The 144179-nt window shown below is 43.5% G+C and overlaps 2 protein-coding genes across 9 annotated transcripts in view; one reads left to right on the top strand and one right to left on the bottom strand.

Moving 5' to 3' along the window:
- Positions 1 to 23729, top strand: part of PRMT2 (protein arginine methyltransferase 2) — a 72678-nt gene extending 48949 nt beyond the window's left edge. For 4 of the 6 annotated variants that reach the window (XM_040483667.1, XM_040483666.1, XM_040483668.1 and 1 more), the window contains 7 exons: positions 157 to 318; positions 1320 to 1484; positions 16539 to 16714; positions 19662 to 19791; positions 20635 to 20771; positions 22137 to 22308; positions 23118 to 23729. In XM_040483667.1, coding sequence (XP_040339601.1) covers positions 157 to 318; positions 1320 to 1484; positions 16539 to 16714; positions 19662 to 19791; positions 20635 to 20771; positions 22137 to 22308; positions 23118 to 23150 — 975 coding nt within the window. In that variant the 3' untranslated portion in view covers positions 23151 to 23729. Of the gene's footprint in view, positions 1 to 156; positions 319 to 1319; positions 1485 to 14660; positions 14778 to 16538; positions 16715 to 19661; positions 19792 to 20634; positions 20772 to 22136; positions 22309 to 23117 lie in introns of those variants that run through there. The other 2 variants (XM_040483669.1, XM_040483670.1) reach the window with 2 other exon arrangements.
- A 32981-nt stretch (positions 23730 to 56710) lies between these two features.
- On the bottom strand, positions 56711 to 122687 carry LOC121035824 (aryl hydrocarbon receptor-like). Of its 3 annotated transcripts, none has more exons than XM_040483653.1 (10): positions 122594 to 122687; positions 111876 to 112063; positions 108401 to 108522; positions 79770 to 79859; positions 74801 to 74927; positions 71788 to 71930; positions 70961 to 71160; positions 69658 to 70065; positions 58749 to 60492; positions 56711 to 57711 (listed from the first exon to the last, which is right to left on the bottom strand). In XM_040483653.1, the coding sequence occupies exons 1-10, from the start codon at positions 122650 to 122652 to the stop codon at positions 57631 to 57633; spliced, it is 3162 nt and encodes a 1053-aa protein (XP_040339587.1). In that variant the 5' UTR covers positions 122653 to 122687; the 3' UTR covers positions 56711 to 57630. The 3 variants fall into 3 exon arrangements, with proteins under 3 accessions (XP_040339587.1, XP_040339588.1, XP_040339586.1); XM_040483654.1 differs by lacking the exon at positions 56711 to 57711 and having other exon boundaries at positions 57815 to 60492; positions 69658 to 69799; positions 69956 to 70065; XM_040483652.1 differs by lacking the exon at positions 56711 to 57711 and having other exon boundaries at positions 57815 to 60492.
- Positions 122688 to 144179: the final 21492 nt, after the last annotated feature.

The raw sequence follows: 144179 nt of genomic DNA, 5'->3' as shown, positions 1-144179 counted from the left end.
TTTTTTTTGTCTTTTGTTTTCTCTATGTTGCTCATATTTTTAGGCATGGGGTGGTGGGGTCAAGAGGGTTAGCTCAGTCTCTGATCTTCCTTCTTAAACCAGAGCTCAGGATAGCTCAGATTGTAAGCAGTGATTCCGAATGTGTATTTCCTCTAGAAACTTCACTTGGAAATGTTGGCAGACCAGCCACGAACAACTAAATACCACAATGTTATCCTGCAGAATAAAGAATCCCTGAAAGATAAAGTGATTCTGGATGTCGGCTGTGGGACTGGGATCATCAGCCTCTTCTGTGCACATCATGCGCAGCCCAAAGCAGTGAGTAGGAGGCAGCTGTCCCTTCAGCGGCTTGTGAGCTGAGTCTTGGTGTGGTCCCGTGTGCAAAGGCCCTGTGTCGGTGAAACAGGCAGTGTGCTCTGGCAGGCTGAGCCTATTGGACGTTGTGATGTTGGCGTAATGAGTCACAAACAGCACAGAGTAGAAGAGGAGAGAATAGAAAATATCTGAGTGAGTTGCATGTTGTGGGATATTTTTTGGTAAAATGTTTATTTCAGTTGAATAGAGACATATGTGTCCCTGTGTTGGGGCTGAGCCACTGGTGTAGGTCACTGTCCAAGTGACATCCCTGCACTGAGCAGGGACCACCTGGCAGGGACAAAACAGACCACTCTCCGTGACACAAGGTGGCTTCCCTTCGTCCTCTTCCCTTTAAAGTATGCGGGGTGGGCCGTGCAGAGCTGAAGCCCTGCGGTGGCCCCCGACACAGGTGGATGAAACTCCTAGTTTATAAGTGGAGCTGTGGTGCAGTGACCACTGGAGTTCAGGTGCTGTCAGAACCGAGACGTATGCACACATGACCTTCCTCTGACAACCTGGATTTGAAATGGTCTCAGCCACTGATATCCATAAAGTCTGACTCTTCTCAGGCCATTACTGAGAAGCTCCTGCATCAGTTTTCAGTTATGGGTTGTGTTGCTGCGTGTGTGGGAGCTGGGCCACTGGGTCGCACCCGGGGAGGGCCCCTGCGGTGGGTGCCCAGTATGGGTGTAGGGCCTTCCCCTCACCTGCAGCCCCCTGTCTGTTTTAGGCAGGAGGTGGAGTGAAGGTTAGAGGTGGCTCCCTTGCCAGGGCTCCATCTGTTGGAGATAGCACGGTGTGGCCCAGCTGCCATTCCTGCTGTCCGGCACTGTCGCTTCTGTCTGTCCTTGTTTTCCCTGATGCCGACTCTGACTCAGCTGAAGCAATGGGCTCAGGGAGAGCAGATGACAGGCCGCTTTGCAGGGTGGGACATGCACTGATGGCACTTCTCCCATATGCAGGTGTATGCAGTGGAGGCCAGTGAGATGGCCCAGCACACAGGGCAACTGGTCATGCAGAATGGCTTCGCCGACATCATCACTGTGTTCCAGCAGAAGGTGGAGGATGTGGTGTTGCCGGAGAAGGTGGATGTGCTGGTATCCGAGTGGATGGGGACCTGCCTTCTGGTAAGGGGCACTGGGACATTCGGGTGGCTGTGGATTGCACCAGGGAAGTGCAGATTCCAAGCAGGGGACATGGACTGGGTCCAGAGCGGCTGTTGTGAGCAGAGCTTCTAGGGGAGAGCTGCAGCTGTTTCATGTTAAAGTGAATCCACCTGGTGCCTTTCCTCTGCTTAGTGCAGGACAGCCTCGAGGCCACAAAATCCATCACTTGTGACAACGGGGCAGGGAGACCTTGAAGGCGATATGCTAAGTGAAATAAGTCAGAGGCATACTGTATGATCTCACTTACATGTGGAATCTGAAAACAACAACAACACAAAACTCACCCACCAAACTCCTAGAAAAAGAGCAAATTTGTGGTTAATGGGGAAAAAGGGGGTTGGGGAGAAAGAATTGGAAGACCATGGTCAAAAGGTACAGACTTCGGGTACACGAAAATGAGCAGTGGGGTCACGATGTCTAGGGTGGTGACTACAGTGACATACAGGACAGACGTTAAGAGTGAACAGTTGACCCTTGAACAATGTGGGTTTGAACCATGTAGGCCCACTTACACATGGAATTTTTTTTAATTAAAGAACATTTTTTAATGTTTATTTATTTTTGAGAGAGAGATAGAGCATGAGTGGGAGAGGGGCAGAGAGAGAGGAAGACACAAAATCTGAAGCAGCCTCCAGGCTTTGAGCTGTCAGCACAGAGCCCGACGTGGGGCTCGAACTCATGGACTGTGAGATCATGACCTGAGCCGAAGTCGGACGCTCAGCCAACTGAGCCCCCCAGGTGCCCAAAGTGATAAATACTAACTAAACTTTTATGGTAATCATTTCACAATACATGTAAATCAAGTCATTGTGCTGTACATCCTGAATTTGTAGTTATCTTAGAGAAACTTGGTGACAGGTTGGTGGTTTTTTAAAAACACAAAAAAGCATGTACAATATGATTCCAATTTTTTTCTAAGTTTATTTATTTATTTTTGAGAGAGAGAGCATGAGCACGGGGGGGGGGGGAGGGGCAAAAAGAGAGGGAGAGAGAGAATCCCAAGCAGGCTCTGCACTGTCAGCACAGAGCCTGATGTGGGGCTCGAACTCACGAACCATGAGATCATAACCGGAGCCGAAATAAAGAATCAGATGCTTAGTCAAATGAGCCACCCAGGTGCCCCTAGTTTTGTTTTTAAAAACTGTACATGGCAAGAGTCCTGGGTAGCTCAGTTGTTTAGGCATCTGACTTTGGCTCAGGTCATGATCTTGCAGTTCCTGAGTTCGAGCCCTGCATTGGGCTTTCTGCTGTCAGTGGGGAGCCCACTTTGGATCCTCTGTCCCACTTTCTCTCTGCCCCTCCCCTGCTCGTGCTCTCTTTCTCTCAAAAATAAATAAAAAACATTAAAAAAAATTCATAGGTAGCAATGACCTAGCCGGCTGCAGGTAGGATGTTCCAGGTATGGTGGGGAAAGCACACCCCACCCTGTGTGTCCCAGTGAGTGCAGCTGTGGATCTAGGACAGCATGCAGGGAGAAGCTATTTGAGGACTTTGAAAAGCATATAGTAGCTGGAAGGTTGAGAAAGAAGGCCAGAACTTGAAGTACACCGACCTGGTCTTAAGTTTATTGTTATTCCTCCTGTGGCTCTGTCTCCATACGTAACTTTAGTAATTTAGATGAAAAAGACCAATTCTTTTGAAAAGTGCAAACTTCTACAACTAACCCACAGTGAGGTAGATAACTTGAATAATCAAGTAAATACTAACAATATTAATTTATAGTTGAAAACCTTCTGTGAAGAGAAATCTGTAGGCCTAAATTATTTCACTGGTGAAATCTACAAACACATTTAAGGAAGAAATAACACCAGATCTGAGCAATGTCTTTCAGAAAATGGAAGAGGTGAGACACTTCCTAGCTCATTTGGTGAGACTGACATTACCCTAATACCAAACCCAAACCAAAAAGAACTCATGTTCATAAATGCAAAAATCCTCAAAAATATTAGCAAGTATAATCCTGCAATACATAAAAGGAATAACACTACAACAAAGAAGAGATTATCTTTGGAATTCAAGGCTGAGTAATTTACCATATTAACAGTCTACAAAAGAAAAATCACATGATGCTATCAACACACAAAAAATTTGACAACATTCAAAATAGTTTTAAAGTTTCTATTGAGATTTCTTATTTGATCTGTGTGGTTTTTTTTCAGAAGTGTTTAATTTCCCAAGTATTTTTTGATTTTCCAGCTATCTTTCTGTTATTGATTTCTAGTTTAATTCCATTGTGGTCTTGAGAGTAGACTTTGTATGACTTCTGTTCTTTTAAATTTGTTGAGATGTGTTTTATGGCCCAGAATGTGGTCTGTCTTGGTGAGTGCTCCACGTGAACTTGAGAGAAAAGTGTATTCTGCTGTTGGATGGAGTGGTCTATAGATGTGCATTGGATCTAGCAGATAAATGATGTTGAGTTCAACTATGTCCTTACTGATTTTCTGCCTGCTGGATCTGTCCTTTTCTGATAGAGGGATGTTGAAGTCTCCAACTATGATGGTGGATTCATCTGTTTTCTCTTGCAGTCCTATTTGTTTTTACCTCACACAGTTTAATGCTCTATTGTTAGGTATATACATGGTAAGGACTGTTATATCTTCTTGGAGAATTGACCCCTTTATCATGATGTTATGCCCCTGTTTATCTTTGATAACTTCCTTCCTCTGAAAGCTGCTCTGAAATTAACATAGCTACTCCTGCTTTCTTCTGATTAGTGTTAGCATCGTCTATCTTCCTCCATCCACTTAACTTTTAGTTTATAAGTGTCAGTATATTTAAAGTAGGTTTCTTGTAGACAACACTTAGTTGGGTATTAGTTTTTGATCCACTCTGACAATCTTTGTTTTTTAATTGGTATATGTAGACCACTGACATTCAAGTGGTTATTAATATAGTTGGATTAATACATCTACCATATTTGTTACTGTGGTCTATTTGTTATTCTTGTTCCTTGTTCCTGTTTTTTTCTTCTACTCTTTTTCTTCTATGATTTTTCTTTAAGCAAATAAAGTTAGGTAATTTAATGAGCATAAATTAAGGGTGAATTAATTTATTTTTTTAAATTTTTTTTTCAACGTTTATTTATTTATTTGGGACAGAGAGAGAGCATGAACGGGGGAGGGGCAGAGAGAGAGGGAGACACAGAATCGGAAGCAGGCTCCAGGCTCCGAGCCATCAGCCCAGAGCCCGACGCCGGGCTCGAACTCACGGACCGCGAGATCGTGACCTGGCTGAAGTCGGACGCTTAACCGACTGCGCCACCCAGGCGCCCCAAGGGTGAATTAATTTAATGCTCAGAGGTATATTGGTTTAGAACCTGACATGAACATGCTGATATTGTAAACTTAAGAATCATATTTTTGTATGGAGAACTATCTATCATGCTAATGGTCAACAAAAGAAAGCTGGAGTAGCCATACTTATATCAGACAATCTAGACTTTAAAAATAAAGACTGTATCAAGAGATGCAGAAGGGCGTTATATCATAATCAACGAGTCTATCCACCAAGAAGACCTAATAATTGTAAACATTTATGTGCCAAACGTGGAAGCACCCAAATATGTAAATCAATCACAAACATAAAGAAACTCATTGATAGTAATACCATAATAGTAGGAGACTTCACCATCCCACTCACAGCAATGGACAGATCATCTAATCAAAAAATCAACAAGGAGGGGCGCCTGGGTGGCGCAGTCGGTTAAGCGTCCGACTTCAGCCAGGTCACGATCTCGCGGTCCGTGAGTTCGAGCCCGGCTTCGGGCTCTGGGCTGATGGCTCAGAGCCTGGAGCCTGTTTCCGATTCTGTGTCTCCCTCTCTCTCTGCCCCTCCCCCGTTCATGCTGTGTCTCTCTCTGTCCCAAAAATAAATAAACATTGAAAAAAAAAATCAACAAGGAAACAATGGCTTTGAATGACACACTGGACCAGATGGACTTAACAGATATATTCAGAACATTTCATCCTAAAGCAGCAGAATGTACATTCTTCTCCAGTGCACATGGAACGTTCTCCAGAATAGACCATATACTGGGACACAAATCAGCCCTAAGTAAGTTCAAAAAGACCGAGATCATACCGTGCAAATTTTCAGACCACAATGCTATGAAACTTGAAATCAACCACATGAAAAAATTTGGAAAGGTAACAATACTTGGAGGCTGAAGAACATGCTACTAAAGAATGAAGGGGCTAACCAAGCACTTAAGGAGGAAATTAAAATATATGGAAGTCAATGAAAATGATAACACCACAACCCAAAACCTCTGGGACGCAGCAAAGGTGGTCATAAGATGAAAGTATATAGCATTCTAGGCCTTCCTAAAGAAGGAAGAAAGATCTCAGATACACAACCTAACCTTATGCCTTAAGGAGCTGGAAAAAGAACGGCAAATAAAACCCAAAACCAGCAGAAGACAGGAAATAATAAAGATTAGAGCGGAAATTAATGCTATCAAAACCAAAAAACAGTAGATCAATGAAACCAGAAGCTGGTTCTTTGAAATAATTAACAGAATTGATAAACCACTAGCTGGTTTGATCAAAAAGATTCATATTTTTGTAAATTGATGGCGTATTCACTTTGTAGACCATTTCCAATTTATAAAAATATTTTTCAGTTGTAATCTCTCTTGAAGCTCACTTTATCTGTAATCTGTTATCTATCTTCACTTGTATTAAGGTATAAAATTATAAGATATTTAAAGTATGCAATATGACTATTTGATAGCTGTATACATTATCAATAGCTTCCCCCCGTTGAGTTAACCCATTCATCACTCACAATAATGGTGTCATCAGTTATAGTCACCATGGTATATAATAGATATTCAGACCTTATTCATTTTATAATTGACAGTTTGTAGCTTTTTACCAGTGTCTCTCTATTTTCCTCACCCCTGAGCTCCTGGTAACCACTTTTATACTCTCTGTTTCTATGAGTTCAACTTTGAAAAACTTTTTTTTTTTTTAAAAAGATCTCACATATAAATGATATGATGCAGTATTTGTCTATCTGTGGCTTATTTCATTTAGCATAAGGCCCTCTAGGTTCATCCATGTTGTTGCAGAGGTTTGGATTTCCTTCTTTCTCATGGGTGAATAATATTCCATTGTATATAACTGTATCTATATATATATATATCACATATGTATCATATATACATATCTATTTCACTTTTCCTTTATCCATTCATCTGTCAGTGGACACTTTGGTTGTGTCCATAACTTGGTTATTATGAATAATGTTTCAGTGAACATGGGAGTGCAGATACCTCTTTGAGATAATGATTTTGTTTTCTTCGTCTATAAGCCCAGAAGCAGGATTGCTGGATCACATGGTATTTCTGGTTTTAATTTCTTGAGGAACTTCCATACTGTTTTCCATAGTGGCTGTACCAGTTTACATTCCCAGTAACAATGTTCCAGGGTTCCCTTTTCTACATGTTCTTACTAGCATTTGTTACCTTTGTCTTTTTGATAATAAACATAGCAAGGCTGATCTGATACCTCATTGTGGTTTTGATTTGCATTGCCTGATCATTAGTGATATTGAGCATCTTTCATGTACCTGTTGCCCATTTGTATATCTTCTTTGGAAAAAATGTCCTTTTGCCCAATTAAAAAGCTTTTTCTATTGGTTTGTTATGAGTTCCTTGTATATTTTGTGTTTTTACCCCTTATTAGATATGTGGTTTGCAGATATTTTCTCCTATTCTACGGTTTACCTTTTTGTTGTTGATGATGGTTACCTTTGCTGTGCATAAACTTTTTCGTTTGATGTGGTCCTACTTGTTTATTTTTGCTTTTGTTGCCTTTGCTTTTGGTGTCTAATCCAAACAATTATTGGCAAGATCAGTGTCAAGAAGCTTATTCATTGTGTTTTCTTCAAGGAATTTTATGCTTTTAGGTCTTATGTTCAAATATTTAATCCATTTGCAGTTAATTTGTGTGTGTGTTATAAGATAGGGGTCCAGTTTCCCAACACCATTTCATAGCAGTTATCTTCTACCCATTGCATATTCTTGGCTTCTGTGTTGAAAATTCATTGATAATTAATGCATGGGTTAATTTGTGGACTCTCTGTTCTGTTCCATTGGTCTATGTGTCTGTTTTTATGACAGTACAATGTTGTTTTGATTATAATAGCTTTGTAATATAGTTTAAAGTGTGAGGTCTTCAACTTTGTTCTTCTTTCTCAAAATTGCTGTTTATATGGAGTTTTAGGATTGCTTTTTCTATTTCTGTGAAAAATGCCATTGGAATTTTGATAGGGATTGAATTGAATCTGTAGATTGCTTTGAGTAGAGTAGACATGTAAACAATTTTAATTCTTCCTATCTGTGAACTCAGGATATCTTTCTACTTGTTTGTGTCTTTAATTTCTTTCTTCATTGCCTTTCACCTTCTTGGTTAAATTTATTTTGAGGTATTTTATTATTTTTGATGCAACTGTAAATCGGATTGTTTTCTTAATTTCTCTTTTTGATAGTTCATTGTTGGTGTATAGAAACACAACTAGTTTTTGTATATTTATGTTGTATTCTACAACTCTACTGAATTTGTTTATTCTGACAGATTGTGTGTGTGTGTGTGTGTGTGTGTGTGTGTGTGTGTGTGGAGTCTTTAGGATTTTCTATGTATGTCATCTGCAAATAGAGACAGTTTTACTTCTTTCTTTCTTATTTAGATGCTTTTTATTTCTTTTTCTTGCCAGATTGCTCTGGGTAGGGTTTCCAGTACTGTGTCGAATAAAGTGATGAGAGTGAGTGTCCTTGTTTTTCACTTGATCTTAGAGGAAAGCTTTCTGTTTTTCAGTGTTGAGTATGGTGTTAGCTCTAGGCTTGGCATATGGGTTTTATTATGTCGTGATATATCCTCCCAATACTCAATTTTTTGAATCTTTATCATGGAATGTACTTGAATTTTATAAAATGCTTTTTTGCATGTATTGAGATGCTCGTATAATTTTCATCCTTCATTTTGTTAATGTGGTGTATCACATTTATTGATTTGCTGTGTTGAACCATGTTTGCATCCCAGGAATAAATCCCACTTGATTATGGCATATGATCCTTTTAATGTACTGTTGAATTCAGTTTGCCAATTTTTATTTGAGGATTTTTCCATCTGTGTTCATCAGGGATGTTTGCCTGTAATTTCCTTGTAAATTTTCCTTGTCTGTCTTTGGGTAATGCTGGCCTTGTAAAATGAGTTTGAAAGTGTTCCCTCCTCTTTGATATTTTGGAAGAGTTTGAGATTTGGTGTTTATTCTTTAAATGTTTGGTAGAATTCACCTGTGAAGCCATCTGGTTGTGGACTTTTGTTTGTTGGGAATTTTTCAGTGACTAATTCAGTCTCCTTACTGGTAATTGATTGGTCTGTTCAGATTTTCTTATTTCTTCACGATTCTGTCTTGGTAGGTTGTGTGTTTTTTAGGATTTTAGGTATTCTTCTAGATTGTCCAATTTGTTGGCATATAATTGTTCATAGCAGTCTGTTGTGATCGTTGGTGTTTGTGTGATGTCAGTTGTAATGTCTCTTTCATTTCTGATTTTATGTATTTCACCTCTTTTCTTCGTGAATTGGTGAATCTAGCTAAAGATGTGTTTATCTTCAAAAAAATTAGCTCTCTGTTTCATTGGTCTTTCCTGTGCCTGTGTAGTCTCTATTTCATGTATTTCCACTCTGGTCTTTGTTATTTCCTTCCTTCTACTAACTTTGGGTCAGTTCTTTCTTTACTTCCTTAGGTGCAAAGTTACAATGTTTATCTGAGATCTGTCTTTTCCCTTAAGGTAGGCATTTATTTCTATAAACTTTCCTGTTCAACCTGCTTCTGCTACACACCATAAGTTTTGTTCTGTTGTGTTTCTGTTTTTGTTTGTCTCAGGATATTATTTGATTTCTCTTTTGTTTTTTTGTTTTTTTTGTTTTTTTTTCAACGTTTATTTATTTTTGGGACAGAGAGAGACAGAGCATGAACGGGGGAGGGGCAGAGAGAGAGGGAGACACAGAATCGGAAACAGGCTCCAGGCTCTGAGCCATCAGCCCAGAGCCTGACACGGGGCTCGAACTCACGGACCGCAAGATCGTGACCTGGCTGAAGTCGGACGCTTAACCGACTGCGCCACCCAGGCGCCCCTGATTTCTCTTTTGAATTCTTTCACCCATTGGTTGTTCAGGGATATGTTATTTAATCTCCACATTTTTGTGAATTTTCCCAGTTTCTTCTTGTTTTTGATATCTAGTTTTATACCATTATGGTCATAAAAGATGTTTGATATGATTTCAGTCTTCTTAAATTTATTGAAACTTGTTTTCAGTGTCCTAACTGAAATGTTCCATGTGTACTTGAGAAGAACGTGTATTCTGCTGCTGTTGGATGGAATGTTGTTTGTATGTTTTATTCGGCCATCTGACCTCATATGTAGTTTAAATCTGGTGTTTCCTGGGGCGCCTGGGTGGCGCAGTCGGTTAAGCGTCCGACTTCAGCCAGGTCACGATCTTGCGGTCCGTGAGTTCGAGCCCCGCGTCGGGCTCTGGGCTGATGGCTCAGAGCCTGGAGCCTGTTTCTGATTCTGTGTCTCCCTCTCTCTCTGCCCCTCCCCTTTTCATGCTCTGTCTCTCTCTGTCCCAAAAATAAATAAACGTTGAAAAAAAAAATTAAAAAAAAAAAAAATAAATCTGGTGTTTCCTTATGATTGTTTGTCTGGATGACCTATCCATTGTATATTTGCTTTATGTATTTAGGTGCTCTGCCTTTTGAGGTTTTGATTGGACTTTTTATATGACTCCATTTTCTCTCCTTTCTGAGCATATCGATTACACTTTTTTTTTAAACTTTTTAAGTGGTTGCCCTCTAGTTTGCGACACACAGTTACAACTGATTCAAGTCTACCTTCATGTAACACTATACTACTCTATGGGTAGTGTTCCTTGCAACAAATAATCCTGATTTATTCTTCCTGTCCCTTGTAACATCATTGTCATTCATTTCACGTATATATAAGTAAACATTATACATGAGCATATGTATACTTACATACATAAGCATACATGTGTTGCTATTATTTTGAACAAATCGTTAGATCAATTAAGAAGAAAAAAGTTTTTTTTTTAATTTTGTTTAATGTTTATTATTTTGAGAGAGAGACAGAGACAGAGACAGAGAGAGACAGAGACAGAGACAGAGTGTGAGCAGGGGAGGGGCAGAGAGAGAGGGAGACACAGAATCCAAAACAGGCTCCAGGTGCTGACCCGTCATCACAGAGCCTGCCTGACATGGGGCTCAAACTCACAGACCTGAGCGAAGTCAGATACTTAACCGACTGAGCCACCCAGGCTTCCCAAGAAGAAAAATGTTTTAATGTTATCATCACTTGTTCCTTCTTCAGTGCTTTTCTTGTTGTAGTTCTAAGTTTCTGATCTATATCATGTCCTTCCTTCTAAATAACTTCTTTTTAACATTTCTTGCAAGGCAGGCCTACTGGCAACAAATTCCCTCAGTTTCTATTTATCTGAGAAAGTCTATTTCTCTTTGATTTTTAAAGTAATTCTAGATTGGTGTTTTTTTTTCTTCAACACTTAAAAAATTTTTTTTAATGTTTATTTATTTTTGATTGCGAGAGAGAGAGAGAGAGAGAGAGAGACAGGGTGTGAGTGGGGGGGAGGAGCAGAGAGAGAGAGAGAGACAGAATCTGAAGCAGGCTCTAGGCTCTGAGCTGTCAGCACAGAGCCTGACATGGGGCTCAAATTCATGAACTTGCGAAATCATGACCTGAGCTGAAGTCAGATGCTTAACCAACTGAGCCACCCAGGGGCCCCCTCCCTCAACACTTTTAATATTTCACTTCATTCTTCTCTTGCCTGCATGGTTTCTGAGGAGAAGTCAGATGTCATTTGATCTTTATAACTTTGTGGGTAGAGTGTTGTTTTTTTTTTCCCCTCTGTCATCTTTAAGGATTTTTCTTTATCTTTGAGTTTCTGTAGTTTGACAATGATATGTCCAGGATACTGTTGTTGTTTTTTTTTTAATTTTTAAAAGTTTTCATTAATTTATTTTGAGAGAGAACGAGCAAGCATGAGCAAGGGATGGGCAGAGAGAGGGAGAGGGAGAATCCCAGGCAGGCCTTGATCTCGTGAAGTTATGACCTGAGCCAAAATCAAGAGTTGAATGCTCAATGGACTGAGCCACCCAGGTACCCCTTAGGTATATTGTTTTTAAGCATTTATCCTGCTTAGTGTAATCTGAGTTTCCTGGATCAGTGGGTTGCTATCTGACATTAATTTGAGGACGTTCTCGGTCATTATTGCTTCAAATATTTCTTCTGTTCCTTTCTCTTTCTTCTCCTTCTAGTATTCTCATTTTGTGTATGTTACACCCCTTGTAGTTGTCTTACAGACCTTGGATATTGTGTTCTGTGTTTTTGTTTGTTTGTTTGTTTGTTTGTTGTCTTCGTTCTCTTTGCTTTTCAGTTTGGGAGGTTACTGTTCTCATATCTTCAAGCTCAGAGATTCTTTCCTCAGACATGCCTTGTTTCCCACTAAGCCTAACAAAGGCATTCTTCATTTCTGTTACAGTATTTTTTTTTTTTTTACTTTGAACATTTCTTGGGTCTCTCTTAAGATTTTGATTTCTCTGTTTACATTGCCCATCTGTTCTGGCATTCTTTCTACTTTATCCATTAGAACTCTTAGCATGTTAATCATAGTTGTGTTAAATTCTCAGCCTGATGATGCCAACATCCCTACTATATCTGAGTCTGCTTCTGATGCTTGTTATGTCTCTTCAAATTGTTGTTTGCCTTGTAATTTTATTTGAATTTTTTTTTATGTGTATTTATTTTGAGGGAGAGAGACAGGGCACGAGCAGGGGAAGGGCAGAGAGAGAGGGAGACACAGAATCTAAAGCAGGCTCCAGGCTCTGAGCTGTCAGCACCGAGCCCAATGCAGGAAAACCAAGAGATCATGACCTGAGCTGAAAGCGAATGCTTAACCAGCTGAGCCACCCAGGCACCCCAACCTTGTAATTTTTTTATTGATAGCCTTGTGTGATGTGTTGGGTAAGGGAATAGCTATAAATAGGCCTTTAGTAATGTGGTGAGGTGTGGGGGAAGCAGAAGCATTCTGTGGTCCTGTTAGGTCTCAGTCTTTTAGTGAACTTGTGTTTCTAGACTGTGAGCTTCACAAAATTTCTCAATTTCTTTTCTGACTTTTGGGTGGGACACGATGGCTAGAGGGGTCTGGAGTTGAATATTGCCCTTTTCCCAGCTCAGTTAGGCTAGGCTCTGATTGGCTGGTTTCTCCAGAGAGCAGATCCTGTTAAGAAGAACAGAATACTCTGGCATGTTTCAAAATGGTTTTTTTCCCTCTGCTCTGTCAGAAGCATGAGGGGATTTTTCTCTGGTTGCTGTGGAACCTGGTGGAGGTCCAGGAGGGAAAACTCACTAACATGTGGGGGTCCCCTTATGACTTAGCCCACCTGGAGTTTGTAACACTCAGAGTTGTCTACACTGAGCCTCCAGCAGTTCATCATTGTTGTTCGTGTTGTTCCAGGAGTTAGGGTTCTGCTCTAGTAATTTGTGATTTTCTGTGTAAGCTTGTTGATTACTCTGATTTTGGAGGGAGCAGATTGCTCTGTGACCTAATATCTCATACATATCTAAGAAGAATTGTGGATTTTTCATTTGCTTTTTACTTGTTAGGGCAGAATGGCAGCTTCTAAGCTTCTTATATGCTGTGCTGGAAAATTCAGCTTGAGTTCATAATTAAATTCTCAACAAACTTGGAATAGAAAGGAATTTACTCAACCTGATAAAGGGCATCTATAAAAAAAAAACGAAACAAAAAAACACCTATAGCCGCCTAATGGTGAGAGAATCAGTGCCTTCCTCCTAAGAGGAGGAAGAGGTAGGATGGCTACTCTGCAATTCCTGTTCAACACTGTGCTGGCAATCCTAACCAGTGCAAAAATGAAAGAAGAAATAAAAGGCACACAGATTTAAAACAAAGAAATAAACCATCCCTGTTTCCAGACCACATGATTGTTTTTGTAGAAAGTCCCAAAGAATCTCCCCCTAAATTTCTTTGAACTGAAAGGCAAGTTAAGATCACAGAGTGATCAAAATGAACATACAAAAGCCAGTTTTAGTTTTTTAATTTATTTTTTGAAGGCAGTCATATTTTCGTATGCTAACAATGTACAATAGCATTTACAAAGCCCCCAAAACATGAAATACTTAGGTAACAAAACATGTCCAAGTTTTGTATGTGAAGAACTAGAAGATGCTGATGAATGAAGTCACAGAAAACCCAAATAAATGGAAAGGCAAGGTGCTCATGGACTGGAAGACAACATAGTAAAGATACCTCTTCTCAAACTGATCTGTAGATTTAATATAATTCCAATCAAAGTCTAAGCAGGATTTCTTTTGTGGATATGACCAGCTCATTGTAAAATTTTTGTGAAAAGTAAAGAAAATAGAATAGTGGATACAGTTTTTAAAAGAAGAATAAAATTGGAAGAATTACATACCTGATTTGAAGACTTGGCATAAAGCTATAGTAGTCAAGACAGTTTGGTATTGCTAGAAGGATAGATACATAAGTCAATGGAACAAAATAGAGAAATAGATTCCTAAAAATACAGTCAGTTGATTTCTAACAGGGGAGCGAAATCAATATAGTGAAGAAAAGATACAGTCTTTCCAACAGAAGATATTGGCATAGTTGGCCATCCATATGCCAAAAAAAAAAAAAAAAGAAGGGAAAAAAAGAAATTCAAGGCTTATACCTTCTACCAAAAATGAAGTCAAAATTGATTCTAGATCTAATTGCATAGACTAAAACTGTAAACTTTCAGAAGAAATCTTGGGAGAAAATCTTCATGGGTTAGGGAAAGAGTTTTTAGTTGATTCTTAAAGCACGATCCATTAAGGAAAAAATTGATATGCCAGACTTCATCAAAATTAAAGGTGTCTATGTTAAGAAAATGTTAAAAGACAGTGTTAAAGATATAGTAAGATTAGGAGAAAATATTTGCAAATCACATATCTAATGTGTATCCTGAATATACAAATTATATATACAAAATATACACATTCTAATGTGTATCCTGAATATCCTCAAAATTCAACAGGAAGAAGGTCAACAACCTAATTGAAAAATGGGCAAACGACTCAAGCAGATACTTTACCAACGTGGATATATGGATGAGAAGCATGTGAAAAGACATTAAACCTTGTTAGCCATCAGGGAAATATAAACTGAAACCATAATGAGGTAACCCTACACACCTGTTGAAATGGCTAAACTTTTAAACAATAATACCAGGTGCTATGGAGTGACTAAAACTCATAGGAATCACACAGCCGCCCTAGAAGACGGTTTGGCAGTTTCTTATAAAGTTATAGGTACACTTACCGTATGACCCAGCACTTATACGTCTGGGTATTTACACTGGAGAAGCACAAGCTGTGTTTACACGGAAACCTGTATGTGAATGGTTGTACTGGCTCTAATTACAATTGCCAAAAAGCTGGAAACAACCTAAGTGTTCTTCAACAGGTGGTTAGATAAACAGCTGTCTACATTCGCACAATGGGGTCCTACTGGTCAGTAAAGAATGAACTATTGGGCGCTTGGGTGGTTCAGTTGGTAAAGCATCTGACCCTTGACTTTGGCTCAGGTCATGATCTGGCAGTTTGTGAGATCAAGTTCCGTGTTGGGCTCTGAACTGGGCATGGAGCCTGCTTAGGATTCTCTCTCTCTCTCTCTCTCTCTCTCTCTCTCTGTCCCTCCCCCACTTATACGTGCATGTTCTCCCTCTCTCTCTCCAAATAAATAAACCTAAGAGAATGAACTATTGATGCACAAATGGATAAACCCCAGAGACATTATACTGGGGTAATTAAAGTTATATATAGTAATTAGAACAGTGTGGTATTATAATAAGAAAAGACAGATGAACAGAACAGGATAGAAGGCACAGAAGAGAACCTTTTAGCATATGAAAAAGTTGATATTATGAGTGAAAGAAGCCAGTCTCAAAAGATTATGTACTGTATGATACCATTTGTATGTCTTTCTCAAAAAGACAAAACCACAGGGATAGAGGCCAGTTAGTGGTTTCCAAAGGTTGGAGGTGGTGGGAGGAAGTGACCACAGAGGATATCATGAGGAGTGTTTTGGGGTAATGGGATTGTTCTGTATCCCGATTGTGGCTATGGTTACACAGATCCATACAAGTGTTAAAATTTATGGAGTAACTGATTTACTATTGGTAATTTTTAAAAATACAATTAAAATGATCTGTATATAATTTTCACACGTGTGCATGTATGTGTATGTGAGGAGAAGGCCTTGAGCATAAACCACCAGGCAAACATTGGTTCCTTTTGGGCGCTGGGTTTACTCATGACTTTTATTTTTGTTTGTGCTTTTCTGAACTTTCTAAATTTTTCCATACTGAACATACTATTGCTTCTATAGTAATAATGCCTGAAGTTATTTAAATAAAACAAAACCCTTCTGGGGCTTCCCTTCAGCTGCAGGATGATGTGCCCCTGGCCTGTGCTTCACTCTTTGGTTCAGACACAAAGGCTGGCCTCTTGGGGCTTTAGCGGCCCCTGTTCTCTGTCACAGGCGTCACATGCCACCTGTCCGGGTGCATCCTCAGGGATCCGTGGCACTCCTCCTTTAATGTTCCATGTTTTTAAGAAGTGGTTTTGGTCAACTTCCAAGGTTATGAAAATTCTGAGAATCCTCCAGACCAAATTTATAGGGGTTGACAGTTAAAACTCTGTAATACTGAGGGAGATGGCAAGAGTGAAGATCTTTCCTGTCGGCGGGGCCCAGTTCTGAATTCATTCTAAAGTGAACCGGTGTCACTCCACCCCAGGCTGTGGTGGGAATCTGTGATGTCACTGGTGTGGGTACAAGATAAATCCTCCCAGACTACGCATCACAGACACAGGCCTCGGTCACCATGTCCCCCGTGTGTCTCCCTGCTGTGCAGTTTGAGTTCATGATTGAGTCGATCCTGTACGCCCGGGACGTGTGGCTGAAGGAGGACGGGGTCATCTGGCCGACCACGGCCGCGCTGCACCTGGTGCCCTGCAGCGCCGACAGAGACTACCGCAGCAAGGTCCTCTTCTGGGACAACGCCTACGAGTTCAACCTCAGTGCTCTCAAGTGAGTGTGTGCTGCTGGGAGCGCAGACGTATTCCGGGGCCTTCTGGCTGTGCGAGCTGCGGGCTTCCTAAGACCGCATAACTCGGTGGTGGTAGAGCATGCCATGAGACTGATCTGAATTCACTCACATGCCTTGGAATTTTGCACGTGTCTTTCAGGCCTTTAAACTGGTAGCAGATGTGATGGGAATTGAAATGTCTTTTGCCATCTAAGTTCTCAAATGTAATGGGAAAAACATGGTCATGTTTAAAACCAAGGCCCTTTATAAATATGTGGGCCGTTAGCATACAAATAGATCTTCCTACTACGAGCTGTAAACTTTTAAGGGATCAGAAAATTTATTATGAAGTCATTCCTGACAGTTTGCAAAGGAAACGATGCTGCAGAATAGTTGATTTCCTAATTTTATATTATGGATGCACTTGTATAGTTGAGCATCAGGTTTAACTATAAAATGATTTCCTGATAGGTCCTTCACGTTTTAAATGTTGCCTCTTCTAAGAAGGATGGTGACAGAAGCTGGCTGCTTCCCCTTCTGAGTGTGCCGTGGGAGTTAGGAGAAACCAGCAGCAGCCCTGGAAGTTAGGTTGGGGGGCCCACTTGTCAGAAACTGCAGGAAATTTAGCTTATGCGGTGAGTGCCAGGTGAGCCCGGACACCTGCTTGATGCCCACTTGGGCAGTTGACAGCAAGATGGTGGCCTTGGGCGTTTTTGGTTTTTGTTAATTCAAAAAAAGAAAGAATAATGCAAGGGTAAGAAGTCTGCCCCAGTTAACATGTTGAACCATTGTACTCTCAACCCAAATCCCAAAAGGGATGGAGAGGAAATGTCCCCGGCAGAGCCGTTCTGTAGTTCATCTAGGGAGAAGTGGGTAGGAAGGGCCGGGGAGAATTAAAATAGAGCCGTGAAGAGCTGCCAGATATTAACATCTAAGCTACAGAGACAGGCGTGAGGGCAGGGTACTCCTGAGACCAGAAAAGACAGAGCAATGGACCAGGATGGACACACACACAACATGTGGGGAAAGTTGGGGTGTGAGGGGCAGAGGTGGCAAAGTGTCGTGGGACCATAGAAGAGCCCCTTGAAACTTCTTTTCTCCTCATACCACACACTGAAATTTAATTCCACATGGATTTAAGAGTTTTGTGGTAAAACATCGCATCAGCTGTAGGAATCCGTGGGTCCCTATGTGTCAGGTCTTAGAAAGTCAACAGGAACAAGGAGGCACTGGACATCAGTCTGTAAAAATTGACAGCATCTGTATATCATCAGCATAAATACAATTTAAAAAGGCAGTGACTACTTAGAGAAAGTTACTAGCTGACAGATCCTAGAGTCATTTAGAAAAGATGAGTATCCAGTGAAATTATAGTCAAGTCATGGAAATACGCAAGTCACAAAAACCAAATAAAAATTACTGATAAATATTTGGAAAAAATTGCAGGATCGTTAGTGGTTAAAATGCAAATTAAAATGAAATGCCATTTTTGCCTACCAGATGCGCAAAGATTAAATTAAAACAGCGGTTCTTGCTGCCTGAGCTGCAGGTGTGATGGCGGGGAGACGAGGCCGTGTGGCCAGAGCTGTGGGTGTGGCTGGCATCCACCCCCATCGCCCTCTGCCCCAGGGCCATGGCACGCTGCTGTGCACACAGTGTGGGAAACAGGCAGTCATCCGTAAGAATGTGGTTAAATTGCTACGTATCCATCAGATGGATGAATAGATGGTAAAACTGGTGGGACACAAACCATGTGTATAAAATGGTTTCCGCTTTGCATAAGAACATGTATAAATGTATCTCTGGGGGAGAAAATGACTAAATAGATCAAGGTACCAAGGTACAGTTTTCAAGTTCCACAGATTCAAGTTTCTTCTTTAAAAAAATTTTTTTTGTGTTTATTTACTTTTGAGAGACACAGAGCACAAGTCGGGGAGGGACAGAGAGAGAGAGAGGGAGACACAGAATCTGAAGCAGGCTCCAGGCTCTGAGCTGTCAGCACAGAGCCTGATGCGGGGCTCGAACCCATGAACCTTAAGACCATGACCTGAGTTGAAATTGGATGCTTAACCAACTGAGCCACCCAGGTGCCCCTCACATTTTTTCTTTATACTTTTCTATGTGTTCCCAATTCGTTATAAATGCATAACTATTTTATCAGCAGAAAGATATTAAAAATATGTACATATTGTGGAGTCTTTATTAAAATGTTTACCTTTATTTGCTATTTCAGAAGTCACTGCTGCACTTAAGTTTTGAAACGTTTCCGTGGTATATAGTAGGTTACTTTGGGCAAGTCTGGCAGTCAGCCAGTGGAGTGGGTGGGCTGTTGGGCGACAAGAAGATGACCCTGCAGGAGGCCCAGCGCTTGTGTCTTGTTTAACTGACGCAGCACAAGCCCTTCTCCAGGGGGCACCTGCAGGCCTTTATTGCAGAGTGACTTAGAACAGGAATGTCTGTTTTATCTGCTGTGGGATATCTTACTATCCTGTACTCACCCTTCTTATGCCATGAGATGAAGTGCCTGCGTGAGGAGGTGAAGTCAGGTGAGTGACGGAGGCCTTGTGAGGTAGCGTCAGGCTCCTGCTGACCTTCTGTCGACCTGTCAGGAGTGGGGGGGGAGGGGTCACCTCTTGGACTGCGGTCACTGAAACCACAACTGCGCAGAGCAGACTGGGTCAGGGCCCTGCTGTGTGTGGTAGAGGTTGGTTTCCACGTGTGCAGGCCCCAGGAATAGGATGTAGGCGGGAAGTGCTCACGTTGCTTGCACACTTGCCGGTCCACCTGCAGGGACTCCCAGCCCTGCCTCAGTGCCCTCGCCGCAGGTGGTGGCTGGGAATTCCTGCTGATGCTGAAGAGAAAAAGCGAGAACCGTTGTCATGAATGTGTGTGTCAAAGCCCGAGATGCTGGTACCCGACTCTGAGCGGTTCCTTTGACTTTTTCCCTAGATCTTTAGCAATTAAGGAGTTTTTTTCGAAGCCCAAGTATAACCACATTTTGAAACCAGAAGACTGTCTCTCTGAACCATGCACAATATTACAGTTGGACATGAGAACTGTGCAGATTGCGGACCTAGAGGTGAGAGATGAGTCTTCCCTCTCACATTATGTAGGCGATGCACACACCCCAGAACTTGCTGTGCAGATAAATGAATTCATGAACTTTGCCTTTGATTTTTCCAGTCTCTTTTCTTTACGTTCTGATTTTGTATTTTATATTTTTATATTATTTTCTTTATAGTTAACCTCTTTAACATCATGAGCTATCTTTATATTCACATACAATATTTTCAGTATCTTCAGATTCTAATTTTATCCAATTTTATCATGGACTTTGAATTTAAATTTTTTTCTAAGTTTTTTTAGCTACTGTTGATGACAAAATTCTTTACACTTTCACTTACCCTGTGTTGCCACAGGGTGGCATTTGTGGATTCAGGATGTCTCGTTTTAAGGGTGCGCTGTGACGTGCGGGAGCTCAGATGGGCCAAACAATGTGGGGACTGAACTGTTGAGTCTGCAGTTAGTTTTGCAGTATAGAGACTCAGCCTGGAACTTTCTACCTATGCAAAGAATTGAGAAGAAAAAGTATTGCACTCAAATTTGGGGGCAGAAAATTAGGCACGTGAGGCCCAAATTGCTTGAAACCTTTTGTGATTACCTGCAGCACTTGAATTTATGATGCAAGTTTTAATCCTTTCCTGAGGAGGAAATTTTATGTGGTTTTTGATATGTTGAGCCAAACTAGCAAGTTACAGATTCAGAATGACTGAAACGGGTGGTAGGGCTGCCTACCGCAGTGCAGTGTTGTGGGATTCGTGAAGTGAGTTGCTAATTCTTGCTCACACAGAGAGAGCCCTTGTGGCGTGGTGTCACATGCTTACCGAACCGTGTCCCTCTTTTATCGTCTGCTTGAACACAGACAATGAAAGGCGAGCTGCACTTTGAGATCAGGAAAGCTGGCACGCTGCATGGATTTACAGCCTGGTTCAGTGTTCGGTTTCAGAGCCTGGAGGAGGACGAGCCACAGCTGGTGCTGAGCACAGGCCCGTTCCACCCGTGAGTGTGCACCTCCCGTGGGGAGCTCCACAGCCCTTGGAAGAGCTGGGGCGGTTCACCTGCCTTCAGGTTGTCGGTATGACAACCACATGGCAGAGTCACGGATTTAGAGATCTGTCAATACTGGGTTGTTGACCTAGACTCTCTCCAGACCAGGCTACCCCAGGCGTGGAGCGCGGTGTGCACGCGGTGGGCAAGTCAAGGCTGTGCCCCACCTGCCCCTGCACTGGGCTCCCTAGGCTGCCCTCTGACCCCTGCATGAAGAGGAGGAGCAGACTTCATCTTCCTCAGTTGCTCTGGACGCTGCTTCTGCTTTCTGTGGTCTAACACAAACACGGTCAACAGAATTCTAGGGGCTTTTGACTCAGACTCTTGGGGAAGGTCAGTGTTTCTTGAGGAAAATTTTGTGTGCAGTAATGATGCACACTTGCTTGTGCGTCCTGGGAAGCTGATGTCATCTGCTTCAGTGCTGGACACAGCAGCCCCCGTGGAAATGCTGCCTTCAACTGGGGCCTTTGTAGCCCCTGTTCAGTAACTGCCCTGGACCAGGGGTTAGATGCTGGCTGTGGCAGTGCTCCCAGAGGGACCCTAGCTGTCCTCCTGTAACATGGGAGCAGGGCTGAGGAGCTGTTTGGCCACAGTGTCCTGTGGAGGTCCAGGGCTCCATCAGCTTTCCTTCTAGATCCTACTGGGACAGATGAGAGTAGGAACACTAAAAACCCAGTGGACAGTCGTGTGCCTGGGCAGTCTTCCGCTGGCGTGTCCGTACACAGCTGGTGTGGGGCAGGCAGGGCGCAGAGCCTGGGACATCCGCTCTCTGAAGCCCGGGGAGAGACCCTCATGGTGGTTGAGGCAGGAGGGAGCAGGACCTCCCTGAGTGTGACCGTGGGGCGCAGGCCCAGCGTCTGGCAGAGGCCACAGTGCGCAGTTGAGCCATGCTGTCAGAGCCGGTAGAAAGTGACGAGCTCGGGAGTGTGACCATTTCCCCCAAATGTTACAGTTGCCATGCTCCCCTTCAGCCTGACTCACAGGAATGACAACTTATTTGGACTGCAGACTAGAACTCGGGCCCTGGCAGCTTAGAGACCGAGCAAAGGGCTCTGGGTGGATGCCTACTGTGCCAGGGTGCAAGGGGCCAGGTACCCTCTGCCTGGCCACCGGTGTGTCCTTGGGGCCACCAGGGCAAGCCTCCTTCACCCTTCTGGAATCTGGGCAGCATCCAGGAGCTGGATCCTGGCTGGGTTGTAACTCAATCCTGGCAACCCATAAAGGCCGTCTGGATCGTGGAGTCGGGGGATGTCTGTCCTGCGGTCAGCCTGAAAAACCAGGCTCCAGAGAGGTGACCCTACACCCTGTGTCTTGCAGCACCACCCACTGGAAGCAGGTGCTGTTTATGATGGATGAGCCTGTTTCTGTCCTCATGGGAGATGTGGTCACTGGCTCAGTTGTGTTGCAGAGAAACCCCGTGTGGAGGAGGCACATGTCCGTGGCGCTGAGCTGGTCCGTCACTTCCACACAGGACCCCACATCACAGAAAGTAAGATATTTGGCTGTAAAATCAGGTGCTAGGGTGCTGGTCCTGGGAGACGGGTCTGTGGTGATCACAATGGCCAGACCACACGGCTTGTCTGTCTGTGTCACTTTTCTAACCTTCCTGAGGGGAAGTGGATGCTGTTATTTGCAGAACAGGAAACAGAGGTGCCAGAAGGTGAGTCTGTGGGGGCCGAGGCCCAGCCCATGCTAGGGCCACCCCTTCCTGTGTCCAGGAGGCCCCGGTGGAGAAACAGGGCTGGGGACCGACCCTCTGCGGGGGCCTTCAGGTGGTGGGTGATGTAGGTGTGTGGCGTGAGTCACCTTCCGACCGTGGCAGCAGTTTGAGGCCTGAGGAGCCGTCCTTCCCACAGTGAAACGGTGAGGCCTGGCAGGGCCTTTGGCATCGTGTCTCACAGAGGCTGCTGAGCAAAGCATTCTCTTCTCAGACTCAGGGTTAATGTAGGACAGAAAAGAAAATCAAATGGCTTCTCTTTATGTGTTAATACCTGTTTTATGCTTTGTTTTATGATAACTTTTCAAATTTAACTTATTTTTTAAATTTACATCCAAGTTAGTTAGCATATAGTACAACAACGATTCGGGAGTAGATTCCTTAATGCCCCTTCCCCATTTAGCCCATACCCCCCTCCGTTTTATGATAATTTTATGTTAAAATTTTAACGTTTGTCATTAAAAAAAAATTCTGTCTCTGAATGTCATTCTTTTGTACAATATTAAATTACTTTTAGGAAATCCTGCATGTTAATCAGACTAAAGTGATTTATTATTTGATTGATTTGTTTTCTTTTTCAGGTTGGAGAAAAAGTCTTTCCCATCTGGAGATGACAGTTGAAGTTCTGTGGGAAGCAGCGTGCAGATAGTGCAGGAATGAGCCTGAGTGAATGAGGATGTCCTTGGATGTGAGCACATGTTCTTGCGAAAGCCGTGAGCTCTCTCGGCCTGACAGGGGTACCCCCCGGAGCTGTGGGCTTCAGTCTGTCCGTGGGGTCCTTCACAGACGGCTGTGCTTGGGCTCGGCGGGAACTCCCTCACCACTGTCACTGCCCGTGTCTGTCCTCTAGAAGTAGGCTGTGTTTCCAGGTGTCCACAGTGCTGGCTTGTGGGTAAGTTGGTGGCGCCGTGTCCCTAAGCTAGGTCTAGTTCACAACTCGTAGGACACACACACACACATCAACCTTGTACGCCTGTGAAAGTGTTCACGCATCATGTGTTCATGGTGTCTTTGCTGCCCTGGTTCCTCCCTCACCATGCGGAATGTGGGACTGCACAAGGCCGTGCAGGACCTGCCGGTGGCCATGCATGTGACGGGACTCTGCATGGATAGTACAGTTGTAGAGATGTCTTCCAAAGAAATTATGTGTTGGCACATAGCACGTGCTCAATAAATATTTTTAAATAAATGAATGTTGGCGTGTGTCCTGTTTCTGTGTACACACGTTCTTTTTACAAGCATGGGATCATGCTATATGCATTGCTTTGTAACTTTTCTCATCTAATATGAAGAAACTTCCATGCCTGTAGGTATGTGTCTACATTTTTGTGTGTGTATTGTTTTGAATTTTAATTAGCTTTTTATTGAACTATAAAGTATATACCCCACACTGCATAGGTCACATGTGTACAGATGGGTGAAATTTCTTTCTTTTCTTAAGTTTATGTATTTACTTTTGAGAGAGAGAGAGCGAGAGAGCGAGTGCATGAGCAGGGGAGGGGCGGGGTGGGGGAGAGAATCCCAGTGAGGCTCTGTACCCTCAGCCTGGAGCCAGACATGGAGCTTGAACCCACAAACTCTGAAATCCTGACCTGAGCCAAAATCAGGAGTCAGAGTCTCAACTGACTGAACCACCCACGTTGCCCTGAGATGGGTGAAATTGCACAGAGTGGACATCCATGTAACTCGCACTCACTCCAAGACACTTCAACCCACTAGGGACCTAAGTGCCCCTTCCACTCAGTACCCTCCAAGGGTTATGCCTAACCTCTAACAGTGTAGATTGGTATGCCTGGTTTTGAACGCTATATGAGTGGAATTATAAATTGTCTATTTTCTAAAGAGTATTCAGTCAGTTTATGTCTTCTTAAAATTCATAGGTTGGACACTAACCCCCAGAGTGACAATATTAGGGGTCAGGGCCTTTGGGAGGTGGTCAGGCCATAAGGAGAGGCCCCCACGATGGGATCAGTGGGGGATCAGCCCATCTAGGAGAGTGTCCAGAGGGCACCTCTCCCTGCCCCCACGTGAGGGCCCAGTAGGGGGAGGCCGTCTGAGAGCCAGGAAGCGGGTCACCAAATGGGCTTGTGCCCTGATGTATGTCCAGTCCCAGACCATGAGAAATAAGTTAATGTTGAAGCTGCTCAGTCAGGGTGGCCTGGTGTGGCAGCCTGTGCAGTGTAAGACGGTACCCTTTTGTGTCTGCCTTCCTCAGTTCTCGTGATGTTTGTGAGACTCGTCCGTGGGTTGTGTGCACACATGGCCTTCATGTTGCTGTGTGGTGTCCTGCTGTCTTATGTACCACTCTCTGCGGGTCTTCCTCCACTGCTGGACAGCTGCATTGTTCCCCGTGTTCAGCTAATGGGGTCTGTGCGGGTGTGTGTTTGGAGCATGAATGTATGTGCACGTTTCTATTGGAGGCACACCTGGACTTGAGCTTACCCGGGTACGAATGGCCGGATTGTCCTTCACAGTCAGAGAGCCTTATGTCCATACGGCAGGCCTGCAGGGCACTGCGATGCACATGTCAGTCCCTGCTGTCATCTGGGGTTCTCATCTTCACCGGCCTGGTGGGTGTATGGATGTAGTGGTTGATTGTCTGTTTCTCATTAATTTTGTGGGGGTTCTTGATGTAATCCGGCTGGGAGTCCTTCAAAGATTTGTTCTGTGAACTTCTACTCTGGCTTCTTCTTCCCTCTCTTTGGAGTATTTTGATAAACAGAAGTCTTTCTTAAGTTTTATTTTGTTCAGTTTGACATTATTTTTCCTTATGAGTAACACCTCCTGTGTCCTGTTTAAGGAATCTTCTCCTATTCCAAGATCTATAAGCTGTTCTCCTGAAGTCTCTTCCGTAGCTTCCATTGTTTTTACCTTTGGCACATAAATCAGCACTCCACCTGGCCTTGGTTTCTGTCACTGATGTGAGGGAGGGGGTTGAGATCAATTTTCCCCCATGAGGTAGATGCTTAGATCATTGGTTTTTAACTTTTTCCTTTCCGACTCTTGAATTTTCCTCCAGAGCTGCTTCAGCTGCAACAACTCATCTCGATACACTTTTAGTGTCTCCTGGTTTCAGGTATTTCCTAATTCCAATTCCAATTTCTTCTGTTGTCCCATGGGCTTTTTTTTTTTTTTTTTTTTAGAAATTTTGGCTTAATTTCAAAAGATGGGATTTTCTAGTTATTTTTCCTTATTAATCTCTAGCTCAATTTCACCACGGTCAGAGAACAACCTGAGTGGTTTCAACAACCTGAGTGGTGTTCGCAAGTTTTTGAGAAGAAGGTGTGTCCTGTAAGAGGACATGGAGCTCTCAATACACCATTAAGGTCACGTCTATCAGTTGTGTTCTTCAGACACTTAGGTCCTGACTGATAGTTTTGTCTGCTTGTTCTGCCAGCAGGGTTTAAAGTCTCTTAGTTTGCTCAGGTGTCTAGAACAGAACACCGCAGGCTGGGTGGCTGAAACAACAGGAATTTAACTCTGGAGGCTGGGAAGACCGAGATCAAGGGCCAGGACAGTTTGGTTCTAAATGGCCACCTTTTCCAGGTGTCCTCCCATGGCGGGGAGAGGGAGCATGGGCTCTCTGGTGTCTCTTCCTGTAAGGACACATCCAACTGGGTGAAGGCTTTACCTCAGTGACCTCAGTTAACCTAACTGCTTCCTTAAAGCCCCCGTCTCCAAATACAGATACATTGGGGGTTAGGGCTTTGATATGTACTGAGTGTTGGTGTCCCTCCAAAGTTCCCGTGTTGAAATCTAATCCCCTAATGCAACGGTGTTAGAAGCTGGGGCCTTTTGGGGGTGATTAGGTCATGAGGATGAAGACTGCATGAGTGGGATTAGTGCCCTCATAAAAGAGACCCCAGAAAGCACCTGGTCCCTTGCTCCAAGTGAGGGCACAGTGGGAAGGCCATTTGGAAACCGGAACAGGCTCTCACCAGACACCATGCCGTCACCTTGGTGTTGGACTCCCAGCCTCCAGAACCATGAGAAATGACCTTAGCCACCCAGTCTGTGATCTTCTGTTATGGCAGCTGGAGCAGACAGGCTTCAACATACGGAATTTGGAGGACACAGTTCAGATCATAGCATCCTGCCTCCTGGCCCCCAAAATTCAGGTCCTTTTGGTATGCAAAATACATTTATTCCACCCCAACAGCCCCAGAGTCTCAACCTATTCCAGCACCTGCTCCAAAGCCACCTCTACGCCAGACCTTGGGGCAGGATTCTGGAACGGCGACGGGACAGGCACATTGTAGACACTGCGTTCCAGAGGAGAACTTGGAGGAACAAAAGGGTTAAAACCCAGCGAGGTAAATTCCACCAGCTCCTCAGGACCCTTGACCCTTCTTGGTTGGATACCCACTGGGACAGCAGCCCACCCTGCTGCTCTCTGGGGAGGGAAAGACGGTGGTGGGTGTGAGGGCCCTGGTGCCCTTCCCTTTCCTGGCTGGTGGCTCTGCCACCAAACCCACCTTCCTCCTGCTTTTAACACTTGCTCCGCGGCTTCGGTCTTCAGCATTTTTATCACATTGTTTCTGTGTAAACTTTTTATTTTATTGTATTTTTTTTTTAACGTTTTTTTAAATTTGTTTTTGAGACAGAGAGAGACAGAGCATGAATGGGGCAGGGTCAGAGAGAGGGAGACACAGAATCCGAAACAGGCTCCAGGCTCCAGGCTCCGAGCCATCAGCCCAGAGCCCGACGCGGGGCTCGAACTCACGGACCGCGAGATTGTGACCTGAGCCGAAGTCGGCCGCTTAACCAACTGAGCCACCCAGGCACCCCAATTTTATTGTATTTTTAATTTTTTTTAATGTTTATGTATTTGTGAGAGACAGTGTGTGAGCGGGGGAGGGGCAGAGAGAGAGGGAGACACAGAATTCAAAGCAGGATCCAGGCTCTGAACTGTTGGCACAGAGTCCGAGGTGGGGCTCAAACCCACGGACTGTGAGATCATGACCTGAGCCGAAGGTGAATGCTTAACTGACTGAGCCACCTAGGTGCCCTGCAAACTTTTAATTTTTATTTTTTATCTTTATTTTATTTTATTTTGAGAGAGAGAGAGAGAGAAAGTGAGTGACTACAGAGGAGGGGCAGAGAGGGAGAGAGAGAATCCCAAGCAGGCTTTGTGCTGGCAGCACAGAGCCTGATGTGGGGCTCGAACTCACGAACTGTGAAATCATGACCTGAGCTGAAATCAAGAGTCAGACGCTTAACCAACTGTTGCCCCTCTGTGTAAACCTTTAAAACAGCCTGGAGTTCACAGAGCTTCTTGAATCTGTGGGTTGATATTATTCATCAGTCTTAGAACATTCTGGAGATTTTTGCTTTACTTGTTTCTGCCCTGTTTTCTCTCTTCGTATTGGCTTCCAGTCACACATTTGCTAGCAGACTACTTGCTGTGCCCCCGCTGACTCTACAAACTTTATTTTTCATTCTTCTTGACACCTGTGCCACCACTTCGCTGTGTCCCATGACCTCTTCTCCACCTCCTGCTGCCCTCTCTTCCATGTCTGATCCTGGGCTCCTGGGGTGCTTCCCTGGCCATGGCCATGGTGAGTATGGGGTACTCAGGGTACAGAGCCCCTGGTTTTTTTCAATACCTGGGAGACACCAAGCAGATGGTACAGATGAGCTTCCACCCTGGAGGACAGGAGGAAGGGGAGGCAGACCCAAGCCAGCAGGACGGAACATCCCTTGGAGCACCAAGTGGGAGGTGCAGCCCAGAAGAACTGCCTGAACTTGCCGAGTCACCTGTTGTCATAGGGTGTCTGTGGCCATGGGTTCCAAGGAAACTGAGTGTCAGTGTGGCTCCTGGAGCAAACACATGGTTGGGACGGCCAGGGACCACTGAAAACCAAGTGGGGGATGGGTGAGCCCACAGGCTGGTGCAGTGGAGCAGGATGGAGACTGTGCTTGGGTGATCTGGTGTGGGAGGAGGAGGTCACTTTGCAGATATGGTTGGAGCTTGTCTGTAAAATGTGGAGATCTCCCAGGAGGAGAGGCTGAGACTCCAGCCCTGTGAGGATGTGCAGGAGGCTTGGGTCCATGAAGCCCCACCGGGCCACCGTCCTCTGGGCATTGGAGGTGAGTGGGCAGACGGCGAGAAGGGCCAGGCTGGGGAGGAATCCAGGGAAAGGGTGAAGGTCCTAAGTAACAGGTGAGGCACCATCAGGGAAACAGCTCTGTCTCCAGCTGGCTCACCAACTGGGGCAGGGCCACAGTGGCATGGAATTGAGGGTCCCCCTCTCACCACCTACCCCTCACCACAGCCATATCCTAAATGGAGAGAAGTGGGTGTCAGAGGGCTGGCGGAAGTTACAAAGGGTATCTCCCTGGCTGATCCTGTGACTCAAGGTTCCTATCGCAACCAAAGAACAAAGGCAGTGCTCCCCAGAAGCCCTGACCTGCCCAGGGGCGCCAAACACACAGCCCTTGTGCCAGGCGGGAGCCCAGTCTGGGTGCACGGGGGCTTGGTCCTCACGGTGCTCCCTTCTCGTCAATGGGGCTTGCTCTCTGCAGCACATCTGGAGTCTAGCCAGGGCTCTCTCTGCAGCACGTCTGTAGTGACAAGGAAAACCTGTGCGGCTCTGACTGCAGTCCTTGGAAATGTAACTGAATGAAACACCCCCTCCTCCTTTGGTTAAAGAATGGTACACTACTTATCTAGACTTAAAATGCACTTTTTGGGGTGCCTGGATGGCTCAGTTGGTTCAGCACCCTACTCTTCTTGATTTAGGCTCAGGTCATCTCACGGTTCATGAGATTGAGCCCTGTGTTGGGCTCTGCACTGATAGCCTGCTTGGGATTCTCTGTCTCCCCTCTCCCTTGCAAATAAGTAAATAACCTTTAAAAATGTACTTTTTATCTTTAGTGAGAACATGTGTACATACTTACAAACCTAAAACTGAGGGTGGAAGAAATGTGTGGCTACATTACAATAAGTTTTAATTAGATAATAGATGCAATCTAAAATTTTTCCATTTCTAAAAATGATATTAAAAAAAGACTTAGAAGAGACGCTTACTCATGTTACACCAAATCAAATATTCAAATGTTTCTAAAACATGGTTTCTCATTCATGGTAACATTACACCAAACATGTTTCTGGGTCTGTTGGGGTCTGGTCGGGCCAGGACCCATCAGTGGTGTCACACCTGCCCTCCTTGAAGCCCCAAGTCTGAGATGATGGCCATGCTTTCTATATCCATCGAGAAAACAAAGCAACCATAAGAGAGCTTCTACACTCTGGAGAACAAAGCCAACAAACTCAGCAGGTCAGGTGATGGTAGAGCTGTGAAGAGAATGTTCTGGATGCTTACATCAGGAGTGAGAGACGCTGTCAGTCTGGGTGTAGTTCAGAGGGCGGGTAGAAGACACGTATCTGAGAAGGTGGCCTGAGGAAAGTAGGCTCTGCAGGCAAAGGGTAACAGTGCAAAGGCCCTGTGGGGTCGGAGTCTCCACAGCCTCTGGGCACTGGTCCTCCCAGGGCCCTCCCTGCCTCAGCCCCTCAGAGTCTCTAGCTACAGCCGAAAAAGCTGCAGAGCCCCATCCTATGTCATCCAGAGTGCGAGTAGCTTTCCAACGCCCTGACTCCCAGCCCTTCTCCAGAGTCCTAGCTGCCATTCCTTTCTGGCTCTGGAGCTGGGCAGACAAGCAATTGGCCCTTGCTTGGGGCAAGTTGTGTTTAGGAATACCTGTCTGCTCACTGGTCCTGGTCCCCGCTGTGTGGTTTCTGTGCACCGAGTCCTTTGCATCCTTGAACTGACAGCTGTGAGCATCTGACCCCAGAGGCCACGAAGCAATCTCAATATTGTGACAGGAAGACCTCGTGTGAGATGCATTTGGCTGGTTCTTTACAAAACATGCTTGGCACACATGCAGATGGCGCCCCAGGGGTCCAGACCGGGTGCGCAGGGCTTCTTTCTCTGGAATTCAGCTGCCGACTCCATCAGCAGCCTTTTTGCCCAGCAGGGAGCTAACTAATGTGTGTGCAGCCATGTGAGCTCAGATGAGACCCCAGGCCGCAGGACTACCAGCCACCGTGATCTCTCTGCCAGGCGACGGCAGGTTTGCAGCAGCAGGTTCTCGGCTCCCCCTTGCCTCAGGCAGACATAGGCTGGGGCGTCTGAAGGGCTGTTGCTGGCCTGGGTCCGGCCTCTCAAGTTTTTCCTTCATCTTGGCCAATCCATTCACCAGGGGTTCTCTGAGTGTGAACGTTCCTGCTCGGCAAAGGGGATGAGAGGCCCACACCTCAGCACCGGTGTTTTCAGCCCTGCGGGGCCCATTCTTCCACACAAGTCACCCCACAGCCAGCACCAAGGGCAGGAACTCCCTCCCCACCCTACAGCTGAGGTGGGTCCAGGCACAGCATAGGTATAAACCTGACTGTGGAAGGCGGTTGGTGCAGAGGCAGAGGGGCCTGAGGACGCTGGCCATGGGTGGACTGAGAGCCTGTGTCCACCAGCAGAGGACTGTAGGTCTGTCTGTGGACACCCTCACTGAGGCACACTGCTTGGCTCTCTTGCAGCCCATTGAAGCCAGTAGGTTCTCTGTCTGTGGAAGTACCTGGTGCGCTTTTTCTTTAAGTAGGAGGCTCTTGGAGGTTTCTTTAGTGAATTGGAGCCTGGAAATAGAACTTGGGCATTTACCTGGGTCAAGTTCCAGCTTTGTGTCAGTCTCCCACTCCCAACTGTGCCTCAATTGCTCTTGGCCTTGCTGCCCTGAAGACAGCCCTCCCGACATTTCACCGGTGTCCCCGGGACAACTGCTGTGCTCTGTGGCTAGCAGAGGGGTCTCTGTGCCCATCAGCTCTGCCCACTGTCTTTGGAGCAATGCAAGAAGGAGCAGCAGATAAACTGGTGACTGGCCCCCACATGGAAACTTAGGTCCTTGTTTTCCTCCTACTGACCCTGCATGGGCCTCCTTCCTCACTGCCTCCTCTCTCCATGGGTTTTGTGGGGGAAGTGAAATTCATGGCCTCCAACCCAGCATCCCCACCTCATGTTGTGCCTGGCAGGGGCTGGGACAGGGACAGGGAGCCATGGCTGAAGGGCTTTGGCCCCCGCACACCTCTAGAACGAATTTGCACCCCTGTCTGGTGGGTCCAGAGGGGCTTCCTTAGCTCCCCTGCTTCTGGGTGCCCCTTAGTCAGGTGGTGGAGCCTGGGTTCATCTGGCTGGTCCTGTTGAAGATTTATATTCCTTCCCTGAGATGAGCAGAGCTAGTGAACTCTGGCCTCCTTCTACCCCAAGGCTGACACTCAGGCATTGGCCAGTGGCTGCTGAGAGGAGAAGAGGGGGTCCAGGCTCTGGGATCCCTGGGCCGGGACCCCAGCAGATCTGGGACCTGGGATCCCGGGCCGGGACCCCATCTCTGCACACGGGCTCCTGTGTAGAGTTTATGAGAAAACCTGCAGGTGGCTGGGGGGCCTCCCAAGAGAGAGGGACAAGGCTCGTCTCCAAACAATGGAAACTGAGGGCCAGGGAGCCTGCTGGTGCTGTCCCTACAGGTCAGCCTCCAGGTAGGAGAGGACAGGTGGAAAGCACATTGCTGGTCATCCGAGGCCATACCAGAGGACCTCGGCAGCCCTGCCAGCCCTGGAGCAAGGGTCAGCCCTCAGGGAGGGGCCAGGTCCTGGGTCAGAGCCGCCAGTGGGCACAGCATGGCTGACGCCCTGAGCAGGGCCTGCATGCACCACTTGCCTTGGGTGAACAGCAAGCTATCTGCGTGGGAAGAGAGGAGGCTTTGGGGATATCCCCTCCCCAGGAGCAAGAAAGGGCAGATGTGAGGACAGTTGTAGGGTAGGAAGGTCAGAGGGTGACTTCGTGGCTCTGCCCTGGCAAGGGCCAGGACAGGCCAGGGCGGGCATTGGGTTAGATGCTGCCCTTTGCCTGTCTGCACATTTCTCCTGGGATCTTAAAGATCATGACGTCATCTTTGTGATGACCCAACATGTTGAAAGAAGCCCATCTGGGATCGATGCTGTGTCCCAGCATCCATCTTGTGACCAGGGCCACTCTACTTTCACAAGAAATTAGGAAAGTACAAAGTAGAGTCCATACAAAGGCCTGATGGTCCTGGACCAGACCTGAGGAAGTAGGTGGGAGGGCCTCCTGCTGTGCAGCTCATCTTGGGAACTCCCCCCCCCCCCCCCCACTCCCTCACTGCGGCTTGTGGCAGCCTGGAGGCCTCGGGCACAAGGGTTTATTGGTATTCAATTTATGCATTTGTTTTGGGTTTATATGAGCATATATTTAAGTTATATGATAAAGATAATTTAGGTTGACATTAGTGAAAAAAAATTTTTTTTTTTTGGAAATTGTCCATACATTTCTCATGCAAGAAATACTGACCTAACGCAAGACACATGTCCTCAACTTCGCAGCGTGGTGAGAAGTAAGCAGGATATGCTGCAAGTCACTGTGGAAACCAGCCAGGTTTCCAGGGTCTTGGGATGGTGGCCTTATTTTCAAGCAGACTTCACCTTCCTTGCCCTTATCACAAGGATGTAGTGAGGATCAGGTATATGGAAATGTGTTGGAATCTGCAAGGCAAGAGATACACTCCATCCAGCCGTCTGTCTGTCCCTCTGTCCATCCATCCGTCTGTTTGTCTATTTATCTGTTTGTCCATTTGCCTTTATTGGGCTTTCTTTGGTGTAGTCAGCTCCGTTCACACTCATGAATGCAGATGCTCACAGAGCCCTGAAAGTCACATTATCCCTCTTTTACAGATTAATAAATGGAACTTGGAGAGGTTAAGAGGTTTCCCCAAGGTCGCCAAGCTGCCAGGCAGGCACCCGACTGACCACATGTTGTGACAGGCACTGGCGTGACAGATGGTAATTTCGGGTGTGTTAAGAGAAGGCCCCTTGTGGGTCAGGAAGGAGCGGGGACGGGCAGGCATGGGCAGGTTTCTTCATTGCCCTGCAGCCCTTGCTTTCTCCCTAATGCACGAACCTCATTTGAGCTGTTCTGCTCCACTGCACACAGCCCAGAGGGCCGTGAGTAATGCGGGAGGAGCTGGGACCTCTGGGGAGAGCAAAAGGTTGGCTTTGGGGGAAGATTGGCTACATCAGCTGGGAGTCCTGTTAAGTGTGGCCTGGGAAAGAGTCCCATTTTTAAAAAACTAAAATGCCATTTCATACACTCACACCAGAGTGAATGCATTCTCTGCTATGTGAGGAGCTCAGCATGGATTCAGAGCAGAATTGCAGTGACGCTGATGAGAATGATGATCATTGGCAATGATCATTGATGATCTGTTTGGGGCCAGACTCTGTATGTAGCATCCTAAGGCCGATATTATTATCGCCAACTTTACAAAAAGGAAATTGGCTACACATTAAAAAATACATAAAAGTAGAGGTTGCTTGAAGCCCTAGCAGGAATAAATGTGTTTGTTTTTAGTGTGCTAGAACATAATTAATATTAAATGAGTTCTACTAAAATAAATAAGTAAATAGGAAAACACGGCTGTAGCCCTCAACAGTTCACTCTTTTCCAACCAAGTGTAGCAGCGGACCTCCAAAATTCATCAAAGTTCAATCTGAACAGAAGAGACAAAAAGGGGGCAAGCATAACTTCAATATTTTCAGCATTATTTTGTATTAATTTGATGTCTCATTTTGCCCTTTTCATATTTTGGGGAGCTATTTTTGTTGAAATATTCTCCCTTAAAATTCCCTTACAAAGTACTGTATTTGTCACGGTTCTCCTGAGAAACAGAACCAATAGGGTTTATGTGTGTGTATCTGTATCATCTCTCTCTATTTACATATCCATCTACATCATTTACACCTTTATCCTCGTCATCAGTATCTGTGCATATTGGCGTCCTCTCCTCTCTCCCCATGGGCTGGAGACCAGAACAGGTCAGTTCAGGTCTGCAGGTGGTCTGCTGTCAGAAGCCTCTCTTTCTCCGGGGAGATCAGTCTTCTCTTTATTAAGACCTTCAACTGATTGGATGAGGCTCCTCAGACTAGAGAGGGTTAACTGCTTTACTCAAAGTCTAATGATTTAAGGGTTAATCACATCTAAAATATAACTTCATAGAAAAATCTAGAACAATGTTTGACTAAATAGGCTTAACCAAGTTGGCACAAAATTAACCATCACAAGTACCATTCGTTTTTTAAAGAACATATTTAGTTACTTAAATATTCTTTTAAAAAAAAGGGTCTTGCATCTAGTCAAACATTTAGAGCTAACTTCTACTCTACAGGAAACACAGATGGCAGAAGGACTAGTGAAATAGCATCTGCAGAAGCCAGGTCTGGATTTAGGAATTCTGGGGGATGCATGACTCAGCCACCTGACATGGCAATGACAGGACAGATCCTGTCCGCACTCACACTAGGGGGTGGGGGTGGGGTGGGCTGGGAGGGAGCTGTGGCAGGAAGAGGGTTAGGAGACACAGGAACAAAATACAGTGTGCGTGCCACTGTCCTGATCATAATAAAGCCAATGAATAAAACCGAAAGAACGTTTTCTTTCTTGGACAATATGGGAAGTTTAAATTTGAAATAGGCACAAACTGACATTAAGAAATTAGGGTGAGTTTTCATAGGTGTGAAAATGCCACTGTGGTCAGGTAAGAAAATGTCTTTTTTATTTGAGATGCAACTGATGGTTTTGCAGGTGAAACGACATGATGTTTGGGGTTTACTTTGAAATTACTCCAGCAAAAAGAAAGGTGAGGATTGGTGAAACAAGTATGGCAAAATGCTGGGGATTGTCTAAGCTGCTGATGTGTATGAGGCCCATTGCACTATTTTTGTGTATGTTTAGATATTTTCATCAACAAAAGTATAAAATAAGTAAACTTATTAAATATTAAAAACTTGCATGTTTACATATATGTATAAGTAGATATAAATAATTCTATTAACATATTGTACTGACTTTCCATATCAAAAATCTTACAGGGCGCCTGGGTGGCTCAGTCAATTAAGCATCTGAGTTTGGCTCAGGTCATGATCTCGTGGTTCCCCAGTTTGAGCCCCACATTGGGCTCTGTGCTGACAGCTCAGAGCCGGGAGCCTGCTTCAGATACTGTGTTTCCCTCTCTCTGTGCCCTTCCCTGCTTGTGCTCTGTCTCTCTCTCAAAAAGAAATACAAGTTTAAAAAAGTTTTAAAAAATCTTTTAACAGTTTGAATTTGTGTTGGTAAAATTGTATTTGTTGAAATTCTTTTAGGCATCTTTCAAGTGCACCTCATACTCCCTTTGTATACAAGACAAAAGTCACACGCTTCCAAGTTTGTTCCTTAATAAACCCAACTATTCTTTCTACATTCCCATCTCTGCACTAGGACATAAATTTCATTAGGGCAACATGTTTGTTCACTGATGTATCCTAGCTCTTGTAATACTTATATGTGTTGAATGAATAACTGGTTTTTTTTCCAGAAAATACTTGGAATTGTGAATAAACATTTCACAAATTTGAACAGTGTTTCCATTCAATGCAAACTGATGAGCTAATCCAACTTTTCAGGAATTAGTGAATGCATATAGCATCAGTTCTGCATTTTCCTTTCAGAGTTTCTTTTTAAAAATAATTTATACTCTTTATTTTTTTTAAATTCCTTATTTAACTATTTTTGAAAAAATTTTTAATGTTAATTTTTGAGAGAGAGAGACAAAGTGCAATCAGGGCAGGGGAAGAGAGAGAGGGAGACACAGAATCAAAACCATGTTCCAGGCTCTGACCCGTCAGCACAGAGCCTGACACTTGACTTGAACCCACGAACTGCCAGAACCTGGCCTGAGCTGAAGTCGGACACTCAACTGACTGAGCCACCCAGGCACCCCGAGTGTTTATTTATTTTTGAGAGAGAGAGAGAAAATGCGCAAGGAAGAGGGCAGAAAGAGAGGGAGTCAGAGGATCCAAATCCAGCTCCTCGCTGACAGCAGATGGCCTGATATGGGGCTTGAACCCATGAAGCGCGAGACCATGACCTGAGCCGAAGCTGGATGTCCAACCAATTGGGCCACCAATAAAATAAAAATTTTATTTTTTAAAAAATAGCCCAATATGAAGCTCTAACTCACAACCCCAAATCAAGAGTCACACGCTCCACCAACAGAGCCAGCCAGGTGACCTTGTAATGTAAACATTTTACAAACCTCATAATATAGTGTGATCACATACTGAGATCAATGGTAGATTACATAAGATTCACATTAAATTGTTCCAAAAGCATATTTATGAAACTCAGCAGAAAACATTTAAAAACATCTTATACTTTTCTCAGATGCAACCTGAAAGACAACACATCTCAATAAAGGGAAGCCAATTTGGTGACCAGGTGGGTTTCCTCCCAGGTTGTTCTTATAACATATTTCACGCTTGTTATATGTTTCATGTCTTGTCTGGAAACCCAGGAAGTTTCATGTCTTGTCTGGAAACCCAGGAAGTGGGTTATATAGCACTGCAAAGCCCAAAGCAACATCAAACAAAAATAGGCTTAGGAGCAAATAAGAAATGTTTTTTGAAGGGCAAAATTCCTTATTGGTTGCTTCTTAAGGCCATGTAGCCAGCAAAAACAAACAAAACAACGGATCTTAGTGACTTATGACACTGTTAACACTGTTAACTGATTCAGCGTACGCCACCAAATAAATAGATGAGAGACAAAACTGAAGACCTCAAGCTGGCTTCTCTACTTTTCATGCAGGGCTGGATGATTCACAGCCTGGAAAGTGTTGGCCTTAAAAGATAATATAGTCGGTTGTTTCACCAGCAAAATGAGTTTACCCGGGAGCAACAGGGGAACCGCAAAACAGTGAAAGGAAGCAGCGGAGAAGCACATGCAAATCTGGGCAATGACCCGGGGAGGCTCTTTTATAGAGAAGGGGGTGGGCGGGGCTGCTTTGGAACGAAAGCCCATTGGAGGGTGGTGGCTGCTTCTCATTGGCTGCAGGCGAGGGCCGCTTGCTTTGGCCCCTGAGAGGAGATCCCGCTTCTGCTGAGCTGCGCAGTGGTGAGGCTCTTTCCCCTTCAGGGGTTCCTGACTTTGTTTGAAGTGAGGTTTGTTTATTTTCGGGAAAGTAGTAGGGGGAGGGGAGGAGGAGGCCTGTCTACAGTCCCGGCCTCAAGGACCGCCACCCCATCCCGTCCTCCAGCAGCTCATGGGATTCACCGGCAGGGGCAGGCAGGCAGGAGCTGGGATGGATGGGTGCAGGCTCCGGGTCCGCCTGGTCCTCTGAGCTTTGTGGAGGAAGGTGGGCGGCTGCTGGGGAAACAGCCTCGGGGGCTTCTCTGCACAGTGGCCAGGCCTGCTGTGGTCCCAGGGCACGTGGCCTGGTCAGTCAGGTGGCACCAGCTCCCTCCTACCTGTCCTCCTCACCGTGACCTTGTCGGGCTTGAACGTGGGCGGGGCCTGCGACTGCTGCAGAAGTGAGGGGTCGCCTGACCCAGCCGCCAGCGGGCTGACTGGCTCTCCCTCTCCCAGCAACCTCTGCTCCCGCCTCCTGAAACCCACCTGGGTGGGAGAGAGAGGCTGTGTGTCACCACTCACCCCCGGTGAGCCCCCAGGTGATGTAGCCCTAGTGACACTGACTCAGCTGCAGAGTGAACCCACCAAACAGCCAAGACCCAGCTGAGAACCACACAGGGCTGTTTTTAAAGGGACAGACCCATCCAGGCCACCCCAGCCTCTGCTCCCAAGTACACAGCGTGACAGAGCCCTTGGGGAGGCCTGCGAAGAAGGTGCGGCTGGCTCACAGTTCCAGGACGCGGGGCGGGGGTGGGGGGTGGGGTGGTTGTCCAGGCACAATACTGCTTCTCACATACTCTTACTGGATTTGGTAGTGTAGAGAAGGTCCAGGAAGAATTTATAGCCCCCCGCCCCAAGTAAGAAAAAACCACTCAAAATGCTCAATGGCACACAGCCCTGTCACTCCTAGGTGACCAAGGACTTTCCCTGGGTTGATCCCTTAACTGCTGCAGTTTATTTATTTGATGAATGTTGAGCTGCTTTGCCCTCAGTGCTGGGGACATAGCTGTGAAGAAGATGGGAAGCATGCCTCCTCCTGGAGCCTGCAGTCTGGCAAGGGAGGCACTCAGATGCAGCGCAGCAAAGCTCGGATGAGGCCAGCCCAGCCAGTGGGGGGTTGTGGGTGCACAGGCACAGCCCCTGGATGGCCAGGGCTGCTTTTCCACAGGCACCATCTGAACACATGCAAGAATGACAGAGGCCGAGCACTGGGAAGATCCAGGGGATGCTGAGATCAGAGGCATGGTATGAGCAAAGGTCCTGAGGTGGGAATGACTGTGGAATGTAGGGGCAGGGATAAGACCGCCATGGAGAGCAGGGGCATAGTTCCCAGAAGTGGGAGGAATAAGTTTTTGTTGTTTATAAACCATCCAGTCCATGCTATTTTGTTCCAGCAGCAAATGGATGAAGATAGAAATAGGTACAGAGGAGTGAGGGGCTGCTGTAACCAACACCTGAAAGATGAGGAAGTGGCTTTGGAATGGGGTGATGGGCAGAGGCTGCAAGTGTTCTGAGGAGCTAGAAAAAGCCACTGCTGTGCATGGACTTTTAGTGGTGATTCTGTTGAGGGCTCAGAAGGGAAAGAGGAGGGCTGTAGAGAGCTTTAATCCAGAGGAATTGCTGAGTAATCCTGACCAGAATGTTGGTGGCAATGTGGGGGGTGAGGGTTATTCTGATGAGGCCTGCAACAGAAACCAGGAGGAGCATGTAATGGGAAGCTTGGGGGAAAGGCCATCCTTGTTACAAAGTGGCAAGAACTAGGTTCAGTTGGGTTCATATCCTAGGGTTTTGTTGAAGGTGGGACTTGCGAGTGATGAAATTGGGTACTTGGCTCTTTCTAAGCAAAGTGTTGAAGGTGTGGGTTGGCTGCTCCTGACTGCTTATAACAAAATGTGAGAAGACAGAAATGACTTAAAGATGAAATTATTAAGCAAAAAGAAAGCAGAACTTAAAGATTTGGAAAAGTCTTAGCTTATCCACATTACAAAAAGTGAGAACACTAGAGTGTGGCCAAGTGACTGATGAGGTCAGTAAAGTCATCTGTCTCCGCAGAAGCCAGGAGCTACTCTCTGTGACAGTAGCAGAAACAGTTCAGAAATGGTCAGAGCTGCCATTCCCATCAAAGGAGGGGCCACTGTGCCTGTGGGACCTCGGTGTGTGCTGTCCGGCACCACCTCGCATCACTGGCCCCGCTCCTCTGCCACCCCAGGTGTGGCTCTGTTGGGAGTGGTGGCCACCACTCCAAAGATGCGGGCAGCAAACTTGGGTGATGTCTGCATGGTGCCATCTCCACTGGGTGCAGAGCGAATGGGCTCAGGGAGCTGCCCGGAGCCCTGGGCACAGGACCCCAGCCCCAGAGAGCTGCCGTGGGCCATCCCGTGGAGCCGTAAGGGTGATGTTACCACCCCAGTGTGCTCATGAGCCAGAGCACTGCGCTCTGGAAAAGTGTTCCAAGAAGGAGAAAGAGTCCCTGAGGGCACTGGAGGCACTGGAAGGTGGGACTGTAGTGTTGGAAGTCTGTTTGACTTGCTTTTGGAGACGAAGGAGCTGATATGTGGCAGATTTCAGAGCAGTTACCAATTCCCCCCCCCCCCCCCCCCCCCGCCCCCGTAAGTGTGCCCCTTTGCCATGTGACTTTGCCTCTGTAAAATCTGTTCCTCTCCAGCCATGGATTCTGGGCTGGTCCACATGACTTCTCTGGCCAAGAAGACAGTGGCTTGAAAAGTGCTTTTACACTGGGCCTGCCATCCTCTGCTGCCCACCTCTGTGTGAATAAGCCCAGGCCATTTGCTGGAGACACCAGGCCCAGTGATAGCTAGCATGAACTGCGAGTCAGAAGTGAGGTCCCTATGGCTGCTGTAACTAATTGCCACAAACTTTGTTGAAAACCAGAAATGTATCCTCTTACACTTCTAGAGGTCAGAAGTCCAAAATCAGTCACATTGGACTAACCCATCATGTCGACAGGGCTATGCATCCTCTGTGGAGGCTCAGCTGGGGTACAGGTGGGGAGGGTGTGGAGTGGGGCTCAGCCTCCTGGCCTTTCCCGGCTTCTAGAGCAACATAGCATGGCTCTATTCCTCCTCCATCTTCAACTCCTCCTCTCCTCTGTCTGGAGCCTCTCTCCAGGACCCTCCCTATGAGGACCCTCATTTAGGGCCCACCTGGAAAATGCTTTCCAGGACAGTCCCCATCTGAAGACTCTCAATTTAATCATCCACAAAGATCACTTTTCCATATAGGACAACATTTGTAGGGATTAGGACTTGATATTTTGGGGGGTCATTCTTCAGCCTGCCAACCCTGTTGTGGAGTGCCAGCTGACTGTTGATGTGGGAGTGAGCCTGATACTACTAGCCAGAGAATTTCAGCTGACTCAGAGGAATCGCTGACCACAGTCCTGAACTCATAAGTGATCCTTGTTTCAAACCGTTAATTTTTGGTGGCACGTGGGTGGCTCAGTTGGCTGAGTGTCTGACTCTTGATTTCAACTCAGGTCATGATCCCAGGGTTGTGAGATTGTGCCCCACGTTGGGCTCCATGCTCTCAGCTCAGCTTAAGATTCTCTGTCTCCCTCTGCTGCTCTCCCTGGCTCTCCCTCTCAAATAAAAAACCCCACAAACCATTAATTTTTGGAGAAGTTTGTTGTGCAACAAGAACTGATGGAGACATGATGATTTTGGTTGACTGAGTACCCCACCCTACCCGTCTGGATTTGGCTTATTTTCTCAACATGCCTTGTGAAAATACTAGTATAGTAATTTCCTTAGTGGTTAGAAGGATCCCTTTCCACATTTGCCTTTGTTGCTCATCACTAAAACCATGAACCAAACTTTGTAAAATAAAAATCAGTCTCATACAGGTAAGATAAGAAAGCAGCAAACACCTTCAGACGTTATTTCTATAATTTATGTATTTACATGTGTAGGTATGTACGTACCTTTTTCTAGTCATTATTGTATAAATATGACTGTTTTGAGACATAGGTATACTATGACAGTAGGTAGCAACTTGGTTTTACAAATGGTTACTTTCTAGATCTGTTCATACTAATACCATTGAGTGCACTGTCCAATCTGCACACATGTGTGTGAGTGTGTGCAGTCTGTGGTGTGAGTGTGTCTGCTCCTGAGATCCACACTGATCATTCTGTCAGGTGCCCCAGCTCCCACCTTGTACCAGACACCTGCTGACTCGAACCTGGGCCACTTCACCTTTTGTTCCATTCTGTGTGCTCTCGGGCTATGGTTTTCCCTCCTTCAATGCAAGTTCCACTTACTTTTCGTGTTTTGGGTCTTTGGTTTGTGGAGGTGCTATGGACAACCTATTTAGTGAAAGCATGTCTTTTCTGCCACCTGCAGGGTTTGGGCAGGTGGGCAGCTCCATGCTGGCTCAGGAGGGCTGATGTTGAGCAGAGCATCATTTTAGTTACTAGGTTGCAAAATGCAGCACAGACAAGCCACTTTTTTGTAGTTTGGGAGCCTGGGTCCACCCTTGGGGTGCAGTTGGGGGCACAACAGTGGCAGCTTCTGGATCCCACTGCTCCTGCGGCTGAGCGCCCCCCCTGCCTCCCCTCCCCCCTTAGCGCTTCATCATTCTGAGGGTCCCACATGTTTCATGGACACTGAACAGTCTGCTCGTCTGTCTTCCTGCTGAGACCCCTGCTGAAGCCTCTGCCTGGGAGTCCTGTGCTCTGGTGAGCAGCAGTGTCTAATGTCCGTTCTGACCCCTCACCCTGTAAGATGCTGTGAGTCCCCCAAACATCTTCTGAAGCATAGACATGATATTGCATTGTTGGATGGGATAATTTTTAGGATATGAACAAAATGTAGCTTATGCAAAGTGGGCATAAGTAATTTTTCTGTTGGAATACAGATGGGAGCTGAGGCCACCCTATTCTTTGATATTTACATGGCTTTTACTCAGTGTGTGCGGTGGGCATCTCTGAGGTCGGCAGGGGGTGCTGTGAGAGCACCTGAGAGCAGTGTTTACACTACTTACAGTTGTGCCTCTGGCTACCATGTTTCTAGAAGCCCAAACCTCCACTGAACTCTTAGTGCTTTTCTCTTGGTCCTACCTGGTTCTGCCATGTGTCCTCTCCCACCTCAGGATTGTGTGTCTTTCTTAGACAAAGCCACTTGCATCTTTGTTTCTTTGATTCCCTCCAAGCCTTGGGCGCCATGCTTTTCACACCCAGAGCAGACTATCAAGGTTTGTTCATTTTTTCGTTTTCAACAGATAAGACCGTTTATTGCAGAGACATCAAGCCACCCTTCCAAGGGAGTCACACATCACATTTTCTTCCTTCCTCGTACACACACACAAGGTTTCAGACAACATCCACACCCCAGTAGTTAAAGTTAACATTTGAGGCTGCACCTGCACAAACGTGCAGTAGTAATATGTATAAAAGCTTTTCACTGAGGTAGTACTTGGTAATAGCAAAGGGCTGGAATATCCTTCACCCATAAGAGACTGGCTGAATTAATTCTCATATATCCGTAGAATGGAATACCATGTAGCTGTCAAGAAACGAAAGTTTCTATGGGCTGATTTGGTTTGATTCCCAGGATATATTGTTAAGTGAAAATAACAAGGTACAAAAGAGTGTATTAGTATGCTACTTTTTGTATGAGAAAATATAAACACACACATACATATATTTATTTTTCCAAAAGAAACCCATTAAAAGTAAACCAGAAATCAAGGAAAATGATTATCTCCAGGAGATGGTGGGGACAGGGTGCCCTTGGAGCTATGCCAACATAGCAGCTGGTGCAGCAGTGGGATCTGGTGACCTGTGGAACATGCAGCGTGGAGAAAAGGTGGCAGCTATATATCCTATTTATGCAAGAATGTACATGTGACCCTAATTAATAAATTTGCATCTTTGAAGACATTATCCTAAGCAGGCAAGCAAATCTGTTACCTGTAAGGATCAGGAAAATTGGAAGAGCTCCTTTAAATTTTGAAGTCTGCCACTGTTTTCTTCTCAACAGCTCCCCGGATCACCTGCTGAGTAACAAGAGTGTCACTTTATGTACAAGCAGAGGGAGGTAGATTGCACAGAATATACAACAACAACAACCATAAAAATGGACAGGGTTATCGGACCTCTTTCAGATTTCATTTTCTTCACTAGACTTCCCCTGAATGCAGCAACAAAATTTGAGTCATGGAGCTTAACAGGGAGCAGCAGGGGTGTGGAGCAATTCTCTGAGGGTTCCTATCGTGTGAAAACTCTTAGCCAAAAGCACATACGCTGCTGGAGCCGGAAGCTGGGCCGAGTGAGCCGGTGAAGGCGGGGACGGGAAGGTGGCCAGAGCTCTGCGGAGCACTACTTTATTATTTTGGCTTGTTTTGATTAAAAAAAATTTTTTTTTCCATTGCACAATCAAGACATTCCTTGTACAGACCACTTGCAGTGATGTCAGAGAAGAAAGAAAATCCCCACTCTTGCCTCCTAGAGACAGTTGCTTTCCACTCAACCTTTCTCTAGAGGAATGGCCACCTCATTTTGGGACCCGTGGCCTTTCAGACATCTGCGTGCAGGTCTGCACCTTCACAGTGGGCTGGGTCCCCTCCCAACAAACCAGATGCTCTCAGGCTGCCCCCCCTCCTTCCTCCTTCCCTGTAGAGAATCTTGAGGTTTCTCCAAGGTCTGCCTGCCCACCAGCTCTCACAGAGTAACCCCACACTGACTGATGACCCCAAGGGCCTCAGGCCTCTCTTCTAAGCTCCAGACCAGTGAATCTGATGGTCCCAGGACTCACAACCCAAGTCCCTCCCTTGATCACCCCAGACTTTATGGCTTCAAGACCTAACTCTGCCTCCACCTCACCATGCGTCAGATTCCCCATGTGTAAGGATAATAATGTATGTTCTTCAGAGGGTCATTAGGCAGATACAGTAAAATACCGAGAATATCTGCAATGATTGTCACCTCCATTGCTCCTGAGACAGATGCAAGCCTTCACTCACTGCCTGTCACTGTGAGCTCCCCTGGCCCTCATCCCCATGTCTGGCCAGCAGCACCTCTGGGGTCCCCACTCCATCCTTGCCCACTCTACCTTTCTCAGTGATGCTGGAACCCAAAGAGGAGGTGGCCACAGCACGGCACCCTGTGGTAATGGAAATGTTTTGTACGTTGACTGGATGGGGCTGCAGGGAGGTGTGTAGGGCCAGATCCCGGAGGGCTGCCGAGGCTGGCTCAGAAATGCCACCTCCATCCTGAGGCCTGGGCGAGAAGCCTTGATGGCTCCAGGAAGTAGCTGTGGTTGCTGCTGGGTGGCGATCAGTTTCAGGATCTGGAGCACTGGGGGTGAGTCCTGAGCTCAGAGGCTGGCCGTACACCCGGTGCTGCTCTCACATGCCTGTGCTTGGCCAAGCCAGCTCCGTCTGCTCTTGCCCGCCCTCCCCTGTGTGGTGCAGGAAGGGTGACCCACTTGCACCTCTAGGCAAATCCTGACTGCTGAAGCCAACTTGGTGCCGCATCTGTTCCCAGTGATGGCTCAGGTTGGGCATGTGGCTCTGGCCTGTTGGGGGAGGTCTAGGGGTGAGGCCCACCCTTTTCTGCTGTTGTGAGGTGCACCTGGGTGGCTGTGCTTACCTTGCTAAGGGCACAGGTTGAAGTTTATATGAAAGAGAGAGGCTGAGGGAGCAGCAGGAGACAGAGCCTACAGCCATAAGCCCTCCTCCCCTTGGCCTTGAGCCTGACCCTGATAGCGCAGGAAGCCCTGTCATTTCCTCTTGTACTCTTCTGGGACCTGGCAAGAGCTGGGTTTATGGAATGGTGGGCAGATCTGTCTTCACAGGAGATGCAGCAACCCCCCTGGATGAACAGGATCATGGTCTATGCTCACTTGGGCCCACCAAGGCCAGTGGATGCCCAGCTACCCATCACAATCCCCCTCCCTGGGTGCAGCTCTCTGGGCTAGGTGACTCATTTTCCTACATCCTGAGCCCAGAGTTGTTGCGGCAGCATCTCAGGGTGGCTCTGAGAGCAGGGTGCACCAGTAGCCTGGCTGTGCTTTTGTTTCAGCAGATCAAGTGGGACTCAGATATTCCCTGCCTGTTTCAAAGCATTGTCTGGGAAATAAAGTGGCACGTCAGTGTTTTGTCAGGGGTCAGATGAAGGGCACACATGGTAGCCCACAGGCTTGGGCTGTGTTCCTGCTAGATAGACAAGGCTGTGGAGACAAGTGCCAGCCCCACAGGAAAACAAGGGGCCACGGGTTCCCAGGAAACCACTGGTGGGAGAGGTCGTGGGTTTGGGAGAAGGCATAGCCCTGGGTGGGGACGGGGCAGGTCACAGGCTGATTAACACAGGCGCCCAGAAGCCTGCATCCTATCCCTGCTCTGAAGACAAGCCAGTGGGACCAGGGGTCCGTGGTGCTCTCTTCCCAGTGCAGGACAGGCTCCAGCCCCACTCCTCATCTCCTGCTGAGGAGACCTTAAAGAGGCAGCCTGGGACAGACCCCTTCCATGGGGGCATGCTGCACCCACTGATCATGGGGACCATGGTGCACAGGGTGCTTGGGGCCTGGGATGCGGGGCTTCCTTGCTCCGTGTTTCCAGGTTTCTTGGTTGGAGCATCAGGAGAAGACAAGATCTGCAGAATGGAGTATGCTTGGTAGCCAGGAGTTTCCCAAGCTGGACCTAGCCTCTTGGAAGGCCTCTCTTTCATGCTGGGTGTAAACCTACCCTTCAGATGTCAAACCTAGCAAACCCCAGAACCCTTAAAAATTAGACCCCAATCTATGTACTTGTGTGTGTGCACAAAACAGCAGTAACTAGTATGTACCTCTTTCCCATATGGTTGTAATTTTTAAATGATTTCCTTTCTTGGTTTATATAAGATTCTCACTTCCAGCCCAAGATTGTTGGTTTCCACAAGTCAGTCACCAAAGCTTTGGGATCACACAGGTCACCATGGGCCCCCCCAACCAAAACCTGAGGGGTTTCCAAGGACAATAAGGGAAACAGGATGGGGAGGTGGGCAGATGCCCTCCTGCAATGCACCTTATGTTTTCCATCTTCCTTGGATGTACTCTGTGTGTGTGTGTGGGGGGGGGGGGGGAGGGACAGTCATCCAGAGGGTGATGAGGTAGCATTCCTTTCACACTTGAGTCCCTTCCCCAGACTGTCTCATGTGCTGCAATGCAAAGTGTCCAAGTGTTTGGAGATTTTCCTGTTATCTTTCCTTTACTGATTTCTAGTTTGATTCTGCTGTGGAGGAGAACACCCTAGTCATGATTTCAATTATGTTAGATTCATGAGGTTTGTTTCATGACTCAGGATGTGGTCTATTTTACTCTATGTCCCCTGCACACTGGCAAAGAATGTGCATTCTGCCATTGTTGGGTGGAGCATTCTATGAATGTCAAGTAGCTGTTGTTGATTGATGGTGTTGCTGAGTTCTTTTATAGCCCTGCTGATTCCCTGTTTAATCAGTTCAGCAACCATCTGGAGAGGAGTGATAGAACCTCCAGCTATGTTTCTGAATTTGTCTAGCTCTCCTCTCAGCTCTATAAGGTTTTGCTTCTTGTATTTTGTAGCTCTGTTGTTTGGTGCATGAACATTTAGGATTACCATGTCTTCTTAGTGGGTTGACCCTTTTGTCATGATATAATGTCTCTGAAGACAAGCCAGTGGGATCAGGGGTCCGTGGTGCTCTCTTCCCAGTGTAGGACAGGCTCCAGCCCCACTCCTCATCTCCTGCTGAGGAGACCTTAAAGAGGCAGCCTGGGACAGACCCCTTCCATGGGGGCATGCTGCACCCACTGATCGTGGGGACCATGATTTTCTTTGCTGTGAAGTCTACTTTATCTGATACTAATATGGCCACTCTTATTTTCTTATGTTGATATTTTCATGATGTATTTTTCTATCCTTTTACTTTCAACCTGCCTATATTATTATATTTGAAGTGAGTTTCCTGTAGACAGCACAATTGAATCATATTTTCTAATCCAGTCTACCAGTCTGTCTTTTCATTCATTTATTCGGACCATTTATATTTCGTGTAGTTATTTATATATTAGTGCTTATGTCTACTATTTTATTTTTGTTTTGTTTCCTCTGTTTTCATGCCTTCATGTGGATTACTGGAACAATTTTTAAAATTCCAGTTTGATTTACCTACAGTGTTCTTCATATAAATTGACTGTGGGGTACTCAGATATTTAGTTCAACATTATTCTAGGTGTGTCTGTGAGGGTGATTCTGAATGATATTAACATTTGATTTGGTAGACAGAGTAAAGCAGATTGCTCTCCCCAATATGAGTAAGCCTCATCCAATTCATTGAAGACCAGAATAGAAGAAAAAGGCTGAGAAAGGGAAGGGAGAATCTGTTCTCTGCCTGCTTATGAGGCAGGGCATTGGTCCTCTCCTGCCTGCAGACTCAAATTCAGAATCAAGCTACACCATTGGTTCTCTTGGTTCTCAGGCCTTCAGGAAAGAACCATTTGTGCTTCTGGGTCTCTGGTTTTTCTCTCTGTCTTGTATATAATATTTATATTTATTATCTTCTGTTTATAGGTATCCATATTTTACCAGGCTAGTAAAATGTGGAAAGCATACATTTTTTTAAATGTTTATTTATCTTTGAGAGAGAGAGAGAGAGAGAGAGAGAGAGAGAGAGAGAGAGAACAAGTCGGGGAGGGGCAGAGAAAGAGGGAGACACAGAATCCAAAGCAGACTCCAGGCTCCAAGCTGTCAGTACAGAGCCCAATGTGTGGCTCGAACCCATGAACTGCGAGATCATGACCTGAGCTGAAGTTGGACACTTAACTGACTGAGCCACTCAGTCTCCCTGAAAACTTACATTTCTTTATGTTCTTTTATACTCCCTTATTTATAATATAGTTATCTTGAATATTTCCTCCACATTAATTAAGGTAGAAAGCATTTCAGATAGTGTTATACTTTTGCTTCAACTGTCAGACCTAATTTAGATGATTCATGATGAGAATATCTATTTAATTTACCCTTACTCTTTGCCATGTTCTTTCTTCCTTCTGGTGTTACAGTTTCCTTTGTTATTGTGTCCTTTCTCTTTAGAGCATGATTTTCAGCCAGTTAAATTTTTTTCTTCAGTTTTAAAATTTGTTGTTATTTTAGAGAGAGAGAGAGTGAGAGCATGAGCAGGGGAGAGGGGTAGAGGGAAAGAGAGAATTTTTTTTTAATTTGTTTTTTTAACAAATTTATTGTTAAGTTAGCTAACATACAGTGTGTACAATGTGCTCTTGGTCTTGGGGGTAGATTCCTGTGATTTATCGCTTGCATACAATACCCAGTGCTCATCCCAAGAAGTGCCCTCCTCAATGCCCGTCACCATCTCCCCCCAAACTGCCCCCATCAACCCTAAGTTTGTTCTGTGTATTTAAGGGTCTCCTATGGTTTGCTTCCTTCTCTGTTTGAAACTATTTTTACCCCTTCCCTTCCCCCATGGTCTTCTGTTAAGTTTCTCAATTCCACTTATGAGTGAAAACATGATATCTGTCTTTGACTGACTTATTTCACTTAGCATAATACCTTCCAGTTCCATCCATGTTGTTGCACATGGCAGGATTTCATTGGAAAGAAAGAGAATCTTAAGCAGGCTCTATGATCAGCGTGGGGCTTGATCCCATGACTCTGGGATCATGAACTGAGCCAAAATCAAGAATCTGACGCTCAACTGACTGAACTACCCAGGTGCCCCTCAGCCAATTTTATAAAGGGTAGTTCTGTTGGTGACAAATTCTCTTAATTTCCCTTCATTTGAAAATGTCTTGATTTCTTCTTTATTTCTGAATGATATTTTTTGCTGGACAGGGATTTGGATTGACAATTCTTTTCTTTCAACCATTGGAAAGGCAGTGCTACCTTGTTCTTACCTCCATGATTTCTGACAAGAAATCACTGTCATTCATAGTGATCCCTCCCACAGGTAGGTGCCATCTCTCAGCTGATGCTTCGAGACTTCTTCTTTTTTTTTAATTTTCAGAAATTTTGCCATGATGTATCTTGGTGGGGATTTCTTTGAGTTTATCACTTTTGGTTTTTCTCTGCTCTTGAGTCTACAGGTTTATGTGTTTTGCCAAATTTGGGCAGTTTTCAGCCATTATTTCTTTGAGTACTTTTTCAGCCCTCCCCTCCTCCTTTGTTGAACTCTGATGGCACACGTGCTAGAGCTTTTATTATAGTTCCCTAAGTCCCTGAGGTTCTGCTTCCCCCCCCTCTTTTTTTTCCCAATCTATTTTCTCTCTGCTGTTTAGATTGGGTACTTTCTCTTGTTCTATCTTCCAGTTCATTGATACTTGTTTTTTTCACTCCTTTGTTGTTGAGTCCATCCATGGAATTTATTGCAGTAATGTATTATATTTTTTTGTTCTAAAATTTTTTATTTTTCTTTATTTTTTGTTTCTTTGCTGAGACTTCCTATTTTTTTATTTGTTTCATGTGTTTTGGTAATTGTTCACTGAAGCATTTTTTTTTTTTTTTTTTGCTGGTTCCTGTAAAATCTTTGCAGGCAATTCATTTTCCCCCCCACAAACTTAAAAAATATTTAGATTCAAGTTAGTTAACATATGGTGTAGTATTGGTTTCAGGAGTAGAATATAGTGATTCATCACTTACATATAACACCCCGTGCTCATCCCAACAAGTGCCTTCCTTAATGTCTTCACCCATCTAGCCCACCCCCTCACCAACCTCCCCTCCAGCAACCCTCAGTTTGTTCTCTATGTTTAAGAGTCTCTTACTGTTTAAGAGTCTTTTACAGGGGTGCCGCATGGCTCAGTTGGTTAAGCATCCAACTCTTGATTTTGGTGCAGGTCCCATTCTCACGGTTCATGAGTTCAAGTCCTGCATGCAGCTCTGTGCTGGCAGCATGGAGCCTCCTTGGGATTCTCTCTCTCTCCCTCTCTCTGCCCCTTCCCAGATAGCACACTCTCTCAAAATAAATAAACATTTTTAAAAAAGAGTCTCTTATGGTTTGCCTCTTTTTATCTTATTTTTCCTTCCATTCCCCTATGTTCATCTGTTTTGTTTTAAATTCCTCATAGGAGTGAAATCATATTACATTTGTCTTTCTCTGATTGACTTATTTGCTTAGCATAATATATTCTAGTTCCATCCATGTTGTTGCAGTGGCAAGATTTCATTCTTTTTGATTGCTGAATAATATTTCACTATATATATATATATATATATATATATATATATATATATATGCATGCCACATCCTCTTTATCCATTCAGCAGTTGATGGACATTTGGACAATGTGTTCAGCATTTTTGTATCCTTTGGATAAATACCCAGTAGTTCTTTGCAGGTGACTCTAACATATCTGTCACCTTGTGTTGGCATCTATTGATCATCTTTTTTTCATTCATGTTGGGCTCTCCTTGGTTCTTGGTATGACAATTTATTTTCAACTGAAACTTGGATATTTGGGGTATTATGTTATGAGACTCTGGATCTTAATTTAGATCTTCTATTTTAGCTGGCTTCTCCTGACACTGCTCTAGCAGGGGAAGTGGGAACACTGCCTTGTTACAGCCAGGTGGGTGTAGAGGTCTAGGTTCCACACTTGGCCACCATTGACACTGAGGAAGAGGTTCTTGCTGTCAGGGCAAGGATGAGAGTTCTGGCTCCCCTCAAAGGCTCTACTAATACCTCTGGCTGAGTGGGGTTGGAGTGGCTTGTCACTGCTCCCCATCTGGTCTCCACTGACACTGCTGGGTCTTGGGTCTTTTTAGTGCCCACTGGAGCAAAAGTCCTGGCTCCCTACTTGGTATTCTGTGACTGCACCCTGGCGGAGGGTTTGTACTGCCTGGAGACGGTGAAAGTCTTGTTCTTTGCTTATATGATTGGCTACGGGTCACAGTATTTTCTGTGGTATTTGGGTGGAGTACAGAAATCATATCTAAAGGTTTTCTGTTTTGCTAGGTGGTCCCCCTTCTGGTTACTTGATTAGAGAGAGCCAGTTTTTATTGGACCTCTCTTAGTCTGTGCTCATTGGTGTTTTCAGTTGGCTTCTTCAGCTCCAAGTCTGGGATACATTAAACAAACAAACAAACAAACAAACAAAAACAACAAAACCCAACCCAACCAACAACCAAACAAAACAGGTAACTCAGTGCTGTGTTATCCCTTGGGGTCTAATGTTTCTAGTTGTTCTTATTCTCTCCACTTCAGCCTTTTTAAAAATGTGTGTCTTATATATAATGTTTAGGGCTTTCGGTTGTACCTAGTAAAAGAATAAGGGGAAAAGTCAACGTTTTCCTGGGGGTAGAATTCTTTTTTTAAAACGGAAAAAATATATGCCTTGCCATGAATAGATAAGCAAGACCTCCTAAATAATGTAAAAATAAAATAATGTTGTTCCATCTAGGTACTATTACTGGGAAAGTACCCAGCTGAGCCCTAGTTTCTGCTTAAAAGAATAGATGTTTATGGCATTACAGACTTCACAGAACCACACTGGGGGATTATCCTGGATATTAACAAGACCCCCTACATCACATCCTGAGGATCCCACACTTTGGGAAGTGCCATTTTATGTAACTGGTCCCTTTCACAATAGAAGCATAGGGAGAATTTTAAAAAGTATTTTTAATGTTATGGAGCATCATACATACCCACTAATAATAAAAGGACACCCATGAGCCCACCACTGGTGAGAGAAACAGAACATTACCAATATTGGGAACACCCTGCTTGCCCCTCCCAATCACATCCTATTTTTTTGCTTTTTGTTTTCACCCCCTGCCCCCACAGTTTTGATATTTAGGCTTTATCATTCTTTAATACATGTGTGTGTATTGTTAATAAAATAGTTTCATTTTAATTATTTTAAACTTTATATAAATGGTATCATACTATGTGTATTCTTCTACAATTTACATGTTTTATCTGACATTATGTCTCTGAAATTCACCCATGTTAATGCATGCATTAGTTTCCATTGATGAATGCAGTATCCCATCATATGGCTATTACAGAATTTGCTTGCCTTGTTGGTGTCTCAAGGATTTTGCAGCCACCACAATATCTGTAAATATCTCACAATATATCTGTGCAATCATTTATCTTCTTTTGTGTATCTAGGAAGAGTAGTGTGCACTTGTTCAACTTCACTGATAATTATTTTCCAAATTTGAATTCTTTTCCAAATTTATAACAATGTAAACTCTCACAAGTAGAGTCTAATATATTCCACCCCTTTGGGTTCATCCTCTTTTCAGCTCTTTGTACTTCCTCGACCTGGGCAGTGGAATTACTGGATCATAGGGTAGATCTATTTTTAATTTTTTTTTTAATTTTTTTAACGTTTATTTATTATTGAGAGACAGAGAGAGACAGAGCATGAGCATGGGAGGGGCAGAGAGAGGAGGAGACACAGAATATAAAGCAGGCTCCAGGCTCTGAGCACAGAGCCCGATGCGGGGCTCAAACTCACGAACCGCGAGATCATGACCTGAGCTGAAGTCGGACGCCCAACCGACTGAGCCACCCAGGCGCCCCTATTTTTAATTTTTTTTGAGGAATCTCCACACTGTTTTCCACAGTGGCTGCACCGGTTTGCATTCCCAGCTGCTATTGGAAATCATAAACAGAAAACCCAACTCTGTTTACCAACAAGGGTTTCCTTTTCTCCATATCCTGGCCAACATCCTTATTTCTTGTCTTTTTGATTCTAGCCATTCTGACTGGTGTGAGGTGATATCTAGTTGTGGTTTTGATTTGCATTTCCCTGATGACGAGTGATGTTGATCATCTTTTCATGTGTCTGTTAGTCATCTGTATGTCTTCTTTGGAGAAAAGCCTGTCCAGGTCCTCTGCCCATTTCTAAGTTGGATTTTTTTTGGTGGTGAATTGTATGGAGTTCTTTATATATTTTGGATATTAATCTCTTATTGGCGATATCATTTGCAACTATCTTCTTCCATTCAGTAGGTTGCCTTTTGTTGATAGTTTTTTCTTCTGTGCAAAAGCTTTTAATATTGGTGTAGTCCCAATAGTTTGTTTTTATTTGTCTTTCCATTTCAAGTGGCATATTTTATGAATAAAGGTTACTAATTTTTAATATATTTAAAAAGTATTTACCAATTCTTTCCTTTTTTTTTTTCTTTTGCTCTTTATGTCTTGTTTTAGAAATTCTTTCCTATCCTGAGGTCATAAATATAATCTCTTATAGTTTTTTCTAAAATGCTGAAACTTTTGGGTTGCCTGTTGCCTGGGTGGCTCAAGTGGTTACGTGTCCAACTTCAGCTCAGGTCATGATCTCGTGGTTCGTGAGTTCAAGCCCTGCATCCGGCTCTGTGCTGACAGCTTGGAGCCTGGAGCCTGCTTTGGATTCAGTGTCTCCCTCTTTCTCTGTCCCTCCCCCCATATGTTAGTGCTCTCTTTCTTTCTCTCAAAAGTAAATGTCTAAAAAAATAAATAAAATGCTGAAACTTTTGCTTTTCCTAATGATCTGCTCCATTTAGACTTTATTAATTATGTGCTCCATAAGACTAAGACCCGATTTTATTATCTTCCATATGGATAACCAATCATTTTAGCTCCATTACTGAATGACCTATCTGTCCCCTATAGCTTTTTTGTTTTCCCCCTGCAAAAAGCTTTATTGTTTTATTGCTTCCATTTGGTCTGTGACTTGGTAGAGCACTCCAGGGTGGTTAAAAAATTGCCTAGTAGTTGCATAGAGAAGCTCAAGCAGAAGCCCTGGCACCAGAGGATTACCAGAGGGGCCCCTCGAAGGCGGTGGGGCTCCAGGGGCTGCTAGTCATGCTTGATGGTGAGGCTTTTGAAGAGATCCTTGCCCAACCCAGCCTGGGGCCAGCCAGCCTGCTAGAAGTGAGTCAGGTGGTCTCCATCCTCTTGATAAGTTTTACCTCCTCATTCAGGAAGTGGCTTTCCAGGAAGTCACAGAGACAGGGGTCTGCATGGGCAGAATCCAGGGGACGCAGACCCAAAAGGGCCTGGTTCAGGTTCTTCTCCAGAGCCAGGGCAGCTTCCATGGTATCCAGGGTTTTACTCCACTCATCTTGGGACAGCTCATATGTCCTAGAAGAGGATGCAGCTGCCATGCTGGTTTTGCATCTTCCAGAGATGCTCAGTATCTTTGGGCTTCTCCTCAGCCAACTTTCAGAAGTGGCCCATGCCCTCCAGAGCCATGTCTTCATAGTAGAAATAGAAGCCTAGAGAGAGATAGGTGCTGGAGGGCCACAGATGCATGTTGGTGAGGTGGTTGACACCCCACCATGGGGGAATAATTCTGACAAACCTAGGAGCTCATGGTTTATTGGTAATAAGGAGCTAGCTCAAAGTAGGGTGCTGACTGGTCCTGGAGGCAGAGAGTGCTGAGAAGATGGCTCTGAAGGTTGCCACTGGAAAAAAGTTTGGAGGGTGGGTGGAGACTGGAAGAAGGGGAGTTCCAGGGTCTGCTCCATCCAAATACTGTTGAAGCAGGAGTCAGATCTGTGAGACTTCCAGGTGCACTAGAATAAACCAGTTCTATTCAGAACTGTAGTTCTGATCCCTTCTGGCATATGAGTTCCTGGATGTGTGGTCTATTTCTGGGCTCCTAATCTATTCCTCTGCTCTGTGTGACTGCACACCAATACCATAGTCTCTCCATTGTTGTGCTTTGTGAAAGCCTTGACAGGCAATATGGCAACTATAGCCTTTTGTTCTTCTTTATGACTAGATATCTTGATTAATCTTGGTCCTTCATCTGCCTTATACATTTTAAAGATTTTTAAAGTTTATTTTTATTTATTTTGAGAGAGAGCTAAAGAGCAAGCAGGGGAGGGGCAGAGAGAGAGAGAGACAGAGAGAGAGGGAATCCCAAGCAGGCTCAGCGGTGTCAACGCAGAGCCCAATGTGGGCCTTGAAGTCACAGACCATGAGATCATGACCTGAGCCGAAGTCAAGAGTCAGATGCTTAACCAACTGAGCCACCCAGGCACCCCTGCCTTATATATTTTTGAGTCAATTTTTCAAGTTTTATGAGAAACCTAGCAAGTTTGACTGGAATTTCACTGAGTCCTTAGGCCAACTATAATTACCAATACTTTGTGATATTGGGTTTTCCAGTCAGAGCTGGGTGAGAGCTGCCCTGGACTTTCGTAGGCCTTCATGCTTAGAGTTGGGTCTGTCTAGATGCCAGCCCCTGTGTTACTGTGTTTCCTGTGGCCACCTGTGGGCCTAGCTCAGCTGCAGGAATCAGAGATCATTAGATGGCAAAGACAGAGAGCCCACCAAGCCTTCAGAAGATTCATGAATTGCCTATGTACCAAAAGCCTCTCCACCCATGGTACAGTCACCTCTCCTCTACTGAGTAGCAACTCGGGAATGAGAGATGATCCCAGGTCCAGTGCCGTGCTCTGGGCCTCCCAAATCTACCTGGGAAATCCCAGAAACCCCAGGCATCCCCATCCTCCCTGTGTTCTTCTTCCATGATTAGTTCACACAAAGGCACATGATTCATCTTAGGTTAGTAAAAGTTATTGCTGGGAACTTCTGGGGAAATTTTACCTGTTCTTGAAAGAGAGGCACAGAAAGGAAGGACAGACTCCTGTGTGGCACATTGTGGCTGTGGTTTGGGCTCTGGAACTGCCACATGTCCAGAGTGAAGCAAACACACTACACAGGGAAGCACCAAGAACCAGAGAGAAACATCAGCAACACTGGAGTATCCCAAAGACTCTCTTCTGCACTGGGCTTCTATCTGGGGAGCAACCCCTGATCTGTTTAAATCAGACAGAATTGGATTTTCTGTTTATGCCTTCAATAGCATCTTCTCTGATAATCCCTGAAGAGAACCCTAAATTCCCTCTACGAAACTCCCTACCCCACTGTCAGCCCATGTGCTTGGTGGGAACCCTCCCCCAGCTCCAAGAGTGGTTTCCATGACCTTGGCTAATGAGGGGGCATATTCCTGATCCGTGAAGGTCCTGGACAGGAACCTAGTGCAGCCCCTCCCTGTCTGAACTTACAAACTCTGCAGCAGTGGAGGCCCCTCTGGTCGTTTTTATGCCAGAGTCTCTGGGCCTTCCCTTGAGTTGTAATGGAAGAAGCTCCCTTGGTTCCTTGAGCTGGTTGGAGCCCTGTACCCTAGAGGGTAGTGTGTGCCACACCCCACAAAAGAGTGAACCAGTATAGCCAGCCCCTCTGGCCACTCCTGACTACTTGTTTATTACCATTCATTAAGCACCCACTCACTGTGTGCCTGGTTCTGGGTGACAGTGGTGAACAAGTCCAATGGCGGTTGTACTTGATGATGTTTCATCCATTCAGCTCCTGAACAATGAGTTCTGTGGTTGAAGCCTCACAAGTCAGTGGAAGTGCTACTGTGAGTCTCAACCGTTCTGAGTCCTTTATGGCAGGAGAAGTAGTGGCCGCCAGTGTTTCTGTTTGCTCTGCTGGGAGACTGAGGTCCACGCACTCTGTGCCTCAAGGGTGCACCACTGTCTGGATCTTCCATCTACAGCGTCCCCATGCCTTCCTCTCAGGCAGGACACGATTCTTTCTGCACATGGGCTCCACAGAGGACCCTCTTCTCCCGTGTCCTAGATACTGGGTGAAGGCCAAACCCTTTTCAGGGGTCTAGGCCAAAGGGCTCACATCCCTTCTCCACGTGTGGCTCTCAGCATGTCATTGTGCTGTAAGAACCATGTGTCTGGGTGGCCCTGATTGTAAATAGGTTGTCTGATGCTGAGCCTCAGCTCTGAGCTTGGAAATGTCATTGTGAAGGCAAATGTTGGAATGTGTCTAGGGGGTTGGATGCCCATTATGTCTCTTTCCTATGAACATTTTTGTGGATCGAAAGTTACTTTTCTAACAAGGATGAGAATTCTGTGTGTGTCTTGAGTATAAAGTGCACAGAATGAAATGAGGAAAAAAAAACCCCACATATCTTTGGGATACAGAGAATAAGGTTTCAGATATGTGTAATTACACATAGAAAACAGTTAACTATTGACCCAGAAATATGAAAATTTAAGATACTTCAATTCAAGGGAAAATGTTAATAGTTAAGGCTCCAAATCACGTTCACAGACAGGGGCGAAGAGCACGATATGGCCTAAGTCAGAATTTGGAGGAAAACATGCTTCCTTTGAGGCTTGCAATCCCAGGTGCTCTGGTGCTGTGCACTTTGTTTTGATAACACTGCCATGGGAAAATGAGAAACATTTAGAACAGTTAGAATAAAATTATAAAACACGAGGGTTAATCCAAGGACTCTAAAATTGATACTTGATTACAAAAGATGTAAATTTGAGGCTTTAATTAGGAATTATTTTGGTTTCAGATAGAAGTCTAACAAATTTGGTCTTTTGATTTTCTAACTTATGGCAGATGGAAAATAAAAAATTGAAAAGGGGTGTGAGCTGAAGGAGCCTGAAGACCCCAGAAATGAGAGGTGGCAGAGTGACACGAGACTGGGCAGAATATCCAGAGAAGTGAGGGGAGCTCTTACTGAAGTCATATGGGGCTACCTGGGGTTCAGGGACACCACATTCCTTCTTAGCCCTAAGGGCATCCCTGTATCACCAGAAAGGCACATCTGCTCCTCTGTGTGACGCGGAGGGGCCACAACACCGCTGGTGTGACTTCCATCCAAAGCTGCTTTGGGGGGTGTATGCTACAGTTATTTGAAGAATCTGTGTGTGGAGGTCCTGCTTCCCTGGTAGCACCAGACGACGAATAGCACTCCTGTGGTAACCTGCTTTTGGGTATTGGAAATGGTGCCAGGAGGAGGGCACAGCAGAAAAGGGCATCAAATTCAAAATTCTTACAACCAACCCAACTCTGGGTGTCCAAAACTGGGCTAAATTACATGCAGGTGTCCAGGTGGCTCAGTGATGGCCCAAGAGACACCAGAGTCGGAGCAGACTACAGCTGGAGGGCCTACCAGGTCATAACCAGGCTACTCCCACGGGTAAAGCTGCTCCTGCCACCATCACTGGCCTCAGTTGACCAACACTGACAGTGACCTGCTATGTCTGCAGAATCCGTCCATGTGTGCCTGCTCTGCAGCCTCACAGCAATGCTGTGCCTAGGCCCAGCTGGGCTGGGGGATCTTCCAACAATACTGGCTAGCTGGGCTGATGCCTCCTCATATTCAGGTCTGCCAGCAGCTCTGCACTTGGAGCACCCCTTCCTGCTACCCCCAAATTCCCATGGTCCTGCTTGCCAACACCTACCTGGAGCTGGAGGTCATGGCTGCCCTGCGTAGACGTAGATGGGCAGGCAGGGTCAGGATGGCAGGGAGGCAGAACAGGGCTGGACTGCACCTGGGATTTTACCACAGCACCTGGGGCTAGGATGACCGGTCTGTCCTTGCTCCGCCTTGTGGGTTCTGCTGGGCTCTTGCATTGGCTGCTGCCTATACCTGGGGAGCTGCTTTTGGAGGACAGGAAGGGGCTCGGCTGCACGGCGGGGGGAATGGCATCTCTTGAGCAGCCACCCAGGTGCTGGACACTTGGAAATCCTTCTGTCACTGGCCCGTATGCCTCCTGGGTCTGCAGCCACTGCTGCTGCTTGGCAGCTGGGCAGGGGCAGTCCATGCTGTAAGAGTCCTGCATAGCCAAGGGTTTGTGCAGGAGCTCCTGGGAAGGACAGGCAGGGCTCCCCGAGAGCTGACTCACCACCAAGGAGTGCGGTGGGTGCTCTTGACTCCCAAGTGTGTCCTTTGGGGTACCTAGTGCCCCCTGCACCGATGGGGGCAAACCACAGCACAATTCAGGAGGAATGTCACTGGCTGGCCCTGCCCATGGAGGGCATGAGTTGGCCATGGTTGACTTCAGGTGGTGGAAGGGGTCAGGCTGGGCCTGCCTTGCCTCCACTTCCACAGGGACCATTACTGGCTGGCCTTGGATGGGGGAATCCCAAATGCTCTCCGAGGGATGGGTGCCCCAGGAGGTAGGGTCTGAGGAGATGAAGGGCCCTTGACACTGACCACTGTGTGAGGCTGTCCAGAGCATAGGTTCTTTGCAAAAATCAAGAAAACCAGGGTCTGGCTGATCCAGGTGTCCAGGGACAACATTTTCTCCTAAAGGGAGCAAAGATGTGTGGTTTGGCTGAAACACCTGAGCAGGCTGTCTGGGGCTGGAGGCCTCAGGGAGGGGGCTGAAGTCAAATATTGTTGGTTTCTGGCATATCCCAAAATTTAAAGCTGCTGCCTGGGTGTGCTGAGGCTGCCACTGTGGAGGGCTCTGGAATGTAGGGCCAGTGGTGAAAAAATGCTGGGTGTGTGTGTGAAGGCAGCTGGGCACTGTGCCCATGTTCTGAGGTGGAGTTACTTCCCCAGTTAGCTGGCCCGAGCCCAGAGAAGGCTGTGGCTTTAGGGTCTGTGGAACAGTTGTGCTGGCTGGTGGGGGCAATGCCACATTTCCACTGTCACGAAAAAGTACTTCCTTTTCCCTGTGGGAGCCCCCTCCCTGACTGGAGGGCAGTGGGTGGAAGTTCTGAGACCCTGCAGGGCCTGAGTCAGCCCTGAGAAGGCTCTCTTCCCACAAACACTGCTTGAGGTCAGTGACCCCCAGGTGCTGGAGAGTGGAGCAGAGATCAGGCTGTTCTTCTGTGTCCTTCTCCAGCAGGGTCTCAATGAGGGACAGGAAGGAGTGGTCTTCCTCCTTCTCTTTCTCTTCCTTGTCCTCATGTCTGCCATTGGACCCCTGCCTCTCCAAGGGTGAGCCTTGGGTGGTTGGGACCATGCAGGACAAATACATGGATTCATCTTGCTGCATCATGGCTCCCAGGAGAGAGCCTGGGTGCACAGGGCCCTGACCAGTGGGGGTGCCCTTCCTTTCCCGGATCCTCTTCCTGGCTGGGAGGGAAGTCAGAGGGCTCAGGGGGCTGCTATCATACAGGATGGCTTCCCCTGTGGTGAAGGTGAACGGCAGTTGCAGGGCCCTCTTGCGCAGGTGATCTTCCCCCTCTGCATTCCTATGGTTAACGAAACAAAAGACCACATCTGAAAATTGATATAAGAATGAAAACGGGGCTCTCCTGGTCAGGGGACAATAGTGGCCAAGTAACTGAGCAAAGGGCAGGACATCGTCTGTTCTGGCTTGTCCATACAAGGGAGAAGCCACAATATCGAACTTGCTCCTCTCTTACATTCCTGGTAAGCACTTTCTGTCTTGGATTCTGAAGTAGTCTGAGGAAACTGCTTATTTGTGGGAGTAGTCCAAAAATCCATGTAGAAATTCCCTAAACTTTAAGTTTACTTTGAAAAGAATAAGTTATTATGCAAATATGACATACACATCTGTTTTTCATTGGGAAAAATAGTTTTCTCTTCCTTCCTCCTCTCCCTTCCAAAAGACTCATGGGATATGGCTGCTATAGGGCTGCCCCAACAGTCATGTAACATCATGCTTAGCAAAGTGAAAAACCTTCAGCTGGGCTGACTCCATTTGATTTGTAGCTCTACAAAGGAAAACTGACCTAAAAGGAGTGCCTTTGGCAGAAGCTGACCAGGATGCTAAGGGCACAAGAATCCCCATCACTGGAGGGGCCTTTAGAGAAGCCGGTATCTCACCTGAAGATCTCTGGTCATAGCCTTTGTCTTTAAGTCTACTTTGCATGAATACAGCCATTCTTGCTTTCTTGTGCTTACTGTTTTTATTACATATGTTTTATTTTACATCTGATTCCTTCCAACTCATTTGTGACACTATTTAAAAACATATCTCTTGTAGAAGACATATAGTTGAGTGCACTTTTTAAAATGCATTTTGATAATCTTTGTGTTTTAATTGGAGTGTTTTATCCATTAACATTTAATGGAATTATTGACATATCTGGATTGGGGTCTTTTATATTACTATTTACTTTCTTTTTGTCCCTTCTTCCCCTACCCCCATCCACCCCTTTCCTGCCTAAATATATTACTTTTTTAAGAAATTAATTTTCATTTATATAATGGATTTTGGCTCTATCTTTTGCATTATATTTATAATGGCTGCTAGAATTTATGAAATACGCCTTCAACATTTCACTGTCTACTTACAATTAGTACTGTGTCACTTACATAAAACATGCACCTTTCCATGGTATAGTCCATGTGCTTCTAAAACCAATCTTTTATGTTAGTGATGTCACATATATGGCATCTACATATGTTATAAATCACATATTATATTCTAATTTTGGCTGTAAGCAGTTGTATGTATTCTTTAAAAAGTAAAAAAAATAATATTTAATATTTATCCACATGTTTACCATTCTCATCCTCTCCACTCCTTTTTTTGAGGTTTAAGGTCTTAGTGGATATTATTTCCCTTCAGCCTGACGTATTTCTTTTAGCATTTATTAAACTGTAGGTCTACTGGCAATAAATTGTTAGGGTTTTTTTTGGTGTTGTTGTTTAATAGAAATGTCTTTATTTGCTATTATTTTTGAAGGATATGTTCACTGGTCACAGAATACAGAGTTGACAAATTTTAAAAGGATTTCATAGATATTGTTCTAATGTCTTATGATCACCATTGTTTCTGATGAGAAGTCCACAATAATTGGAATCATTGTTTCTTATATGTAATGTCCTTTTTATCTTAAATTGCCTTTAAAGTTTTCTCTTTATCTTTGGTGTTCAACATCTGACAAGACTATGCCTTGGTGTGGTTTTCTTTGTATTTATCCTGATTGGAATTCACTGAGGTTCTTGAATCTGCAGTTACAATTTTCATCAAATTGGGGAAGTTTTTGGTCATTATTTCTTCAAACATATGGACACATGCTTGCACACACACACACACACACACACACACACACACACAGATGGATGGACAGATAGACAGATATAGATATATTGCCCACTCTGTTCTTTTTCAGCATTCCATTTACCTACATGTTAGACCTTTTGATACTGTCCCATAGATCCCTCAGGCTGTTTATTTCTTTTTTCAATCTTTTTTCCCCTCTTTGTTCTATTGATTGGATGATTCTATTCATTTAGCTTCAGGTCATAAACTCTCCTGTCATCTCCAATCTGTTGTTAAATCCACCCAGTGAGCTTTCTATTTTAGATATTATCTCAAATTTTCTGTTTCTTATAAAAAAAAAATACATGGAAGCCCCAAAGAAAATGAAAACACAACAGTCCAAAACCTTTGGGATGCAGCAAATGCAGCCCTAAGTGGGAAGTATATTGCCATACAGGTCTACCTCAAGATGCAAGAAAAGTGCCAAATACAAAACCTAACCTTACACCTTAAGGAGCTAGCAAAGGAACAGCAAATAAAGCCTAAGGTCATCAGAAAAAGGAAATTAATAAAGATTGGAGCAGAAATAAACAATATAGAAACAATAACAAGTAGTAGAAAAGATCAATGAAATGAAGAGCTGGATTTTTGAAAGAATTAATAAATTGATAACCTCCTAGCTAGACTTATCAAAAAGAAAAGAGAAAGGACCCAAATGAAGTCACAAATGAGGAGAAGAAATCACAAGGAACACCACAGAAATACAATTATAAGAGAATATTATGGGGACACCTGGGTGGTTCAGGCAGTTAAGCATCTGACTCTTGGTTTTAGCTCAGGTCATGATCTCACGGTTCGTGGGTTCAAGCCTCACACTGGGCTCTGTGCTGACAGTACAGAGCCTGCTTTGGAGTCTCTGTCTCCCTCTCTCTCTGCCCCTACCCTGCATGCTCTCTCTCTCAAAAAATTTTTAAGAAGAGAATATTATGAAAAATTATATGCCAACAAACTGAGCAATCTGGAAAGAATGGATACATTCCTAGAAACGTGTGAACTACCAAAACTGAAATAAGGAGAAATAGAAAACTTGAACATACTCATAACCAGCAAAGAAATTGGATCAGTAATGAAAAAAATCTCCCAACAAAAGTCCAGGGCCAGATGGTTTCAGAGGGGAATTCTACCAAACATTTAAAGAAGAATTAATACCTATTCTTCTCAAACTGTTCAAGAAAGAAAGAAAGAAGGAAAGAAAGAAAGAAATGGAAGGAAAACTTCCAGACTCATTCTACAAGGCCAGCATTACCGTGATTCCAAAACCAGACAAAGACCCCACTAAAAAAGAGAATTACAGGTCAATATTCCTGATGAACATGGATGCAAAAATTCTCAACAAGATACTAGCAAATTGAATCCAACAGTACATTAAAATAGTCATTCACCATGATCAAGTGGGATTTATTCCTGGGCTGCAGTGTGGTTCAATATTCACAAGTCAATGTGATATACCACATTAATAAAAGAAAGGATAAGAACCATATGATCCTCTCAATAGATGTGGCAAAAACATTTGACAAAATAAAGCATCCATTCTTGATAAAAACAAAGTAGGTATAGAAGGAACATACCTCAACATCATAAAGCCATATATGAAAGACTCACAGCTAATATAATCCTCAATGGGGAAAAAATGAGAGCTTTACGTCACAGAAAAACAGTCCTCTTTCCTCAGGAACAGGACAGCGATGTCCACTCTCACCATTAATATTTAACATACAGTACTGACGGTCTTGGCCTCAGTAACCAGACAATAAAAGTAAATGAAAGGCACCCAAGTCAGCAAGGCAGAAATCAGACTTTCACTATTTTCAGACGACATGATACTCTATGTAGAAAACCCCAAAGACTCCACACAAAAAAATTGCTAGAACTGAAACATGCATCTAGCAAAGTCATAGGATATAAAATCAATGTACAGAAATCTGTTGCATTTCTATACACCAATAATGAAGCATCAGAAAAAGATATCAAGAAATTAATCCTATTTATAACTGTACAAAAACCAATAAGATATCTAGTAATAAAACTAACCAAAGAGGTAAAAGATCTGTACTCTGAAAACTATAGAACACTTATGAAAAAAAATTGAGGACACAAAGAAATAGGAAGGCATTCCATGCTCATGGATTGGAAGAACAAATATTGTTAAAATGTCTATACCACCCAAAGCAATCTACACATTTAATGCAATCCCTATTAAAATACCAACTGGGGCACCTGGGTGGCTCAGTCGGTTAAGCATCCGACTTCGCCTCGGGTCATGATCTCACAGTTTGTGGATTTGAGCCCTGCGTAGGGCTCTGTGGTGACAGCTCGAAGCCTGGAGCCCGCGTCAGATTCTGTGTCTCCCTCTCTCTCTCTGCCCTCCCCCACTTGCACCTTCTCTCTCTCTCAAAAAATAAACAATAAAATAAAATAAAATAAAATAAAATAAAATAAAATACCAACAGCATTTTTCACAGTGCTAGTACAGACAATTCTAAAATTTGTATGGAACCACAAAAGACTCTGAATAGCCAAAGCAATCCTGGAAAAGAAAAACAAATTTGGAGGCATCATGATTCCAGACTTCAAGCTATATTACAAAGTTTAGCCATCAAGACAGTATGGTACTGGCACAAAAACAGAACACATAGAACAGAATAGAAAACCCAGAAATGGATCCACAACTATATGGTAAAGTAATCTTTGATAAAGCTGGAAAGAATATCCAATGGAAAAAAGACAGTCTCTTCAACGAATGGTGTTGGGAATCCTGGACAGCAACATGCAAAAGAATGAAACTGGACCACTTTCTTACACCAGACACAAAAAAGAAATTCAAAATGGATGAAAGATCTAAACGTTAGGATACCATCAAAATCCAAGAGAAGAGCACAGGGAGCAACCCCTTTGACCTCAGCCAGAGCAACTTCTTACTAGATATGGCTCTAGAGGCAAGGGAAACAAAAGCAAAAATAACTATTGGGACTTCATCAAGATAACAAGCTTCTGCACAGTGAAGGAAACAATCAACAAAATGAAAAAGCAGCCTACAGAATGGGAGAAGATATTTGCACATGACATATCTGATAAAGGGTCAGCATCCAAAATCTATAAAGAGCTTATCATACTCAACACCCAAAAAACAATCCAGTGAAGAAATGGGCAGAAGGCATGAATAGACATTTCTCCAAAGAAGACATCCAGATAGCTAACAGACACATGAAAGGATGCTCTACATCACTCATCAGGGAAATAGGAATCAAAACCATGATGAGATACTACCTCACATCTGTCAGAATGGCTAAATTAATAACACAGGAAACAAGTGTTGGTGATGATGCGGAGAAAGGGGAATTCTCTTACACTGGAATGCAAACAGATGCAGCCACTCTGGAAAACAGTATGGAGATTCCTCAGAATGTTAAAAATAGAACTTCCCTATACTCCAGCAATTGCACTGCTAGGTATTTACCCAAAGGACACAAAAATACTGATTTGAAGGGGCACATGCACCCCAATATTTATGGCAACATTATCAACAATAGCCGAACTATGAAAGGAGCCCAAGTGTGCACTGATTAATGGATGAAGAATACACACACACACACACACACACACACACACACACACACACGGAATATTACTCTACCATCAAGAAGAAAGAAATCTTGCCATTGGCAACAACATGGATGGAGGTAGAATGTATTATGCCAAGCAAAATAAGTCCATCAGAGAAAGACAAATACCGTATGACTTCACTCATATGTGTAATTTAGAAAACAAAATGGATGAATAAATGCAAAGGGGAAAAAAGAGAAAGAGGGAAACAAACCAAAGGAGATTCTTTACAATAGAGAACAAAGAGGGTTGATGGAGGGAGGTGGGTAGGAGATGGGCTAAATGGGTGATGGGCATCACTTGTTGGGATAAGCACTGGGTGTTATATGTAAGTGATGAATCACTAAATTCTACTCCTGAAAACAACATTACACTATATGTTAACTAATGAGAATTTAAATAAAACTTTGGAGATGAAAAAAATTTGTTTCTTATAGTTTCTATTTTTCTGTTCTGAATTCATCATAGCAGTCATCATAGGCATATTTTCTTTCATGTCCATAAGCATAATTATAATAGTTGCTATAAAATTCTTATCTAGTGTTTGGGCCTTCTTAGAGCTGGTCTCCAGGGACTGCCTTTAGTTTTGAAACTTTCTTTCCTGTTTCTTCATATATCTGGTAATTTTGGGTTGCATCCTTGACCAAACAACAAGTAAATTTGGATTTAATCCTGGACATTGTGATGATATACTGTAGATTCTTATTCTGTCACGTTCCTCCAAAGACCATTGACGTTTTTGCTTTGTTGAACTTGACCGAAAATGCAAATTCTGTTTCCCTTGTGATGGGCAACAGCTGGAATCTGTTTGGTTTCTTTAGGCCTCAGGTTGGCTATCCATCCCACACATACATGGTTCAGGGGTGAGCGGATTTGGGCTAAGTTTATTCACAGAATTTGAGGGCTCTTTCTCTTCAGCTCTCTCTCTAGAAGAGAGAAGTTAAAAACTAGAAATTATTATTTCATTTTGCAGCTGCTGCGGTCACTGCACTCTCTGTTGTCTAGTTCTCATGTCATTGAGACCATAAATTTTCTATTTGGGTGTTAACCTGCCCAGCCCCCAGGGCAGTCTTCCTTCAGACTAAAAGCAGTAAAACCCAGGAAACTCACCCAGTGCCATTCCCTTCTTTCAAGTGTTGATTCTCCAGTGACTGGTTAGTTGTTGTTGTTTTATAATATTTTGTCCAGAAGTTTTAGTTATAGCTGTTACTATAGCTGTTACTTATGGGAGGGCTGATGCAAAAATTACCAGCAGCAGAACTGTTCCATGAAAGTTTCACAAAAAGAGAATCAAATGTGGATAAAGTTTCATTGTAAAAGGTATGAAGGTAAATACCTTTCATTGTAAAAAGGTATGATTTAACTTTCCCTATCCTTCAAATGGTTACTCTGTTGCCCCAACCTCACTTACTTTGTCCTGTTCTCTGGATTTAAAACACTTCTTATTTGAGCAATTAATTTTTCATATGTTAAGGTAGTTTTGTTTCTTGACACCTTGCTTCTTCATTGCTCTATCTGGTGCTAGGACAATCTGTGCTAAAGTCGGTGTTGCAGTAAGACTGACCAGAGAATAATTTGGTACAACCTTTCTTGAAAGCCATTTGATAATAGTATCAAGGGCCTTTGAAATGTTTTAACCCTTTGACCTAAATATTCCACTCCTGAGAATTCTCCTAAGGAAATCGGAATAGCAGCCAGATATTTATATACAAAAGTGTTCATCACAATGCCTTCATAAAAATGGAAAAACCCCTCCCTAATTCCAATATTTAATAAAAGGGTATGATGTATCCAAAGAGGAGTATACTGTACTGTCATAAAGATATTTATGGATACTTTTGATATGAGAACTTGCTTTCAACTTATTCTTAGGTGGAAACACCAGAATATAAAACTATATATAGAAAATAGTTTCAAGTATAAAACTTAAATATGAGCCAAAACATACCTGAAGGAAATACATCAATATATTGACAACAATTTCTCTGAGTAGTAGGATAACAGCTGATTCTCATTTCACTTTTGCAATGTTTTTCATTTTCTAAATTTTCAAGAATGGGAATGTATTACTTTTATACTTAATGAAATCAACATCACTCAACAAAACTACTGGGTTCTGAACATCTGGCTCAGTGACGCCAAGGAGTAATAGAGCTGCTAAGAGCCACAGAAAATGCATACTGAAGCTCTCTTATTTTTGCAAGGCAGCAAACTGAGGCACATTTACGAGGTGCTTTATCTGAGACCAGGGTGAAATCAAGCTCAGAATCCAAGTGATTTGATGCAGTTCTATAACTTCCTGTGATCAAAGCATTATTCAGGAAGGCTGTAGGCTCAGAAAGCAGGAACGTTTTGTTATGTGTGGCATATTTTGGCATTATTGGCTTTCTGGTCACTGTTCAAAATATGACACTAATTAGACCTGGGCCAGATAACTTATCTAGGCTCTTTCATCATTCCCTACATTTCCAGTTGTGACCATCTATGTTATACATGTATGCCATAGACCCAAATGGGGTCTGGCCATGTAAGTTCACATGCTGAAAGAGAACACTTCGTGGTCTTAACATGTTGGTAACAATTAGACTCCTCTTGTTTGTATGCATATTACATCTCACAAAGTATGCTGCAGATAGACGAGAAAGTGGCCATGAAACCCGGGTCTTCTGGACGTGAGTGGCAGATCTGTGTTACCCAGAACGTGTACCCTACTAAGGAGAGCCTACAGAGTGATAGCTTTGATTCTCTTCTTCCCTAAAAACCACGTTACCAATGCAGAAAAGTGGCAAAAAAGTGGGGAAGTCAGGCTGAAGGAATGGCATTTCTGAGGAGAGACACATGGTCAGATTTTTGCAGAGTGCAATGGGAAGCAGTGACTTCCTTTGAATATAGCTGACGAAAGATTCTATGTTCAGAATTTGAACTCTGGGTAAATAGAAACCTGGGAATTCTCTGTAAGCAGTTTTCAGGGCCTTGATATGAGCAGCCATTTTGGTTTAGGCCCAAGGAGCCACGAATATGAGAATCGGTGACCCAGGCAAATACGAGAATTTGACATAAAGCCCTGTCCGTGGTTCTTTTAGGGAAAAAAGATGTGCATGTACATGCTTGCACTAATTGTTCAGCAGAAGCAGGCGAGTCCATTACAAAAGCCAAAGGCACAGACGGATACTTGCGCTAATCTCTTTCTCCTGGACTCCGCCAGCCTCACTGGGACAAGGCCGACTGAGTCCATGGAACTGAACCCATGTGCTCAGAAAGCGCCTCCCCTCCCCCCTCGTGGAGTGCTCCGCCTACCCTACTGTTGGCCGAGATTGAGGCCCACGGGAATTGAGCGTCCTGTCTACCGCCAAACAACTATAGATGAGCTGCAGCTTTACTTGGCCCCTGAAAGCTGGGTGGACTTCAGAGGCTGCCAACTCGAGGCTAGAGGAAACCTCGCTCCCAAGGCAGGGTTTCAGACCCTCCCTTCCGGTTCTCATTTGCATTGGGTCCTCTGCACAAGGATCTCGTTGTACCGTACGGGCTTTTAGTTACGTCTTGTGGCACGATTACACTTACGTCGGGACCTTGCTTTTACGACAGGGTCCTCACAGGGGGACCTCAAGGACTTCATTTCGGTCGGGTTTCGCACTGCCGCTGGGCCCCAGCGGACGTCGCGCCCTCACTTACGACAGGTCCCTCCATCCCCCCCCCCCCCCCCCACCGCGCGCCCCGCGTCCCCCGGGGCCGCACTTACGTCAGGGCCCGCTGCCGGGCGACGATGCAGTCGGGCTGGCCGCCACGGAACACCAGGCGGGCGTTGGACTGCACCCACAGCCAGCCGGCCTGCTTGGTGAGCAGCCGGAACACCGTGAGGCCGCTCTCACCCGTCCTCATCACTGTAGAGAGAGCCTGCGCTCGCATCGGAGCTCGGACGCGCACCTGCCCTCCCTGGGAGCCCTCTGCGGGAGGGGGGGGGGGGCAGCAGGCGGGGGGAGGATTTGCCCCAGCCCCGCGGGGCGGGGTTGGGCCCTGAGGGCGCCTCCCGAACTCACTCCGCACGTGATTCTCGGCGCAGTGCATCATGTCGGCCGCGTGGATGAACTGGTAGCCCGATCCTTTCCTGCAGAGTTCGCTGTCGGTGTAACCCAGGACCACCTTGCCTCTGTGCGGAGGAGACACCGCACTCCTTTATGTTACGGCCTTGCTGTTCATCCCTCAAACTCTTAACAGTTCTCCGTTGCAGCCTTTTCTGCTTTGTGCCCACCCACCGAAGCGCCCAGGAGCGGTCTTCCCCAGGACGCTCCAGGTCCGGCAAGGCTACCTCTCCTGCCACAGGGTTGGAGCAGGACCTTTAAGAGGCCTCCGCACTGACAGGATCGTCTCGGACACTTCTACCACACTTGTAATCCAAAATGCTGTTTAAGCCTGTGCTTACTTGCCTGCGCTGTGGAACAGGGGTCTGTCTGTACCTACAGTCACTCATGTGGGTGAACAAGTGAACGTTGGTTAAGGAGAAGTCCCACAGCTTTCATCAAAGGGCTCTGTGACTCCCCAGCATGCTAAGGACCAGTCTTTGAGTAAGAAATAAAACGTGCATATTATAGTTGTAACAACACATTGAATCACTTGCTTTCTAGAATGTGTTCTAAGGGGCATGTTAATTGATTTCCCCAAGAAAGGTTCAGTGGTCAAATAAAATTTGGGGAAAGTTGGGTCAAACCCAACTAAATTAGATTTTTTTATAGTGGGACTTCTTGGGGGTTCACGATGATTAGTTACTAGAAGTCTTTAAGAGGGAGAAAAGTATCACTAAGGATTTGTTCTCTGCATCACACTAATCTAAACCCCATATTCCTACATGGAAGGTTTGCTACACCGCCCCCATAAGCAGCATCTTTTAAACTAACATTACAGGACCTGTTTGGACAGGATTGGCCAATTGTTCTTGCCTTGCCTTTGGTTCTAGATTCAGGATTTGGGCTAACTAGTAACTAGTAACTAGTATCCAAGCACTCTTGGTTCCCTAGGAGTCACGATTTCTGGTCAGAGCGTTGTACCTGGAATCACAGGCTATAGGTGTGAAATCCAATTTGTGTTTTGTTTGGAAAAGAAATGTTTTGTTTTGGAGCTCCAGGATGGTGAGTGGCTGGCGAGGTGTTGCAATGGCAAACAGGGTGAGTTGAGACATGAGGATGCCATCTTCTGATCTATTGTTCTGCCCAGGGAGGAGTTTAAGATGGCCATGGAAATTCAGCTCCTAGAAAAAGCAGACCCCAAATGTAATGAGAAGACAAAGGAGAAGAAGATGTGAAGTAGCTAAAACAGTTGATACAACTTTCCCTTTATGGAACTCAGAGGGTCCAGTGTCCTCCTTGTAGTTGAACAGGTAGGACTCTTCAGTATAGGTGTGTGCAGGCTTGGAGCCTTCTCATTCTGCCTTGCCCATCTGGCCCTGATCATTTTTCATGGCTTCTCCATCCTCCCTTAGGTCCTTGACCCACACAGCCTTTTTCATAGAGCCACAGAGTTGATTGAGCTGTGAGAGGGTGTACGATTCCAGGAATTGATAGGCACTTTTAGCTGATTTGGGGGATGGTGAAGAAGGTGTATATTAACATCCTGAGTTCACCAGGGATCTCCACTTAGGACTGTACTGTAGGTAACAGGTGTAACTAAATATCAAGTAAACATGTCCCATATCTTAACCAGGCAGAGGAAGGTTCAAAAGACAACCTGGGATTCTGAAATGGCAGTGAGCTGAAGGCCAGATGGCCCTTCCTGGGATGGTGAGGAAGCCTGGCTCACCCCTTGGGCAGTGTTCCATCTGAGCAGAGCCATGCTCTGTTGTAGGAAGTTCCTGAGCCTGTAAGGATAGCGTGATTACCAGAAACCCAGAAGAGTTGTCCAGCAGGCAGCGGAACCGACAGACAAAACTTCTTTCCAGATAGGAGGGGTCCTCCAAGGGCTGATGTTGAAGGCTGTCAGTGGGGGTGCCACTAAGTGAGAGACAGTTCTCTCCAGGCAGAGCTGGGAAGACAGAAAAGTGAGGAAGCTCTACTAGAACACTCTTCACCACAGAGCCAAAATATTTGTAGCTCTGAAAGAAGCTGGTGGGTGGAGAGAATGTGGGATCATAAGCCCTGTGGCCCAGTGAACCTTGGCCTTGCCTGACAGGATGACCTTGATTAGCCACTCAAGCTAGCTTTACAGTGTCATGAGGATCAAGTTAAAAATGAGATGATGTACATAACATACATATCCAGGAACCCTATTTGCTCTACTGTTGAAATACACCTTGGAACTAACCACTTGTCATCACTTATACCTCTATTGTGCTGGCCAGTCTCTCATCAGCTGGGCAGACCGTCTAGGTCGAGAACAGCACAGACCCTGAACCCAGACCTGTTGTATGAATCTGGGCAAGTTATTTAACAACTCTATTGGCCCAAATTTTCTTCTCTCTCTTTAAAGAAAGTTATTATGAGAACTACATTTATATATGTAAAGCACTTGGAATAGTGCCTGGCACATTGTAACCTTTATACATTGACTGTTACTCTTGTCATTTTTTTTCTTTTCTTGTTTTAACTTTGCCATAGCCTTCTAACTGGTGTCCCTGCTTCTCCCCCTGCCCCTATAGTCTGTTCTCCATTCAGTAGCCAGAGTAACTTTAATATATAGGTCAGATCATGTCAACTATCTGTTTAGAACTCTCCAGTGGCTTCCTACCTCAAAGTCTATAGTGGCCTGCACCCCTGCACCCCTTTCCCACTCAGTCACCTGCCAGTTTCCCATTCACTCTCTGTGCCCTTCTCAGTGTCCTCCTTGCCATTCCTCATCTATGCCAAGTCCACTTCTGCCTCAGGGACTTTGCACCCATGCTATTTCTTGCACCTGCACTGCCCTCCTCCATTTATCTGTAAAAAAGGATGCCACTTTGACTCGTTTTGGAGTGCTGGTTTAGCTTGCTCTCTTCCCTGTCCTAGGGGTTTGTATCCTTTGCAAAGGATAATAAAGGAAAAAACAAACTTTTGGGTTAAATACAAAAGTACCATTGAAGATTCATTAGAAAGTCAAAGAGGCAAAAACCAAATTTGTTATCTTTTGCTATAATTCTCAACCTGACAAGTATGATTATAGTTGTGCTAATGGTTTTGCCTTTGTCACATGAAAATTGATTTGTCTGGACTTTATTCTTCTGCAGAAGAATAAAGTGTAGCAGGCTAGGGAGGAACAAAGGCAGGTTTATGATCTGATAAATTTTACTACTTTTGTAATCTCCTTTAATAAAACCCCTAGCACATGGTACACCATCAATAAATGTTAGAACATATACACACATGTATAAAGCACACATCAACTGGAATTTGGATTAGTTGGGTGGTCTTCAGATATCTTTCTTCCATGTTTATAGCACTGCATTAAAATTTTGCTTGTATTTTGAAAAAAATTATGCATATATTTATAAATATGTAGGTAGACTTCTGTATGGTTTCTGCTACTACAGAGGTATAAGGGTATAAAAAGTATTTAAAAACATGAAATTAGATGCAAAATTCCAGGCTATCCATTGTTAAGGACATAATTCAAACTTGGCAGTGTCAGGCAGTGTACAAAAGTCTGAGCTTCACACTTATGTTCCCTTCTCTTTTGACCCTAGCCAGGCAACACGGACATGGGTGGAGACACAGAAACCGCCCGCACAGAGGTCCAAGCTCAATGCTGAGGACAAAGTTCCTCCCTTCAATGAGCTGATAATCTTATGGGAAAGAAAAAAAGTGAAGTCCTATTTTGTGATAAGTAACTTTACTCTGCTGGATTTATGGCTAGTCAAGACAGAATCTTGTGCCGAATGTCTGAAGTAGGAGCAGGCTTTGAAGAGAGATGGACTAAAATCACAGCAGCCAAAGCTGAATTGAGTTAAAGCTGTATCTTACGAATTTACACAACCATATATTATAGTCAGCCTTGTAAATTTATTCTTGCTTAATATTTTTGGTTATCTACCACAAAAAGGATGTCGTTAGTGTGCAAATATTGGCACATGGATTCACTTTTTTTTTTCTAATTGAAGCCTCTGTTTGAGTATTTTATTTTTTTCTAACCATCCGTCACAACAAAGCACAGAAGAGCCTTTCTTTGCATCCTCTGTGGATGCATTAAGTGTACTCTAAATCCTTGGAGAGGGGTCCTGTATCTGGATCTACAAAATGGCATTTACTTGTAAAGAACAGTATTGCCTTTTGCCTATGGTATCCCACCAGTTGGCAGAGTAACACGTTATGGCCATAATGGCCACCTAACTTGTATACTCACTAGATGCACAATTATGAGTCCGTGCCAGCTTGATCATTGTTCAGAGGATGCACCTGCCTGGGCAAGTAGGATATTTCCTCCAGCATGAGTCTTATCACTCACCAACTGGGTCCATCTGGGCAAGCATCACTCTCTTCATCTGAACATTCATTTGTTCAAGCAGCTAATGTTTACTTTGTCTCAGACACTGTTCCAGGCGCTGGGAATACATCAGTGAACAAGATCATCAAAAATCCCTCCCTGCATCCTACTGGTAGTAAAATCAACAGGTACTCATGCCTCATGCATAGTTTCCAGTTCCTAGGAGGACCAGATGAGGTCACAGATATGAGATGTAGAGTCCTGTGCCAACGCACACTACCTGATTCGTGATTGCAGTCCTTCCTCCTCTCTTTCCCTCATATTCGTGGGACTTAGTGAGTGCTCAATCAGTGCTTAATGAAATCTACATCTGAGTGAGAAAGCCTGACTTCCTCATCTAATTTCTTCCTCACGGAAGAAACACATGTATACCGCGTTGAAACACATGTAGAGGATTGATTTTGTATTTGCCCTTTTCCCCCCAAGCCTTCCTGACTTACGGTGGCTGTCCTGCTCTCCCTCTCTGCTGATAGGTGCTGCATCTGGAGGCCAGAGAAATTGGCTCTGGAACATGGCTCTATCCTCCTTGTGGATCAGCTCGAACACACTCTGATAGATGACATCTGACTGCAAAGACCAAGGGGCAGTGTCACACTCCAGGGGATGCTTCTTTCCTTCCTGAGGCCAGGTATGACCTGTTCACCTCCAATGAACCTAAGTCATGTCTAGCACCTCTGATCCTTCCAGGCATCGTGTACTCACCTGTCTTTGTCCCTCCCCATCCTGGGTCTGGTTGGTGCACTGTTTCTGTTTTCCTTCTCTGGTTTTGTACAGCCATCTTATCAGGCTGCTGCTGTCCCCAGACCCAGAAAACATCCATGAGGTGGGCACTCCCATGGTGTTGGAGGCCATGTCTGTATCCTCTCTTGAAAAGGGTGGCAGTGCTTGGGGCCAAGGGAAGAATGACTGTCTAGCAGACAAGTCACAGGTCATTAGCAGGGAGATGTCTGAGGTGGAGACACCCTTTGGAAGCTACTGAATAGCCCTGGAGAGTTGGCTTAAAGTTCTATGGAAGGAGAATGTTGAGCTCTTCTGGATAACAAAATTAAACTGGATTAGAACAGAAATCTCATTTCCAGGGAGAGCCAAGTTTGTTCTGTCATTTGTTGAAGGAGATGAGTGAATATAAATGCTAATGTATTTATACATTATATAATGTATTCACTCTATAGAAATGGGCTCAGGGGCACTGCGGGCAGGGGGCTCAGTCGGTTGAGTGTCTGACTCTTGATTTCAGCTCAGGGCATGATCTCATAGTCGTGGGTTGGAGCCCTGTGCTGGGCTGAATGTGAAGCCTGCTTGGGATTCTCTCTCTCTCTTTCTCTCCCCTCCGCTGCTTGTTCTCTATCTCAAAATAACTAAGTAAACATAAAAAAAAAAAAAAAAGGAAATGGGTTTGGCAATGTAGTGACTTGAATGTGAACAAAATTTAAGGTATCCTATCCCCATACAGATTTTGCAAATATTTTACACATAAGGAGAATGTTAAATTGTTTTCAAGCCAGTTTGCCTTGAGAAGTCTTACTGTATTCCTTGTAAATCAAGCAGGTTTAATTTTAAAAATGTAATAAGTCAGAGAGCCTGGGTGGCTCAGTCAGTTAAGCATCCAGCTTCAGCTCAGGTCATGATCTCATGGTTCATGGGTTTGAGCCCCATGTCGGGCTCTGTGCTGACAGCACTGAGCCTGGAGCCCGCTTCAGATTCTGTGTCTCTGTCTCTCTCTGCCCCTCTCCCACTCATTTTCTCTCTGTCTCTCTCTCTGTCTCTCTCTCTCTGACAAAAATAAACATTAAAAAAGTAAGAAATGTAATGAGTGTCTCTACTGTTGCTTGTAGTGAATAATTTTTTAAGTTATGTTTTATTTGAGTATAGTTTGGGATTATTCTTGATCTTCTGAGAGGAATTAAGTGCAGCTGAAAGTTTTCTGTCAGCAATAAAAAGTTTTTCTGGCCCAAATTCTACCCCAGATAAGTTATTCTTCTTCACTCTTCCCCTGCATCTCTGAACCCACACAAAGCATGATCTTTAGAAACCTGTTGTATATAACCATTTTCTGCACTAAATTCAGGGAAAATGAACTTTTCAGGAGCATATCCATCCCAGCACATGGCATGGTGATAAATACTTACAAGCGTCTGGCTTAGCTGATGAAAGGACAGAGACATTGTATGGGCCTCCAGGCTGGAAGGAGGTGAAGGGCCAATGGCATGAAGATTGGAGGGGAAATAACAGAGATGGCAGCATGGGGGCTGAGGCCAAGGGAGGTGGGCTTCCAGGGGACCACCAGGGCAAAACAGAACAGACAGCATGGAGGAGTGCAACAGTGCTCTGACAGTGCCCAGCACCCGACACATCCGTGCTCCCTGCTTCTACCTGGTCGAACTCTAAAAGCCATACACAGCACTGGTGTGGGAGAGCTGTGCACAGAGGCAGAGGCCACAGGCAGTGACCCTGACTTCTCTCCTGTTCGCCCACATTGCTGTCATTCTGTCTGCAGCTCTTTTCACTGCCCCTGGAGGTTCTGAACTGGAAAGCATCACAGCAGGGCAGCCCTGCCTCCCCTAACCACACTGCACAGAGAAACCCATTGCATTTCTTGGATATGAAGGGCTTTAGCCAAGTTTATTTTTTTCTTTCTTTTGTAAAGTCTTCTTATAAGGGTCCCTATCTCTGCACCCTCCCTCACATCACATTTGTCCTCAGCAAGGGCAAGGAGGCAGAAAGTTCGATGCTGACAGTGTGGGTGTGGCAAGCGCTCAGGCCTCAGGTCTGTCTTTGACAAATAAAACTCCTTCTCAGATTCTCAGCTGAAAACCAGATACAGCATAATGGTACTGACTGGCATTTTTTCTAAAGGAAAGGTGAAAAGACCGTAAAACTTCTCAGCAAGTGTCTTTTCATCACAAGTGAGGCGTAAGTCCAGAGCTGGTGTGGGGTATGCTGCGCACATCCATGAGTGCAAGGTGGGCATGGGAATATGTGAGGAGTGGAGATGGAGGGATTTTGAGTCTTCCTATTGCCTTGATTTCAGAAAACCTTCTGTTGCTATGGCGTTTTATGAACCCCTTACACTGCATGGTATTCTTGGTGAGCGATGCACTTGCACAAGCATGGCTGTTTTTCAGTCTGCATGGCAGTTGTGTGGAGCATGGAATGTCTTCCCTCAGCATCAGCAATGAAAATGCCCTTCAGGTCTCCAGCTGCAGGGAGTATAACTGAGACACGTCCCAGCTGCTGCCCACTAAAATCCACTGTGGCAGCAACTGTAAGGCAGGCCTGCTCCTGGGAGATGGGACTTCTCTGATGGGCAACTTGGCCATGAGGGCTCCCCTTTGGCCTGTTCAGCTTCCTGAGAGCTGTACAGTTGGCTAACTCTCCTTGCCGGGGTCAGGTCAGAATTTTTAGGACATACAATTTTTACACCCTTGCAGGAACTTCAGAAAATGGGACAAACTAAATGCTGGGATGGCTCTTAGAGGCTGGAAAAAGCCAGTGGTCAGTGAGAGGGTAATACCGGAGTTGTCCTGGCAGATGGCAGAGAAAGGGACAAAAAGGCTGAGTGAAATGGGTGTGGTGGAATGAATGCAATTCATCAGTTCAGAAGACCCACCAGAGATTGCATACCATGTGAGGGCCCAGGGACATACCACACACCAAGGCCTACAGGAGTGCACTACTGGAGGGGCCCCATCATAAGAAATTTGGTATTAAGGTGACTGTTCTTTTCAGGTCAGGGCTGATGGTAGGAGAGGAAGACACTGGGGTGGGCTCATGAATGTCCATTGGGATGATGGAGCCCTGAAGTAAGAGAGGTCAGATGGCAGCAATTACTGACCAAGCCTGTAGGCTTCAATTACAGTGGTGGCCAGCAAGGTAGAAGAAATAATCAAGGGGGCTTGGACCATAGGGACTTGTGGAGATGGTTAATAGAGCATGGCATCCCAAGGGGCAAAAGAGATGGGCAGCCAACAACAATGCTGCTTAACATCTACAATTAAAGGCAACAAAGGAGGGTCAGTAGGCTGGGGGCTGTTACCTTGATGAAAAATGACAATCCTTTGCTCAGTTTCTGGACCTGAGACAAATTTCAGATCTGAAATCCACTGAAATCCACTGGCTGAAGAGGGGGCATGGTCCCTAGGAGGAAGGGCCCTGCCATGCCATGGTAAGATATTGACCATACCTTCTATCCAACAGCACCACTGTCCATGACCTCCTTGAGATATGTATGATATTGCATGTGATTTACTATCTTGACTGGAGTCAGTTTGGGGGTAGGTTCAGGTAGTTTCAGGTAGTTTCAGGGGTTTCCCCTTGGCCTTTTATATTTCGATATATCTCACTCCATGGGCCAAGGACCCAGTCTGGGGGTTACACCAGCTGTCAACTAGATTGATTCCAATTACATGCTTATGGAATGGGTAAATGACCACTGGGTGGGTCCTGACACTTTGTGGGCTTGCTGTGAGCCAGACTTTAGCTGGCACTTCAGGTATTATCTGGCCCCCATGGGCCTTCACCCTGATGTGAGGACCATGACGGCACTGGATACCGGGACTCAGACCCTTCAGTAGTGAAGGTTTGCATCACACCTCTGGCTAAGCCATCAAGGTGTGCTGAGGTGATGGCTGAGGGTGAGAAGAATTCAGAATGGAGAGCAGAGGAGTTCCAGGTGCTACTCTGAGACCAGCTGGAGTTTGTCCCACTCACCTCTCTTTTTTGAGGTTCCCCCAGGGAGAGAGGCTCATAGGAACCAAGGAGGATTTGCTCTGCAAACCCTGGTGGAGGAGTAGACTTGTGAAGCACAAGAAGTGAGTGTGATGGCCATGATAATGTGCCTCTTAGGTTTCTGACTGAGGTTATTGTAAGGTTGCCTCTCTTTGATGTACCACTTGTTTGTGCTGGGGCCACAATTCCTATGGATTGCCCCCAGCCAGTGACTAAGCATGGTAGGGACACCAAGGCAGGCCTGTTCCTGGGAGAAGAGGAGCTTGCCTGCCGCATGACTTTGGATTGAGGATGTCCCACTGGCCCTGCACTGCAGTAGAAGACTCTTCCACCCACCCCCGTTCCTTCCTGGTCTCTTGCCCAAGGGACAGACCTGCTTTCCCCAACCCCTGCTCCCTCTTGGGTCCTCCCAGGATTTTCTCCTGAGAAATCTCTTGTTCATCTCATCCTACCTTGGCATCTGCTTCTCAGAGGATATGGGTTACCATGCCCTCCACTGGATGAAAGAAGCCAGTGCTCTAGGAAGGCTCAGTCAAAGACATATGACGTACATGTGTGGGACTGAGATGGAGACCCAGGTCTTCAAAATTCCATTACAGCCCCATGTAGACAAGCATTACATGGCCCTGCCTCACCCCCTAGATTTGCCAAACTCTTCAACTGAAAAATAAAACCACTCACTTGATGAAATCCCAAGTAGTCCTGGACCGTGGGAGAGACGTATAAAACATAGCCATCCTCTGTAACTGCCATGAGGAAGCCGTTGAGGGCCTGGGGAGAGGCAGAGAAGAGTTAGTTCAGATTTTTCCTCATTTCTGTCTTGTGGAGCTCCCGAGGGCTGGGATCAGGGTTGTTAGGTGTTTCTGTGAGCTTTCTTTTGGTGCCACTCATACCCTGAATGGTCACTTTTAAAGCAGGGCCTGGGATATCTGGTTACTCATATCTGCTGACTCATGCCAGCTCCCAAAAGAAGGCACAGTGTGTGTGTGTGTGTGTGTGTGTGTGTGTGTGTGGCATCAAAGTACAGCCAAATTCCAGCTTCAGTCTATTGAGAACACTGCAAACTGAATTAAACAAATACACATGCACATGGGCTGTTTTCCCCTCTGCATCTCTGTTGTGGGTCCCACCCTTTGGTTACACAAATCCATTGAAGTCTTCTCATCTGTAGTGGACGACAAAACTGCTCCTTGTTGTCTATCAGCTGAGGCTGCATGTTGGTCTCACCCCAACAGGTGGCTAAAAAAAGTGCTTATTGATCCTCCAATCCCTTCTGGGAGCCACCCTATTAGAAACTTGCAAAGTATACATTTTTAACCATTTCCTCAGCAGATCCTAAGGAGGCATCCAATCTTAGGACATAGTTTTGGTTGTGACTGAGATGCATTTTAATTTTAAGCTTTCAGTTGGAAACATTTTTCTATACTTATGTCAGGGAAACATATACCTGTAGTTTAAAGCCACTCCCCATCCCCAACATTTCCAGGTACAGATTACAAACAAATGCTCATTAGGAAAACTGTATTTATTCAGCGGTATTTATTGAACACACATGTTCCCAAATCTAAGCCCAAGCCAAATGTGACAAACAGCCATTGACCTCCAGGAGAAAAGAATTTACATGGGAGACAGGCTCAGTGGGGAGCACAGAGAACAAACAATACAGTGCAGCCTGCTGTGCGTTTCACAGCAAGATGTAGGGGCTTTGGGGTCTAGAGTTCACAGAGGAAGGTGGGATCTGGGCCCTGGCAAGAAGCCAGAGCTTGGCCTCAAGACTGCAGGTGGTTTAGCTTGAAGGAAAAGAGCATTCCTGGGATGGGGTGTTGGGGGGGGGGGGGCGCGGCAGGACGTATGTGCCAAGTTTAAGGTGCTGAGTGACTTCCATGTACTGACCATAGAAGAAAGTGTAAGAAGGTGAGTATCAAAATTTTTTCAGAAGTTATTTATGGTGGTGTGATTTTTGCCTATCTTTATAATTTTCAAATATGAATAAGCTCATTTTTTTAAAGAATATGAACACATGAGCTTGTGGATGGGAAGAGATGTGCCTGGAAGAGGCACTAACCTTGTGTGGTGGGAATAGACAGGACTTCACAATATTTCATCTCAAAATATCCCATTTTTCCTGCTGTCTGGTCCCCATGGTGGGGACTCTGAGAACGCTGCACGCCTTGGGAAGAGGTGATTTAACAAAAAAATGGAGGACTCTTCCTGACATTTTTGTTTCAAAGGCCAAGTTCTCAGGCATCAACAAAGGAAAGACTTAATGGGTCAGTCAAGACAAGAGCCTGGCCAGTGCTGGATGACAGGACATCAGCACAGCTCCCTGCCCATGAGGCTTGAGAGGGCCTCCAGTCTATGTGAGTAAAGATTCAAGAGAGAAGTGAAGAGAGCTTGTATGCTGGGAGGTCCTGAGAAAGCTCAGGAGGGTGGGCATGAGGGCTGTTCTCTCCCATGGAGGATGGCAGAAACCCCAGATAGATTTGAGGTTTGAGGGGCTTTAGAGAAGATATTTTTTATGTTTCTGCACACTTAGGGGTTCTGAGGAAACCTTACTGAGACCTGGGAACATGGGGTCATCCTAGGTTGTAAAAATGTAGACAATGGTCTTATTGTTACCATAGAAAAGTTTATTTACATTGCAAATGGTTAGAGTAAGAACTCATGAACCTTTCCAAGGCTTTTATCCTTCTTTTCAGGAGGGGAGGGTAACAGCTTGTGTTTAGTTTTTTTTCTATGTTTTAAAAATTTGATTTAATTAGTTTATATCCAAGTTAGTTAGCATATAGTGTAACAGTGATTTCAGGAGTATATTCCTTAATGCCCCTTACCCATTTAGTCCATCCCCCTCTCCCACAACCCCTCCTGCAACCCTGTGTTCATTCTCCATATTTAAGAGTCTCTTATGTTTTGTCCCCCTCCCTGTTTTTATATTATTTTTGCTTCCCTTCCCTTCCCTTATAAAGTCCTCATATGAGTGAAATCATATGATATTTGTCTTTCTCTAACTGACTAATTTCATTTAGCATAATACCCTCCAGTTCCATCCATGTACTTGCAAATGGCAAGATTTCATTCTTTTTGATTGCTGAGTACTACTCCATTATATATATATATATATATATATATATATATATATATATATATATATACACACACACCACATCTTCTTTATCCATTCATCCATTGATGGACATTTGGACTCTTTCCATACTTTGGCAATTGTTGATAGTGCTGCTATAAACATTGGGGTGCATGTGTCCCTTCGAAACAGCATACCTGTATCCCTTGGATAAATACCTAGTAGTGCAATTGCTGGGTTGTATGGTAGTTCTATTTTTAATTTTTTGCATTCCCACAAGCAGTGCAAACATCTTTGCCAACATCTGTTGTTGCTGGAGTTAATAATGTTAGCCATTCTGACAGGTGTGAGGCGGTATCTCATTGTGGTTTTGATTTTTATTTTCTTGATGGTGAATGATGTTGATCATTTTTTCATCGTCGGTTGGCCATCTGGATGTCTTCTTTGGAGAAGTGTCTATTCATGCCTTTTGCCCATTTCTCCACTGGATTATTTGTTTTTTGGGTGTTGAGTTTGTTAAGTTCTTTATAGATTTTGGACACTAACCGTTTATCTGATATGTTGTTTGCAAATATCTTTTCCCATTCCATCGGTTGCCTTTTAGTTTTGTTGATTGTTTCCTTCACTGTGCAGAAGCTTTTTATTTTGATGAGGTCCCAATAGTTCATTTTTGCTTTTGTTTGCTTTTGTAAGAAGTTGCTGCGGCCAAGATAAAAGAGGTTTTTGCCTGCTTTCTCCTCGAGGATTGTGATGGCCTCCTGTCCTACATTTAGGTCTTTCATCCATTTTGAGTTTATTTTTGTGTATGGTGTAAGAAAGTGGTCCACGTTCATTCTTCTGCATGTCGCTGTCCAGTTTCCCCAGCACCACTTGCTGAAGAGACTGTCTTTATTCCATTGGATTTTCTTTCCTGCTTTGTCAAAGATTAGTTGGCCATATGTTTGTGGGTCCGTTTCTGGGCTCTTTTCTGTTCCATTGATCTGAGTGTCTTTTGTGCCAGTACCATACTGTCTTGATGATTACAACTGTGTAGTATACGTCGAAGTCCGGGATTGTGATGCCTCCTGCTTTGGTTTTCTTTTTCAAGATTGCTTTGGCTATTTGGGGTCTTTTCTGGTTCCATACAAATTTTAGGATTGTTTGTTGTAGCTCTGTGAACAATGCTGGTGTTATTTTGATAGGGATTGCGTTGAATATTTAGATTGCTTTGGGTAGTATTGACATTTTAACAATATTTGTTCTTCCTATCCAGGAGCATGGAATATTTTTCCATTTGTTTTGTGTCTTCTTCAATTTCTTTCATAAGCTTCCTATAGTTTTCAGTGTATAGGTTTTTCACCTCTTTGGTTAGATTTAGTCCTAGATATTTTATGGTTTTCGGTGCAATTGTAAATGGGATCGATTCCTTGATTTCTCTTTATGTTGCCTCATTGTCGGTGTATAGGAATGCAACCGATTTGTGTACATTGATTTTATATCCTGCAACTTTGCTGAATTCATGGATCAGTTCTAGCAATTTTTTGGTGGAATCTTTTGGGTTTTCCATGCAGAGTATCATGTCATCTGTGAAGAGTGAAAGTTTTACCTCCTCCTGGCTGATTTGGATGCCTTTTATTTCTTTGTGTTGTCTGGTTGCAGAGGCTAAGACTTCCAATACTATGTTGAATAACAGTGGTGAGAATGGACATCCTTGTCTTGTTCCTTACCTTAGGGGGAAAGCTCTCAGTTTTTCCCCATTGAGGATGATATTAGCATTGGGTCATTCATATATGGCTTTTATGATCTCCAGGTAAGATCCTTCTATCCCTACTTTCTTGAGGGTTTTTATCAAGAAACGATGCTGTATTTTGTCAAATGCTTTCTCTGCATCTATTGAGAGGATCATTGTGTTCTTGTCCTTTCTTTATTGATGTGATGAATCACACTGATTGTTTTGTGGATATTGAACCAGCCCTGCATCCCAGGTATAAATCCCACTTGGTCATGGTGCATACTTTTTAAAATGTATTGTTGGATCTGGTTGGCTAATATCTTGTTGAGGATTTTTGCATCCATGTTCATCAGGGAAATTGGTCTGTAGTTCTCCTTTTTAGTGGGGTCTCTGTCTGGTTTTGGAATCAAGGTAATGTTGGCTTCATAGAAAGAGTTTGGAAGTTTTCCTTCCATTTCTACTTTTTGGAACACCTTCAAGAGAATAGGTGTTAACTCTTCCTTAAATGTTTGGTAGAATTCCCCTTGAAAGCCATCTGGCCCTGGACTCTTGTTTTGGGGAGATTTTTGATTGTTAATTCGATTTCCTTACTGGTTATGGGTCTGTTCAAATTTTCTATTTCTTCCTGTTTCAGTTTTGGTAGTGTATATGTTTGTAGGAATTTGTCCATTTCTTCCAGATTGCCCAACTTATTGGTGTATAATTGCTCTTAATATTCTCTTATTATTGTTTTTATTTCTGCTGCGTTGGTTGTGATCTCTCCTCTTTAGTTCTTGATTCTATTTACTTGGGTCCTTTCCTTTTTCTTTTTGATCAAACTGGCTAGTGGTTTACCAATTTTGTTAATTCTTTCAAAGAACCAGCTTCTGGTTTCATTGATCTGTTCTACTGTGTTTTTGGTTTTGATAGCATTAATTTCTGCTCTGATCTTTATTATTTCCTGTCTGCTGCTGGTTTTGGGTGTTCTTTGCTGTTCATTTTCCAGCTCTTTAAGGTGTAAGGTTAGGTTGTGTATCTGAGACCTTTCTTCCTTCTTTAGGAAGGTGTGGATTGCTATATAGTGTCCTCTTATGACTGCCTTTGCTGCATCCCAGAGGTTTTGGGCTGTGGTGTCATCATTTTCATCGGCTTCCATGTACTTTTTAATTTCCTCTTTAACTTCTTGGTTAGCCCATTCGTTCTTTAGTAGGATGTTCTTCAGTCTCCAAGTATTTGTTACCTTTCCAAATTTTTTCTTGTGGTTGATTTCGAGGTTCATAGCGTTGTGGTCTGAAAATATGCACGGTATGATCTCAATCTTTTTGTACTTACTTAGGGCTGATTTGTGTCCCAGTATGTGGTCTGTTTTGGAGAATGTTCCATATGCACTGGAGAAGAATGTATATTCTGCTGCTTTAGGATGAAATGTTCTGAATATATCTGTTAAGTCCATCTGGTCCAGTGTGTCACTCAAAGCCATTGTTTCCTTGTTGATTTTCTAATTAGATGATCTGTCCATTGCTGTTAGTGGGGTGTTGAAGTCCCCTAGTATTATGGTATTATTATCAATGAGTTTATGTTTGTGATTAATTGATTTATATATTTGAGTGCTTCCACATTATAGCATAAATGTTTATAATTGTTAGTTCTTCTTCGTGTATAAACCCCTAATTATGATATAATGCCCTTTTCATCTCTTGTTACAGTCTTTATTTTAAAGTCTAGATTGTCTGATATAAGTATGGCTACTCTGGCTTTCTTTTGTTGACAATTAGCGTGATAGATGGTTCTCCATCCCCTTACTTTCAATCTGAAGGTGTCTTTAGGTCTGAAGTGGGTCTCTTGTAAACAGCATATAGATGGATCTTGTTTTCTTATCCATTTGGTTACTATATGTAATGATTTTGATTGGAGGGTTTAGTCCATTGATGTTTAGAGTGAGTACTGAAAGATTTGAATTTATTGCCATTATGTTGTTTGTATGGTTGGAGTCTGGGGTGTTCGCTGGTCCTTTCTAGTGTTTGTTGTTTTCGGTATGTATGTATGTATGTATGTATGTATGTATGTATGTATTTTTTCCTGTTTTCTCCCCTCAGAGAGTCCCCCTTAAAATTTCTTGTAAGTCTCGTTTACTGGTTATAAACTCCTTAAATTTTGTTTGTCTGGGAAACTTTTAATCTCTCCTATTTTGAATGACAGTCTTGCTGGATAAAGAATTCTTGGCTGCATATTTTTCTGATTCAGCATGTTGAATATATCCTGCCACTCCCTTCTGGCCTGCCAAGTTTCTGTGGATAGGTCTGCTGCAAACCTGATCTGTTTTCCCTTGTAGGTTAAGGGAAAAAAGAACTTTTTTTCCCCTTGCTGGTTTCATGATTCTTTCCTTGCCTGAGTATTTTGTGAATTTGACTATGATATGCCTTGTTGATGGTCGGTTTTTGTTGAATCTCATAGGAGTCCCCTGTGCTTCCTGGATTTTGATGTCTGTGTCTTTTCCCAGGTTAGGAAAGTTTTCCACTGTGGTTTGCCCACATAACACTTCTACCCCTTTTTCTCTCTCTTCATCTTCTGGAACCCTATGATTCTGATGTTGTTCCTTTTAAATGAGTCACTGATTTCTCTAATTCTTAAATCGTGCTCTTTTGCTGTAGTCTCCCTCTTTTATTCTGTGTCATTATTCTCCATAAGTTTGTCCTCTATATCGCTGATTCACTGCTCTGCCTCATCTATCCTTGCCGCCATGGCAGCCATTCGAGATTGCAGCTCAGTTATAGCATTTATTTCATCCTGATTAGCGTTTACTTCTTTTATCTCCTCAGAGAGGGATTCTAATCCATTTTCGACTCCAGCTAGTGTTCTTATTATGTGATTCTAAATTCTGGTTCAGGGGCACCTGCGTGGCTCAGTTGGTTAAGCATCTGACTTCAGCTCAGGTCATGATCTTGCCATCTGTGAGTTCGGGCCCCACGTCGGGCTCTGTGCTGACAGCTCCGAGCCTGGAGCCTGTTTCAGAATCTGTGTCTCCCTCTCTCTCTGCCCCTCTCCTGCTCATGCTCTCTCTGTTTGTGAAAAATGAATAAACCTTAAAAACAATTTAAATTCTGGTTTAGACATCTTGCTTGTATTTGTGTTAGTTAAGTCCCTGGCTGTCATTTCTTCCTGCTCTTTCTTTTGGGGTGAATTCCTTCGTTTCATCATCTTGAAGCAAGAAAAGGAATTAATGAGGTAAAAAATTAAAAAAATCTTGCTTGTATCTGTGTTAGTTAAGTCCCTGGCTGTCATTTCTTCCTGCTCTTTCTTTTGGGGTGAATTCCTTTGTTTCATCATCTTGAAGGAAGAAAAAGAATTAATGAGGTAAAAAATTAAAAAAAATTAAAATAAAAAAATTAACAACAACAACAACAACAACAACAACACACACACACAAATCAAATAAATGATGCCTGGGACGCCTGGGTGGCGCAGTCAGTTAAGCGTCCGACTTCAGCCAGGTCATGATCTCACTGTCCGTGAGTTCGAGCCCTGCATCAGGCTCTGGGCTGATGGCTCAGAGCCTGGAGCCTCTTTCCGATTCTGTGTCTCCCTCTCTCTCTGCCCCTCCCCCGTTCATGCTCTGTCTCTCTCTGTCCCAAAAATAAATAAAAAACGTTGAAAAAAAATTAAAAAAAAAATGATGCTAGATCCTAGGTGTGTTTTGGTCTGGGTGTTGAAAGGGGCTTGATAGATTAGAGAAAAAAGGGGAAGAAGAAAAAAGGAAATTGTCTGAAAATTTGAAAAAATAAATACACTGAAATAGAATAAAATGAAATGATGGAAGTAAAATAGAATTTGAAAAATTTACATAAAATAAAGTTTAAAAACATTAAATATATTTTAATAAAAATTGAAAATAAAGACAGAATATTTCTTTCTGTATTCAAGAAAAAGAAAAGAAATGAAAAAGAGAGGGAAAAAAAAAAGAAAATTGAATAGGTGGACCAGCAAACAGACTGAAATACGATTGAAATTACTTGGTTTTCCATAGAAGTCAAACCATGAAGCGCATTATAGTCTGTAAACTAAGCAGGTGGAGAGACTTGTGTTCCTGAAGAGCAAGGTTGGCCCAGTTAGGCAGGGCTTAGTGTAATGGCTCCATCCTCCATTAGTTTTTGCTGCTTAGCTTACTGGGGTGGATTGTTGTGGTGCTTGTAGGTGGTATATGCACATGTGCAGGAACGGTGAAAATGGCATCACCCAGCTACCAGGTCTCTAGTATTGGAATTCTGTTCTCTCTGATCAGCAATTGTGCACCCATGCTTTGTCTCCGGCTTCTGTCCACTCCCCACTTTTACACTGTCTGTGACCAAGCCCCAGGCAGCACCTCCCTCCTGGATTTTATCTCAGATGTAGCTATGTTTGCTGACCCCTCACTTCTGAGGGACTGCGGCTTTGACCTGTTCTGACCCTCTATGGAGTGTCTCACCAAGCAATGGCTGGGTGCTGGCTGCACCCAGGAACGTTCGCAGGACCATGCTGCTACCGATGCCCAGAGACTGCGGCTGGTGCCAGCCTGCCCCAGAAAAAGTTCACGCGATTATGTATCAGCAGCGTTTCAGGGATTATGGAAAATTACAACACACATCTGGCACCAGGCTTCACCCTTAATGACCTTGTTCCAGCACCAGCAAATCTGGTTGTTCTCCTGGGTCCACTTGGGTCTTTGCCTGTGTGGGGGCCACACAGCCTCTACCAGATGTCCTCCCCACAGGGGAACTGCCTTTCCCCTTGTGGCCTGAAGACCCCTGGACTCCACTCTGCTCCTGGGGGTTCGTCCTTCTCACCAGAGCACCTCCAGGTATTGAGCTGTGGAGTTTCAGACTGCACCCCCCATTTATAGAGTCTTAAAGGAATTTAAACACTCTCCTTTCTCCTCTCTCCTTCATTAGTTCAGTCCCTGCGGCTATTTACACTTTTCCACTTTCTCTCCAACTGCTTTTGCGGTGGGGGGGGGGGGTGCTTTTCCCATATTCTCCCCCACTGTTTCCATTCTCTCTCCACAAGCAAAAACAGCTCCCTGCCCTCTGTGGCTTCTCTCTCCCCCAGTTCACCTCTCCACACCATGTACCTGCTGAGTTCTGTGGTTCTGGTTGTGCAGATTGTTGTGTTAATCCTCAAATCAGTTTTCTAGTGTGCAGGATGGTTTAGTGTTGGTCTGGCTGTATTTCATGGATGCAAGATGCAAAAAAACCTTCCATGCTCTTCCGCCATCTTGGCTCCTCCCAACGGCTTGTGTTTAAATGCCTAAATTAGTATTTTTGCATTCCTTGCCCATAATACAGGCTCAAAAGAGTAGACTAAACTCCACTTTTATCTCATTGCCTAAGAGCAAGGAATGGGGGCTCAGGAGAACCACATGATTATTGTTTGCTTGTGAGTAAATAATAGTTAATCTGTTCTGCTCCAGAAATCTCATGTATGCATTCAGGATTGTGGAAATAAAGGAACACCAACCAAATGAGAAAAGCAGAGGCTATTTATTCAGAGCTTGCTGCAGCAAGGGAGTCAGCCATGGTCACTTGAGTTTTAGCAGAGACTCAAAGGCAGAGAGAGGAGTAGGAAAGCTTCCTAGTGGAGAAAAGGGATGGCTTTAGATGGGGCTTGTTTGGAGGCTGTTCACATGGGGAAGCTGGAGATGCCTAACTAGAGGCAGGGCCTACTATGTGACTGGTCAGGGGAGCATGTTGGCTTTCTTTCGATGGTTGTAAGTTAGAAGGAGGGAGAACAATTAGGGAAGCTGTCAGTTATTCATCAAGTCCTGGCCATTCTGGGCCGATTGTTACAGAAATCATTGTCCTGCTTCCTGAATGCTACTAGAGATAGCAGTCTGATTTTCTATAAGTCTTACTGAAAGTAGGCTTGCTTCTGGGATAAATGTTTATTTTAGACAAGGGTTTGGTTTCCTGGGAAGGCTGCTGTAGGTTGTGAGTCAAAGTTCTATTTTTACATATGTCCTGAGCATTGTCTGTTTGTATATTCAGTCTCCTAGGATAAGTGTAATAGGGTTAATGAAAGAGTAATAGTCTCTCTTCCTGAGTAAGATCTAAGAAGTGATTATTTGGTGAGTCTAGCCAGAGGATTCCTGTGACCTGTCACAGTGTTTTCTCAGTCCAGAGAGGGTAGGAGAGCATAAATTATCCTGAACCTTGAGGAGACTAGTGGTCAGGAATAAGGAAGCCAGAAGGGACTGCATGGATGCATGTCCAGAGAACAGGAGGGAACAGGAGCCCCTCAGAAGTTGCCGGCATAGACAACTCTGATGAGATACCTTCTGCCCCTCAAACTTTAATGCTATGCATGTCCCCATGCACTTAGATCAACTTCAAGAAAGAGAATAGGGAATTCATGAACTGACAGAGGCTTCAAGTATTAAGTTTTAGAAAAACAGAGGGAGCTATGGTTCTTGCACACCTCAGTTTGTGACCTGAGATAGTCATTCACACTCATAATGATGATGATGATGATGATGAGGAGGAGGAGGAGGAGGAGGAGGATGACGACGACGACGACAATGGTAATAGCAATGCTGCTGGAGAACATCACATTCTCCTTTCTCTTTATTACAGTGTTACTATCTATCATTGTTTTGGTTACTTTCCATCTACTCTCAAACTCTTTACTCTTCTCATGATTCATGGAGTTCAAGTGGGCAAATTAGAAACCTCTTAACAGTCAACTTTCTGCCTCCTCTATGTCTGTGCCCTCACTTTTTCCCACTTTACATTCATGACCATGGATCTTAAATGACCTCTGATGCTACTTAAAAGTCCTGTTAGGTTCTCTGTTCCATTCACTCTTTCATTCTCTTAGGTGACTATTTCACACCTTTCCTCTCTTCTCAAATCTCCAATACCTCTTTTCCTGTCTCACTCTCTGTCTTGCTTCCTGTTGCACTGAAAATAAAAAGCAATCAGAATAAAATGACAAGATTCCCCCCCCCTTCCTGTCTACTTTTATTTGGGTCTATATTCTTTGCATTCCCCCTTGTTACAGTGGGCAAACTCTTCATCTTCCAAGCCAAGCCCAACCTTTCCACACACTGGTACACTAGATCCTACCCACACTTTCTCAGGCAGTTCTAAATAATACAAAAATATGTCTTAATACTCTGTTATTTCTATGGAATGGGAAAAGGGAAATTCAAACAATTGAGCAGTTCTTATATAGGAGATGTGAGAACAATGCAGATTATAAATGTGGTATTTAAAAATAACTCTAGACATTTTTCAAGTAAATAAAGGATGACAGTTTAGGAAAAATAAAATAACATACTTCTGTCCTGTCTTACAGGATCAAGATATAATATCCAGCAGAGGGCTGCCTTAATTTATGAACTTAAAAAAAACTCTGACTATCCTATTTCTCCTTGGGAGTAGTATTAAGTGGCACCAATCTGCGTACAACCCTTTTGTTTTTAAATTGATGTATAAACACACAGAGAAATGCACACACATTAAGTGTATAGTTTGATGAGTTTTTGGCAAATGCATTCATTTTCCTTACCCAGATATAGAATATTTCCACAATCTCAGAAAGTTCACTTGTGACTCTTTTCTAGTCAGTCTCTACCTCTCTTCATTCCTAATGAGGTACCCACTATTGTGATTTCTATCAACATATATTAGTGTTGCATGTTTTCTAATTTCATATAAATGGGTATAGTATATGTTCTTATGCCTGCTTTTTTCATTTGACATAAGGTTTTTGGAGGCTTATGCATGTTGAATGTATCAGTGATTCCTTCTTATTGTTGAGTAGTATTCCATTACACAAACATTCCATAATTTGTTTTTCCATTCTCCTGGTTTATAAGAATTTGATTATGATGATTTGATTATGATTGATTATAATTTGGGTTCTTTCGTATTTATCTTGCTTCAATTTAATTGTGTCCTTATGGCTCTGTGGGTTGATACTTTTCATCAAAGTTGGAAAAATTTCAACCATTATTTATTCAAATATTTTTTCTACACAATCTTTTCCTGTCTTCATTTCTTTTGTAACTCCAATTGCATGTATACTAGACGGCTTGTTAGTGTTCCAGAAGTTACTGAGACAATTTTAATTTTCTTCTATATTTTTTATGATTCAATGAGGATGCTTGCCATTGACTTGTCTTAAAATTCACTTACCTTTCTTCTGCTGAATATAATCTGTTGTGAGTCCATCAACTCATTTTCTATTTAGATATGCTATGTTTTCAGTTCTAGAATTTCTATCTGGTTCTTTTTTATAGTTTCTATTTTTTTTTAATTTTCTTATGTTACTTTTTATGTCCATCTTTCCTTTTAAATCACTGAGCATATTTACAATAGCTATTCCAAAGTGTTCATCTGTGAATTGCAGCTTTGGTGTCATATCTAGATTTGTGTCTTATTTTTTATTCTTAATTATGGGTCATATTTCTGTTTCCTTGTATGTCTAGCAGTTTTTGACTCCATGCTGGAAATTATGATGCCACTTTAAAAAATGTTGATTCCAGACCTTCTGAAAGGTGTGAAGTGATATCTCATGGTAGTTTTGATTTGTATTTCCCTGATTATGAGCGGTGTTGAATGTATCTGTTGGCCATCTGCTTGTCTTCTTTGGAAAAATGTCTATTCATGTCTTCTGTCCATTTCTTAAATGGATTAGTCATTTTTTGGGTCTTGACTTTGATAAATCTTTATATATTTTGGATACTTGCTAACCTTTTATCAGATAGGTCATTTGCAGAGATCTCATAACATTCCATAGGTTGCCTTTCAGTTTTGTTGGTTGTTTTCTTCACTGTGCAGAAGCTTTTATATTGATGAACTCCCAATAGTTTATGTTTTCTTTTGTTTACCTTGCTTCAGGATACATATCTAGAAAAAAATTGCCAAAGATGTCAGAGAAGTTACTGCCTGTGCTTTCTTCTAGGATTTTTATGGTTTCAGGTCTCAGGTCTCACATTTAGGTCTTTCATCCATTTTGAATTTATTTTTGTGTATGGCGTAAGAAAGTGGTCCTGTTTCATTCTTTTGCATGTTGCTATCCTGTTTTCCCAACATCATTTGTTGAAGAGCCTACGTCTTTTCCCATTGGATATTCTTTCCTGAATTGTCAAAGATTAATTGACTGTATAGTTGTGGGCTCGTTTCTGGGTTTCTGTTCTGTTCTATTGATCTATGTGTCTATTTTTGTGCCAGTAACGTACTGTTTCATACTATAACTTGAAGTCTAGAATTATACCTCCAGCTTTGCTTTTCTTTTTCAAGACTGCTTTGGCTATTCAAGGTCTTTTGTGGTTCCATACAAGTTTTTGGATTGCTTGTTCTAGCTTTGTGAAACATGCTGTTGGTATTTTGATAGGAATTGCATTAAATGCGTAGATTGCTTTGGGTAGTATAGACACTTTAGTGATAATTGTTCTTCCAATCCATGAGCATGGAATATCTTTCCATATCTTTGTGTCTTCTTCAATTTCTTTCATAAGTGTTTATAGTTTTCAGAGTACAGGTCCTTTACACCTTGGTTAGGTTTATTTGTAGGTATCTTATTACTTGGGGGTAGAATTGTAAATGGGATTGTTTTCTTAATTTCTTTCTGCTCTTTCATTATTGGTGTATAGAATTACAACGGATTTCTTCACATTGATTTTGTATCCTATGACTTTACTGAATTTGTGTATCAGTTCTAGCAATGTTTTGTGGAATCTTTTGGGTTTTCTATATAGAATATCATGACATCTGCAAGAAGTGAAAGTTTGACTTCTTCCTTGCTGATTTGGATGCCTATTGTTTATTTTTATTGTCTGATTGCTGAGGCTAGGACCTCCAGTACTATGTTAAATAACAGTGGTGAGAGTGGATATCCCTATCTTGTTCCTGACTATAGAGGAAAATCTCTCAGTTTTTTCCTATTGAGGATGATATTAGCTGTGGGTTTTTTCATACATGGCCTTTATGATGTTGAGGTATGTTCCATTTATTCCTACTTTGTTGAGGGATTTTATCATGAATGGATGTTGTATTTTATCAAATGCCTTTTCTGCATCTATTGAGAGGATCATATGATTCTTATCCTTTCTTTTATTAATGTGGTATATCACATTGATTGATTTGTGAATATTGAACCATACTTCAGCCCAGGAATAAATCCCACTTGATTATGGTGAATAATTATTTTAATGTACTGCTGGATTCAATTTGCTAGTATCTTGTTGAGAATTTTTGCATCCATGTTCATCAGGAATATTGGCTTATAGTTCTCTTTTTTAGTGTAGTCTTTGTCTGGTTTTGGGATCAGGTAATACTGGCCTCATAGAATGAGTTTGGAAGTTTTCCTTCCATTTCTTTTTTCTTTTTTTTTTTTTTTTTTAGCATTTTGAGAAGAATAGGTATTAACTGTTCTTTAAATGTGTGGTAGAATTCCCCAGTGAAACCATCTGGCCCTGGACTTTTGTTGGAAGATTTTTGATTACTGATTCAATTTCTATGCTGGTTATCTGTCTGTTCAAGTTTTTGATTTCTTCTTGTTTCAGTTTTGGTAGCTTACATGTTTCTAGGAATTTATCCATTTCTTCCAGATTGCCAAGTTTGTTGGCATATCATTTTTCATAATATTCTCTTATAATTATTTGTATTTATGGTGGGAATTTTGTTATTTTTCCTCCCACGTTTGTAATTTTTAATCCTTTCTCTCTTCTTTTTGATCAGTCTAGCTAGGGTTTATCAATTTTATTTAATTTATCAAAGAACCAGCTGTTGGTTTCATTGATCTGTTCTACTATTTTTTTTTGTTTCTATATCAATTATTTCAGATCTAATCTTTACTATTTCCTCTGTTTTACTGATTTTAGGCTTCATTTGTTGTTATTTTTCTAGCTCCTTCAGGTGTAAGATTAGGTTGTTTATTTGAGATTTTTCTTGCTTCTTGAGATAAGCATGCATTGCTATATACTTCCTTCTTATGACTACCTTTGCTGCACTCTAAAGGTTTTGGACCATTTTGTTTTCATTTTCATTTGTTTCCATGTATTTTTTTAAAAAATTTCTTCTTTAATGTCTGGTTGACCCATTCATTCTTTAATAGGATGATCTTTAGCCTCCATGTATTTGTGGTCTTTCTAAATTTTTTCTTGTGGTTGAACTCAAGTTTCATAGTGTTGTGGTCAGAAAATATGCATGGTATGATCTCAATCTTTTTGTACTTGTTGAGGCCTGATTTGTAGCTTAGTATGTGATCTATTCTGGAGAATGTCTCATGTGCACTTGAAAAGAATATGTATTCTACTGCTTTAGGTTGAAATATTCTGAATATATCTGTTAAGTCCATCTGGTCCAGTATGTCATTCAAAGCCATTGAATCCTTGTTGATTTTCTGTTTAGATGATCTGTCCATTGCTGTACATGGGGTGTTAAACTCTCCTACTATTATTGTATTATTATAAACTAGTTCTTTATATTTGTTATTAATTGCTGTATATATTTGGGTTCCTTCAAGTTGGGGGCATAAATATTTAGAATTGTTAGATCTTCTTGGATAGTTAGTTCCCCTGTATTATGATATAGTTGCCTTCTTCACTCTTGTTACAGTCTTTGGTTTAAAGTCTAGTTTGCCTGATAAAAGTATTGTTACTCTGGATTCTTTTGATGTATATTTGTATGATAAATGTTTCTCCATCTGCTCACTTTCCATCTGTCGGTGTCTTTAGGTCTAAAATGCGTCTCTTGTAAGCAGTATATAGATGGATCTTGATTTTTTTATCCATCTGATACCCTATATCTTTTATTGGAGCATGTAGTCCATTTACATTCAGAGTGATTATTGAAAGGTATGGATTGAGTGCCATTGTGTTACCAGTAGAGTTGGTGTTTCTCTGATGCCCTCTGGTCCTTTCTAAGCTGTCAGCACACAGCCCTATGTGGGGCTTGAACACAAAAAACATGAGATCATGACCTGAACCAAAGTTGGATGTTCAACCGACTGAGCCACCAAAGCACCCCTGATTTTAGTCTTTCTTTCCCACTCCAAGAGTCCTCTATGATATTTCTTGCAGGGCTGGTTTAGTGGTCACAAACCAGGGCTAGTTTTTGTTTGTGAAACTCTTTATCTCTCCTTCTATTCTGAATGGTAGCTTTGCTGGATAGAGTATTTTTGGCTGCATATTTTTCCCCTTCTGCACATTGAATATATCATGCCACCCCTCCTTGCCTGCCAAATTTCTGTGGAGAGATCTGTTGTGAACCTTATTGGTCTTCCCTTGTAAGTTATGGACTTCTTTTGTCTTGCTGCTCTTGGGATTTTTGATTTCTATATTTTGCAAATTTAACTACATTACGTCTTGGTGTTGGCCTGCTTTTGTTGATTTTGATAGAAGTTCTCTGTGTCTCCTGGATTTGGATGTCAGTTTCTTTTCCCAGATTAGGGAAGTTTTTAGCTGTCATTTTCTTGAATAAACCTTCTGCTCCCTTTTCCCTCTCTTCTTCTGGGACTCCTATGAAATGGATATTATCATGTTTGATGGAGTCACTGAGTTCCCTAAGTCTACTTTCATTTGTAGATTTTTCTTTCCCTCATGTTCAGCTTTATTATTTTCCATAATTCTATCTCCTATATCACTTATTCATTCCTCTGCTTGCTTCTTTCATCTTTGTAGTCATTACATCCAGTGGTTTTGGATCTTGGTTATATCTTTCACTTCAGCCTGATTGGTTTTTAGCTCTTTTATCTCTGCAGTAAGGGTCTCCATGATGTTCTCTATGCTTTTCTCAAGCCCAGCTAGGGTTCTTATGATTTTTGCTTTAAATTCTGGATCAGACATATTACTTATATCTGTTTTGATTAGATCCCTGGCTGTGACCATTTTTTCTTTCTTTTGGAATGAATTCCTCCATCTTGACATTTTGTCTAGGTCTCTGTCTTCTTCTTTGTGTTAGGAAAGTCTGTTATGTTTCCTGCTTCTGAGAGTAATGGCTTTATGAAGAAGAGGTTATATAGTTTCTGGGACGTGGTGTTTCAGGAAGTGTCTCTGGTGTGTGCTGGGTGCACTCTGGGTGCTGCTGTGTTTTGGCTGCTGTATTCCTCCTGTCAGTCATCTGCAGTTTCTCCTTGCCTACAGTGGACAGTGTTTGTATCTTAACCAGAGTGCCGTGAATCTTTACTAGGTGTGCTCTAGTCTGCTTGTTAAAAGAGACCTGATGCTATTTCCACTAGAACTGAAGTTCGCGTAACTCTCTGGTTGGTAGACATGGTGTATGTGAGGGTTTGTGCTGGTCTTCTAAGGGAGGGGCCTACTGCACTGGTCGCTAGGCACACTTACCAGAGAAAAGCAGTACCAGCAGAGGTAAGGGCAGGTGGTACTTGGTGTAAGCAGGCTAGGCAGCAAGTGTTGGTGCTGTGCTGTTTACTGAAGTTGGTTTATGCTGATGTATGGGGGAAGGAAATGGTGCCAACCCATTCCTCTGTCTCTGGAGAGGGGAGTTTGTTCTCACGGCTGTCAGAGAAGCACTTTCAGATAAGCGAATAAATTCCCCTCAGGCGATCACAGGCATTTTTCAGATCACTGTATTCACACACTCTCTTGGTCACTTTCCTGCCTAGAGCAGTGCAGCATACCTTAGGCTCTATCCCAGCCAGGTCAGCTAACTTTTAAACTTCCAAGCTTCAGGGACCTAGTGTGGCTGGGACCTGTGCTGCTCCTTTGGGGGCTGAGCTTGCTGCGCTGAGACTGATGCAGGTTTGGCCCAGAAAGGAAGTCGTGCCATAGTGCAGGGGTGTGGAGTTTGAAGCAAGCAGCCTAAACAGCCAGCCTCCTGGTTAGTTGCCCTTAGCAGGTGTCTCTGAGCCTATGCTGAGAGGTGGGGAGGGAAATGGCAACCATAGGTTCTTTTGTCCCCAGAGAGGCAATGGCACTTCTCACAGATGCACTCCAAAAAGAATGAACAGTCTCTTCCTATGCCACTTAGGTGATCCTCAGATTGGGCAGGCTGCCCCAGGGTTGCTTGCCTGCCTTCTCTCAGGAGTAGGGCAGCGGCCTCGGATCTCTATCCCAGCAAAGCCTGGGGTCCTCTGAAACTCCAGTCTTTTGAGCCCCGCTGGCTGCAAAGACACAAAATGCATCCCCACTCATTTCCCCTCGCCAATGGCTTTGGGGAAGTGTTCTTGTGCTTATCCACGTGTGCTTCACTCTCTCTAGCTTTTCTCTGTGACCAGGGATCCTTTCCCTCTGCAGCAAACACTATCTGTTTCTCCCCCAAACCACATCTCCACACTTCCTACCTTCCTCAGAGTTGCCTCTTCTCTCCCTCTAGTTGTGCAGTTTGTTCTATCAATTCTAGGTTGATTTCTAGAGTATTCAGAATGATAGTTAGCATTCAAGGGAGGAGGCAAGCCTAGGGTCCTCCTACTACACCACCATCTTAGCGCCCCCCCCCAATTCATTTTATATGATCTCTCCTGCAAACTTTCTGAACTTGTTTTTAGTTTTATTAGCTTTGTACTGGATTCCCTAGGTTTTTCTCATACAACATGATGTCATCTGCAAATTGAGGTAGCTTTACTTTTTCCTTTTCTGTAGGGATGACTTTAATTTCCTTTTCTTGCCTAATTTCCCTAGAACCTCCAGTACAATGTTGAGTAGAAATGGGAGAAAAAACATAACTTGTTTTTTCCCTGATCTTAGACAGCATCTTTAATCTGCAACTTTATTTATTTTTAAATGTTTGTTTATTTTTGAAAGAGAAAAAGCACGAAAAGGGGTAGGGGCAGGGGAGGGGCAGAGAGAGGAGCACAGGGGATCCAAAGCAGGCTCTGCACTGACAGCAGCTAGCCTGATGTGGGGCTTGATCTCATGAATCATGAGTTCATGACTGGAGCCAAAGTTGGTTGTTAAACTGATTGAGCCACCCAGGTACCTTTTAGTCTGCAACTTTAAGTGTGATGTTTACTTTGGCTTTTTTTGTAGTTGTCCTATATCAGGTAGAGAAAGCACTGTTTTAATGAAAGAGTATCAGATTTTTGTTACATGAAAGAGTATCAGATTTTTCGTAATGCCTTTTCTCCGTCAGCTGAGGTTATCATGTGGTTTTTGTCCTGTATTCTATTAATATGGTGTATTTTATTACTAGATTTGCACATGTAAAACCAACTTTGCTGTTCTTGGGCAAATCTCACTTGATTCGGGAGTTTAATCTTTTTTTGTATGTTGGTTAGATTCACTTTACTAGTATTATGTTGAGGATTTTTGCATGCATATTCCCAAAACATATTACCCTGTGGTTTTCTTTTCTTGTAAAGTCTTCTTTCTTGTAAAGAAATGCTCCTTCTATTTTTGCTTTTTTTTTTTTTTAGAAGAGGTTGTGAAAGAATAGTGTTAATTCTTCTTTAAATCTTTAGTAAAAATCACCATGATGCCACCTGAACCTGAGATGCTCTGTCTGGGATATTTTAGATTTACTAATATGATCTCTTTACATGTTATAGTTTTATTCAGATTTTCTGTTTTGTTTAGTTTGTGACTCGCTAAGAACTTGTCCATTTCATATAAGTTTTCTAGTTTGTTGGAATACAGTTGCTCTAGTATTTCCTTATAATCCTTTGTATTTCTGTACAATCTGTAATGAGGTCTCCTTTTGTATTCCCAATTTCAGTAATTTGAATTCTGTCCTTTCCCCCCCTTGATCTAAGTAAAGGTTTGTCAATTTTGTTTATCTTTTCAAATAACTGTTCTATGGGACTTCTGTATGGTTTTTCTATCCTCTATTTATTTCCATTCCAGTCTTTATTACTTCCTTCCACTGCATGCTTTCATTGTAGTTTGCTCTTCTGTTTACAATTTCTGAAGGTGGAAAGTGAGATTATTCATTTGAGATCTTTATTTTGTTAATATAGGCATTTATAGCTATAAATGTTCCTCAAAGAACTGCCTTAAGAGCATTTGATTAAGTTTTGTTGTATTACTTTTGTTTTCATTCATCTGGAAGTATTTTCTAATTTCTCTTGTGATTTCTTCTTTGAGTCATTGGTTGTTTAGGAAAGTGTGTACTTTGTAAATATTTTTAAATAGTCCTTTTGTTATTGATTTCTAATTTAAGTCCAATGTAGTAGGAGAACTTTTTCCCCCAGTGCTTTCAACTGCTAGAAATTAAAAAGATGTATCGATTATATAAAATTTTATTTTATTATATATGTATTTTTTCCTTATGATGTGCCTTTCATTCCTGTCAATTATTCATTCCATAGCTGAAAACCTATATTTCTCTCTCCCCTTTACCCATTTTGCCCAACTGCCCAACCCCCTCCACACTGGCAACCCTCAATTTGTTGTATGTATGTATAGGTCTGATTCTGCTTTTTGTTTGTTTATTCATTTATTTCTGTTTCCTTTTTCTTTTCTTAAATGTTTATTTATTTTGAGAGAAAGAGCGAGAGAGCAAGGGAGGGGCAGAGAGAGAGAGGGAGAGGAAGAATCCCAAGCAGGCTCTGTGCTGTCAGTGCAGAGTGCAATGTGGAGCTCAATCCTATGACCCATGAGATCATGGCCTAAGCCAAAATCGAGAGTCGGACAGTTAACCGACTGAGCCACCCAGACACCCCTGTGCTTTTTAAGATTACACTTTTAAGTGGAATCATATGGTATTTGTCTTTCTTAGTCTGACTTGTTTCATATAACATTACACATTCTAGGTCCATCCGTGTTGATTCAGATGGCACAATCTCATCTTTTTTATGGCTGTGTAATATTCCATTGTATGTATACACCACAATTTCCTTATCCATTTGTCTATTGGTAGACCCTTAGGTTGCTTCCATATCTTGGCTGTTGTAAATACTGCTGCAATAAACATAGGGATGAATATATCTTTTCGAGTTAGTGTTTTTGTTTTCTTTGGGAAAATATCCTATGGTGGAATTATTGGATGATATGGTATTTCTATTTTTAATTTTTTGAGGAAACTTCATATTGTTTTCTGCAGTGGCTAGACCAATATACCTTCCCACCAACAGTGCAGGAGGGGTACTTTTTTTCTCCACATCTTTGTCAACACTTGTTGTTTCTTTCTTTCTTTTTTTAAAAATTTTATCCATTCTGGTTTTTTTAAAATTTTATCCATTCTGGCAGGTGATATCTCATTGTAGTTTTGGTTTGCATTCCCCTGATGGTTAGTGATATTTAGCATCTTTTCTTGTGTCTGTTGGCCATTTGTATGTCTTCTTTGGAAAAAGGTCTATTCAGATCCTCTGCCCATTTTTTAAATTGGATTGTTTGCTTTTTGGTGTTGTGTATGTTCTTTAGATATCAGAGACATCATTTGCAAATATCTTTTCCTATTCAGTAAGTTGTCTTTTTGTTGATGGCTTCCTTTAATGTGCCAAAGCCTTTTATTTTGTATAGTCCAAACAATTTATTTTTGTTTTTGCTTCCTTTGCCTTAGGAGACATTTCTTGAAAAATTTTACCATGGGGATACTTGGGTGGCTCAGTCAGTTGCGTGTCTGACTCTTGATTTTTGCTCTAGTCATGATCCTAGGTTTGTGGTATTAGGCCCCATTTTGGGCTCTGTGCTGAGCCTGGAGCCTGCTTAAGATTCTCTCTCTCCCCCTCTGCCCCTGTCCCTTGCTCACTCTAAAATTAAAAAAAAAAAAAGACAAGAAAAAAATACTATAATGGCCAATGTCTGAGAAATTACTGCCTGTATTCTCTTCAAGGATTTTTATGGTTTATGGTCTCACATTTAGGCCTTTAATTAGTTTTCAGTTTATTACTGTGTATGGTGTTAGAAGTGGTCCAATTTCATTCTTCTACAGGTAGCTGTCTGATTTTCCCAGAACTGTTTATTGAAAAGATTGTCTTTCCCCCATTGTATATTCTTGCCTCCTTTTTCATAGATTAATTAACCATATAATTGTGGGTTTTTTCCTGGGGTCTGAATTCTGTTCCATTGATCTATGTATCTATTTTTGTTCCAAATTAGAGAACATATTTTGTATGATTTTAACTCTTTTAAATTTATTGAGGCATGTTTAATGGTGGAATATGGTCTAATCTGGAAAATATTCCATGTTTGAGTAGAATGTGTATTGTCCTGTTGTTTGGTTGAGTGTTCTATACTGTTTGTTACATCTAGTTGGTTTATAGTATGGCTTAAGTGTTCAACATCCTTGTTAGTCTTCTATCTAGTTGTTTGTGTTTATTATTGCAAGTTGGGTATTAAAGTCAGTAACTACTATTTTTGAATTATTTATCCCTTTGATTATACCAGTTTTTACTTTATGTATTTTGGGGCTCAATTGTTAGGTGCATATATATTAATAGTTATTATATCTTTGGAATAGATTGGCCCTTTAATTATTATAAAATATCTATTTACCAGAGCAGCTGGGTGGCTCAGTTGGTTGAGCATCCAATTGACTCTTGACTTCGGCTCAGGTCATAATCCCAGGGTTGTGGGATTGAGTCACACATTAAACTCTATGCTAAGCATGTAGCCTGATTAAGATTCTCTCTCTCAGGGCGCCTGGTTAGGCTCAGGTCATGGTCTCACCGCTTGTGGGTTTGTGCCCCACATCAGGCTCTGCGCTGACAGAGCCTGGAGCCTGCTTCAGATTCTGTGTCTCCCTCTCTCTCTGCCACTTCCCTGCTCATGCTCTGTCTCTTTCAAAAATAAATAAACATTAAGAAAAACCTTAAAAAAAGATTCTTTCTCTCTGACCCTCTCTTCTGCACTCTCTAAAAAATAAAAGTAAGGGGCGCCTGGGTGGCGTAGTCGGTTAAGCGTCCGACTTCAGCCAGGTCAAGATCTCACGGTCCGTGAGTTCGAGCCCCGCGTCGGGCTCTGGGCTGATGGCTCAGAGCCTGGAGCCTGTTTCCGATTCTGTGTCTCCCTCTCTCTCTGCCCCTCCCCCGTTCATGCTCTGTCTCTCTCTGTCCCAAAAATAAATAAACGTTGAAAAAAAAATTTACAATAAAAAATAAAAGTAAGTAAATAAATAAATAAATAAAATATTTATTTCCAGTAATTTTTCTTGTGTTAAAGTCTATTTTGTCTCATATTAATGTAGTCACACCAGGTCTCATGGTTGTTGTTTGTATAGTATATTCTTTTCCACCTTTGCTTTGTATCTATTTACATCTCTGAATCTAAAGTGTATCTCTTGAAGACATATGGGAAGGATTATAAGAAATACAGCCAGATAGTCATTGACTTTTTATTGGATTGTTTAATCATTTACATTTAAGATTATTATTGATATTATGGGATTTACATTTGCTGTTTTGCTTTTTTTTCTGTGTCTCATATTTCTTTTGTTCCTCTTTTACTATAAGTTTTTATTCTAGTATAGCATTTCATTTATTTAATGTAATATTTTTGTTTTTTTTTGAGTTTGTTAAAAAATGGTTGCTCTGTGGCTTGCATATACATAACAAATTATCAGAATATACTTCATTTTATGCTAACTTAATTCCAATGAGATATAGAAATTTACTCCTATATATCTCTATTACCTTTCTTCCTTTTTGCTATATTTTAATGTATATTATAACTTTATATGATACAAATCTGTAATACAATGTTATTTTATTACTTTAACATTTAATGCATTTTATTTTTTAATGTTTATTTATTTTTGAGAGACAGGGAAAGAGAGAGAGAGAGACAGACAGGCAGAGAGAGAGAGAGACAGACAGAGACAGAGACAGAGACAGAGACAGAGCTGGGGAAGGGCAGAGAGGGAGACACAGAATCCAAGCTGGCTCCAGGCTCTGAGCTGTCAGCACTGTGCTCGACATGGGGCTCAAACCCATGAACACGGAGATCATGACCTGAACTGAAGTCAGACACTTAACCAATGGAGCCACTCAGGCGCCCTAATTTAATGCATTTTTAATCAGCTGAAAGAAGAAAGGAGAGCACATATATGTTTAAGGAGAATTACTTTATTAAACTTCTTGTTACCATTTCTGGTTCTTTTCAATTTTTGTGTATTTGAGTTCACATCTGATGTCATTTCCTTACTTCAGCACAAGTTTTCTCCCATTTTCTCTCACTTGCCTTCTGTATTGTTGTTATTGTAAACTATATTGCATTTCTGTGTGTTACAGGCTCAACACAATTTATATACTTGTTTGTTTCCCCAGGAAACTGCTTTTTAAAATAACTATATAGAAGAAAGAAGAAACATTATTTTGCCTTTTATAATTGCTGATAATTGCCTTATCAGTGCTGTTGTTTCTCACGTGGATCAATTGCTGTTGGATATCACTTACCTTCAGGCTGAAAAAGATCCTTCAGTATTTATCAAAAGGTGAGTCTGCTAATAGCAAATTCCCTGAGTTTTGGTTTATCTGGGAATATTTAGTTCACCTTCATTTTGAAATATAGTTTTGCTGATATAGGATTCTTGGTGGAAATGTGTGGGGTTTTTTTCTTTTTCTCTTTCAGCACTTTATGTCACTGCACTGTCTTCTGGCCTTCATGGTTTCTGATCACAAGTCAGTTGTTAATCTTGTGGGGGGTTCTCTTGTACATGATGAATCATTTTTCTCTTGGTGTTTGATTTTCTCTTGTCTTCATTTCAATATTTTGACTATGATGTGTCCAGGTGTGTATCTCTTGGAATTTATTCGACTCAGATATTTTTGAGCTTCTTTGGTGTGTACAGTAATGTTTTTATCAAATTTGTGAAGTATTAGGTCATCATTTTGTTGAATATTCAATCTGCTCCTTTTCCTCTCTTCTTTCTGTCTGGTACCCCCAGTATATGTATATTGGTGTGCATTTAATGGTATCCCATATTTCTTAGACTCTCTGTTCATATCGTGTGTGTGTGTGTGTGTGTGTGTGTGTGTGTGTGCGTGTGCATGTGTGTGCTGCAGACTGCATAATCTCTATCTATCTTCAAATCCTGCCATGATTCTTCTACCAGCTTAAGTATGCTATGGAGTCCCTCTAGTGAATTTTTCATTTCAGTTATTATATTCTTCAACTCTAGAATTTCCATGTAGTTCCTTTTATATCTCTCTTCATGGATATTTTGTATTTGATGAGACTTTGTCATCTTCCTTTAATTTTAAAAATTATTTCCTTTCATTCTTTGAACATATTTATAAAAACCACTTAGAAGTTTTATCTGGTATATTCAACATCGGGGTCACTCAAGGGCAGTTTCTATTCCCTCTTTTAGTTCTCTACATGAGTCACACTTTCCTGTTTCTTTACATGTCTCATGATTTATTGTTGAGAACTGCATCTTTAGGTAATATACTAACTGGATAATGATCTCCACCTCTCTTGTTTGCTTGTTTATTTAATGATCTGGATGGATTAGTTCAGTGAAGTCTAATTCCCTCACCCCCTGCAGCCTCTAATCTCATTCCCCGTAAGGCATAGCCTTGGGTATGTACATAGTCTTCCTGATCAGCAGATAGTGACAACAGTGTTTACCTTTGCAGTTTATTATCTCCTTCCCTGATCTCACCACTAAACTTCAAGCTGTTAGCCTTCACTAATTGTTAATGGGTTGCTATATTGTTCTAGATGATGGTCCAGTTGCAGTTGGACATTACAAGGGCAAGGTTTTGGTAGATTTTGAGACTTTTCTGACCCTGTGGCTCTTCCAAATTGTGTCTTTCCCTGATTTTCTCTGTTAAATTTTAGCTGGTCTACTATTTCACCCTCTTAATTGTGCGTTTTTAGAAAAATGGAATGATTTAAATTTGATTTGATCTTGAATGCCAAACATCTGAACGTGCTCCCACAAAATGAAGTCAAATATTTCTGTGAAAATAAAAGGAAACCTGTTTTTAAATCATGGAGCTGGGGGATCAGAGGGGGAGCTCTCATGTCTTACAACTCATCATCAATTGCAGAGCACAACAGGAAGAGATATATCTTGCAAGTTGATACTACTTTAGCTATTTTGCTACCAGCAGGAGGAAGAAAGATTTCCTCCTCCCCCCCACCCCCCGAACCAGCCTAGTCAGTAAGAGATGTTCAAATCTCAGCCTAAGACTGTCACACCCCAGCCAATGAGAAGTCACTATACTTCCAGCTCCCAGTTTATTCTAATGGACTTTCTGTTTACAGCATCCCCTTCCAATTTCTCCTTCTCCTCTGTAAAAGAGTCTCTTCTCTTTTGTTCTATGGACTTGCCTATGGTTTTTCAATAGATTTGTTTGTCCCAAATTGCAATTCCCTCTGGCTCCCAAGTAAACCTGTGTTTTCTGGTAAAACAGCTGACAGTTTATTTTCAAGGTAAATGTTACTCGGTGTCAGAAGTGGGATCCAGAAAAGACCCTCCCCTCCCCCACTCAACAATTCCTGGGGTGATGAGCAAAAGCCACTGGTATCCACAGAGCTACTTGAGCTCACTGCTTTCTTGGTGAACCTTGGAGTTTGAGGCTAAGTTTTCTTCTGGGTTTTGAGTTCTGCTCTCTCTCTCTGTTTTGATTTCTCCATGCTTTATTAAGGATCTGTGTTAAGGCCTTGCCCTCTGAGAGTACTCATTTGGACTTTGGTCCCACTCTTTTTTAGAACTAGACTTTTCCTGTTGAAATTGTGCCTGTTGGAAGTATGCTGACTTTGGTCCGATACCTTTGAAACCAGGCTGTTTCTACTGGAACTGTGCTGTTTAGGAATTTTCTTTGGTTTTAGGAAAAAGACTCTAATAAAACAGATCACAATCATCAAAATGCTTTGAGGGTTCCCCCTCCATTCTGGGTCCTCTGTCGATTTTATGTTTTAAAATCATGGCCCCCCTCATGTGCATTTCTAACTAAATATACCAACTTAACGGAAAGTAATATAGAACTTCAATGGCCAATATGGAAGAACATTTGATCTTCCCAATTTTTTTCTTATAATTACATTAGAAACCTTTGTCTGCAAACAAAACAAAACAAAACAAAACAAAACAAAAAAGTAAACAAACTGAATGGGATAGCTACTTTAATTGGTGCCTTGAGGGTACCAATTTTCAGGATTCTAAGTTTGCATCTTTGAAAAATACTGTTTCTAAATTAACTGAGGCAAAGGCGGCAGAGGGGGGTATAATTCTAGAATTTGACAGTATTAATCAAATAGCCAATGAGGTGAATTAAATGACCCTTTGAAATCTATTTGCTCCATCTCTTGTGGTTTAGCTGAGTCTGGAGACACTGATCATTTGTTCCTATTGAATCAGCTACCATCGTTCTTATGGACAAAATCTTCATCTGCTACTGGCAGAATCTACAGTGCACCTCCCATCAAGATTCAAAGAGATCCCTCAAAACCTCTCCCCAGAATTAATCAATAGCCTATAAAGAAAGAAGTCCTATAAGACATTATGACCATAATAGAAGATTACAAGGCTCAGAGCCTCATTATATGCTGCACTAGTCCCTGTAACACTCCTAATTTACCTGTGATAAAACCCAATGGCCAGGGATGGAGGTTTGTCCAGGACCTCTGAGCAATAAATAACACTGTAATCCTTCATTACCCTGTTGTTCCTAACCCCCGTGTGTTACCAATATCCATTCCTGATGATAGCAAATTTTTTTCACTGCAATTGATCTATGCAGTGCATTTCTTAGTATTCCAGTTGATTAAGGATAGCTAACATCTATTTGCTTTCACTTAGAAAGAATGGAAATACCTGGACAGTAATGCCCCAGGGCTTCACAGAGTGTCCTTACTTTTCACAAAACTTAAAAGCTGACCTGCATGCTATAGTTTTCTTCAGGCTTTACTTTGCCACAATGTGTAGATGATTTGCTTCTTAAACTTCTTCACAGGAAGACAGTATTCACCTGTTAAACTTTTTGGCCTTAAAGAGATATAAAGTCTCCAAAAATTTTTTCAGTTTTCTCAAATTCAGGTTTGATACTTTTGGCATCTGATCTGGGAATAAGGACTACATGTTTTCACAGTGTGTTCCCAGGAGTGAAAGACCTTAAGCATCACATCGTGCAACCTGGAAATTTTGTCTTTTGGAAACGACACTTCCAGAAAGGCTCTTTAATCTCATGGAAAAGGCCCTTATCAGGAACTGCAAATCATTGCTTGTGCCGCCAAACTCCAGGGAACAGACTCTTTGATTCACATGACTCATCTGAAGACAGCACCAAACCCCGACTGCACCTACACACCCCCTAGTGTCCTGAAAGTAAAGATTTCCTGGATCTGAAGCACACAGTCTTTGGAAAGACAGATTTCTGAGTCTTACAACCCCTGAGGCAGGCAGGGAAATGCAGCATCATCCTTGTGGGGAGAGTTGGCTGCTACTTGATTAGCAGGTGGCCATTAAGGACTGACATCCAGGGTTTCTGACTCTTCTCATGTGTGACTCCCACCCACATGGCACAATAGTTATAGAACTATGCAAAAAATGGGAAAAAGAGATATAGAATACTCTATTCAACCAGAAACGGTTCATGGCAATTAAAGATAAATTCAATAAGAGCTGAAACAAAATTTTTCTGGAAAACTCGGAGGCCTGATTCTGTTATAATTATAACCACTGACAGGGAATAGAGTTGGAAAATATCATACAGTACCTGAAGAAGCAAGTCCCCTTCAGGAAACAGTTCTGCATTGACCTGTGGAGAGGTATGCTCACTTCTTCCTGGATTCATGGGTGGGTCACCTGAGCAGTCTGCAATGCTGTCCTTTAGGATGGCTGAGGAAGACAAAGGTGGCATTGAAAACAAATATGTAATAATCTTGTTGGTATAGCTTGTGTTTGAGGAAACCATCTTAATAGGAAACAAACTGAGGGTTGATGGAGGGAGGTGGGTGGGGGGATGGGCTAAATGGATGATGGGTATTAAGGAGGGCATTTCTTCTGATGAGCACTGGGTGTTATAGATCAGTGATACATCACTAAATTATACTCTGGAAACCAATATTACACTATATGTTAACAAACTAGAATCTAAACAAAAATTTGGAAGAAATAAAAAAAAAATACATGATAGCTCTGAAATAAAGAGGGGGAAAAAAAGGAAAGCATCTTACAGCCTCAGAAGTGCCCATTAAGTGATCTGGTCATGATTCCTGGAAAGAAACCCAAGGGCTACTGGAGCTGCTCATGCTTGTTCAAGCCAACATCTAAGACAGAGCAGCTGTGAAAAGTCGAGGCTGCTTGAAATCAGAGGAAAGTCATTTGTACAGAGAGGTCTGCAAGTTGTTTTAAAAACAAGCTCATCACAGGGTTCATCAGAGAACCCTGTGGAAACTAGGGCACTCCTGCCTCTGTCTCTGGCCCGGGACCACTGGAGTGGCCTGCGTGCTAGAGACGTAGCTGGTTGTCTGGGGAAGATTAAGGTATGGGGCTGGTGCTGGGGAACGAATTCAACCCAAGAGCAGCCCCACATAGAGATAGCCTAGAAATAAGACATTCTTCTGTGAAGAATGAGGCATTTGGGCCAGGCCCAGGCTGGCGGGGATCTAGAATGCCCTCACACCTCCAGTTCTGCACCACTCTACAGAGGCATTCCATGTCTTCTCAGGATCCTGCACCTCCCTGCAAGCTGAGTGCTAATGTGCTCCTCCATCAGCAGAACAGTCCCAGCCAGGCTGTCCCCCAAGTTCCCACAGGAGTGTGAACAGTGGGTTCTCGTTCAGCCAGTTGTCTCTTTGGGACATGTGACTATGTGCTTCCCCTGCACCCCCCCCCCCCCCCCGCCCCCGCCACCATCTCCAGGTCTCCAGCAAAGTCTCTTTATCTTCTTACTCTACAGTGGGCCCCAGCTGGTCTAAGACCCAAGTGATGGGCCATCCAGTTCTCTCTAGCTTGAGTTTGTGATTTCAAATTACCTAATTTTCATGGCAACAGAGACTCTGCCTAGTGCAGTGAGAGCAGGTTCAGTCCTGGCTCTCTCTCTCTGCTGTGCCACCTTAAAAATCCTTGAGTTCTCTGAGCCTCACTTTTCTATCAGTACTGGCAGATGATGACAGTGCCTCACAGACTCAGATGAGATACCTGGACAAAAAGCCTGGCTCATAGAGGATGCTCAATAGATGACAATCCTTTCTTATGAATTACATAATAAAATTATATAATGCTGAGTCACAAAGAAAGGGAGAACCGGGCATCTGGAATTGAAGAGCATATAGCAGATGAATGTGGGCTAACTGCTTCGTTATGAAACTTTTGACACATGGCACCTGTCCTGTTGAATGCGGAAGTAGGCAGGGATAGGGAAAGCCCTAGCCTCGGTCTTAGGCCATGGCAGGAGGAAGCTGGGACCTTGATATGGCAGCTCAGTGGGTTCTATGGCTTGGGGAGGCTAGGATCCTGTGGACAGTAGTGGGTCCTCAACAAAGCCGTTGTGTGTGTGGATCCTGTGGGTCCAGCCTTCCTGCCTGTTTGAGGGTCCAAAAGGAATGGGGACTGTTTTCCTCAGGCTGGCTCTTGAGGTAGCTGTGCCTCTCACCCAGGCTGTCCCCACTCCTGCCTACATGAGAAACAGCCTTGGAAGTCATTCATACATTCAGAGGAGAGACCCAGAGGAGGAGTGTACAAAAGTGGTGGGAGAGACCGGACTGAGATCCACAGCTCTGAACAGACCAGGTTTTAGACTGGCTGAGGTTCAAGGTGTTTCCATGTGAAAGCAGTTCACAACACACAACTAGTAAAGACAGCAGCTCTCCAGAGCATCCCAGGGGCACATATGTGCCTCTTTCCTTTGGGCCATCCTTGGGGGAAACCAGACCCAGGTCAGAGGGTCTAAGGTCTCCACCACTGTCAGTGGCCTGCAGCACAGCCCCTGTGCTCATGGCACAAACCAGAGACATCTGGAGGAGAGAAGACCCAGGCACAGCTCTAGGCAGGCAGCCTGGAAACAGAGGCAAGGTTATTCAAAGCAAGGCTCTGGGTAATGAGAGGACTTTGAAGGGACTATGCTTCCATTCCCTCAAAGGATTTCAGCCCCTGTGGGATTCATAAAGTATAAAATTAACCATTTTAAACTGAGCAGCCCTGTGGCATTGAGCACATTCACAATGTTGTGCAACCTCCACCTCCATCGAGATCCAAAATACTGTCAACACCCCAAAAGAAAACCCTGTATCTGTTCAGCAGTCATCCTGGCCCTCTGACCCCAGGCCCCTGGCCAGCACCTCAAATGTGTTTGACCATTACATGGCTATTCCACATTACTGTTATATGCGATTAAATAGCAGCTGCTCCTCTAAAGTTTTCACTGCATTTTGGGCAGTTTCATAATTCTCACTGTATTTTCAATGTTGACTGGATCCAATTAATTTTTTAATTTCTATTTTCAGCTGCTGTAACAATTTGTCACATGTTATCCAGGCCCAGAGTCTTCCTGTCTGTCTTCCTGGACTGCATGTTACCAGTTAAGAAGGGACACACTTTCCTCCTCCAGGAGAAACTGGCGGCCACAAGCTCACCTGTGCTCAGTTGCATCTCTGGATTTACTGAGTAAAAGTTCCACTTGCAGGAATGGGTTAAAACTACCTTTCAGCAATGACACAGTGAATTAGCAGGCAGGACATGGAAGAGTAGACTGTGCCCATTACATGGTAAAGAACTTTAGGAGAATAAGTGCTCCAGAAAATAATAAGAAATATCTCAATTCATATCGTAGTTTCATAAAAATGGTTGTTCTAAACCAAAGTTCTGCAAGGTGGAGGATCACTTGGCTTATCACAAGAAATGACAAATCAACGGAAGGAAAGAATTCAGGCCATCAGCTAGGGACTTCTGTATATGCCAGTCTCTGAGCCTGGTGCAAAACACAGCCAGGCTGGGACCTGTGTCCATCTCCTTCTATGGACAGCCTGAGAGATGGTGTGGAGCCCAGAATTTACACATCAGGTTGGGCATCCACTTACGCGCTTGCATTCTGGTTCACCGACTGCACCTGTGCTGAGCATGCTGCCTTCTTCCTCTGCCTGAGACCAAACACCATGGTGCAGCCTTTTCCCGGACAGAAGGTTAACTCCAAGTACTTGTGTGCACAGACTCCTCTCATAGCTTATTTTGGAACCACAGCTGCCACTTACCTGCGAAGTAGCTCTTCACCTTTAGGTAGCCCACAATCAGCCTGAGGATGGAGAGCTTGTCAAGCCGGGCCCGCACATCCTCAGGGAAGGGCAGCAAGTTGGTCAGTTTGGTCAGCTCTTGATTCAGGCGGTCCCGGTGCCGTTTAGAGGGGTTGGACTTGGCTCCTTCTGGAGGCTGTGGTTTAGGACTTGGGGGGGGAGAGAGAAGCCATTATTCTCTGCCTTTCTCTGCACTGTCACTTGTATCACCCACAGGGCCCCAATGGTGTGCCAGACACTATCTGGCCCACATTCCTGGTGTTTGGAGGCACAAACCTTTGTTCTACAGTTTCAGGTTCTGCCCATGCATAAAACGCCACGGAGGCTCTGCCCTCCTGGCCAGTGGGCCCAGGGGATGGATGAGGCCACTTCATACTGTGCACATGTTAGACCTGGTGGCCCTCAAAGCACCAGGAGCCGGGGACTGGCCATTCCTCCCCACTTTCTGGTAGCCTGACATATTTGCATCCATATGCAATTTTTTAAATTAGGAAATCTATACCACAATTAACACTGAAATGGCTGAAACTCCATTTAGGAAATTATTAAGAATTGAGCCTACACACACACACACACACACACACACACACACACACTCACAAACCTACATTAACACACATCTATGTGTATGCTCTCTCTCCTTTTCTGTATGCACACACAGACCAAGGTACATTGTAATTACATTGCTGAAAACCAGTGACGGAGAGAGCCAGAGAAAAAAGACCCATTTCATACAGATGAATTAAGATACAATGAATGCTCACTTCTCATCAGAAAAAATGCCAGCCAAGATGCAATGGGATGACATCTTTAATGTGCTGAAAGAAGGAATTGTTAACCCAGAATTCCATGACTCAGGAAAAGATCCTTTGAAAATGAAGGCAAAGTAAAGACATTTTCAGACAAACAAAAACTCAAAGAATGTTTACAGAAGATTTGAGCTACGATAAATATTAAAATTTGTGTAATGTTTATTTATTTTTGAAGGAGAGAGAGAGAGAGAGACAGAGTGTGAGTGGGGGAGGGGCAGAGAGAGAGGGGCAGAGAGCTGGCAGCACAGAGCCCGACATGGGGCTCGAACTCATGAACTGTAAGATCATGACCTGAACCGAAGTGAGACGCTTAACCGACAGAGCCACCTAGGCACCCCTGAGCTACAATAAATATTAAAAAAATTTCTTCAAGCTGAAGAAAAATGATATTAGACAGAAATATGGATCTCCATGAAAGAATAAACAATGCTGTAGATGATAAAAATTTAATGATTTTAATTTACTTAAAACATGATTGACTACTTAAAGAAAAATAATAGTGTTGCACTGTGGTGTTTATGGCATATGTAGAATGTATGAAAACAATAGCACAAAGGATGGAAGGGACGTGGAATTATATTATTCTGAGGTGATTACATTATCCATGCAGCAGTATAATATTATTTGAAAGTAGGTAGTATCAGTTAAGGTTTACATTGTAAGCCTTAGGGCAAACACTGAAAATATAAAGCAAAGAGGTACAACTAATAAGTCACAAAAGGAGATATATGAGATACTAAAAAAGAATTAAATCCAAAGAAAGGAAGGAAAAATAACAAAGAATAGATGGAACAAATAGAAATAAAATGGCAGACTTAAACTTAACCACATTGAAATTACAAAAATGTAAACAAGCAGAGATTATCAGACTGGCTGAAAAAACAAAACCCGATATATGGTGTTTAGAGGAAACACATTTTGAATGTAAAGACACAGATAGGTTAAAGTAAAAGGATTGAAAAAGACATACCATGTGCACATTAGACATAAGGAAGCTGGAGTGCCTGAGTGGTTATATTATCAGACAGAGAAGACTTACCAAAGATAAAGAGAGATGTTTTCATAATTTAAAAAAAGTCATTATATATATATATATATATATATATATATATATATATATATATATATATTCACAGAGTTTCAAAATATGTGGATCAAGAACTGAGACAGCTGGTAGGAGGAACAGACAAATTCATAAGTAGAATTGGGGACTGCTGCAGTGTTCTCTCACTAAATGATAGGACAGATAGTTAGAAAATTATTAAGGATATACAAGACATGAACCCTCTCCTCTAACTTAGTATGATTGATATTTGTAAAACACTACAACAAACAGCTGCAGAATATAGATTCTTTTTATGCACAAGCAGAAATTCATCAAGGGAGATTATATTCTGGGCCATAAAACAAGTCTCAGTATGTTTAAATAGATTGAAATCATACGGAGTACATTCTCAGACACAATGATATTTAAGAAACAGTAACAAAGATATCTGAAAAATCTTCAAATATTTGCAAATTAACACATTTTAAAATAACTCATGTGCCCAGGGTGCCTGGGTGGCTCAGTCAATTAGCATTCAACTCTTGATCTTGGTTCAAGTCATGATCTCATAGTTTGTGAGTTTCCAGCCCTGCGTCAGTCTCTATGCTGATGGCACAGAGTCTGCTTGGGATTCTGTGTCCTTTTCTCTGCCCCTCCCCTGCTTGTACTCTCTCTTTCTCTCTCTCAAAACAGATAAATGAACTTAGAAAAATAAAACAACTCATGGGCCAAAGGAGAAATCACAAAGGAAATAAGAAAAAAATCTAATTGGTAATGAAGGACAAGATACCAAAATTTGTGGGGTGCAGTTAATGCAATGTGTAGAGGGAAGACTATCGCCTTACTTACATATGAAAAGGAGAAAGTTTTATAGTAAATGATCTGAGTTTCCTTCTTAAAAGCTAGAAACACAAGAGTAAACTAAGCCCAAAGTATGTACAAGGAAGAAAATAATCAAGTAAAAGCAGAACAAGGAAGAAAATAATCAAGTAAAAGCAGAACAATGAAACAGAAAATGGAGGAAATAAATGAAAGTGAAAACTGAAAATATCAATGAAATTGATAATCATCTATCAAATCAATTCCCCCCCAAAGAAAATGCTAATTACCAATAGTAAGGAAGGAAGGGAAATAGTTATAGATCCTACAGACATGAACAGGAGAAAATCTTCAAGATCTTGTGATGTGCAAAGATTTCTTAGATGGGTCACAAAAAGCACAAACCATAACAGAAAAAGATTGGTAAGCTGGACTTCAACAAAATTAAGAAACTAAGTATGGGGGCGCCTGGGTGGCGCAGTCGGTTAAGCGTCCGACTTCAGCCAGGTCACGATCTCGCGGTCCGTGAGTTCGAGCCCCGCGTCGGGCTCTGGGCTGATGGCTCAGAGCCTGGAGCCTGTTTCCGATTCTGTGTCTCCCTCTCTCTCTGCCCCTCCCCTGTTCATGCTCTGTCTCTCTCTGTCCCAAAAATAAATAAACATTGAAAAAAAAATTAAAAAAAAAAAAGAAACTAAGTATGGAAAAAAGTATATGTAGTATATGTAGTTGAAAAAAAGTTATTGTATCCAGAATATATAAAGGACTTTCACTAATCCATTAGAAATGGGTAAATAATTTGAATAGATACTTCACTAAAGAAAATATACTAATAGCCAAAAAGCATATGGGATCATAGGCAACATTATACTTCATCAGAAAACTGCAAATTAAAATAAATTACTTGTACATATATATTAAAATGGCTAAAATTAAAAAGATTGACAACATCAAGTGTTGGAGGGGATCTGGAGTAACTGGAACTCTCATTCATTGGAAAATGATTTCAGTTTTTTAAAATGTTAAACATGGCATAGAAATTCCAATTCTAGGTACTTACTGGGATGAAATGAAAGTATATGTCCACAAAAGACTATTTATAGCACCTTATTCATAATAGCCTGAACTGGGGGGACCAGCCAGCCAAATGAATGAGGAGGGGGCTCAACAGCTCAGCTCACTACCCCCTAAGGTTCCTTGGAACCTGTTCACCAGGTGACCCTGTCTCATGAGGTTTTCCCTCGTCTTCTCCAGCAGGATCCCAGCCTCTTTCAACAAGCCACAGAAAGAGGCCAGGTCCAAGTGAGGCAGCAGGTAAACTGGGAAGCTTACCCAGGCTCTATGCCTCAGCCCTAAGAGGGGGATGGTAATAGAAGTCTCTACCTCCTAGGTTGCCTAAGGATCAATTACAAAACATAGATGCCATGGTGTAGAACATTGTGCCAGTTTTTTTTAAGTTTATTTTTTAAAATTGACATCCAAATTCGTTATAATATAGTGCAACAATGATTTCAGGAGTAGATACCTTAGTGTCTCTTACCCACTTCACCCATCCCCCCTTCCACACCCCCTCCATTAATCCTCTGTTTTTTCTCTATATTTAGGAGTCTCTTATGTTTTGTCCCCCTCCCTGTTTTCATATTATTTTTGTTTCCCTTCCCTTATGTTCATCTGTTTTGTCTCTTAAATTCCTCATATGAGTGAAGTCATGTGATATTTGTCTTTCTCTGACTGACTAATTGCACTTAGCATAATACCCTCCAGTTCCAGCCATGTACTTGCAAATGACAAGATTTCATTCTTTTTGATTGCCGAGTACTACTCCATTGTACATATATACCACATCTTCTTTATCCATTCATCCATTGATGGATGTTTGGGCTCTTTCCATACTTTGGCTATTGTTGATAGTGCTGCTATAAACATTGGGGTGCATGTGTCCCTTCAAAACAGCACACCTGTATCCCCTGGATAAATACCTAGTAGGGCAATTGCTAGGTCATAGGGTAATTCTATTTTTAGGTTTTTGAGGAACCTCCATACTGTTTTCCAGAGTGGCTGGAAAGCCCACCAACAATGCAAAAGAGATCCTCTTTCTCCACATTCTTGCCAACATCTGTTGTTGCCTGAGTTGTTAATGTTAGCCATACTGACATGTATGAGGTGGTATCTCACTGTGGTTTTGATTTTTATTTCCCTGATGATGAGTGATGTTGTGCATTTTGTCATGTGTCGGTTGGCCATCTGGATGTCTTCTTTGGAGAAGTGTCTATTCATGTCTTTTGCCCATTTCTTCACTGGATGATTTGTTTTTTGGGTGAGTTTGATAAGTTCTTTATAGATTTTGGATAGTAACCCTTCATCTGATATGTCATTTCCAAATATCTTCTCCCATTCTGTAGGTTGCCTTTTAGTTTTGCTGATTGTTTCCTTCGCTGTGCAGAAGTTTTTGTTTTGATGAGGTCCCAATAGTTCATTTTTGCTTTTGTTTCCCTTGCCTCCGGAGACGTGTTGAGTAAGAAGTTGCTGTGGCCAAGATCAAAGAGGTTTTTGCCTGCTTTCTCCTCTAGGATTTTGATGGGTTCCTGTCTTACATTTAGATCTTTCATCCATTTTGAGTTCATTTTTGTGTATGGTGTAAGAAAGTGGTCCACGTTCATTCTTCTGCATGTCGCTGTCCAGTTTTTCCAGCACCACTTGCTGAAGAGACTGTCTTTATTCCATTGGATATTCTTTCCTGCTTTGTTAAAGATTAGTTGGCCATATGTTTGTGGGTTGATTTCCGGGTTCTCTATTCTGTTCCGTTGATCTGAGTATCTGTTTTTGTGTCGGTACCATACTGTCTTGATGATTACAGCTTTGTAGTATAGCTTGAAGTCCGGGATTGTGAAACCTCGTGCTTTGGTTTTCTTTTTCAAGATTGCTTTGGCTATTTGGGGTCTTTTCTGGTTCCATACAAATTTTAGGATTGTTTGTTGTAGCTCTGTGAACAATGCTGGCATTATTCTGATAGGGATTGCACTGAATATGTAGATTGCTTTGGGTAGTATTGACATTTTAACAATATTTGTTCTTCCTATCCAGGAGCATGGAATATTTTTCCATTTTTTTTGTGTGTCTTCTTCAGTTTCTTTCATAAGCTTCCTATAGTTTTCAGCATATAGGTTTTTCACCTCTTTGGTTAGATTTAGTCCTAGATATTTTATGGTTTTTGGTGCAATTGTAAATGGGACCAATTCCTTGATTTCTCTTTCTGTTGCTTCATTGTTGGTGTATAGGAATGCAACCGATTTCTGTACATTGAATTTATGTCCTGCAATTTTGCTGAATTCATGAATCATTCTAGCAGTTTTTTGGTGGGATCTTTAGGGTTTTCCATATAGAGTATTGTGTCATCTGCGATGAGTGAAAGTTTTACCTCCTCCTGGCTGATTTGGATGCCTTTTATTTCTTTGTGTTGTCTGATTGCAGAGGCTAAGACTTCCAATACTATGTTGAATAACAGTGGCAAGAGTGGACATCCCTGTCTTGTTCCTGACCTTAGGGGGAAAGCTCTCAGTTTTTCCCCATTGAGGATGATACTAGCGTTTGGTCATTCATATATGGCTTTTATGATCTCCAGGTATGATCCTTCTATCCCTACTTTCTTGAGGGTTTTTATCAAGAAACGATGCTGTATTTTGTCAAATGCTTTCTCTGCATCTATTGAGAGGATCATTGTGTTCTTGTCCTTTCTTTATTGATGTGATGAATCACACTGATTGTTTTGTGGATATTGAACCAGCCCTGCATCCCAGGTATAAATCCCACTTGGTCATGGTGCATACTTTTTAAAATGTATTGTTGGATCTGGTTGGCTAATATCTTGTTGAGGATTTTTGCATCCATGTTCATCAGGGAAATTGGTCTGTAGTTCTCCTTTTTAGTGGGGTCTCTGTCTGGTTTTGGAATCAAGGTAATGTTGGCTTCATAGAAAGAGTTTGGAAGTTTTCCTTCCATTTCTACTTTTTGGAACACCTTCAAGAGAATAGGTGTTAACTCTTCCTTAAATGTTTGGTAGAATTCCCCTTGAAAGCCATCTGGCCCTGGACTCTTGTTTTGGGGAGATTTTTGATTATTAATTCGATTTCCTTACTGGTTATGGGTCTGTTCAAATTTTCTATTTCTTCCTGTTTCAGTTTTGGTAGTGTATATGTTTGTAGGAATTTGTCCATTTCTTCCAGACTGCCCATCTTATTGGCGTATAATTGCTCTAATATTCTCTTATTATTGTTTTTATTTCTGCTGCGTTGGTTGTGATCTCTCCTCTTTAGTTCTTGATTCTATTTACTTGGGTCCTTTCCTTTTTCTTTTTGATCAAACTGGCTAATGGTTTACCAATTTTGTTAATTCTTTCAAAGAACCAGCTTCTGGTTTCATTGATCTGTTCTACTGTGTTTTTGGTTTTGATAGCATTAATTTCTGCTCTGATCTTTATTATTTCCTGTCTGCTGCTGGTTTTGGGTGTTCTTTGCTGTTCATTTTCCAGCTCTTTAAGGTGTAAGGTTAGGTTGTGTATCTGAGACCTTTCTTCCTTCTTTAGGAAGGTGTGGATTGCTATATAGTTTCCTCTTATGACTGCCTTTCCTGCATCCCAGAGGTTTTGAAAACTTGTGCCAGTTTTTTGTGGTTTGCTAACGATGTTAGTCTGTGTGTAATCAGACTAACAAAAATTACTACAGTAATCAGACAACAAAAATGAATAAAAGGCATCCAAATCGGCAAGGAGGAAGTCAAACTTTCACTCTTTGAAGATGATATGATACTCTTTGTATAAACCCAAAAGACACCATCAAAACATTGCTAGAACTGATACATGAATTCAACAAAGTTTTAGGACATAAAATCAATGTACATAAATCTGTTTCATTTCTATACACCAATCATTAAGCATTAGAAAAAGAAATCAAGGAACTGATCCAATTCATAATTGTACCAGAAACCATGAGATACTTAGGAATAAAACTAACCAAAGAGGTAAAAGATCTGTACTCTGAAAACTATAGAACACTTATGAAAGAAAATATTCTATGCTCATGGATTGGACGAACAAACATTGTTAAAATGTCTATACAATCCAAAGCAATCTACACATTTAAGGCAATCTCTGTTAAAATACCAACAGCATTTTTCACAGTGCTAGAACAAACAGTTCTAAAATTTGTATGGAACCACAAAAGATCCTGAATAGCCAAAGTAATCCTGATAAAGAAAAGCAAAGCTGGAGGCATCATGATTCCAGACTTCAAGCTATATTACAAAGCTGTAGCCATCAAGACAATATGGTACCAGCACAAAAAAAAGACACATACATCAGTGGAACAGAATAGAAAACCCAGAAATGGATCTACAACTATATGGCCAACTAATCTTTGACAAAACAGGAAAGAATATCCAATGGAAAAAAGACAGTGTCTTCAACAAATGGTGTTGGGAAAACTGGACAGCAACATACAGAATGGACCACTTTCTTACACTACACACACACAAAAATTTGTGAAATGAATGAAAGACCTAAATATGAGACAGGAAACCACCAAAATCCTAGAGAAGAAATAGGCGGCAACTCTTTGACCGTGGTTGCAGCAACTTCATGCTAGAGATGTCACTGAAGGCAAGGGAAACAACAGCAAAAATGAACTATTGGGACTTCATCAAGATAAAAATATTCTGCACAGCGAAGGAAACAACAAAAATAATAGGCAGCCTAGAGAATGGGAGAAGATATTTGCAAATGAAATATCTGATAAAGTCTTAGTATCCAAAATCTATAAAGAACTTATCAAACTCAGCACCCAAAAACAAAGAATCCAGTGAAGAAATGGGCAGAAGACATGAACAGACATTTTTCCAAAAGAAGACATTCAGATGGCTAACAGATACATGAAAAGCTTCTCAATATCACTCATGATCAGGGAAATACAAATCGAAACCACAATGAGATACTACTTCACACCTGTCAGAATGGCTACAATTAACAACTCGGGAAAAAACAGATGTTGGCAAGGATGTGGAGAAAGGGGAACCCTCATGCACTGCTGGTGGGAATGGAAACTGGTGCAGCCACTCGGGAAAACAGTATGGAGGTTCCTCAAAAAGTTAAAAATAGAACTACCCTCCATCCCATCCCAGCAATTGCACCCAAAGGATAAAAAAACAAACACACAAAAATACTGATTCAAAGGGGCACATGCACCCCAATGTTTTCAGCAGCATTATCAATAATAGCCACACTATAGAAAGAGCCCAAGTGTCCATCAACTGGTGAATGGATAAAGCAGATGTGGTATACATACACAATGGAATATTACTCAGCCATCAAAAAGAATGAAATCTTGCCATTTGCAACATCGTGGATAGAGCTAGAGTGTATTATGCTAAGTGAAATAAGTCAGTTAGAGAAAGACAAATACCATATGATTTCACTCATATGTGGAATTTAAGAAACATAACAGATGAACACAGGGAAGGGAAAGAGAGAGAGAGAGAGAGAGAGAGAGAGAGAGAAGGAAACCACAAGAGACTCTTGATGATAGAGAACAAACTGAGGGTTGATGGAGGGAGGTGAGTGGGGGATGGGCTAAATGGGTGTAGGTAGTTAGGAGGGTACTTGTGATGAACACTGGGTGTTATATGTAAGTGATGAATTGCTAAATTCTACACTGGAAACCAAGCTTACCAAGTTAATTTTAGTTAACTAGAATTTAAATAAAAATGTGAAATTAAAAAAATGTACAGTATATGTAATACATTTAGGGATGCCTCCCCCCATTTTAACATTTTTTTTTTCCAAGTAACCAGTGATGGCTGGTTTCACTGCCCTGGACAAATAACTTATGATGAGCTTGTTCTGAGCTATGCCCCTACTGAGAAGTTTCATGGTGTGTATATTTTTTATTGTGTAAAATGCAAACACCATAAATTTTTACCAATGTAACCATTTTTAAAGTGTACCGTTCAGTGGCATTAAGCACATTCAGGATGTTGTATCGCCATCACCACTCCCCAGGTCCAGAACTTTTTCAGCACCTTGAGAGAAACCCCTAACCCTTAGCAGTCACTTCCCCTCTCCCACCCCCTTGCCACCTCCGATCTACTTTTGGATTTACCTGTTCTGAGCATTTCCTATCACTGGTATCAAGGGCTATTTGCCCTTTGGTACTTCACTTCTACCACGGCATTTTATGTATTTTAAAACGACATGGAATTAGAATTGATATTTTGAGAGGTTTTGGAAATTTCTCACAGACCCGCCTCCAGGAGCTGGTTCCCTTGCGCCAGTGGGGGTGGGGGGGGGTGGGGGTGGGGGTGGAAGGAGGGTCTCTGCGTCCCTGGGGATGTGCTTTGAGGGCGGGTTGTCGCCAGGCCCTCGCTGCCAGGTGTGGTCCAGCTCCGGGGCCCCGCCCCAGCCGCTCCGGGACGCGCGCAGACCCTGGGGTATCTGGCCCAAGGACGCTGCCCAAGGAGTGTCCTCTCCACAGGCTTGTGATTTATTGTCCTCAGGAACGTCTGCCCAGCTCCAGGGGCCACACAGATCTCTCCCGCCAGGAACGTGGAAGGGACCCTGCCGCGTCGGGACCGTGCTCAGGGTAAATGGGGGTGAAGTGTGGAAGTCACCCATCCACGCAAGGTCTCTCCCTTCCAACCTCCCGCCGTGACTCCGGACCCCTTCCCTTGCCGGCGTGCGCGCCCTGGTCCCGGGATTGTGGACCCGGGAGACCCTTTCCCGGGCGCGCCCTGGTCCGGGAGACCCCGCGCGCCCTTCCCGAAGAGCTCGTTCAGTCAGCGCCCTCCGCCCCCAGACCTGAGCAAGACCCCCAGAGACACTTCTGGGGTGGGACTGGGGGATCTTGACGTCGCATTCCACCCTCCCCAGGCCGGTACTCTCGGCGTCGGATCCCGCGGAGCTCCGGGTGCGGTTGGCATGGGACCCACACCCGCCGCCCGCGCCCCCTGTGCCCTAGTACCTCCTCCGCGCCGGCTTTTTCCTCTTCTTCCCCGCGTACCTGCCCCCGATGGACAGCATGGTGCCCGCCGGCGGCCGCACAAAGGGGCGCGGACCCGGGGAGTCGCCGCCCAGCGCCAGGGAAGAGGCGCCCCCGCCCGGAAGGCTGCCTGCTGGGTGCGTCCCGACCCGTTTCCAGGACTGGAGCGCGCGCCCCGGGGGTCGGGGGCGAGGGCTGTCCGCCTCCCGGTACGAGGGCCCGCGGCGCGCGATTGGCCGGTTTCCCTCTAGGGGCCCTCAGCGCAGACAAACGCGGGCTTCCTCGTCTGCAGGTGCGTATGGCACTCGCCAGTGGCAAGTCCGCGACACCAGCCGCAGGGAGAGCGCTCTCGTCTGCGAACGAGCCCCCGGCACGAGTCGGGAGAGGGCCTAGTCCCCACGCGCTGCGCCTCCGCTCTGCAGGTCTTCCGCTCGAGAAAGCAGGACCCCCTCTCGAGAAAGCAGGACCCCCGACGGGCTCCCTAGATGCGCGGTTGGGCGCCAGGGAACGAGCTCCCTGGGAGGCGGTTCCCCAAGGAGAGACGTGTCGCGGGGGCGCGAAAGACTCGGAACTGAACCAGGAGCCCCTTTGAACCTGTGGTCGCTGCGGACAGAGGAACCCTCCCGGCCGGGCCGCCCCGACGCTCATGCCGCGGCCAGAGGAGCCTGCCCAGGAAGGTTTATTCCAGAACAGCAGTGGCTACCGGCTGACATCCAACCTCTGCATAAGTCTGTGCCCAGGGGCCATTACACTTCATTCTACCGGCTGCGTGTGCGTGTGTGCGTGTGTGTGTGAGTGTGTGTGTGATATGATTGCGTTGTTTTTGTGGGCCAGGTATTAAGTAAGTAATGGAAATGCCTCCCAGCGTTCCCACATGCAGGGGTGACAGGTAACAGGTGACAGGTGAGGTGTGGCTATCCCAGGGGGAGCTTCCTTGCCTTCCTTTAGGTCATTACCGGGACCTCAGGACTTCAAACCACTCACTTCGGCATGGGGATGATGAACAAGAAGTGCTTTTGTTTTCTTTCTGTGTCCATAAAATGGCAACTAATCCAGGACACTTAAAAAAAAAAAAAACCCAGTAATTGGGGCGCCTGGGTGGCTCAGTCGGTTATGCGGCCGACTTCAGCTCAGGTCATGATTTCGCGGTCGGTGAGTTCGAGCCCAGCGTGGGGCTCTGCTGACAGCTCAGAGCCTGTAGCCTGTTTCAGATTCCGTATCTCCCTCTCTCTGACCCTCCCACGTTCATGCTCTCTCTCTCTCTCTGTCTCAAAAATAAATAAACATTAAAAAAATTAAAAAAAAAACAGTAATAAAACACATTAGTGACTCTGGATTCTTCAGAAAGCATAATGAGAATCTAAGTATTTTCCTCTCAGCATCAGATTCCTACTTTGAATTTTATGAAGTTGATTAGAGTAGTGGAGGCAGAAACACCGAGCTCCAGTCTTGAGAGCACCATGCAGCCAGCCTGTTGCAGACTTCAAAACAGCACTCAAGTTTTCCAAAACCACCTCAGCAAACTCTTAACTGCAGTGGGAGGCATTTGTGCAGGGGCTGGAGGAGATGAAGGTTGGCAGGAAAGGGGTCTCAGTCTCCTCAGGACCAGCCTTGCCCGTGCAGTCCCTCCACAGCCATAGCTGAAGACCCCCAAATAAATAAAGTCCTTCTTCCCTCTCCTCCCAGGTGAGAGGAAAGGCCAGTCCCAACAAAGTCTGGAAAGGTCCAGAGATCTGGCTGCAGGTCCAGAGATCAGCACATGGAACCCTCTTTACTTCTAATGTACGGGGTGCTGAAAAAGTAGTCTCTAAGTCCTTTACAATCTTTCCTCAGAAAAGACTTTTAAAACTTCTGCTTCCTGATTCAGTGGAATCTTCATTCTTAGAAACCACTTGAGTTCAGATGCTCTTGCCTAATTTCCCTGTCTGGTGTTTCTTGAAAACAGATGACCAGATAATGTATCAAACCAGGCCCCTTTCTTTAGACTTTATAAGAAGGAAAACTTAGTAATATTAATTAGATAAGAGACGTTGGTAGGTTTCCTAAAAGAACCAGGATGTGTGTTTCATTTTATGATTGAATTATGCTGTGTTCATCACTCAGCAAGGGCACTGGGTCTTGGGGCCTAGGACTCTTGCTGGAGGAGCCAATGTTGTTAGATATTAGATACCAGAATAGTGTTCTTAGGTAAATAGTGTTGGCTATTTATCAAGACTGCTGGTGAGGCAGTACAAGGCCAACCCATTTGGTTTCAGTCCTGCTGATTTGACAGCAGAAAGCTGTCAAGGGGAAAAGCATCCTGAGATTTAAGAGATGGACTCTGCCTGGGGCCAGGGTACCAGGGCCACTTTACAATCCAGCAATTGCCTACTTTCTTGAATTGCAAAAGTTGAATTCTTTGTACTAAGGCAGAGTTAGAGCGGGGACTGACAATCTGTGGTATTCTGGGAAATGGGATGTGATAGCCTGGGGGATGGGAAGGATCCTGGACCCTCCTAAACCACTCTTGCTGTGCCTGCTCCTGACAAAGGTTCTCACCTGCCTCTGTACCTCCGCATCTGCCATACATCTGGATGTGGTTGTGGTCTGAGGCCTGAGCAGGGTTCTGGACTGGGTTGGGGCTGTCTGGCTACCTCAGTTCTTTGTTCCCACTGCTTGGAGGCAGAGAGGAGGCTGGATCAGAAGCCACTGACTAGAGTCATAGAGACAGGGGCAGTAGTCATGGCAGGACTTAGAGGAAACAAATCAATTGGCATCAAAATAGTGTTTGAGATTGTGTCAGCAAAAAGTGCCCTGGCGCAGTGGCCTCTTACTGTTCCCCAAGGCCACCTCCAGGATGGTTGCCTCCACCCTCAGAATGTCCCCGGGCTATAACCCTTCCCAACACCCCTCTCAGGCTGGGCCATAGAGAACAGAAGGGAACAGAAACAAATCTTCCACCCAGGCAGAACCCAGCCAGGCAAGGTGTCCACTGATCTGTCCCTAACTTCCTCCATACCCAAAGGGACATACTGTGTTACTCAGATCACTGATTACTGGATGTACATTCCCTTTTGTGAAAAAAAGTTTTTACTCTGATTATTCTATTTTCCCTCATTGATTAGGTTAGGTATCTGGTTAACTGTTAAGTCTTTGGAACCCAGAGGCTGCAAGATCAGGAAACTCCACATTTGTACCTTCCAGGATGCACAGACAGCGCCTCTAGGTCCTTGGCTTGCTGCAGAATCAACTGCTTGGGCCCAGTCCTGAGCCATCTCCCAAAGGGAGAGGAGGAGTGCTTTTATGATTGAAAGAAGGATTGTTGCATTATGTTAAGAGTGGTCATCTTTGGAATTACCAGTTAGGGAAATTACCAGTTACACACACATGCATGCACACTCAGGAGCCAAGGCATGGACTGTAGTTGGATATTTCATGTTTCCTGTTTGCTCTGTTGTATTAATTCTCAGTTGCTGTAGTGACAAATTACTAATTACTTGGTGGGTTGGAACAACACAAATTCTCTTACAGTTCTGCAAGGGGTCAGCAGTTTCGCATAGGTCTTACCAGGATAAACTCAAGGTGTCAGCAGGACTGCATTTCTTTCTGGGGAAAGAACAACTCCAGGGGACAAGCTATTTCCTGTTCATTTTGGGTTTTGGCAGGATTCAGCTCCTTGTAGGACTGAGGTCCCCATTTTTATGCTGGTTATAAGCTGAGGACCATTCCTAGCTTCTAGAGGCTACTCACATGCCTTGGTTTATGGCCTCTTCCGCCATATTCAGTGCCAGCAGTGGTGAGTCCAGTCCTTCTCACAGACTCTTTTGCCTTCCTTCTCCATGGATTTATCTCATTAGATTGGGGCCACTTGAATAATCCCAGATAATTTCTCTGTTTAAAGGTCAATTTATTAGGTAACTTTAATTCTATCTGTAACCTTAATTCTCTTTTGCATGTAGAGCAATATATGCTCAGATTGTGGGGATTGGCATGTGGCCATCTTTGGGGTGCCATCATTCCACCTGCCACAGTTACTTGCCCAGGAGAGGGAGGACTTATGGGGTGGTAGAATCTCCATATGATAAGTTTTACCTGATTCTGCTAAATAATTTTCCAAAGTGGTTGTGCTCACTGAACACTATTCTGTTTCATTGATCTCTTTGTTTATTCTTTTTTAAAAATTTCTTTTTAATGTTTATTTTGAGAGAGAGAGAGAGAGAGAGAGAGAGAGAGAGAATATGAACAGGGGAGGGGCAGAGAGAGAGAGCCAGAGACACAGAATCACAGGCTCCAGGCTCTGAGCTGTCAGCACAGAGCCTGATGTGGGGCTCAGACTCATGCACTGTGAGATCATGACCTGAGCTGAAGTCAGACCGTCAACTGACTGAGCCACTCTTGTGTCCCTGTGTATTCTTATGCCCATATCATCTGTCTGTGTTATTGTAGGTTTTATTAGTCTTAATATCTGGTAGTGTAAATCTTCTTTTTTACTCTTTTTTTTAGATTGTATTTGCTATTTTAGTCTTGCATTTCCATATACATTTCAGAAATAACTTGTTGACTTCCACAATACCTGCTGGAATTTTGAATGGGATTGCTTAGATTCTATAGATAAGTTGGGGGCAGAATTAACATTTTGTAATAGAGTCTTCCAATCCATGGACAAGTAATAGTTTTTTTTGGTCTGGGTCTTCTTTAAGTCTCTCAATAATGTTGTATGTTTTTTTTTTCTTGCACATATTTCATTAGGCTTTTTCCTAAGTGTTTGATTTTGCATTTTAAAATGTTTATTTATTTTTGAGAGAGAGAGAGAGCCAGCAGGGAAGGGGCAGAGAGAGAGGGAGACAGAAGATCAGAAGCAGGCTCCACGCTAAAAGTAGCGAGCCAGATGTGGGGCTCGATCTCATGAACTGTGAGATCATGACCTGAGCTGAAGTTGGATGCTTAACTGACAGCCACACAGGTGCTGCACTTTGATAATTAATCATAATAGTTACTTACAGACTTCTTTGGATTTTTTTAGTGTTCATATCATGTAATCAATAACTAATGACAATTTTATCTATTTCCTTTCTTTTTCTTGCCTTATTGCCTGGGTGGCATCTCCAGCACAACATTCAGTGCAAATGGCTATTTGTATTTTGCTTCCAGTCTCCAGGAGAAAGATTTTATGACTTCACCATGAAGCCTGATGTTTGGCATAACTGTTTTGAAGATACATTAAAAGATTAAATCATTTTCCTTCTATTCATATAGTTTGCCAAAAATTTTTTCTTTTTATTATGAATGGATTTTTAATTTTATACAATGATACTTCTGCCTCCACTGAAATGATCAAATGGGTTATTTTTGTTTGTTCTGTTGATATGGTTAATTAAGTTGATGAAAAAAAATTTTTTTAAGTTTATTTATTTTGAGAGAGAGAGAGCAAGCAGGGAGGGGACAGAGAGAGGGGAGAGAAATCCCAAGCAGGCTCTGCACCGTCAGTGCAGAGCCCAATGTGGGGCTGGAACTCATGAACTATGAGATCATGACCTGAACTGAAATCAAGAGTTAGACACTTAACTGACTGTGCCACCCAGCTGCCCCTACTTAAGTTGATTTTTGGATACTAAACCAATCTTGCTTTTCTAGAATAAGTCCATTTTATCACATTGTACTATCCTTTAATATTGTTTTATATTTTGATAGCATTTTACATTATTAGGTTTAATTTTATAATATTTTGCTTAGCAATTATACACTAGGCTTTAATTTTCCTTTTATTTACTGTCTCTGTCCAGCTTTTGTATCAAGGTTATGCTAGCCTCAGATACTGAGTTGGGAGTGTTCCTCTTCTTCCCTTTTTTTGGAAAAATTGATGCAAGTTTGTGGCATTTGACCCTTGGTGCTTGGTAAAGCTACTCAACCTGGAGTTTTTGGCTAAAAGTGACCCAGGCAGGAGGAATGTAGAACCTGCCTGTAGTGGAGCTAAGGAGTAGAGATAGAAGGAGGCATCTGAAGGAAACAAAGACAGAACTTGCAGCACTTTAGCTCCTTTGCTCCTCTCAACATGAAAAGGACATAGTGTCTGAGTCTGGAGAAATTTCCTAAACCTGTGCCCACAAGTGGCTGGCTTTTCTCTGATATGAACCATCATCAACTGTCAAACTATAAACTCCCTCATTTGCTCTTTTGTTGTACTTGTCATATTAATAGTTTAAATTAGAATGCTTTAGGAAACAAATAATTGGAGTATCTGAATCCCAAGGAGACTCCCTGAAGAGAGTCTGACTTCCTGCTGTTTCCTTTCAAAGTGCTCACTCTTTCAGGCACTGAGAAGTTGAGCAGAATGAAGCTGATCAGATGCAGATGATAAGCAGTGAGTTCCACCCCCTGGGGAGACAGAAACCGGAAATCTAGGCCATGATTCTGTGGAGAAGTGAGCCACTCTGTGTGTTCTGGCCACAACAGTATTAAGGTAGAAACTAGTAATGGGGTGTACTGTTACAGTAAGGTATAATAAGGTGTATAATAAAGGATAGATAGATAGATAGATAGTAGCTAGAGAGTACCTAACTATAACATCCAATAACAACGAGCCCAGATCCTAACTTCTAAAAACAGCTTTCATCCAAGAAACCAGAGCTCTCTGGAGAGGTGGATGATTCCAGGGCCATATTAGGGAAATTACAAGGTAAACCTTGGAACATCTAGTGCAAAAAGCAAGGAGGTGCTCACAGAGTGACTGTAGACATGTCACAGAGACACAGGAGCCAGCCTGGGTGGCATCCTATTGTTCAAGTCTGGAATAGTCTGAGCATCAAAATAAACAGTGAGATAACAGACTGTAATGCACTGAGTAAAATAGGAAGCTGTAACAGCATTCAGGTATAATTACATAAGTGATTACATTGACAATTCTCTGAGGAAGGGGATATTTACATAGTTTGAAAGTATCCCCCCAAAAAATGCTTAGTAATTTCAGAAGAGAAAGAGTATTATGATGGACACCCCCGGAGACCCCAGCTTCAGTGGGTGATTGTCAGTGGTACAAGGAGAAGCTGCATGCCTCCTGCTAGGACACAGGCACAGCACCACCTAAGGATGTTTGTCATGGAAGGAGAACCTTAACCTATCATGAGGACATGTCAGACGATCCAGATGAGGGACCTTCCACGTTCCACAAACAACTGGCCTGTGATCCTGGAAAGTCCCCAGGAACTGGTGACAAGACACTGAGTGCAGCAGGGATGTTGAGGGGCCCCTTTCACTTTGCAAGGTTCCTGGGATGTTGGATGAGACTCGAGTGTATTCTGAGGATTAGGTGTCAGCTCTACATCCATGGCAACTCCTGATTTTCATGGATGCACTACAGTTGTGTAGGAAAAAGTTCTTGTTTCTGGGAAATATGTGTCAAAATATTCAGGGGTGATGAGGTGTCAGTTTAGCAGCTTTCTCACAATTTTTTGTGATTTTCTCTAAGTTTGTGATTATTTCAAAATTGCAATAAAAAAGTGGAATTTATAACTTTCCCACTAAGAAGACTCCAGGCATAACTGGTTTCATTTGGTAAAATCTATCAAAAACCGAAAGAATAATTGGGGCACGTGGGTAGCTCAGTTGGTTGAGTGTCCAACTCTTGATTTCAGCTCAGGTCATGATCCCATGGTCATAGGATTGAGCCCCATGTTTGGCTCAGTGCTGAGCATGGAGCCTGCTTAGGATTCTCTCTTTACCTCTGCCCCCTCCCCCCTGCTCACATTCTCTCTCTTTCTCAAAATAAAATAAAGAAAAATTTAAAAACCTAAGGCAGATTTAAAATCAATGTTACACAAAATCTTTTAGAAAATAAAGGAGGGAATCCTTTTCAGATCATTTTATGAGCCCAGGATAACACTGATACCAAACTAAACAAGGATATCATAAGAACAGAAAATAGAAAATCAGTATCCCCCCATGAACATAGACAGAAAAATCCTCAACAAAAATACCTGCAAATTGATTCAGTAATACATAAAGGAATAATGTATCACCACTTCCTCATTGTGTGACCTTGGGCATTTTACTTAACTTCTCTGAACCTCATTTTCCTCACATACCCTTTCTGAGGATGGTGCCTGCAATGTTGGTTATAGTAATTTCCCCATCCTTGTCTCAGTGGTAGGCCTAGGGTTTGGGCCAGTATGAGGACCCCAGCCCACTGGTCACAGCCGTTGAATTAAGGAGCAGGCACGCTACCTAACCTAGACCAATCAGTTTCTCTCTTCCTGGAACTCAGATCTTGAGCAGACACACCCAGGGACCAAAGGCAGTGGTGAGAGGGTGTGATGGTGGCACCCACAATTCTTGAAGCAGCCTGGACTCCATCTTAACCAAGTGTCTATTTCTACCCTCAACACAGTGAGGAATGGCCCTCATTCCCTCACTAAATCCCCATTTGCTTTGGTAGAGTTAGTTTCTCTTGCTTCCAGCACTTGTCACTGCAGTCACAATGCTCCAGACCCTGTCGTTGGAGAGGAGGTGCCTGGACATTGGTGAAAAGGGTGGGACTTAAGGAAGGGCACTGAGGGGTGAGTCCCTGACAGCAGGTCAGATGGTCAGCCCTGAGGGGAGTGACCTCCTCAGGGTGGGCAGTGGAGGGAGCAATATTTATATGAATGTGGCTGAAACTTGCCAATTTTCAATGGCTGTCTGATCACATGGCATCCCTTTCTGTCCCCTAAACCAAGGGGTGATAAAAGATTTTGTAATTAAGAGTCTGACTCTTAATTGCAAAAGTTTTTGATGTTGGACTGCTGACAGTGTTCCAGTCTCACCTCCCTCTTTTCTTCTGTCCCATGTCTGGGCAAGCTGGTGAGACAGATCAGTGTTCCCTCCTTTGGCAGGTGGAAGATCCAAACCAAGAAAGTCCCTGCCCACAGCAGGAACTCTCACCGTGGCTCATCCCTGGCCGCAGTAAAAGGCCAGGCTAGTCTCCTTTCCCTGTGCTTTCAAGCCATTTTCGGTACTGCTTGGGCTTTACACTCACTGAAGGCATCTAGAGGAGGGTTTGGGGATGTGAGTGGGGGTACAGGGAGATGCTCGTTCATCATGCCATGTTGTAGAGATGGGCTGGGGAATCCCACATGGGATGGATAGAGCTGAATGGGTGAGGATGCTCGGAAGGTTGTGTGGGACCAAGGTTTGGGGCAGAGAAAGGCCATGGCTGGAGGGGGGATTGTATCTGCCTGTAGTCCAATCTCCCAAGCTCTGGATGGGGTAGTTGAGTTGAGGAGCCCCTTCCAAACCTCATCTTCTCTTGGACTCTGTCTTTGTTGGATGCTGTGCCTTAATGCAAAGGAAAGGCTCCTATTGTCTGGATCCACATGTGGGTAGGGGCAATGGGAGGTTATTCTGTAGGAGGTTGCAGGAAGCTGAGCCATGGGGGTGGCTCTCAAGCTCCTAGGACCTGTTCTTCCACAGACACTTATCCAGGAAAATGTCCCAGGTCCTCCATTTTTCATTAAATAGATATTGCATGAGCGCTTTTATGCTGGGCAGTGTGCAGGTGCTAGGAGAGGGACAAACTTACATCCTGGGGCCACTCGACATGTTTGGGCTCCCCCAGAAAGTACCAGTGGCTTTGTGACTGCATAGGTTGGAGGGGCAGCACTGAAGGCCCACCAAAGGACCTGGGCCACCCTGGGTAGGCAGGAGCAGGAGTAACTTTCCCTGGCTGTGAAGCCCTGGACTGGCAACATTGGCTGCAGATCCTTGGTGTCCCTTGTGCACATGTTCTCTTGAGCATCTCAGGGGAGGTGTCTGGGGAGGGCAGTCCCAAGTGTTGCAGCTGCAGCTCTGTGGCTGCTCTCTGCAGCACATGCCTCTCATATACACACATCTGGTCACAATGGCTGCAGCTGAGTTTGAAGTCCCTGGAGGTTGGGACTCAGAGGGCTGGTCTGCGTTGTAGAGGCACTTTTCCTCTTTTGGGGGCCCTCTGGTGGACCTTACAGACAGGAGTGGCTGACCGGGGTTGCAGGAACCAGAGGTCTGTCCTGAGGCTGTGGCTTTTTGGGGCCAAGAGAGTGGAGAGGATGTGCCATCTTAGGCTGTATAAAGGGGTGCACCAGAGACTTTCCAGTTAAAGTTCTAACCAGGATTTTGTAAAGACTATAAGAGTGAGGGGCCCCTCCATGGCTTGGGCTAAGGGTGGAGGAACCAGAGCATTGAGCTCCAGAGGCCAGAATTGACAAGGAGGAGGTCATTGTGACTTTGACAGGGACAACTCCAGGAACACTGCAGTTTGTTGGTTGTGGACAGAATGGGTGGAGATGCCTCCAGCGATGGGCCCAAATCTATGGATAGCACAGGAGGTAGGGCAGAGGTGGAGGGCCGAGAGGCCAGAGGGTTGGAGTTTGAATGCCTTGGAGTTCCATGATTGAAACTAAATGATGGAGGGCAGTCATTGGTCAAGGCAAGGTGTAGAGTACCCCAGAGGTATTGGGGGGCTGAGAAGGGTTGATCAGCAAGATGGTTGGGGCTGAGCAAATCCAAGCCCCCTGAAGCCAGGGTGTAGGAAGGAGCAGCTTGTGGATACTGAAATTACCAACAGTGAGGGAGGGAAAGAGAGACAGACACAGGCAGAGACACACAGAGAGAGCCAGAGAAGGGGAGGAGAAAGACAGAGAGAGACAGACAGAGACAGAGAGAGATAATCAGAGAGAGAGACAGAGAGAGATGGAGACAGAGATGGAAAGACAGACAGAGAGAGAGTTGGAGAGAAAGACAGAGAGTCTGGAAAACCATGTTCCCTTGGAACTGCTTCTTAGTAGGCTTGGTATATTGACATTTTGCAGTTTAACAAATTTTGAGTTTTGAAAATTCTATGGCTATATGGCTGATACTCTGATATTCTCACCAGTGCTGTTGATTCCTTAGAACTTGGGGAAAATGGGCACTTGAGCACATTAGAGTAGCAACCCCAACTCTGGAAGCACTGGAGGAGCAACATCAGGTTCTGGGATGATGGTCTTGTCTTGGGGGATCCTGCCTAGAGGATGAAGGGTTTTGCGGTGAGGAGATTTTGCCATTTATTGATGGAGCAGCACTTCATTTTCTGGGCTGTGGTGCCATCTAGCGCTTTGCTACTCAGAGTGTGTTCCACAGACCAGCAGCTTCAGCAACCACAGGGAGCAGTCAGGAATGCAGATTTCTGGGCTCTGCTCCAGAAGCTGACTCAGAATGCTGGGGTGGGGGCAGGGCATCCCTAACCCAGCACTAGGCGGGAAGCATTCTTCTGTCTGGAGACCTTTGTTGAATTCAGAAGAGTGAGCATGAAGTGGAAAACAACAGAGGCTTCCTTCCCCAGGAGAAAAGCAGGGCAAACCCACATTCCATTTGTTAAAATACTCTTTTTTATTTTATGGATTTTAGATTTTATCATACCTGTTCTTTTCTACAGATAATAACTGCTGAATCCCTTACTTCACTGTAAGAATGTATGAGAGGACATTCTGTCTTCAGCTGCACATCAGTATCACCTGGGGGGAACTTTTACTACATACTGACCTCTGGCCCCCATCCCAGAGGCCCTAATGTGCAGCTAGGGCTGAGGCTGCGGAGAGACCGTCTGGGCTGGCAGCTGACCAGGAAGGAAAGATGAAGAAGCACCTGCCTGCTGTCCTCACAGGCAGGCAAAGTCTGAGCATTAAGGGAGAGTCCAAGGGCGCCACTGATGCAGCACCTGTCGTGCTCCCAGACAACAGTATTTTTCTTCTTAGTCCATATGCATGAAGTTTTTAACTACATATAATCCGTTGTTTTCTGTAACCACTGAAGTATCATCTGTAACAGAAGAATCTTCTAAGCAATCCAGATTTAAAAAGTATACGTAATTTTCAGAAAGTCATTTTAATTTGTGTAATGCCTTATCTTGTAAAGTAGATTGTATTGCTTGAGGTTAGTTGCCCTGGATGGTAATATTTCAAATGACAACCTTCGGAATAGATTTTGTGTGATTTCTTTGGTTGAATGGAGAGCTCTTTTGAAGAGTTTGCAAGTTTTCTGGAGTCTTTGTCTCATGCCCTGCCAGAAGCCCAGATCCTCATGCGGCCTCTGGAAGAAATGGGAAGAGGGAAGGTTCTGGCCTCATGCTGAGGCTGGGGAGCAGCACAACAGGAAGTGTGTGGATTGAGCCACCACCATGGAAACCAGGACACCGTGGGCAGCAGGTAACTGTGCTGGGAGGAGGCAGCTGGCCTGTGTCAAACAGAGAGGTCCTGAGGCCGACCTTGTCTAGGTCAGAAGGAGCCCAACCGTGAGCCTTTCCTGCCCCGACAACTGCACAGACCCCTTTACTACCCAGGACAGAGAAGCAGTAGTGCCTCCCAGTGTCCATGGAAGGTGGGCCATTTCGAGTCATCTTGATGCCCAGTGGAGGTGGCACGCAGGCAACAAACAATGTGGATGGAGCAGGTGGTCTGTGCCCACACTCTTGCCCAGCCTCTTGTCCTACACTGAAGCTCATGGAAGGGAGCAAGGCTCAGGGGGAGGTCCACAGAGGCCCGGTCTAGGTTGTGCCCAGGGGCACTCCATGCCCTACTGAAGCCCTACTCCCAATAAATGGTATTTGGAGATGGGGCCATTGGGAGATAATTAGATTTACAGAAGGCCATGAGAGTAAGGCCATTGAGATGGGGTTAGTGCCATCATAAATAGAGACACCTGAGAGTCCCCCTCCTCTCTCCCTCCTTCCCACCTCCATGTGAGGACACAGTGAAAGGGTGGCCATCTGTAAGCCAGGAAGAGAGCTCTCCCCAGCACCCCACCATGCCAGCCCTCAGTCTCAGACTTCCATCCTCCAGGACCTTGAGAAAATAAATTTCTGCTGTTTTAAGCCAGGTGGTCTGGTATTCTGTTATGGCAACCTGAGCAGACTGAGACATCTGCAAACAGAGTCATGAGCTAGAGTAGTGCAGGCTGCCAGCCCCCAGCAGCTCGGGAGGAAAGTACCTGAGCATCTGGAGAACAGAGCTGTGTAAAGAAGGCACATAAAGCCTCAGGTAGTTCAGGTTCTAAGTATGTGTAATAACATCTGAAAAAAGATAAAGGAGGACATGGCAACATAAAGCAAACATAAAATTTATAAAGAAGAACCAAGTAGATATAGCAGATACAAAAATACAATTCTGTAAAAAACAAAACAAAACAGAAACAAACCTCAACAGATGGGATAAACAACAAATAAGAAAATAACAAAATAGGGGCATCTGGATGGCTCAGTTGGTTGAGTCTGACTCTTGATTTTAGTTCAGGTCATGATCCAGGGGTCTGGGATCGAGCTCCACATAGGGCTCTGCACTGGGCATGGAGCTTGCTTGGGATTCACTCTCTCTCTCTCTCTCTCTCTCTCTCTCTCTGTCTCTCTCTCCTTCTCTCCCTCTCCCTCTCTCCCTTTCCCTCTCCCTCTGTCTGCCCCTCTCCCCTACTTGCTCACTCCCTCTCTAAAAAAAAAAGAAAATAAAAGACAAAAAAAAGAACAAAATATCTCGACTATGATGGCATTTAATGACACCCAAAATAAGGACAAATTTCTATGAGTTTACAGAAAGAAAAAGATTACAAAAGAAAGAAAGAATGAATGAACAAATGAAAGAAAGAAAGAGAAAAAGAAAGAAGAGAAAAGAAAAAAATCAAAAGGACCAAATAATTATTACCACTTTGCTGACCCCTGACCCAGGGTCAGGGCATGAATTGTGAAGAAAGAGCTAACACAGCAGGTCTGGTTGCTCAGTCTTTGCACATCTCCAAGGGAGCCTGAAATCATGACTGGCTCAATTCCTGGGAATGTGACCTTGGGAAAGTTCTTCATGCTAACTGTTGATGATTTTGTTTTGTACATCTGGAGCAGTGGGCCATGACACATCAGCTTGTCAGAATTGCTTTGCACAAACATCAAGATTGATGATGTGCACTTGATTTCATTGTTGGGGTCCTGAGTTTCATTTACCATGACTGATTGGAGCCGATGTGCCTATGTGACCAGCCCTCCTCCATAAAATCCCTGGACCCTGAGACTCAGATGGATTTCCCTGGGAAATCCATTTCACATATGCTTCTGTAGTTTATTGTTAGAGACAAAACACATCTTGAGTGTCCCTGAACAGGGAAGAGCTTAGAAGCTTGTGCCTGGTCTCTCTGGGCCCCGCCAGATGCATAAATTCTTCCTGTTGCTTTGCACTCATCCCCTTGCTGTAATAAACCCGAACCCCCCATATAACTTGAAAGTGAGTGTTGTGAATCCTAGTGAAGCAGCAAACTTGATGGTTTATCTTATTAAAGATTATCTTATTAAAGATGGTTTATCTTATTAAACATATCTTAGAATCTCCAAGATAGGAATGAAGCTCCCTTCTGCTCTTAGAACCTTGGAGCATGAGAGCTAAACATTCTTTTTCTAAAAGAGTGAACCCTCCAGAATCCAATAGTCACAACTCAGTAAAATCCCTAGTGTGTGTAAGGATCAGCACTACTCACTAACAAAAGTAAATTAGGTACAATTTTGCAGGAATATTTTCACCAACAAAGCAGATACGTGTGAATATTTTATTTTACTTTTTAATTAATTAAAAAATTATTTTTGCTACTTCTAATTTTGTTTTTTATTTTAGAGAGAGAGGGAGAGAGAAAGAGAGAGAGAGAGAGAGAGAGAGAGAGAGAGAGAGATGCACCGGGGAGAGGGGCAGAATAAAAGAGAGAGAATCTAAGCACAGAACTCAGCCCTGGGATGGTGAGCTGTAATTAAATCAAGAGTCTCACACTCAAGTGACTGAGCCACCCAGGCACCCAAAGTATGTATATTTTAAACCTCTTTTTATCAAAACATAAACAGTAGAGTTTGGGGAATTAATAAGCTTTTATTTGGAAACCTGCCTCTAATCCCACCCTGGGTACCAGGGAAGGTGCTGTTTACAGAACCAGTTGCATATTTAGAGGCACATAAGTGTCAGCAGGGGATTCGAATTAGGCCTCTCATCTAGAGAAAAACCATCTGCTTCCAGAAAAATGTTCAGGAATTTTACCTATGTATACCTTCTCTTTCCAGATGTGGGTGGTTTGCTCTTGATGTATTCACTTGGGGAATCACCTAGTTGGTCCTTCTTACCCTCTCCTGCCATCTTATGAGATACCAGGTCCAGCTGACCATACTGCTTGGGGCCTCCATTCTGTTCCCTTAACCACAACCGTACCAATACTGCCTTCATTCAGAAGCTTAGATATTTCTCCTTGTGCTAGATAGACATTTGTTTCCTGTGGCAGCTCCCCACCTGTGGATTCCCTTCCTATACCTTGGTCATTTTCCACAGTTGGAGACCAAGTCAGAGGTCAGAAAACTCAGCTCTCCATACTCCTTGGTGCTAGCTCAGGTATGTGGCTGGGTAGCCCACAGAGGCATCTGCAGGCCTGGGGCTCAGAAGGCACTATGTGAACAGGTGGCAGAGAGCAATGAAACTAGCTGCTCCCTGCAGCTAGTAATTGGTAATTGGTTAGCCAAATAATGATGTATTCTGACTTGCTAAAATCCATATAAGCCCACTGCTGCCTTTGTGCGTGGCCATTCTTTGCACTTTTCTCCTTAAGATCAGGAGATCAGGTTTGGCCCGGCCGTGAATAAAAGCTTGCCTCGCTTCTATTCAGCATCTGGTGGTTTTTTTTTTTTTTTTTTTTTTTTCGATATCACCCTGTTTCAAGGGTGAGCCTTGAGTCATTGGAGATAGTGGTTAAAGTGTTTGGGCTGGGGCGGTGGAAAATCCAAGGAGAACCCAGTTGTCCAGAGGACTCATTAGGGAGAGCACTAGACTTAATAACTAGAGTTTGTGGGTTCCAACCTAGAACTAGAAGACCTTGAGAGCTAGGATTTAGGATCAGGTTACACTCTGAATACAGATTCCTTATCAGATACGTGGTTTGCAAATATTTTCTTCCAGTCTGTGTGGCTTGTCTTTTGGTTCTTTGAACAAGATTTATCAGAATACAAGTTTTAATTTTATAAAGTCCATGTTATCATTTTTTCTTTTTTGGATTGGTCTTTGTGTGTTTTATTATTATTATTTTTTGATGTTTATTTATTTTGAGAGATTGGTGCTATCTGCACAGAGCCCAATGTGGGACCAATCTCACAGATCACAACTTGAGCGGAAATCAAGAGTTAGACGTTTAACCCGCTGAACCACCCAGGCGCCCCTTGTGTTTGCATTTAACTTAATTTAATTCAATTTATTTATTTATTTATGCAAAAAGGTGATTTTATTAAAGCATGCGGACAGAACCCGTGGACAGGGAGAGCTGCCCTGAGACCATGAGGAAAGACTGGTCATGTATACTATGGAATCAGGGGAGATAAAGTCCAGGGGGAGTCTCCAGTGAGATTTTCTTTTCTGTTTTTCTTAACGTTTATTTATTATTAAGACACAGATAGAGACAGATCATGAGCATGGGAGGGGCAGAGAGAGTGGGGAGATACAGAATCTGAAGGGGGCTCCAGGCTCTGAGCTGTCAGGGCCTGAGCCTGACCCACCCAGGTGCCCCTCTAGTGAGATTTTCATATGCTAAAGAAGACTCACTGGATATTGGAGGACTAGCTATTGTCAAGCTAATATTGTCTTTCCCCCTAAGCAAATCATTAGCATTGAGACAGTAGGGAGTTCCTGGAGAAACCTTCCTCAAGTATTTGCCAATGGGCTGCAGGTTATAGCGAAATTTACTTTTATCTGCCATTTCCTTCTGCCTTTGTTTCCCACATCATTCCCCCCTGGACAATTTTGGCCCTTAAAATCTTTGAGGTTGCTGAGGGTGGAAGGTCTCATCTTCTGTAACTTCTTCCTGCTGAGTAGGGGCATAGAGATGTCCCTACCTATGGGCCAATATTGGCCAATTGGGGAAGGTATTTATACATAGGAGTTACCACTGGCAGAAGCAGCCAATCCTAGGTAGACAACCTATATGAACCTCCTTGAGTTGAAAGGATCAGCTATCTTCTAGAAGTTATGGCTGTGAAGGAGTGTTGGCACCAGGCAGGGAGACACTGGAAAAGACAACAAAATAGGGTTCATATTATGAGAAAGAGAAGCCTAAATATAAAAGAAAAAACAAACCTTTGGTAATTTTCTTTCAGTCCATTACTGTCATTTGAAGAGAGATTCGAGGCCTTCCACTGGTTCACAGGAATACAAAAGCATATCAGCTTGCATACTAGATTCCTGTGAGGAAGGTCCAGGTTTAATTCTTGATATGTGAATCCATTAAGAATGACCTAATTTTACTATAGTGGGAGTACATAATACAACCCAGTAAGGGGACCTTCCATTTTGGAGTTAAAACCTCTGCTGTATTAGACTTCCAAGCCTTTAAATACATCATGTCTTTTGGTTTATATGGGGTGGGCTTCTGGTAACTGTCAGATCAGGGTCAGGAAGGCTATGACTTGCATATTCATTTAGAGATGTATCAATTAACCTGGCCTCAAGTGAATAATTAAACAAAACACTATAGTCTATCTATTGATAGGTCTACAGTGAGAAAAGACTTTCCATATGCAGTCATTGGAGGAGTTCATCCCATTTTTAGTTGTTTAAGCAATCATATGCCCATTGGGTCCTGTTACTATCTGCAAAGAATAATAAGCAAGAAGATTGTCCATACCTGTGCTATTGTGACAAATTTTTTTTCAAGTTTATCTCAAGTTGTCCAGCTTAGGCAAACAATATTTGTAGACTATCAGAACTAGAATTTTACATCCATGAAGGTGCATTATTGAAACATAGGTTTTTTTCTCTAAAAACCCTCATTTCCAGAGGAAGCCAAATCAACACTAATTGATTTGTAAAACAAGTCCAGTTTTCACAAACTTGGCCTAATTAATTACATAAGCTCAGCAAGACTAGTGATTGATCCTATAGATCTTTGAAAGTTTGCTTTGCTGGAACCTTTCATAAGGAACCTCTAGATTGAAATTTTAGTAGCCTGTCTAGGCCAGAAGCCAAGCCAAGTACTTGCCGTCAGACCTGCCTGAAAAACCTGAAGCTTTGGGCAGATTCTTCTTCATGATTTCCCCAAAGTATCCTAAAGTTCCTGCACCTGCCAGGAAGTGACATTCTTTACTCACCTTGTAAGGCTTCTGGGAACTCTGCAAGCAAGGTATCAGGCCAACATTTCCAAGGGGCTTTATTGGCGTCATGCTTCATAGTCATTCTTAGTTCCTTAAAAATGTTACCGTTCTGGCCAGGGTACTAACTTCCAGCCATAAGGCAGGCTTTTTCTCCCCGTAGAGTAGCCACGGTTGAGGGGATTGCAGCCTGCGTGATTGACATGAAAGTGTTCCAATAAGAGCATTCTTCTCAAAAGGCCCTGAAATGAGGGCAAAGGAAGGAAAGAGTACTCATCACGTTTGTACCAGCTCAGAGTACAGATGAAAAGACTCATCTCCCCACATGATGGGTGCCATATAAATGATGAGGTTTTTGGGGGTGATAGTGGGGTTCGCGGCGTCCTGAGTCCATGCCAAGAAAGAATTCTTGAAAACGTCTTTGGTGCACAAAGGTGATTTTATTGAAGCACAGGGACAGGACCTGTGGGCAGGAAGAGCTGTTCTTTCTGTTTGCATTTTGAATTTATCTGCGGGTCCAGTGAATTTTGGTGTAGGTTGTAAAGTTTGTGTGTACATTTCATTTCATATGGTTTCCAATTAATTGTTCCTTAACTATATTTGGCGAAGTTGGGGGATAGTGAGCTCCGCTTCAGTTTCAATTTCCAAAATGTCATGGATTTAGCGGGCGGCCAGGAGGGGGCGCTGCCTCCACGGACCTGTGAGCCCAGTGTTGTCCCGCACTACCGCCACTGCCTGCAGGGGGCGCCCGAGCCCCGCTCCCTGTCGCGGGCGCGCGCACGCGCATTCAGCCCGCCTCTTGCGTGACAGGAGCTCCGCTTCTTCAGGACCCGCGCTGTGGCGGCTTCTGGAGGACGTGGGGCCGCGTCCACGCCGACAAGAACCCGTCTCCTCAGGACCCGCCGCGGGAGGAGCAGGTGAGGAGAAAGCGAGGCCCGGGGAGGAGGAGCTTCCGGAGCGGGGATGCTGAGGGGGTCGGTGTTCAGGAGACCCGGCGGGGCAAGGGCCCGGAGCGGCTTCGTGCGCGGTAACACTGTGTCCCCCGCGGGCCTGTGCGCGCGGCCGTCGGGTCATCCCGCTCCGGGCTCCGGGCCTGCGGGTCGCGCGTCCGTCTTCCTGCTCCGTGCCGACTCGGTTCCCGCCGCGTCCTTACGCGGTTCGCGGTCCGGGAGCAAGTGCCCCGGCGGTGCTTTGCGCTCCCGCCGCTCTGGCCGCTAGGGGTCCGTCCCGTCTCCGCGCGCGGGTCGGGGTGTCCGTCCCGTGTCCGTGACGGCGTCGTGGGGAGTTCGATGCGATGGCCCCGGATCTGCAGATCGCTCTGGGCAGGACGGACGTGGTCACAGGATCGATTCCTCCACCTCCAGGAGCACAGAGTAGCTTTCCGTCCCTGTGCGTCTTCCTCCGTTTCTGTCCCCAGTGCCCTGTCCTCAGAGAGCAGGCCTGTCACCTCCTGCTTAGATTTCCTCCCGGGCCCTTCGTTCCTTCTGAGGCAGTTGTAAATGGGATCGTGTCTTCACTTCTCTTTCCAATGGGTCGTCGGGAGTGTGTAGATGTGCACGTGGTGTTTGTGTGTTGATCTCGTATCCTGCGGGCCGTGCTTAGTTATTAGTTCTGTTTACCTTAAATATAACACTGCCGGTTTCTACCAGCAAAAATGGGTTTATTTGGGAAGAAGAGAGCATTTTCCCCCCTGTGACCGGCGTATTTCCCTCAGCACGATGAGTGCAAGGTTCAGTCCGTGTCATAGCAGGTGTCAGAATTCCCGCCCTTGATGAGGCCAAGCCTATTCGTCCCGTAGAGACCACATCTTGTTTATTTATTCATCTATTCGCGGTCGCTCGGGTTGCTTCCATGTTTTGGCTGCTGTGAAGAGGCTGCTATGAACACAGGAACAGGAATGTCTGCTCAAGGCTTTGCTTTCAATTTCCGGGCGTGTGTGCAGAGGTGGAGTCTGTGTTAACTTCCTGAGGGACTACATACTGTTCTCTACGGCCGAGCCATGTTACTTCATTCCTTTATAGGATAGAATGATATTGCGGTTCATGGGTCTGCCCCAGTTTGTTTATCCATTCCCTCCCCAGGGAGGGGGGCCCCCCCCCCCCCCCCAGAGCATTTGCATAGTTTCTACCATTTGGCTATTGTGAACAGTGCTGCTGTGTATGTTTGTGCACACGCTCTTTTTTTAAATTAGTGTTTTCAATTCATTGGGATATACATCTAGGAGTAGAGTTGTTGAGTCATGTGGTAATTCTATGTTTTTATCTTTTTGAGAAAATGCTAAACTATTTTACAAATAGGCTCCACCATTTTACATTTCCACAAGCACGTTTAAGGGTTCCAATTTGTCAACATCGTTGCCAACATTATTATTTGGTAGTTTTCTTGATGATAGCAATTTTAGTGTGTGTAAAGGGCATCTAACTGTGGTTTAGATCTTTATTTCCATAAGGACTAATGATGTTTAATATCTTTATGCGTCTGTTCACCATTTGTATGATCTCCCTGGGGAAAGGTATATCTGAGTCCTTTGTCCATTTTAAAACTTGTTTTTTGTTGTTGTTGATGAGTTGTACAAGCTCTTTTATATATTCTGTGTAATAGACTCTTACCAGACAAATAATGTGCAAATATTTTCTTCCATTCTGGGCATTTTCTTTTCACTTTTGGGATAGCACCTTTTGATCTACAAAGGTTTTTAATGTTGAGGAAACTAAATTTATCTATTTTTCTTTCCTTGTGCTTTGGTGTCAGCTCTAAGAGCATTGTTAAACTCAGTGCTCATGAAGATTTATTTCCATTTATTTCTTCTATAGTTTACAGGTTTACCTCTTATATGTAAGCTTTTGATCCACTGTGAAAGTTTGTATGTGGTGTGAGGGTAAGGGTCCAATTTCATTCCTCTGCGCATGGATAGCCAGTTGTCTGGCACCCTTGTTGCAAAGACCATTACTTCCCCAATGTCGTGTTGTCTGCCCTTGCCAAAATTCATTGACCATTGATGAAAGGGTGTATTACTGGGTTTTCAATTAAATACCACTGATCTGTATGTTTATCTTTATGACAGTATCACAATGTTTATTTACTATTGCTTTGTTTGAAGATTTGAAGTTGGAAAGTATGAGCTTCTACCTTTGGTTTTTCGATTGTTTTATTTTGTGGTCCCTTGACTTTCCATAGGACTGTTAGGATTAGCTGTGTATTTCTTCTCAGACACCTTTGTGAATTTTCCTGGGAATCACATTGAATCTACTTGTTGCATTGTGCACTATTACCATTTAGCTATAGTACATTTCACATTGTCTTTAATTTATTTCAGCAGTGTTTTTAATTCTATTCCCAAGTATTTTATTGATATTAATGTCAACTAAAATGGAAACATTATATTAAATTCTTCTTCAAAAGATTCATTGCCAGTGTATACAAACACATGAGATATATGGGCATCAATATTTTGTCCTGTAA

This window comes from Herpailurus yagouaroundi, unplaced genomic scaffold (assembly GCF_014898765.1).
Source record: "Herpailurus yagouaroundi ecotype Mexico unplaced genomic scaffold, PumYag 162, whole genome shotgun sequence".
In the NCBI taxonomy this organism is placed as follows: Eukaryota; Metazoa; Chordata; class Mammalia; order Carnivora; family Felidae; genus Herpailurus; species Herpailurus yagouaroundi.
Note: the sequence above shows the minus strand (reverse complement) of the source record. Positions and strands in the feature narration are given on the sequence as shown.

Bases quoted from the DNA above. Each gene is read 5' to 3' on its own strand.
- LOC121035824 (XM_040483652.1), bottom strand. From the start codon at position 122,652: ATGCTGTCCATCGGGGGCAGGTACGCGGGGAAGAAGAGGAAAAAGCCG. The intron at 74,928-79,769 runs GTGAGTGGTTTT...TGGTCTTTGCAG, and splicing joins ACTACTTGGGATTTCATCAA to TCAGATGTCATCTATCAGAG. The intron at 70,066-70,960 runs GTACAACGCTCT...TCCTCCGCACAG, and splicing joins CCTATAGCCTGTGATTCCAG to AGGCAAGGTGGTCCTGGGTT.